Source organism: Bactrocera oleae, chromosome 4 (assembly GCF_042242935.1).
Source record: "Bactrocera oleae isolate idBacOlea1 chromosome 4, idBacOlea1, whole genome shotgun sequence".
Taxonomy (NCBI): Eukaryota; Metazoa; Arthropoda; class Insecta; order Diptera; family Tephritidae; genus Bactrocera; species Bactrocera oleae.
In genome coordinates, this window is record NC_091538.1 from 18,164,916 (window position 1) to 18,297,188 (window position 132,273).

Genomic DNA, 132,273 nt, shown 5'->3' on the forward strand with positions numbered 1-132,273 from the left:
CTAAATTGAAATAAAGAGATTCAGTCTTCCATCAGGAGCACTCAAACCAAATCGCTGATTTCTTCCGTGCTTGCGCGGATAATATATTTTTTAAAACTTCCACATACGAGGAAGTTAATTTGCACACATAACCCTATATCTATCTCGATTAGTTTTAGGTGATACAAAGACCCGTTTGGTGAACAAAACTATTATAGTCAGTAGTAACATGTTGCAAGAGTATAAAAATATATATGTATATGCTATGTGTTCAATTTTTATGACTTATATTCACATATTACACATACAACGTAGTCCCATCGAATTTCGAGGAATTATTTTAACTTAATTTCATCGCATTAGCGGAAAAATTCACATGTGCTGAAAAGTCTTAAGTGGAAAGCACTAACTATAAATTCCTTTACACTAAGGTGGTGTTTGAAAATAAAGGTTAATATTACATGTAGCGACGGAAGAATGTTTTTGTTATAGTTTTATTTCAAATAAAAAGTAGAAAACTGAATTAAATATTTAGCCGGCCGATAAAACGTAGAAAAATCAATGAAATTACTATGAAACCCTGTCGATCTAATTTTGCATAAGTTCTTACCGTCATCTATATCTCCAAGAACTTTGTTGTTGTAATTGTTATCGATGTTGTTTTCATGTACTTTTGTGGTATACAAATTTATTAGAAAACACACCACTTTGTTATTTTAGAAAAAAAAACTAATAAAAAACTGAAAATTTCAATTGCTGATGCCATTTATTTAGTAAGCCTTATTACAATTCGTCTATTTAATTTAAAAATTAACCATTTAATATTTTTATACATTTTTGTGAATGGAATGTGCAATAATATATTATTATATTTCAACGTTTTTTGCAATATTTTTGAATTGACTTCAAAGATATAAGGTATTTTCGAATTGTAAAACAATAAAGAGATATGTAACAATTCCTGAGCTGAACTGCAAATAAAATAAAAAATTTATTTAGTGTGGACTTAATATATAATACAACGATAACATGACTTAACATCTATGCATATGTATGGTATAGGTAGAAAACTTTGAGGATCACTGTGGTATTTGAAACTATTATTAACAACTATTATTCGTTATTATCTAATATTTAACTAAAATTTTTGCTGTTGGTATCGACCGTAAAAGACGGTACCTCATATCTATAAATCGTTTTAGTTTTTGAGTTGAATGTCCACTGAAGTATTGTCCATCTTTCGAGTAAAAGATTGATTCCACGTTCTTAAAATTTTTGAACCTTGCAACCTGAGGAAATGAAATTCCACCAAACAGACAATATAACCTTTTTTGGTGACAGTTGGCCTTCGAAGTGTTTTGGGTTGGTTCATCCTTTTTAGACCTTTTTTGACCTTTGATAAGCAACTCACAATCGCTAATGCGACGAAGCAAATTTCGTTCCGTAAGAACAGGATAAACCCATTTGTTAAGCATCGAAATTAATCCTAAACGTTTCTTGGTTTTGTGAACGGCCGCATTAAGCAAATTTAATTTTTCAGCAATCTCTTTAGTTGTTATTCGACGATTTACATCGACCAACGACTTTATTTTATACACATCGGTTCCATGAGTGGTGCATCCTCAAGATCGAAATAACCGGAACAAAATTTTGCAAACCAATTTTGGCATTAGCGTTCGATCAACACGTCTTCTCCGTGCATATCACATAATTTTCGCCTTGCCCAAACTGCATTTTTACCCTTTTAATAGTAAAACAAACTAGAAGGATTATAGCAATAGAAATCTTCTGCAAGGAAGCACCCTATGTTGCATGCAAAGATGTTGTCATCAAACGAAATTACTTAGTGAAGGACCCAATATTTCTACTGCCCAGACTTGGCGGTCGTCGTAACCGTTTGCTTACAAAACCAGTGTCAAGAATGGAATTAAAACCCGAGATTCAATTCTTTAATAACATCTGCCCTTATGTAGGCAATTAAGAAACCGAAATTTTAGTAGAACTCGTTCTATGTCGGAAAACAAAAATATTCACAAGGCAATAGAAGTAGGTAATAGTTAGATTAGATCCAAGTCATTCCTGAGCCATTGCAGTAGTTGTTTTATTTTTTGACTTGCAATATAATTTTGATCTTGGTAGACTTTACTAGTTCGTACATTAATAATCTTCAATTTTGTCTTTGAAATATTAACCCGATATTTTCGAACTGAAACACGTGAAATTCTTTCATGCTGGAGCATTGAATTAATTAAGTCGTTTACCAATATTCTTTCTTTTCGTAAAATTCTATTTGGGGGACTTTAGCCTACTTTGAAACCTACTTAGTAGGTAAGCTTGGAACAATAAGATATTTTATTTCTTCACACTTTCAATATGCTTCAGTGATATAAACTTTAACCTTTTTATTGTAGTTGGTACTCACCGTTGTCAATATCGTTCTGTTGATATCACAGATCCCCAATACCGAAAATCTTACTTCGTAAGTATGTAAATATTTCCAAAATTTTTGAAACTGTCCATAAAATCAAAGTAATAGTAAAGTTTGCTATTAAAAGTAATGCTTGGAAATTACTCACCTCAGCTGCTAACGATTGCTCTACAGTTTTGCGCTTGATTTCGCTAACGATCTGTATGGTTTTCTTTGACTTTGTATGAAGCAACCAAATAAATTTAAATTTATTTAATATTATCAAAGAAGTAGCTTTAAATTGTTTAATATAGTTTTTAAAAAGCTTCGACATGCTTCTACTCACCTCTACGGTCGCCTTGTGACAAGCTTCCACTACCAAAAGTAGTCTGAATATATGCATCATAATCCACATCATCTGACTGTAAGTCTGTGGAGTTATAGAAAACTCTCTGATAGCTATAATCATGAAATGTCCAGTGATGACTATATGTAGCATGCAGGAGATCAGGTTACAAAGGGCAGCAAAACCGAAGGCGCTGATTGCATCGGAAAATGATATTAGTATTTATAATAAAATAATTAGAGGAAATATCTGTTCTTTTTGAAAGTATTTTCATCAACTGATAAATGCAATTATCTTTCCTTTTTGAATTTCTTTGATTAACAAGACAATTTAGTTTTCCATAACTCACAAAAAGATCCATAATCATAACGGCGAAATAGAATATATTTATAGAGAGAATAGTGGAAGAAAGAGAGAGAGATAGATATAGATAGATAGATAGAGTGGCTGTCTGACGACACACCTAGGCCTAGCCCATTGTGATACCACCGATGCTAATGTTTCCTCACTCTATTGTCTCCTCTCTGAACTACCGAACAAATAGTTAAATTTGTGCAACCGCCGAAATGTCGTCCAGAAACCCTCCACCGATAGTTGCGATTTACTTCCTGTATAGAACTTGTATTCGCATAGAAGATTTTTTACAGTCTCCTCTTCTTCTACCTACTGACAGCTTCTAGAATAGTCATTGTAGGGTGCACCTTTTAATATTTACAAGTGGTGAAAGGCATAAAAATTCTCTCTTGGAAGTCTAGTAGTAGGGTGGTGCCTGTTCTGGCTAGTTCATCCGCTTCACATTTAACAGAGAGAGAGAGAGAGAGAGAGAAGAGAAATAGAAAAGAAATATAAAGTCCAAGGATTTTACTATTTTTATACCCTGAACAGGGTATATTAAGTTTGTCACGAAGTTTGTAACACCCAGAAGAAAACTATATATTGCGTTTTTAGAAAAGGTTTTATCAATTTATTTTACAATAAAAACTATACTCCTCAAATAAACTGATTACAGCTGATGGACTCTGCTGCTAACAAGTCTAGTCCGCTCGGAGTAAGTGAGAAAAAGGAAAGAATTGAATGATAAAGCAGAATAAGGTTGCTTATAACTTTAAATATAAAAATTTAATATAGTGTTGCCGGTCAGTAACATAGTACAACATAAGTAGTTGTAGACTGTCGGTAGGTATGATGTTGCCACAGTATCCTTCTCCAGACTAGGGGATCGTTTATGATCGTAAGTCCTATGTAACGAAGGTTAATTTACCACTTTTTGCCCAGTTGACATGGTTTCAGGGATCGGTGGCGGTAAATCCTCGTATGTTAGGTATGCTGGTTTTAATCGGTCTACGGAAATGTTTTCTGATTTGCCTTTTATTGTGATTGTGTAATATTTTTCCGCGCGAGAAGGTAGGTAGGTTTTAATAAAGATGAACTATCGTTTCTTACGAAGAGATTTGGCAAGTCGCATAGTCGGGATGAACAAATACTTTACTCTGTCCACCGTATGATATAATGACGGCTGGAACTCGGAATCTTACAATCCAATTAACGATTAAAGCTCTTGCGATGGTAGGCGCTGTCATGTCGGGTATGGGAATCGCCTCTATCTTAAGAAACGTTCAATGATTGTGAAATAGTAAAGTGTAAAGAAAAAGGACCAACGACGTCGGCGTTAATATGATCGAATCGCGTGTCTCCCGATTCGTAGCCTTAAAGAGGCGTAAATATGTTTCGCGTTACTTTAGCTTTTTGGCATTGCTCGCAAGCTCTTGCGAAAGCTATACTGTCACTTTGGATTCCAGGTGTACTTGGATGGCATAGCCCATGAGTTGTTCGTAACACCTCAGAACGAAACTTATTTGTAAAGAATGGTCTAATAATGCCAGTTGACTAGTCGCAGACTATTTTTTGTCGCACCCGGGTATAGTGAATATTTTAGCTGAATAGACGAATTAGTGTTGTTCTGGCGAAGGAATTTGAATTGATCAAAACAACTTGCTGGTCTTCGGCATGTTTGTTCTAATCTATTCTGGTTGCGCTAATTTGTGCTAAAAGCAGTTACATTGGCTTTCCCTTCTACGTGGTGAATACCTGTAGTTATTTGATAAATGTAATCAAGCTGGCGAGCTTGACGACTCGAGCGTTTATCAGGATTCTTTTGAAATGCATAGATAAATGATTTACGAACGCTATATATGTGACAGGTTCGTCCTTCTAGCATGTATTTAAAATGGCGGACGGCCATAATCATCGCTGTGAGCTCTCCGTCATGAGTGCTGTAACGTATTTAGATTTGTCGAGTTATTTTGAGAAGTATGCTAACGCTTTAAAGTTGCTTCCTGTTCCTAGTGCAAAACAGCTCCTACGGCTGTATCCAAGGCATCTACCCATAGTGACGTCGGCGTCTTTTGAGGGATGTGTCAAAAGAGAGGCATTCGCAAGCTGGGATTTACATTTTTCAAACGCTGCTGTCGTAATATCGGTCCATTGGAGCTGAGAGCGATCGTTATTTTTGTAGGCTATGGACGGTAGTTGGGTTTTCCAGATCTATTATAGCTTGTACGCGTTGCTTTCGTGGCCTTATTACCTCTGCTGAGACATTATGACTTAAAAGATGATTTCCGTTTTTCAGAAGACAGACTTGGTAGCGTTGATTTTTAAATTGTGCTTCTGTAGACGTTCAAAACGTCGGAGAAGGTGTAATAGATAGGTTGCGTTTATAAAAAAGATTTTATTAATTTATTTTATAATAAAACCTATAATTCACAAATAAACTGATTGCTGCTGGTGGATATTGCTGCTGTCGCGTTTAGTCCGCTTGAAGTCCGTGAGAGGAAGAATTGTAGGATGAAGGAGAATAGGGTTGCTTATAACTTTAAATATAAAAATGTAGTAAAGGGTTGCCGGTCGGTAACATAGCACAACATAGTCGCTCAGATTTTAAAATACCGATCTTTTGCACACGACCTTTTCGGTTGAAGAAGCTGCTCATTTCGAAACACTGTCGAAACCGCCGTTATCGAATCAATATATTTATATATAGAAATTTTGTACGGATTATTGACCAATGCTTCACGTAAAATCAAATGATCAATAGAACTTTTGCTACATCCCTGGCTAGAAATTTCTTATAGCAAAAACGTATGAACTTACTTGGAAAAGATTTCTACACACTTATACAATGATTCGTAATTATCGACCAGTAATCTTAACAGCTCAACCCTAGTTTTCGCTAGAAATAGAAATGAATGACTTTATTAGAATCCTGTGCATTTATAAGTAATTCATACATAAAATATGATGTACTTGTATTATAAATAAGGTGTATTGAATTATTTCCTTACTCCTACTTACAATGTTGATTTCTCAGGCGATCAAATTCATGGTGTGATGAATGTTCTTCATCAGATGATAAATTATTAACCCAAGTCTTCCTCAAGCGTTTTTCATCTGTGAGAACAGATAATGAACGGCAATAGAACAGTTTTATTAGGTAAATAAGTATTAACAGATCTAACAAGTTTGTGAATTGCTTTTGAAAATAACATTTTGGATAACTTTAAAACTTAAACTTTTATAAATTATTTGTCAAAAATTTCTAACAGAGATGAATCTCTTTGTTAACGAACGAACTTCAAGTACTGAACGTTTCTGAATTTCCTTCTTTCCTATTGTGTAAAGCTGAGTTTAGGTCCGTGTTTTACTATTGATCGACAACTTACACTTTAGAAGTAACAAAAACGACGCCACGTCAATCAAAGCTTTTTATTGCTATCTTTGATTAGTTAGAGGGTAGTGAATGGAACAAATACATATATATTTTGACGTTAGCACGGCAGTACGAACTTTTCAGTTCTATCCAGATGAGATCTAATTTTATATTGACAATTGGAAAATTTTATATATCATCTTGCAAGCATTTAATTTGCAATATAATATATAACTGATTTGTTTAGTTTTCATGGCATATCGTAGACAATGAAAACTTAATTTAAAATACAAAAAAAAAATTAACAAAAAAATTATGTATACAAATACTTTGTATAAAAATGATCTTACCCAACAAGAAATGGTATTTCAATATCTTATTTAAACGACGAAAACGTCTACCAAGCCCTAGAGCGTTATTGGCATATAAAATGTGACTTCCAATTATAACTAAATAAATGCCATAATATGGTAGATACCAATTAAAAGTCGCTGCTGCAAAAGAAAAAAATTAAAAAGTGAGGTTACCGCAAATTGTTTACTTGTGAAAAGTCTTACCAAGAAAATGTTGTGACCCAATCACCATCCACACAAAATAATCGAAACCTATAAATATCGATATAACTTTGAATTATCTGTAAATAAAAATTAAATAAACCAACATATAATTGTTCCGAACATTATTGGTGTGATTATGGCCAATATTCTAGATATAAAGCGATCATTTTCGAAATTCACATAGAAGTGCAGAGTTTCGTCTATCTGTAAGAAATGTAATTTTAAATTAATTTATGAGTTATTGACGTGTATTATAAATATTATTACTAATGACAATTTTTTATAATTTAACTCCAAATAAATTTATACAACAAATATTATTTATTTTGAAATTGCATTCCTAAAAAGATATTTTTTAACTGACACAAGGATCTAATTAGTTTATAGAAATTACCACCTAGTAAGTTTAAAAATATCACGAAATACCTTCCTTAAACGCATATTGAGCTGTTGTGTAGGCTTCACACTGCAAAGACCGCAACCGATGCCAGCAATAAATGTCAGCGTCACCATGCCCACATCCAAGGCAGTGACCACTTGTAGCGTTGAAGAATTCACGCTGAAATTTTTATAACATGTCATTAGTAACAGTAAATACGTTATTAAATTGAAATATACGAAATATGTGAAGACCGTTGTTAAGGTTCTAGTTCGTTTGTTTTCTCCCTTTGATCAACAGGCATTGTACAAAATTGTGCATTTGTCTCTATTGTGATTTTTATACTCTCGCAACATGTTGCTACAGGGTATAATAGTTTTGTTCACCTAACGGTTGTTTGTATCACCTAACACTAATCGAGATAGATAAGGGGTTATATTTATATATACAAGTAAATGATCAGGGTAACGAGACGAGTTAAAATCCGAGTGACTGCAAGCGATAACTTGGTTACAAATTGAGATATCTTGATGAAACTTAGTACACGTGTTCCCTGACCCCCAAGGGGGTTAGCCATGCGATTGGGCGTAATCGGATCACTGCCACGCCCATAAAATGCCATTAAAGGAAAACCTATTAAGTGTCATAACTAAGCCGAATATATCATAGAAAGTGGACAGAGTGTGACAATGATTGTTCTCTACATCACTCAGATCCAGAGAAGTAACGATATAATAAAATTCATACATAGAGCATTATTGGCATATACTCCCTCTATGCCGCAGAATTAGGAGAAGATTTTCACACTATGCCAATGATTTTAAGCGGTGATTTTAATGTCAATTTAACCTTGGAAGAAGTTCAACCACTTGTAAAATTTTTAGAAAGTAATTTTAATTTAAAATTAATAATAATCCCAAAGGCTCAACAACCAGATCAGGAACGACAATAGATGCAATTTTCTCAAGATATTTAAATAATTTACAATGACGAGTTGTCATTTCATATTTTTCATACCACAAAATTATGGTATCTTTTCTTGAACATGAATATTTTTGTGCAATTATGCCAAAAATCGGTAATATCGGGTCAATGCTTCCCTTGGTCCAAAAAGCTAATATAAATATTTTGAAACTTCCGGTTGATTTTATACCGCATCTATAGATCAATATGCAAGAACTCTTAGTGAAATTCCGAAAGAATCTCTTTCTAATAATAGTGTATCTCCTTGCCTGTGATTGTAAATATTGGATGCATCTCTTCCTATTTTTAATTAAAATATATTCGAAAATCCAGTATATCAGTTTACCTTGCGAGAGTATAAAATGTTCGGTTACACCCGAACTTCGACCTTCCTTGCTTGTTATATATAAAAATTGGCCGTGACAAACACATAAACTATAGAATCGATTTTAACCAAATTTCATACTTTGTGTGCAGGTTGATTCAACTTGAAAGATAGAACAGTTTATAATGTTTCAACTTATAATAAAAATAGTTTACACTTTCACAATAACACCTAAAATTATCCGTGCAAGCGATAACTTGAGTAAAAATTATATATATTGATGAAACTTGGCACACGCGTTTCATGGCGCAGTGGGGAGCCGTTGCCCCGTCCCCTAATAGGTTTAATGTACATATCTCCCAAACCTTTAAAGCAGTAACAACCAAATTTCGCATCCTGATATGCTTACCAATCTTGCAGTGTGAAATGGGCGAAATCAAAATATAACCCCTCCTTATTCTCACATATAGTTTTAAATTCCATTCGATTATTTCAATTTACAGTAAACAAATCAAATACCACTGAAGTTATCGGATTAAAACTTTGCACAAATAGTGTCCTTAGGGAATGAGACATATATCAAGTCTTAAAGTAGTCGGAATCGTATTATAATCTATCGCGCTCCCAGATACCAAATAATCCCAATAGACTTTCATTTATTTATTATTATTATTTACGTTATTTCAGCAGAAACTATACCGAAGATATCGGTTAATGTGTGAGTAGTCTTCTTAAGAATAGTGTGGAGACTTGTTCTCAAATTTTAATGTCAAAAGTTGATACAATTTCTCCAGACCTTCCCCTAGCCCCAATCAAACTTTAAACATTTTGTATTATTAAAAATGTGGGATATTTAAATGAAACTAAGTGAATAAGTTTTCCTAAATAGAAAGTGGTTAAACGCTGAATGAAAGCGATCTATACCTTAGTCTAAAAAATATAACCTTTAATACCTATAATGATTTCAGATCCTCTGGTTGATCTTTTCCTGATATACCCACTATACTAAATATAAACAATTTGGGATAAGTTTATATTACATATTTCTCATTTCAGAAAACTATGTGGATTTTATTATCAACATTTCGGGCACGAAGCAAAATAAAGTAATTAAATTAAGCGTGTATATGACCCATAATATACGTTAATAAGATATCAAAAGTGATGGCAGTACTTTCAATTAGCGAATAATGAATGTTTAATTCTTATGGATCCTAAAAAGCGTATATGAAGTTTGCAACACCAAGAAGGAAACGTCGTGGGCGCTATTTGGTATATATAACATTTAGCTGATCAGCATGATGAGTTGAGTCGATTTAGACGCCTCTGCCTGTATACTATTGTACTACTGTAAGATAGAGTTGCCATACATACTGATTAATCAAACTCAAGTCCTCCTTTTTTATTTGACAAGGTACCTTCTTTGCGCCGGCAAGCACTGCCCAACCCCCAAAAACCTTCGAGTAAATTATTCAAATCAGACAACTATTGCATAGTCATACCTACTGACCGATCATACTCAAGTCCTTGTACGTACTTTTTTTTATTTGCAAAAGTATCTTCACGAAATTTAGCATAATTTATTGTCCAAGGCAACGATACAGTCTCAGAAGAAATTATTCAGATCAGAAATTTTTTATACCCTTTTGTACTATAAAAAATGATCCAGGGAAAGAGTAATATAGCTTCGGTGTAGCCGAAGTTAACGTTTTTTTTTGTTATTATAAAGTCTTGTCAAGAGAGTATAAAACGTGCATTTACACACGAAATTCTTATATACATATGTATATGTATTTAAAATACCCATTGCTGTGTCCGTGTGTAATTATAAGTTCGATCTGAGTGCATCTTGGCTTATCTAATTGATTAACATTTATTTTAAAGCCCTACTTACCAAAATTTAACCTTGCAATAATCCTTGAATCCAGTCCCGACTAATGTAACTAAACCGAAAATATAAAGAACATTTATTCATTGTAATGGGTACTATTTTTCTTAAACTTTATTTTCTCTTTCTTACGCACCCAGTGTTAGACACAAAATGATTGAGTAGATGGTTAACACTTTGCTCCGTTTTATTGTCACTACGCCTTCTTTATTCGTCTTAACAGAAATGGGAGCCAATGCTAAGGCTCTGCTCAGATAAATAACACTTAGAGATGACTCACTGATTTCCATTTTGTAAAATTATTTTATTATTTAGTTATTAGTTAAAAATAATTTTAAATAGTGTTTTAAGTTCAAAGTAAACTTTACATATATATTTTATTTCAATTTCATGAAGCGGCACTGATTACTGTTTCAAAGGCATGGTGCTAAACAATTAAACTGTTCCTATAGCTTTTACTTCAGCGCAGCGTTAATTGTTCCCTTAACCTTTCCATATCAAATCTGACATAAAGCACAATGTAAGCATGTAATAAATTAAGCTTTATGACATTGTAATATATATACTTTGGCACATACCAGTGACGGATTTTGGCCACGTTTCCCATTAAAAGGTTAGTCTATGGTTTTCAAAAATTATAATAATTTGTATTTTATTGCTTAAAGTAGACCTTAGAATCTTAAAAACATTATTCAATTAATGTATTAGTCTAAAATATATTTGACCTGTTCAAACCGCTGTAATGTGGAGGCATTTAGGCCAGTCAGCTTTAGCGCGTTTTAAGAGGTCACATAGGTTTCCTCGAGCGAAAAAACGCCCTCTTTTCAATAATTATTTTCCATATAAGAAATGGTGAACTTTTTTCAAACTTTCTATTATTCTAAAGATAAAAATTTTATAAAGATTTTGTGAAATTTTCAAAGGAAAATATTTAAAACTCTGCCATTACGACGTCATTTCCGACAGTTCCTCCCCAAGAAAAAAGGTGTCACCGCGGTGACAACAGAACTTCTTTCAAAGTCATCAGAAGTAAAAAGAATAAAAGACGTGTTCTAATTAAGACCATAAACTAAGAAAAAACAAAAAAAAAAAGAGAAAGTTTTCTTTTTGGCAGATGTTTTTCACAAAAATTGCAAATTTTGGTGAACATTTCTTGACTTGTTTGTTTTAATAGTTATAATTGGACAAAACTAATCCTTCGTTATATCTCGAAGACCTCTGTAAAATTAAATTAAGATTGGTTGAGTAGTTCGCGAGATATCTTGACAGCCAACTTTGAAAACACAGTTTCTGACCTCGAGCGTGCATCAAGGCTGTATCTCGAAAACTATTACTCAGGCCAACTTGAGAATTTAGGAAAATAATTCGGAGATGTTATAGAATTAAATAAAATAATAAAAAAAGTAAAAAAGTAGTAAACTATGTAAGTTTTTTGTTATTACTCCAACTTTATTACAAACATTTTACTGGTAATCTTTTCAAACAAAAATTTATTTAAAACTAAAAGTTAGATACTTACTATAGTATATTATGTAAAGATAAGATACCGTTTTTTTATTTTCTTCTAAATCACCCGAGTTCTTTGATACACCGTTACCCATATATTGAAAAAAGACCCAAGAGTAAACATTTGGTTTCAAAATGGCAATTAAAAAATTTGTATATGAACTGAAAGTAATGTTTAAAAAAGTCTGAAAAGAAATAAATTTTATTCCTTTTGCCTAACTTGTCAGAGTTAGGCCTTTCTTCATGGCTCTAAAGTGGCCTAACATCTCAAAAGTATGCAGTAATAGCTCTAAAGCAATTAACATCAATAAACGTCTCTATGTACCCTTGTCAGTTCCATATTTTACAAACGATTTTATAACGAAAATGAAATCGTAATATTCTATCTATAAATATTAAAGCGAAATAATTCGACAATATTTACATTTAATATGTAATTAAAACACGGAAAATTCAGGGAACCAGCTGCGACTTAAGTACATTCCATATTCCTTAGCGCATCCTCTTATTAATCGATATTAACACCTGTTTACAATATTATAAATTACAAACTTCCAATAAATGGGTGACAGGAAGATATTTTAAACAAGTAAGATTAGGCTGAGTTCGGCTACATTCAGATATCACTAATATTTACTACTGGATGACATAATGCCAAAAGCCAAAGGCAAACTTAATATATTTGAAGTTTATTGTCAATATACTTGAACAATTTTTTTCATCAAATATGGATAGTTCTTACAATGGTAGATACTTGTATATTCGTCATTGTTAACTATTTACCAAAATAAAACAATTCATTGATCGATTTTACCCATTTTCGACCCTAAACTTTAGACTATCTTTGAAAATATGTTATCTTAATTTTGCTAAGGCATCGAGCGATATTTTCGGTAAAAAGTCAACTATAAGCACTTGGGCTTGAACAGTTTTTTTTCGATTTGGACCATTTTTGGTGATGAGGTAGTAAACTTCAAAAGAACTATTTGTGCAAAGTTACATACTGGAATGTGGAAGGATCAGATGAATTTAAAATAACGTTATTTGAGAAGTAGGCGTGGTTGTAGTCCGAATTCCGAATTCCCATTTTTAACCTGTAACATAGGCATATTAGAAGAATTTTGTATACCGAATTTGGTTAAAATTGGTTGAGCAAGTCCCGAGATATGTGGTTTCACATGAAAATGGGCGTTGCCACACCCATTATCCAATTTTAGATAAAATTGAATGTGTCTGAAGCATTGAATTAGTAGTTTTTCACAAAACCGTTATATTGGGAGTGGGCGATGTTATCATCCGATTTCACCCATTTGCCCACTATCATAAGAAGGGTTGAAAAAATGTGTCATCTGTAAATTTGGGTTATTTAGCTTCATTGCTTAGGAAGATAAATACATTACATTTATCAGAGGGCGGAGCCACACCCACTTTTTAAAGGTTTTAAGCCACAGATGTCCCTCCTTAAGATATCTTAATTTTTACTCAAGTCACAGCTTGCACGGACAGACGGATGGGCGGACAGACAGTCACTCGCATTTCAACTCGTCTGGTCATCCGGATCATATATGTATGTGTATATATAATCCTATATTTATCTCGATTAGTTTTAGGTGATACAAAGACCCGTTTGTTGAACAAATTTATTATACTCTGTAGTAACATGTTGCAAGAGTATAAAAATATACATGTATATGCTGTGTGTTCAAACATATTTATGACTTATATTCACATATTAAACATACAACGTTGTCCCATCGAATTTCGAGGAATTATTTTAACTTCATTTCATCGCATTAGCGGAGAAATTCACTTGTGCTGGAAAGTCTTAATTGGAAAGCTCTAACTATTATTGACTTTATATTAATGTGGTGTTTAAACATGAAGATTTATTTTACAAGTAGCGGCAGAAAGATTTTTTTTATAGTTTTATTTTAAATAATAAGTAGAAAAAAGAATTAAATATCTAGCCTGTCGATAAAACGTAGAAAAAATAACGAAATTACTACCCTATCGATCTAATTATGCATACATTTTTACCGCATAGCTGCACTGATGTCATTCAGGTGATATGTCATCTATATCTCTTGGTAATTTTACACCTCTAATCTTGTTCTCTGGTGTATTTTTTGTCATTCCAAGAACTTTGTTGTTGTAATTGTTATTGATGTTGTTTTTATGTAGTTCTGTGTGATAATAAAAACTCAATATTACAATTGCTTTACATCTATTTAGTAAGCCTGATTACAATTCTTTTATTTAGTTTGAAATTTAACCATTTAATATTTTTATACATTTTTGTGAAAGGAATGCGCAGCAAAATATGATTATATTTCAACGCTTTTTGCAAACTTTTAGCCTTTATTATTTTCGAATTGTAATACAATAAAGAGATATGTAGCAATTCCTGAGCTGAACTGCAAATAAAATAAAAAAATTATTTAGTGTGGATTTAATATATAATACAACGATAATAGGACTTAACATCTATGCATATGTATGGTATAGTTAGAAAACTTTGAGGATCACTGTGGTATTTGAAACTATTATTAACAACTATTATTCGTTATTATCTAATATTTTACTAAAATTTTTGCTGTTGGTATCGACCTCATATCTATAAATCGTTTTAGTTTTTGAGTTGAATGTCCACTGAAGTATTGCCCATCTGTCAGGTAAGAGATTGATTCCACGTTCATAAAATTTTTGAACCTTGCAGCTAAAAAACTGGTTCAAGTGTTTTTCGACGTCCTGATTTGAGGTGAAGGTTCTCCCAAAATTTTGCAAAGAACCGGAACAAGTAATAGTCCGAAGGTGCTAAAGCTTGAGAATATGGTGGGTGTGGTAGCACATCCGATTCAAGCTGCAAAAGCTTTTGGCGAGTCATCAAACTTGTATGATAAAATGAAATTCCACCAAACAGACAATATAACCTTTTTTGGTGACAATTAACCTTCGAAGTGGTTTGAGTTGGTTCATCCTTTTTAGACCATAATCCCTTGCGCTTTATATTCTTGTGGATCACTTCTTTGAACTTTAATAAGCAAATCGCTATCGCTAATGCGACGAAGCAAATTTCGTTCCGTAAGAACATGAAGAATCCTAGACGTTTCATGAGCTTGTGAACGGCCGCGTTAGACAAATTTAATTTTTCAGCAATCTCTCGACTTGTTATTCGACGATTTGCATCGACCAACCACTTTATTTTATACACATCGGCTTCAAGAGTCCTTCCAGGATGAGGTGCATCCTCCAGATCGAAATTATCGGAAAAAAATTTTGCATTTTTATCTTTTTGATAGTAAAACAGTAAAATAGGCCGTAACTAATGTTTTCGGTCATCCATCTTCGATAGTTCACCAAACAGAAACGATTAAAAAAAATTTAGGATGTTTATTTTTTACAAACAATCCTTACTACTAGGTATGTTCAAAGAAAAAAGTGAATTTTGAATTTTTTCAAAAGTATTTGGGGGACTTAAGCCTACTTTTGGACTTTTACTTTTACTTAGTAGGTAAGCTTGGAACAATAACATATTTTATTTCGTCACACTTCCAATATACTTCGTTGATAGAAAATTAAACCATTTTATTGTAGTTGGTACTCACCGTTGTCAATATCGTTCTGTTGATATCACATATCCCCAATACCGAAAATCTTACATCGTAAATATGTAAATATTTCCAAAATTTTTGAAACTGTCAATAAAATTATAGTAATAGTGAAGTTTGCTATTAAAAGTAATACTTCGAAATTACTTACCTCAGCTGATAGCGATTGCTCTACAGTATTGCGCTTGATTTCGCTAACGATCTGTATGGTTTTCTTAGACTTTGTACGAAGAGAAACAAAATAAATTTTAATTTTAATTTAATATTATCAAAGAAGTAGCTTTAAATTGTTTAATATAATTTTTATATAGCTTCGACATGCTTCTACTCACCTCTACGGTCGCCTTGTGACAAGCTTCCACTACCAAAAGTAGTCTGAATATATGCATCATAATCCACATCATCTGACTGTAAGTCTGCAGAGTTATAGAAAACTCTCTGATAGCTATAATCATGAAATGTCCAGTGATGACTATATGTAGCATGCAGGAGATCAGGTTGCAAAGGACAGCAAAACTGAAGGCGCTGATTGAATCGGAAAATGGATATTAGTATTTATTATAAAGTAATTAGAGGAAATATCTGTTTTTTTTGAAAGTATTTTCATCAACTGATAAATGCAATTATCTTTCCTCCTTGGATTTTTTTGATTAACGAGACACTTTATTATTCCATAACTCTCAAAAAGATCCATAATTATAACGGCGAAATATAATATATTTATAGAGAAAAAAGTGTGAGAAATAGAGTGGCTGTCTGACGACGCACCTAGGCCTATAGGAGGCCCATTGTGATACCACCGGGACTAATGTTCACTTAATCTATTGTCTCCTCTCTGAGCAACCCCGTGCTTCTGATGAAGTTCATCAGTACAAATAGTTTTATTTGTGCAACCTCTGAAACGTTGTCCAGAAACCCTCGACCGATAGTGGCGTTTTTTTTTCCCGTATAGAGCCTTGCATTCGCATAAAAGATGTTTTACAGTCTATGCTTCTTCTATTTACTGACAGCTTCTACAATAGTTATTGTATGGTGCACCTAGGCTGTGACGGACACGGACCTGTTAGTACAATTTATAGAGTTCTTACGTCATTCCTTTGAATTTTAATAGTCGGCATTTGTGGCCCATCTTCCATTCATGCCACGTTTGCCTAGTTGTTGAGCCAGTCAGGCATTGACTAAATTTATATCATGTTCGTCGATTAAATATATACTAGTGGCCAGAGGCACAAAAATTCCCTCTTTTCGGAGTCTAGCTGGTGGGTGGTGCCTGTGGTGGTGGCTAGTTCATCTGCTTCACAGTTAATAGAAAAAGAGAAGAGAAATAGAAAAGAAATATACAGCCCAGTAATTTTACTATTTTTATACCCTGAACAGTTTGTCGAGAAGTTTGTAACACCCAGAAGAAAACTATATATATTATATAACTGATCAGCGAGACGAGCTGAGTGAATTTAGCCTTGTCCGTCTGTCTGTATATACACCTAGTCGCTCAGTTTTTGAGATACCGATCTGAAATTTTGCACACGTCTTTTTCTCTACACGAAGCTGCTCATTTCATTTCATTCAAACATTGTCGGAACCGCCGATATATAATCACTATATTTATATATAGAAATTTGATATGGATTATTGGCTAAGGCATCAGTGTAATATCCGAAGAAATTGTTGTGATCGGACCACTATAGCATACAGCTGTCATACAAATTGAACGATGGGAATCGAGTGTTTGTAAGGCATCTTTTATATTTGAGAAGGCTATTATAGCTTCGGTGCAACCGAAGTTAACCTTTCTTCTGGCTTCTTTTTATTTTAATGCCTTTTTTAGACTGTGAGTTACTTTTTTCTGCAATACAAACTTTCATTGTTTTCTTCGCGTAAAATCAAATGATCAATAGAACTTTTGCTACATCCCTGGCTAGAAATTACTTATAGAAAAAACTTATGAACGTACTTGGAAAATATTTCTACACACTTATACAATGATTCGTAATTATCGACCAGTAATCTTAGCAGCTCAACCCTAGGTTTGGCTAGAAATAGAAATGAATGAGTTTATTAGAATTCTGTGTATTTATAAGTAATCCATACATAAAATATGATGTACTTGTATTATAAATAAGGTGTATTGAATTGTTTCCTTACTCCTACTTACAATGTTGATTTCTCAGGCGATCAAATTCATGGTGTGATAAATGTTCTTCATCAGATGATAAATTATTAACCCAAGTCTTCCTCAAGCGTTTTTCGTCTGTGAGAACAGATAATGAACGGCAATAGAATACTTTTGTTAGGTAAATAAGTATTATCAGATCTAACAAGTTTGTGAATTGCTTTTGAAAATAACTTTTTGGATAACTTTAAAACTTAAACTTTTATAAATTATTTGTCAAAAAATTTCTAACAGAGATGAATCTCTTTGTTAACGAACGAACTTCAAGTACTGAACGTTTCTGAATTTCCTTCTTTCCTATTGTGTAAAGCTGAGTTTAGGTCCGTGTTTTACTATTGATCGAAAGCTTACACTTTAGAAGTAACACAAACGACGCCACGTCAATCAAAGCTTTTTATACTCTCGCAACCTGTTGCTACAGAGTATAATAGTTTTGTTCACCTAACGGTTGTTTGTATCACCTAAAACTAATCGAGTTAGATATAGGGTTATATATATATAAAAGATCAGGATGAAGAGACGAGTTGAAATCCGGGTGACTGTCTGTCCGTCCGTCCGTGCAAGCTCTAACTTGAGTAAAAATCGAGATATCTTTATGAAACTTGGTAGACATGTTTCTTGGTACCGTGAGACGGTTGGTATTGCAGATGGGCGTAATCGCACCACTGCCACGCCTACAAAACGCCATTAATCAAAAACAAATAACTTGCCATAACTAAGCTCCGCAATAAGATACAAGACTGTTATTTGGTACACAGGATCACATTAGGGAGGGGCATCTGCAGTTAAAACTTTTTTTTTTTAAAGTGGGCGTGGTCCCGCCTCTAATAGGTTTAATGTGCATATCTCCTAAACCGCTAATGCTATAATAACAAAATTCACTAGAAGCAAATGCTTTTAGCACTTCTATTGACGGTGTGAAAATAGTTGAAATCGGGTGGCAACTCCGCCCACTCCCCATATAACGGTAATGTTAAAAACTACTAAAAGCGCGATAAATCCAGCACTAAACACGCCAGAGACATTAAATTTAATCTCTGAGATGGTATAAGATGACTTTATAGGAACCGCGTTCAAAATTAGACAGTGGGCGTGGCACAGCCCACTTTTAGGTGAAAACCCATATCTTGAGATCTGCTTAACCGATTTCAACCAAATTCGTCGCATAACGTTCTTTTCATGTTTCTATGTCATAGTGCGAAAATGGGCGAAATCGGACCACAACCACGCTAACTTCCCATGTAACACCATTTTCAATTCCATCTGATTCTTTCACTTTCCACTATGCAAATCAGGTAACAATGATTATATCGGGGTAAAACTTTGCGTGAATAATGCAATTAAAGTATGCCACCTTGCGGCCAAAAATTGTCTAAATCGAACCAAAACTGTTCAAACCCCTAAGTACTAAATATATGGACTCCATTGCCTATAGTTGACCTTCTACCGAAAATATCAGTCAATCCACAAAGAAATCTCAAACGAGTATACCATTTGACTTTGCGAGAGTATAAAATGTTCGGTTACATCCGAACTTAGCCCTTCCTTACTTGTTATTTCTATCTTTGATTGGTTAGAGGGTAGTGAATCGTACAAATTGTTTAAACTAGTCTTAAGTTATTAAAATCAATAAATACATACATATACTTGTAGTATAATACTAAATAAGTAGCGCTCAAATGCGCCAATCGCAAATTATATTGACGTTAACATGACAATATGAACACTTCAGCTCTATGTATTGATATAATATAATATTAGATGATGTCTAATTTTATATTGACAATTTGAAAATTTAATATATCATTTTGTACGCTTTTAATTTGCACTATATAACTGATTTGTTTAGTTTTCATGGCATATCGTAGACAATGAGAACTTAATTTAAAACACAAAAAAATTTTAAACAAAAAAATTATGTATACAAATATTTTGTATAAAAATGATCTTACCCAACAAGAAATGGTATTTCAATATCTTATTCAAACGGCGAAAACGTCTACCAAGCCCTAGAGCGTTATTGGCATACAAAATGTGACTTCCAATTATCACTAAATAAGTGCCATAAAATGGTATATACCAATTAAAAGTGGCGGCTGCAAAAGAAAAAAATTAAAAAGTGAGGTTACCGCAAATTGTTCACTTGTGACAAGTCTTACCAAGAAAATGTTGTGACCCAATCACCATCCACACAAAATAATCGAAACCTATAGATATCGATATAACTTTGAATTATATGTAAATAAAAATTAAATAAACCTACTTATGATTGCTCCGAACATTATTGGTGTGACTATGGCCAAAATTCTAGATATAAAGCGATCATTTTCGAAATTCACAAAGAAGTGCAGAGTTTCGTCTAGCTGTAAGAAAAGTAATTTTAAATTAATTTATGAGTTTTTAACGTGTATTATAAATATTATTACTAATGACAATTTTTTTTTATAATTTAACTCCAAATTAATTTCTACAAAATATATTATGTTAAAAATGAGAAAATATTGTATTTTAATGACGCTTCTGAATTTGAGAATTAGAAACAAAATGTTGGATTCCTAAGAAAGTGTTTTTTAACTGACACAAGAGTCTAATTAGTTTATAGAAATTACCACCTAGTGAGTATAAAAATATCATGAAATACCTTCCTTAAACGCATATTGAGCTGTTGTGTAGGCTTAACACTGCAAAGACCGCAACCGATGCCAGCAATACATGTCAGCGCTACTATGCCCACATCCATGGCAGTGACCGCTTGTAGCGTCGAAGAATTCACGCTGAAATTTTTATGACATGTCATTAGTAACAGTAAATACGTTATTAAATTGAAATATAGGAAATATGTCAAGACTGTTGTTGTAGTTGTAGTTCATTTGTTTTTTCCCCTTGATCAACAGGCATTGTACAAAATTGTGCCTTTTTGTCTCTATTGCGATTTTTATACTCTCGCAACATGTTGCTACAGAGTATAATAGTTTTGTTCACCTAACGGTTGTTTGTACCACCTAACACTATGTGGTGGCGTAATGTGGTGCAAGTGATCGCGTTGTTAAAAAGCATTTGTGGGATAAACATTTTACAAAAGTGGCCCCGCCCTCTAAATGATTAAATGTACATATCTCTCAAACCACTGAAGCTATCTCAAACAAATCAAATTTATTTATATATTTTGAAAATATAACGGTTATGTTAAAAATTACTAAAAGTGCGATAACTCACTAAATAATAATGGGGCCACAGACAATAAATTTCACAGTCACTGTGGCAGGGAAGAGCTTTATGGGATCTGGTGTAAAAAAACAATTTTACCACTAAATTTCGTGTGTGTGGTTACCCGGTAATTTTTATTATACATTGTGAAAATGGGCGGTATAGGCTGATAACCACGCCTATCTAAAAGACTTTTAAATTGTATCTGATTCTTTCACGTTACAGTATACAAAGCAAACATCAAAGCAGGTTTTAGGGTAAAACTTTGTACAAATAGTCAAAGTATTTAATATAACGCCCAAAATTGCCGAAATCGGACTATAACTTTTCAACGGCCAAGCCACCAAATTTGTGGACGCCAGTGCATAACATATGGCTGATTTTTTATCGAACATATTGGTTAGTCTATGAGTTCTATTACTGAAATCCGGTTAGAATAGTTTCGTGTCAGGTCAATACTTCCCTTGGCCCAAATATCTAATATAAATATTTTGGAACTTCCCGTTGACTTTAAACCGCATCTATAGATCCATATGCAAGAATTCTTATAAAAATTCTGAAAGAATCTCTTTCTAATAATGGTGTATCTCCTTGCCTATGATTGTAAAAAATGGATGCAACACTTCCTCCTTTTAATTAAAATATATTCAATTTAACGTAAATCCAGTATATCACTTTACCTTGCGAGAATATAAAATGTTCGGTTACACCCGAACTTCGATCTTCCTTACTTGTTATATATAAAAATTGGCCGAGATGAACACATAAACTATAAAATCGATTTTAACCAAATTTGTACTTTGTGTGCCGGTTGATTCAACTTAAAAGATAGATTAGTTTATAATATTTCAACTTATAATAAAACTATTTTACACTCTCACAAAAGTTGTTTGTAACACCTAAGATTATCCGTTCAAGCAATAACTTGAGTAAAAATTTAGATATCTTGATGGAACTTGGCACATTATAAATTATTTGCATTAGTCAAAATGTGTGATATTTAAACGAAACTAAGAGGATAAATTTTCCTAAATAGGAAGAAATCTGAATTTGAATGAAAGCGATCTATACCTTGGTCTAAACCTTACAACCCTGGTATACCCACTATACTAAATATAAACAATTTGGGTTGAGGGTTTGGGTTATATCATATATTTCTTATTTCAGTAAAACAGGCTGATTTTATTATTATAATATACGTAAATAAGATACCAAAAATGATTCTAATATAACCAATTGGCGAAGAATGAATGATTAATTCTTATGGACCCTAAAAAGGGTATATTAAGATAAATACACCAAAGAGGAAACGTCGGGGGCCCTATAAAGTGTATATACCATATAACTGCCATATATACTGATGGTTTAAACTCAAGTCCCCTTTTCATATTTGGATTGGTACCTTCTTTGCATAGATTATTGCCCAAGGCAACCCTAAAACATTCGAGTAAATCTTTCTGATCGAACTATTTCATTGTCATACCTACTGACCGATCATACTGAAGACATGTATGTAACTTTTTATGCCATGAACAGGGTATATTAAGTTTGGCACGAAGTTTGTAACACCTAGAAGGAAACGTCGGAGGCCCTTTAAAATATATACATAAATTATCGACATGATGAGCTGAAGCTCACGAAGAAGCCGATCATTCGTCGGAACGGCCGATATCGGACTACTATAGCATATAGCTGTCATACAAACTTGACTTTTGGCTTTATTTATTGTTTAAGGCAACAATGTATTATCGGAAGAAATTTATAGTTATTTTAAGGACCCTTGTATTTGTCAATGGTATTATAGTTACAAGTTAACGTTTTTTTTGTTTTTATTTGCTAAAGTATCTTCTCGAAATTTAGCATAGATTATTGTCCAAGGCAACGATACAGTCTCCGACGTAAAACGTTTTTTTTCTTGTTATTATAAAGTCTGGTCAAGAAGTATTGTATAAAATGTGCGTTTACACACGAAATTCTTATATATGTATATATATTTTAAATACCCATTTCTGTGTCCGTGTGTACTAATAATTGAACTAATAATTGTTCGATTTGAGTGCAACTTGGCTTATCTAATTGATTAACATTTATTTTAAAGCCCTGCTTACCAAAATTGAGCCTTGCTATAATCCTTGAATCCAGTCCCGACTAATGTAACTAAACCGGAAATATAAAGAACATATATTCATTGCATTGGAAATTATTTTCATTAAATTTTATTTACTCTCTCTTACGCACCTAGTGTTAGACACAAAATGATTGAGTAGATGGTTAACACTTTGCTACGTTTTATTGTCATTACGCCTTCCTCGTTCGTCTTAACAGAAACGGGAGCCAATGCTAAGGCTCTGCTCAGATAAATAATACTTAGAGATGATTTACTGATTTCCATTTTGTAAAATTATTTTATTATTTAGTTATTAGTTAAAAATAATTTCAAATATTGTAGTTTTTGAAGTTCAAAGTAAACTAATCTTTACACATATAATTTATTTAAATTTTATTAAGCGACACTGATTACTGCTTCAAACGCATCGTACGAAACAATTAAACTGTTGCTATAGCTTTTACTTCAGCGCAGCGTTAACTGTGGACGAAATCCTTTCCAAATCAAATCTGTTTTTTTGCTTACCCCACGTACATTTAGCACAATGTAAACATGAATTAAGCTTATTTGACATTGTACGAGTATATACTTTGGCACATACCAGTGACGAATTTGGGCCGCGTTTCACATTAAAGGGTTAGTTCAGTTTATAGCTTTCGAAAATTATAATAATATTATAATTTTTTTCTTTGGCTTAAAGTACACGTTAAAACCTTAGAAACATTACTCAGTTACTGTATAAGTGAAAAATATGTTTGCTCTGTTCAATCCGCTGTAATGTGGAGGCATTTAGGTTAGTCAGTTTCAGCGCGTAAAGCTTTAAGAGGTTACATTGGTTTCCTCCAGCGAAAAACGGCCTATTTTCAATAATTCTTTTCCATATAAAAACTGGTGAAATTTTTTCAAACTTTTTATTATTCTAAAAAATACAAATTTTACAAAGATTTTGTGAAATTTTCAAAGGAAAATATTCAAAAATCTGCAATTACTTATTATTAAAAAGTGAAAGTTTTCTTTTTGGCAGACGTTATCACAACAAAATTCATATTTTGTTGAACATTTCTTGACTTTTTTTTAAATTGTTATAATTGAATAAAACAAATCTCGAAGATCCGTATAAAATTTCATTAAAATGGATTGAGTAGTTCGCGAGAAATCTTGACAACCAACTTTAAAAACACATTTTCTAAAAAACGCGTTTTTAAGTGACTATATAGCTGACCTCGATCGCGCGACTTTTCAAGGCTGCATCTCCAAAACTATTACTATAATATATTATGTAAAGACAAGATACCGTTTTTTTATTTTCTTCCAAATAGCCCGAGTTCTTAGATACACCGTTACCCATCTCTTGAAGAAAGGCCCAATAGTAGGTATTTGGTTTCAAAATGTCAATTAAAAATTTGTATATGAACTGAAAGTAATGTTTAAAAAAGTCTGAAAAAGAGAAATCCGATTCCTTTTGCCTAACTCTCAGGATAACTGGCTCTAAAGTGGTATGCAGTAATAGCTTCGTCTTTATGTACCCTTGTCAGTTCCATATTTTACAAACGATTTAATAACGAAAATGAAATCGTAATATTCTATCTAATAATATCAAAGCGAAATAATTCGACAATATTTACATTTAATACAAGTATGTGATTAGAACACGGAAAGTTCAGAGAACCAGCTGCGATTTAAGCAAATTCCATATTCCTTAGCGCACTCTATTATTAATCGATATTAACATGACACCTGTTTACATTATTACATACACATGTTCATATATTATAAATTACAAATTGCCAATAGAATGGGTGACAGAAAAATATTTCAAACAAGTAAGGTTGGGCTAAGTTTGGCTACATTCAGTTATTACTAATATTTACTACTGGATGACTTGATGCCAAAAGCCAAAGGCAAACTTTATCTTAAAATTTGAAGTTTATTGTCAATATGCTCGAAAAACTTTTTTCACCAAATATTGATCATCCTTACAATTGTAGCAACAAAATTGGATGAAACAATAATGAAAGAGCTAGGTTCAGGTGTAACCGAACATTTTGTATTCTTACAACTTGCAAGAATCAAAGCCTGGGAAATCCCTTTAGGTGTTGGCAATGCTTTATATTAAAAACTGTTGCGGAAAAATTCAACATTCATTGTTCGATGAAATCGTCAATATATTACAATCAAATTTGGTATCTTCTTGACTTATATTGAAGGCCATAAACTTAGACTTAGTTTTATTGCTATATTTTACTTTGCGTCATCTGAAATTATATTAAACACCTTCAAATGAGATATACCTATATACATATGTATGTGATATCAACTCGAATGAAGAATCTAAATTTAATATATATTGAGTTAATGTGAAAAACGTTATCCAGAGGATCGGAATTCATTCTATTAGACCAAAGTATAAACCAATTCCATTGTAATTCTGCTCTAAACCATATAATTTTTAAGAAAATTTGTCCACTTAATTTCATTAAAATGTCACACATTTTGACCAACGTAAACGGTTAAATGACAGGTGGAAAGACGGAAATCACTTAACGGGGTATATTGGGAATAGATAAAGGGGCTGATTGCATTAATTTGGACATTGCTTAGGTATACTTGAGAACATATTTTCAAGCCATTTTTTATCTCTTTTAACCAATACCACATACTATGTTATTAACTTGCCACGTACAAATAAAATGTTCCTTGCGTTTCATTGAGGTATCCTCATATACCATCACCAATCTATATGGAATAAAGTCAGCCGGATGTTCGAAAAACCTAATGATACCCAAAGATACACTGTTATTAGTAAAACATGCTCTCTCATTTTCATTGAGATAACTCAAATATTGGCCGATGTATCAGGCAGAAGTTCGAAAATCTTTATATTAGGTAATTGGGACTAAGGGAAGTATTGACCCGATTCAACAAATTTATTAATACGTGCTTTGTTATACATTAAAAAATGAAAATTTTATTATAATCCGAAATGTTTGAATTAAAAAATTCGCAACTCTCTTTATTTATATATTTAAAGTGAAAGAATCTGATGGAATTATAATTATGTTAGAAAGAAAAAAAGGATGAATTTCGCCCATTTTTACGAAGTTACCGAAGGATGTCAAAATAATGTTTTATACTAAATACATAGATTGAAAGAGATTTTTCAGTATGTATGAAATCAGCTATCTAAACTTGTTATAAAATTGTTTTACAAAATAATATCATATATATGTATATACAAAATATAATATTTAATTCATATTTTTATTTACATTTTTATTTCTTCTTGAATTTACAATATTTTCAACGTGTATTGTTTAACTTCCTTGCGTCATTACTTCTTTTAAGTTGCCTAAATACTCGAAATTCATATGGAAAAGGGATTACGCATCAACCACTGGCTCTTTGGAACTGTATGAGTATTACCAGATATGTAGCGATAGCCGAACTGAGCTGTAAGTAATCAAAGTGCAGATTATAATTGTTTATTTAATTTAAAATCTATTCACCATTTATTAACAACTACTTAAGTGCGTGAGTATCACGGTAATCAAAACAACACTCATAAAAATGTTTATCGTTTTTGTTAATATAGAACGGATATGGATAAATAAAATTAAATGTTTCTATATTCATATTGTTTCGTGTAAAATTTCAATATTCTACCTAAAATACTTCCTGAGATATGCGATTACTTATTTTGTGACTAGGTTTTCGTTATGATTGAACCAGAATATTCCATTTTTATCGCAGATTTTGTTTACACTTCTTCATACTTCTTTATAGAAATAAAGAGTGACTATTAGGGTATTTATTGTTTTTATTTGGGAAGATATGCGTACTTGTAGGCGGGAAGCTTTGAATATGATGATTTAATAATGAGTGAAAATATTCCAAATATTAATGTTTTGATATTTCTAGCTCTTCAACCTAAAATACAACTATTATAATTCTGTTAAAACTTACATACAAACGCGTGTATATAAGGCTGCGCTATTACAACATTGAGGTTAGGTTGGAATAATTTAGATATTTACCAATGATATAATTAGTTTATAATTGTTTAAGTTTTGAATAAATGAATTTTATGAATTTAATTGTTTTCCTTTTGTCAACCTTTATATATCATTCAGTCATACAAACAACTGGTATAAATCTTTTAGACAGGCATAGTCAAATAAAAGTGGAATACAATTCCCAAGACAGCCGTTTCTACGTTACCGGAATTGACAGGAATTTAGCCAGCCATGGGCTGTTTTTGCAGCTAATCCCGTTTGGATCGGTGAGTTTTAAGTTTGAGAAGTGGAATAACTATCAGTTATCCAAAAGTTAAGGAAGTAAAAGTTATTTGAAATTAAACATGCACCTTATGTATACAATTTTGTATATCGAACTCTGAGACTAGTAAGCGCCATATTAGGTAGACTATACACCACAGTTTGAGATGTTGTGTTATAGTAATATGTACTTTCAGTTTTTGCGATTTCAGTTTTTCCACTTCATTGTATAATTAAAATTGAACTCTGTGAAAATCTCTTATTTAAATTTTGTATACATATAATACAGTACTTCCTATTACTTAAAGTATTGTCAATTAAATAAATTAAGATAATTTATAAAAACGAAGAAAATATTCACATTTTCTCATTTGAGCTAACAAATTATTTTAATAAAACTAATTAAAAAATAATTTAATATTTTCCAGCCACCTACCGACGTTAGTATATTTCTGTTGATGCGACAAAGCCCGAGCGCTGAAAATTCTACATCGATAACGAGCAATTGTTGCCAAAACTTTTTAATCTATCATAAAGTTGCAATTTAGCTATTGGATATAGGTAATAAATATATCAAACAGGTTACCTCTTCAACCAGCACAGGCTCATGAATTTTTCGGTCCATCTCAGAAACAATTTGTATGGTTTTCTTTGACTGCAAAAATATATTAACAAAAAATGTTAAATAAATCTGATATCCACTTTTTTATTTAACACTGACTTCTAAGGTCGCCATGTGGCACGGTTCTACCACCAGTAACAATCTTAATATGTGTAAAAGAATCCACAACACCTGACCCCATGCATAACCGGTGACATTTGGATTTAGCAATGCTAAAAAAAGAAAATACGCAGTGGCAACCATGTGTAGCAGGCAGGAAACAAGTATGCACAGCACAGCAATACCATAAGAGCTAAAACGGGGTTATGTGACATTTCGACCTTGTATTTGATTTAAATAATTACGATTTTTATGGTTACATAATTACCTTGAAAATATCTGTACGCATTTGCCCAGCGATTCGTGGTTGTCGGCAAGTGATCTCAAGAGCATAACACGAGTTTTGCCTAAAAAGGTATAGAACAGAATCAAAATTAATTTTTCAAATATTGTCCTCGATTTTACTGACCCAAACTGTCTTTGGGCAAAGACTCTGTGTTCAGACGATCTATGCTTTCATGTAATGACATCGCTTTATCAGGCGTGATTTTAATGTTGTTTATCTGCGTTCTCACTAAGCTAAATGGTTTGCTGTCTGCGTAAACGATATTTTTATTTTATACTACTTTAAAAAGAATTATAATACTATCTTTACCGGACAAGTAATGGCATTTCAACATTGCATTTATACGGCGAAAGCGCCTGCCGAGTCCAATTGCCGTGTTGGCGAATAAAATGTGGAAACCAATCATAACGAAATATAGTAAATAAAACGGTATATACCACTTGACATTGGCGGCTGAAAAATGTGTTTAGAAATAAAGCAAAAAAATTCTTTGGTTTTTTGTAATTTCAAAATAACTCACTTGTGCTCATGTTCGGCGAAATTTCAACTTGTAATACCCATGTCCATATATCGAAAGCTTTAAAGCGTGAAATTTTTGTTAAGTTGGAAGTTTACAAAATTAAAATATATACAAAATAACCTATTAATGCTCCGCTTATAACCATCGGTATAGTGGCTATTATTCTGGTTGTGATGCGATCACGTTTAAAATTCGAAAATGAATGTAAGGCGGCATCAAACTGAAAGATAATATTTAATATGAATATATATACTACAAAAAATAATTATTCGAAGCGTAAAACATATTTTCGCACAAATTGCTTTTATTCAAAACTGTTAAAAATGTTTAAATTAATTGTTTTACATATAAATTAATTAATAATATAACTATAAGTGTGGCACCGTTTTTAGGCCAAATTTAGACCTTGGCATCCTCTTTGCAAAGCTTAAAAAGTGAGAAACATGAGGACAACCGAGCCTATCTCCTATCTGATAATATTTTGAATACCGTAAGTTTATTCGATTTTACAATAGATAATGGAAGCATTCAGAAAGACATCGGTACGTTTTACAATAGCTCCCGCTTGCTAGATATGATGATTTTCATACTTCCGTGTACTTTATACCATAAAACTCATTTAATATAAGAAATATTAGAACAATATGGATACATTTTTTGCACTTAAATTATTAAAACTTCATTACAAAAATTAAAGAACCGGTTAATATCACTACTAAACCGACTAATAATGACTGTACAGAGTTCCGTACACCCGTTTGAATTTATAATGGATATGTAGGAACATAAACGACTCAACTTAATGGAAGTGAGTACTTATGTTGCTCCTGATATAAGGTAAATTGATACCAAAAATTGTATAATCGATCCAGATTCGGTTCTAAAATGGAATACTGGCTTCCGCCGCCAAGTTGTGGCCATTAATTTTTTATACAAGAAAATCTGAATCATATAATCAATATTAATTGGCGATGAATATGAGCTTTAAGAGAACGTCATATACTAAGAAACTTTTGAATCTAAAAAAAATTTCTGTTCATAAAATTCACTTAATAATATTGCGTAGAAATTTTTAAAAATAAGAGAATTACTCTTTAACAACCGATAATGATATTTTTGAATTAATTTTTAATGCCGTTATTTCAATAATTTACGCAAAAATATATGTAATATAATTCTGTATAATTTTACCATTAAAATAAAAACATTCTCTGCTTTACCTTTCTTAAACGCAAATTTAACTCTCGTGAAGGCGTAACACTAAATATGCCACATCCAATACCAGCAACACTGGTCAGCACCACAACAGTAACGTCCATCGCAGTAACAACTCTCGAGGTAGAAGAATTCATTCTAAAAAATCAACTTGTGTATTAAGATAAGTTGCATTAAATAATTGTGAAACAGAACTATAAAAGACAAAAAAAAGAAATAGGTAGGAAAAGAAAAGAAAGAGAAATCGATTAAGCAGATCCCAAGATATGGGTTTTCACCTAAAAGTGGGCGGTGCCACGCCCACTGACTAATTTGGAACGCGGTTCCTATAAGGTCATGTCATACCATTCCAGAGATAAAATTTAATGTCTCTGGCGTGTTTAGTGCTTGATTTATCCCGCTTTGAGTAGTTTTTAACAGTACCGTTATGTGGGGAGTGGTTGGTTATTATAGCTTTAGCGGTTTAGGAGATATGCACACTAAACTTATTAGGGGCAGGACCAAGCCCACTTTTAAAAAAAAATTTAACTGCAGATGCCCCTCTTTAATGTGATCTTGTGTACCAAAAAAGAGTCTTGTATCTTATTGCGGAGCTTAGTTATATGACAGACAGTCACCCGGATTTCAACTCGCCTCTTCATCCTGATCATTTATATATATTATATATAACTCTATATCTAACTCGATTAGTTTTAGGTTATACAAACAACCGTTAGGTGAACAAAACTATTATACTCTGTAGCAACAGGTTGCGAGAGTGTAAAAAAACTCTGGTTTAAAGTAAAATATTACTAAGGCAGTTCTACATTATATTTGTAAATATAGAGGCATCGTAAGCATAATGGATTTTTTCGACATCGAAATGCATTTTAGAAGTTAGACCTTCGGTGTATTTCCATTCGATTCGATTTGGAAAATAAAGGCAATTAATTCCTCCTACTACTAACCTCCAAATAAGTATTTCTGAATCTAAAATAAATTTTATATATATTCAGTTAGTTTATTTAAACGAATTTCTTTAGAGAATCGAATAAAAATCTAGAAATACTAACATATGAGGTGTGTTCAAAAAGTAACGGGAATTTTAAAATGACAAAAAAGTGCGAGTGCAGAATCCAACTGTCAAAATTTTTTTATTATGTTGATATATTGCTTGAGAGGCGCTTCGTAGTCGATTTCTTGGCAATATATTTTAGTATTTTATAACTAAACAAAATTGTTTTACTTAATTTTTCAAACCACAGTTATGACTAAAACAAGGTTTTTGAATATTTGAAAATTTGACACAATGACAGCAGTATAAAATTTTTTGACCTAATTTTCAACCTAAAAGAGACTGTAAAAAGTGAAATAAAAACAATGTTCGTGTCTTGAAATAGCGAGATTTTTTGTCAAGCTGTAAGAATTCACAGATTCCGTAAATCTTTTGATATTTTATAAATTTGTCACGACTACTTTGGGGAAACGCGTTTAAAGCCAGTTGAGTGGCATGAATAGTCACCGCGAGGGCGGCTCGATATTTTGCAAACCAACATGCTTTCGATCAAATCCTTTGTAAGCATGTTTCTAGTTAGGTCTACATTAGAAATATGAAAAAAACAATCGATGTTTTTCAAACCACGAAGGTGGATGACCTCTTAAAATCTTAATATCTTAGACTTAACAGTTTTTGAAAAACAAAAAAAATTCACTTTTAGCTATTGTAAAGTCTTTGCTATTTCCAAGCACTAATTTAGTTACTAGACAAATTTTATTTTATTGATTTTTTATCTTTCAATGAATCTCCAACTCATATGGAGAAAAGCATAAAAACCCAGAACCAAATTTTAAACAATAACCTTTTGTGGGTTGATTTTATTTTAGCGGCTAGAATCATTTTTTTTCCTTGGGTTTTTGTTTCCGTATTTTGTCCCTAAAAGTATATTTATATTCTAAATGTGTACGATTTTTTCTGTAACTGTCTATAGTTTTGTGACTTTCTTAGTAAACACTATCGATTTTTGAAACAAATTTCATCATTTCCCCACGTACTCACCGCAAAGGAACTTTAGAATTCGCATCGTATAATAAACCCTCGTAGCAAAGTATCACTACAAAACACATGACAGTTGATATAACAGTATTAGTAAAATTATATTTGCTATTTCACCAAATTGTGCATTTTTTTGGAATAAACTGTTTTCATTTTTTGTATACATTTTTAATTGTTGTTTTAATTTATTTTTCGTTGCTAATACAGACCCATTGTTAGACCCAAAGCGATAGCGTATATAGATAATGTCATACTACGTTTTATCTCGATTACACCTTTTGCATTTTGCTGTATAGAAATAGGTGCCAGAGCCAACAATTTGCTGAGGTAAAAAACGCTCAAAGATGACTCATTGATTTCCATATTAAGTGACTTCCTTCAATTTTTGACTTTAAAACTTTAATCTCCAGCCGTATTAGACATTTACAAGGGCAACCTAATATAATACACTTTTAGCATGTATTCTTTTCTAATTTAAATGCCTATTTTGGACCACCGCCTGCGGCGACCTAACCTCGTTAACTGGCAGGGGCTTTTCAAACAATTTAGTTCTGCGTGAAATTTTAAATTTGGCCAAGTTCAAATTTTGTTGTACATAATTTTGATAAATGACAAAAATTGTAACGGTATGCAAACAATAGCTGGTAAACACCATTTTCGACTTCGACACCGCTAATGTGGCACATATTTAGGCGCAAACAAGCGATTTATTATTGAGGTAAACAAAAATGCCCACACCGTAAGGCTTGGCGATGGTTAAAGGCGTTCCATGATATGAACACACACATGTATACATACATACATATATACAGATTTTTACATGCGAGTATTTGTTGTGCGCTGTGTACCTGATAGCACCCATGGGTCAGCGTGAATAATAGGGGTCGTGGCAGGTTAAACGGTTAAAACATACATAGCACATGCGAGTATAACAAGAAAAATGGAAAATTTGTCGCAAATAAATTGTAGATTATTATCTTAAACGCTCTCTTAAGCTCACACTCAGCCAAACTGCAACAGCAGCATGAATGGGGGCCCACTTGCACTGTACAAACATACAAACGTGAGTAAATAGTGTTTTATAGTTTTTTGTAGGAGAGCTGGCTTTCATTCAGTAATTTTTATGAATACAATGACGCTCAATATTAGTCGTAACACACAGACAATGTGCAATAAGGGGGCTTGGTTGCTGCTGACGGCTTAATCATTTGTCATTACGTTTTCAACAACGTATATTAACCACTCTGTTGGAACCTTACAAATTTGTTAATACCATGTTGTTAGCCTATAATTGTTGGCAAATTTTCCACTCACTTTCGACTACGCAATTGTGTTATAATTAATAAATAATAACTTTTACTCATTTGAAAATGTAGTTTTATAAATTGTGTCCTTCTGCATTGATGTGCTAATGTATGTAGTGATTTTAATTAATATTATATATTTTGTACATATTTTAATATTTTTAAATATTTCATACATTTTTCAAGACAAAATTAAGTTTTTCGCATTTTTTTTCAAAATTTTTTTATTGAAAATCTTTACAATAATTGCAGTGCAGATATCGCTACAATCTCCGAATAAATTGCACGTAATTCAAATCAATCAGTCAACGACTATAGCAAATTCTTGTACGGAAAACTTTTTCATTTGACGAGGTATGTTCATGAAATTTGGTATAGATTATCAGCCAAATTCAATCGCTACAATCGGGGATCGGATTACTTTAGAATATAGGTGCCTCACAACTGACTTATAAACCTTAAGCCTTTGGATGGAAAACTCTTTCATTTGTCTAGGTATCTTCATGAAATTTGGCATAGCTACAATTTCCGAATTTATACTTTAGCTCAAATCGCTATAGCTTATAGCTGGCATCCAAACTGACCGATCAAAATCAGAATAAAGACCTTTTTATACAATTTTAGGCCATGATAATGCACCTGTTAAGGGTATTATAGCTTCGGTTGACCCGAAGTTAATGTTTTTCTTGTTTTATTCTAGATTTTTGTCGAAAAATTTAAACTTCAAAACATTGCAACAATTAATGAGAAAAGTGGAATTTGCTACTTAAATACCTTCGCTTTGCATTGATTTGGTCGGCACTGAAAACTGAGTGTTGTCAAACTGCTTTTTTATAAGAATAAAATACAACTTATTTAAATAAAATTATTAAAATTTTTACTGGATTTAAAATCATTCAAATAAATGGCAATTTAAAAAAATATTTGTAAACTTTAAAAAAACTGTAAACTTTTTCTTCACATTTTCTTCTAAATTTGAGAACAAAATATTTTCTGGAAACTATTTTAAAAAAAACATTAAAATTAACCAGTTTTAATGACATTTGAAAATAAATGTATTTATTTACATATATACATACAAATATAGATATATTACTTTCAATATTATAATTGTATTAATTCAAATAAATAAATGTTATTATGCAATTTATTTGTAAATATTATTAAACAGTGTTTGCATTAAAAATCTCAATCCAATAACCATCGGGATCCTTGATAAAGGCCAAACCCTTCATACGGCCGTCATCAGGTTTCTTTACAAATTCAACGCCTTGTTCTTCAAAACTGAAATTATAGAATAGAGAAATAATTATTTTAAATTCCTTCCAAATTTCTATATAAACAGAGCTAAAGCCTTAGAAAATATTAATATACGTATTATATACATATTTATTTCTTTGATCAATTTTTAATTTAAGTTATAGCTTTTGTAAAAACACTATTAAGCTACACACGAGTATATCATCATAAATAATTAATTTGATTTTTTCACACTCACCGCTTGCAGGCAGCATAGACATCAGGCACCAATATACCAATATGTCCAAAGCCACGAGGATCAGAGTTGCCATTGTGATATACCGGTTTATCTTCATTCTCGGTGCCCCAATTGCTGGAAAAAACAGTAAAATTTTATATACATTGATTCCTTATATTAACACACTTGTACACATATGCATCCATATATATAAATATAAGCAAAAAACAGTTCAACTAACTGTGTCAACTCCACAGTTGCCTTGCGGCTCATTGCCCAACGTCTACGCTCCCTCGGATCTTTTGGCACGTCGTCAGGATTTTCATAGCTGCAAATATATACATATATATGTATGTACATCAGTATAAAAAATAACGAAATTATTTAAAAAAAAATATATATCGTCGTATATTGAAATATATTCGTATTTATCTTACCAGAAGCACTCCAAATCGAGTGCAGATAAAATAATTAAATATCGTAACCTTTTTGTATACGTACCCCATAAAGTAGAGGGAAAATTTAGCATCGGGGAAATCCAATTTCACTAGCAATGACATGCCAAGCACACCTGTGTAAAAGGGCAGCGATTTGCGTGGATCTTTGATGCGGTACATTGTTTGTTGAAAGAGGAAGTCCTAAAAAATTTGCACAAGAGAATTAAAAACTATCCCTGTGTAGAGTAATCTGAACATTAAATACTTGATATTATTCACACATACAATATTTATAAATAGAATATATATTTATTAAATTATGCACCTATATAATTCTACACATATACTTATCTACCGCGCACAATATGATGTACCTAACATACATATATATATATATTTCCATTATTCACTATACCTTGGTCGCTGCATCTGCTGGCTTGCATAATGCCGCTGCCTCCTCATTGGACAAACCTGTTGAATCGGCCATTTTCACTGCCTGAGTTGCTGCAAAAGTCCTAATACTTTGCGTGCTTTTTAATAAATTTATCGCCGGACGAACTAGGCGACCAATTTCACAACCGTATGGAATTTGACCGGCACCTTTTATGCGTGCACAATTCCACAACCGTATGGAATTTGACAGCAATATTTTGGCACTCATATTGAAGACGATTGAAGAAGTGACGACAGCGCTGCCACCTAACGTTGCTTATGTTAGTAATGCTTGTGTTAGTAAGGTAAAATTTAGTAGAGCGCTAGCAAAGGGTGTTGGAAAATTCTGATTAAAACTATTTCGAAGAACTTCTTGAATTTCGAATACATTTTTTATATTTTGTTACCTTTTTTTATATTGCAATATTTTAAATATAGATTATAAAAAAATCAAATATATATTAAAAAATTTCGTAAAAAAAATAAACAAATTATTAAAATTGTCGGATTTATAACATGATTGTAGCGAATGATTTGCGTAGAATAATACTATATTTCACATAAAAATTTAAAAAATTAAATAATTAAAATTTAAAAATTAAAGTAAATATTCAACATAAAAATGGTAAAAAAAAACCAGAAACTGTAGCAAAGTAGCAAAAGATTTTAAAAATTTTAAATTGAAATTTGAATAAGTGTTACAAAAAAAAAATTACGTTCATAAAAAAAATGTTTAGTTATAATAAATAATCTGAAGTACTTAAATAATACTTATAAATTAAGACTAATTATATTTTTGCTGTTAAATATAAAAGTAATAAATTTAAAAAATTAATACTTAAATTAGTAATATTTTCCGAATTGATAAAATTTTCCTTAAACAAACACTTACCATAACTGTTACATAAACAGTTAACCCAAATTGTTTCGCTTATATTTTTCAATATGAATATAATTCCTAAATAAATAAAACTCATTTCTGTTTTATTAATTAGTTTTTGCTTTAGGTCTGTTTTCCTATGTATGTACATACATACATATTTATTTAAGTTACTTTTATTTTAAATATATTTTATTGGACTTAGATTTAGGTGAATTTCATTTTAATACATGTTAAAGGCATTTAATTTGAGGGGGTGTTTGTAACTTAAGAATATTTGTTTTTGTTGTTTCTTTTCTTTTTTATTTATTCATTTTAACCTCTATTACTAGTGCTATTAGAATTTGTTTTTTATTTTCTGGTATTATTTTGATGATCGATTACATTTTCGTTATGCAGCATATTAAGTTTACATCTATATTTGTAACTACATAACGGTAAATTTCAACAAAATATTTTGGAAAAACATTTGAGAATTTTAATATTTAATAGGTAGAAGAAACTAAAAACGCGTTTAAAATAATTTGTTTTAATATTAATTTTTTTCTTAATTACAATATTAAACAAAGTTTTGATTGAAAAGTAATTTTGAAACTCGTTGCAGTGTCTTTTCTAAAGAAAAAATGTGTTTCTTAGTTCAGTACTTAGTCACCTAAAAACATTTGCGCGATATTTCAATTTAACTGAAAGAATTCTCTTCTCTTTCTTATAATTATATTTTACTTTTTCTTTTGCTCTTAGTCGTTGAACGAATATTCGCTTTAGACGTTTTCGGGGAATGTTGCCAAAAAATGGACGACAACTAATGGACAGTATAAATTGCAATTAATACGCATTCTTAAATAGATATGGATGGCATTGTAAAATCGATTGTTAGTGTAATAAAGTAAATCAATTGACACAAAATGCTATTATTGACAAATCTAGTAAATTTTAGACGGTCGTTTTTTATATATTGACGGTTGTTGATAAGTTGTAGCTTTTGTTGTTGTAGTATTTAAATAAGTTACAAAATGTGGAAATTTTTTTTGAAAATCCATTAAATAAAGAAAAAATTAATTTAAAATTTTATTAACAAACAATATTTTTAATAAAAAACATAAAATTCGTATTCATTACTTAACATTAAATGCCATATACTAATTGAAAACAAAGTTAGCCAAATAGTGGAATTTGCGTAACAAATTTTTTACGTTGAAAAAAGGAACCAAACTTTCTTAACTCTTTGCATACTTTTTTACTATCAACTTTAGAAAATAAAATACTAAGTTACAGTGTTTTAAACGCATTTCTTCATAGCTAAAAGATTTTCGAACTTTGAAATTCTTGTTTTAAAATAGGCTATATTTGACGTTTTTGAAATTGTTGACTTAGTTTTATAGTGGAGCTTAATGGAATTTTGTTTAACCTTACACTTGACTGGTGTCATTTCTTTCATAAAGTTAGCTCATGATTCAATTATATAAGGTTGTGTCGATACGGCGCGTGCTTCCTCCTACGAAAAAGTATTTTAATCCATAATGTCAAATAAACTGTTTTTTGTGTTTCTCATGATTTTTCTGTCAACATTTTAATGATTTTCTGTGATTAACAATCTATTTATAATCAGTTATCACTCAAACAAGGCATTTTTATTGGTTGAAATCTTTGAAAAATTTAATTTTGAATCATAAATTCAAAACAATACAAAGCAAAACGACTGATTTTGACATTATGGATCCCATTGCTTTTCACAATTTGTTATTTTAGGGCTATCGACACACTCTTTTACTATAATTGAATCATGAGGTAGCTAGAAAAATTTGCTAAAATAAATAAATGTCAATAATAAAAACATATTTTATTTTTCTACAAAATTACGAAATGAAATCAATAGATAATATTTGCAGCTGAAATTTAAACCTAATATTCAACTAAAATAGAACAAATATAAATAATTTATAAAACAAATGTAAAAAAAATTAAAAACCAATTCTTTTAATAATTTGCTTTAGGATTATCAAATATAATAAAATAAGTATATACGCTAACACAATATTTTATTGGACTAAAACAAAAATGAATTTCAAATCAAACTTTTATATATTTTATAAGATTTTTATTTGGAATAACTAAGTTTATTTTAAATTTCTATTTATTAATAATAATATAAAAATAAAAAATATAGCTTTTCTCTAATATTGTTTTATATTATTAAAAAATAAAACCGTAATTGTAAATATGTATGTATTTAAAGAAATATTTGTATGTGTTTCAATCCAAGAAATTTTGGTAAAAAAATTTTAAAAAAATATTTATGCCTAAACATATAAACAAAAAAATTAAATTCATATAAAATATAAAAAAAATATTGATAATCAAAAAATGAAATGAAACTCTTTTTATGCTCATATATATTGCAGTAAATATATATAAATGTAAAAATTAACATTTATATACACTTCGCATATTTATTAATTTTTTGTAATAGTTTTTTTCATATTTAAATTAATAATCAATTCAATAATAATAATAATTAAACTAAGGACTGTAGCGTGGCAGACATAAAAATATTATCAGCAATAATAACAATTGATCAATTGCAATAAATTTTATAATCATTCATTTTTATATAAATTCATTAATAATATATTTTTGCGCTATATAAAAAATTATGTAACAAAACAAATAATGTCTTTATGCGTTTATCGTAACAAATTACAAAATAATAATGGTTAAAAGCAATTATAAGCAATGCACATAAATTTATATACTTATCTCTAATATTAAGTTAGTAAATTTTTTTATGAAATTTAACATAGTAATGTTATAACAAGTCGAGCTGTGGATTTTATTAGGTAAGGGGGGAAAGTACATTACTTAAAGTTGACCGGCAATTGGAGTCATAAGCAGGATTTGAGAATGGAACATTAAACTGAAATTTTAGAGGTTAGATTAGCTGGGAAATCAAAGCAGTGGGAACATAAACGACAGTCTTTTTGAATAGAAGAGTGCATGCATGTAGGTATCTATTCAATTTGTTTGTTTTGCAAGTTTTTTCCACGTGATTGCTTCAAGCAGCAACAAATTATATAAATATTTTTACAATTTACTCTTTGTAGCATTTTTGTTGTGTTTAAATGTAACAGCGCTGTTCTTTAAAATATTGTTTATTTTTATTTTATTTTACAACCTCTCTTCAGTTGAAATGGCAACTTTTAGACATTTATTTATATACATAAATTTCTTTGTTTGCATGTATGTTGATGTGGATTGCTATTTGCTGTGGCAGGTGAGTGAGCAAAGAATAACAAAGCAATAACTGTGAATTAAAAAGTATATACCACACATATACATTTGTAGAACAGACCACGATAGAACTTATAATGAAAGAGTATTTCTTCGTTTTTTTTTTGTTTGGTAATTACAAAAAAGTATAAGGTTTTTACATATATTTGTTTTTTTGATTCTTGAACTTAGTTCTGAAAATTATATATACATTATAGCTCACGATATTCAAATTTAGTTTTTAAAAAATTACCGAAAATTTATTCAGAAATGCGCTACTGAGTGGCCACAATGCCATTGAAGTCTCTCAATCGAGCAATACATGGTCGAAAATTATTTTTTATAAACAATTTTAAGCTTTCTAACTAGCAGCGAAAAGAATATTTTAATAAGTACTTTTTCTGGGTCATTATTTTGAAAATTACTATTGCAGTGGTAATACAATTTCTTGTTTTTTTTATTACCATTTCTTTACACTCATTCTTAATTTGCATTATTTCCAAGCCAGCAGTTTATCTTGCTTTCAAGTTTTCGTAACTAAATTTAATAATTTAAAAAAAAATGTTTTACTTATGTTACAATCATAATTTTTTTATTTGCTTCATTTGCAAATTAGTTGTAAGTATAATTATAAAACGTAATTTAATTGAATAAATAGGTAAAACAAAGAATAATTTCGCAAATAATTAAAAAAATTATAATATATACAAAAAAGTTGCTGTACTTTTCGCGCTTGTTATGTAGATTTATACTATAATAAAATTTCCAAACTACAATATTTCAATTAGGAAAACGGTAATTGGAAAAAGTCTGAAAATTAAATAATTATAAGAAACTTCACAGTTCGTAAGCTATTTCTTTATGCTAAAAATGAAAAACGGTCATATTTATATTGCTTAAAAGTGTGAATAATTTTTAAAACAATTTTTTATGTTATTCTCAATGCTCAATAATAGTGGTTAAGAACTAAACTTGTATAAAGTTAATTATTGAAAATTTGAAAATACTTTATAATATGCCTAGCTGTTGCACTATGTTAAAGTTGCTTAAGTCGACTTAGGTTGGTAAGGGAAGTTTTAATTATACTCGCCAGAGTAGAGAATATTATATTTTAGAATCGGTAGCTTCAATTTACTATAAAATATATTTAAAAAAAATAGGCGCCGAGTTTTACTAGAAAGCAAAATAACTAACCGCACTGAAGTCGACTTTAACTTTTTTTTAAATTTTGCCACAGATGTATAGCAAACATATGCATGCAGCAGCTGATACACAATTGCAAAATGAAAATAATGTTGCAGCAATAATTTAGAGCGCCCATAAGCAATAACACTAATAAATTGCGTCGCTTTGCAAAATCTCTCTATCATTCGTTTTTTTCGTTATATTTCATCTGTTTTTAGATTTTTGCATTTATATGCCACTAAATTAAGTAAACTAGTTTTAGTTGTGTTTTTGTATTTATAATCCTCTTAATCCTGCACAGTTGCTGATTGCATATTTGTTGTAAAATTTCTGTTATTTTTTAACTATTTTGGACTTATGCGCATAAACTTTACTATTTGAATGATTCACATGGCTCACAAAAATTTTTTTGTGGAACTAAACTTATTTGGTATAAAATTAAATGACCGAAAATATCATTTAGTTTTATATACAAATTGGCATTGTTTATATTATTTTACTATGTTGTTGTTGTTATTTGCAACTACACTAGTTTATTTTCAATTCATTAATGCTATTCACTTTAAGCACTACTTTCTACAAAAATTCGCTTTTACCGTTTTGTGCCTCACTTGGAATTTGTTTGCTCTTTATAGACCTAGATTTCGTACATACATGCATTTAGTGTGCAGTGTTGCTTTGCTAAGTTTTGCTTTTAAATTTTACTAGTATTAAATTAACTTCCTCACTCCTTTCCACTCTAGCTTCGTTCACACTGCGTTTTTTTACTGTTGTTTATATTACAATTGCAAATAAATTCAGCATTTTAATTTCATATACAATATTAAAGAGTATGTATGCTCAGTTTTGCAAGCGATGTCTTTATAAATATACATAATATTATTATTAATTTAAAAAAGAAACTCCTAAACAAAATTAGTTACATAAAGTATATAGCGAAGGAATACGCATAATACGCATCCAAGAATTAACAAAAAAAAAAAAAAAATCAAAAATTGTATATATAGCAAACAAATATTCCTATGTGCATGTAATCGTATGTTTTAGTTGTTTTTATATTGTTTCATATAGTTTTTTTTTAATGTAGCGCGTGTGTAATTCTATATAAATATATTCTACTAATCATCTTCATCGGAAGAGTTCGATGATAATTGCAGATCGTTTTGCAGCAAATCACTCGTAAATGCACCATTATTGTTGGTGTGGCTATTATTAGACGCATAGCCAGACGAAGGCGTATTGCGATTGTATTGCGCAGCAGTTGACATTGGTGGCAGCGCTGACATCAAATTCGGCAACTGATGCATTTGATGTTGCGTTTGTTGTTGTTGTTGTTGATGTTGAGGATGATGACTGCCAGCGTCATCCTCTTCATCACTGCTGTCGTCGGAGTCGCTGCCACAATCACTGTCGCTCGAATCCGAGCTGGAACTCGAACTAGATGAGCTAAGACCGCGTATTTGCTGGAAAAAGAAAATGTTGCAGTTATTAATAATTTCATATAGATATCTGTAAATGATTGCGTATAATGGCGAAAAACAACAAGTTACCTGTTCGAGCTGCGCGGCCGCATTAGCCATAGCTGCGTCGCTGTCATGCGGCGATGACATGCCTGGCATATTGTGGTGTTGTTGTTGCGTCTGATGATGTTGCAACACTTGATTTCCCATGGACATATTGTTGCTATTGTGATAGCCACCAGCGACACCGTTAGACATTTGCATTGAGGACGATGAGTTCGTCGGATACATGCGATTGTTGTTGGATTGCTGCTGTTGTTGGTAGAGATTGTGCTGTTGCTGCCTTTGCTGCTGTTGTGCAAAGGTTTGTGGCGAGGAAGCTAAAGCAAAAATAAAATTTATATAATTATAAAAGATAGAAAAAAAAATTAGTTCAATATTTGGAAAAGTTAAGAGAAACAAAAACTTAATTATGAAAACATTAAAATTTTATAAAATGCACTAAACATACTTCGTTGCTCTATACGGTTGTGCTTCGTCTGTTTGCCATGACTCTGTGCTATTGCCGCCGCATTTGTGGACGACGTCGCCGTCGCTGCGTTCAAATTGTTTTGCCGTTTTTGATTGTTACGATGCGATTGCTTTGACTGTTTGGTCGGCGCCGGTTGCTGTTGCTGCTGCTGCTGCTGCAGCTGTTGCTGTTGCTGCTGCTGTAGCTGGTGCTGCTGCATTTGCATGTGATAATCGTGCGCTGAATTGTTATGACTCGATGCGGAGGACGATGAAGACATATTTGCCGCATCACTGCCACTGCCACCATGCGTTTGACTATTGCCTGCGGCGGCGGCGGCGGTCAGTCCAAACATGCCATCATCGTCGTCATCGAAGATCATTGGAATGCTGGGCAGCGTGGCTTGCGTATTATTCGCGTTCCAGCTGTGGAAATAAAGAAATATATAAATAACATATTAATCAAATAAATTACACAACAATTATATGTGCATATTGTGTAAGACTTACGCCGGCGCTGATTGTGGACTTTTGTGTATGGATGGCGGTGCAGACGGGGATGCAGATGCGGATGGCGAGTTTCTTGGCTTAAAATCAACTGCAAAAATGAGGTAGAGCACAAAGTTATAAATATATCTGGGTATTTTTATACGACTTTGATAAATAGGAATGATTTGGTTGAACTTACTTATATTATTTCGACGACTCCCTGTCGACACTTTCGTTTTCGATGTGATGCGCATCGTACTATTCTCTAGTTTTTGCTGCGGTGCTACATTTGCGCTAGCAGCTATCGCACTTGGTTTGTTTGTCATCTCACTCCTGGAAAAAAGTTAAAGGAAATTTTTTTTTACTAAAAATTAAAGACTGATGAGTGTATACAAATTTGTATATATGGTAAATAATAGGTATTAATATACTATAAATAAATATTTGTTACACTTTTAAAACTTATCTTAATAGCATACTCTTTTATTTAGAAGAAATCCGAATAAACCGATTGTTTCATTTTCCTTAGAATTAAATCAAATAAATTTAATAAATAACATCTGACATATTTAAATAAATACTAGAATCAAAGTAATACAACATTAACCGAATACCCAAATTAGCTCTATTTATTAGTGTCAACGCACAATCCGTATGGATCTAGATAGTCAAACAAGCGGATAATTTCAATAAATAAATTAAAAATATTTTTTTACTTATAGGTCAAATAAAATAGTAAGATTAATAGTTAAAATAATTATAATATATATATATATATATAGATTTAAACTTAAATGCATTAAAAAATAATTAAATTTACATTTGAATTTAAACTTTTTTGGATTTGTAATTTCGCAAATCTTAATTGAAAATTATTTTAAATTTTTAATCTCAAATACCAGATTAAAATAAAATTGTAATCTCAAAAACCTAATAAAAATGTATTTTTAATTATTTTTAATTTTTAATCCCAAATATGGATTGAAAAATAAAAAATAAATTATCCCAACCATGTAATACAAAAATAAAAACTTTACTTAACTTAATTTTAAAATTAACATTTGTTCGCATTGGCCACTTCGTGTTCAACCATTTTGAGGCAGAGCTCGCACAAAGCAAGCATCTTCAATACTAGCATTCCAGAGCATTGGTAGGTATATTTTCACAATCAAACAATTTTTATTTTAACAATTTTTAATTATAATTTTGGGATAAGACTTTAATTTTAAAATTTAATTTCAAATCCAAAATTTTTTATTTAAAAAATTCGCAACACTGCATACAAATAAATAATAGTCACCACTAGTTGAACCACTCAAAAAATTTTAGAATTTTTAATTTTTCCTCATTCATTTTCAGATGAATGAATCTCAGATTTATTCATATCCCATTCCAATTCTATTAGGCGCTAATCGAATGTCTTATTAATAGAATTCAAAAATTTAATTATATAATTTTTTATTAGAACATTTTTATTAAAATTAAATAGTTTTCATTTTTTAACATTTCCCAACAAAACTAAAAAAAAAATATAATTTTCAACAATTTTATTTAATGGATTTAATGTTGTTTTTTTTTTTTTTTGATTTAAAAATGTAATTGATTTTGTTGCTTTTCAAACTTACCTCGTCTTTTTTACTTGAATATTATGATTTAACTTCTCGAATGTAATACCACCGGTTTTTCGATCGTAAATCAACAAACATTCTTTTGTGTATTTTCTATGGTTTCCCTTATAAACTGTATGAGGCACACCGGAGCTTACTGGAAAAAAATATAATAAATATAATTTATTAAAAACAAGTTTGTAAAAGATTAGAAAAGTGATTTCATTTCTAAATTGTTTTTACGATTAATTTAAAGTGAAATTGCTACATTTCTTCTAAGTAATCGGAAACGTATACTGATTTTAAACCAGCTGAGGTCTAGTAATTCGCAGCATTACCAAAATTATTTGGAAATATCCAACCATGAAAATTAATCACTTATATAGAATCAAGTTAATTGTCTCATCGGGATTTCTTGTAAATTTATATTACCAATCAAAGCTTTTTTTAAGCGCACACAAATCTCTACATACATATACATATGTATGTATATATAATCATACATATGTATAACGCCAACTAAGAAACAACCGAAACTACTTATTGCTGCAATAAATGAATGGTAATTTAGTCGAAAAAAATCTGAGTGCATTTTCGGCGCGACGACAGGTTTCCTGGTGTGGAATAAATTATGCAACATCGAAAGGCAGCACCGTAAAAACACACCTCAAATATTACAAGCACACGGCTAACCGAATATAACCATAACATAGCAAGCAGTAATAAAAAATAGTGAATGGAAAAATCACAACAAAAAACCACCAACAAACAGTTAAATGTATAAAAAGACTTTTGTAATGGAAGTGTAATGCAATATTGCAATAACAATAAAACCACATCGAAATTTCGCAAAAAAGAACCAGTTTACAGAAATAAAATACATAAATGTAATAGTAGTAATATATGTACATATATACATACATATGTGCATACATATCCCTATACATAGTATATGTACATACTTAAATGTTGGTTTTGGAGCATATACAAGTATGTAGGAACATTTCTTTTTTGCTGGTGTCTTGATTGTAAAAATTTTCTTTTATGATTTATGCACTAATGTTAAAGAAATAAATGTTTATAAATAACAATTAAATAACCGCTATAAATATTTGTGAAATTGTTGAAGCAAATGACTGTTGCATAGATATTACTCATGTACGAATACATATGAATGTACATTAGGCTGTTCATTATTTAACCAAGTTCACTTTTTTGCTGAAAAAGTTTTTGCCCTAAAAAGAATTATCCAACATTAATAACAAGCTCTTTATTTTTAGTTTAAACCGTGTCTAAATAATGATGATTTTCTACATGTACATACATACATATATAACATGGGATTTTTTGCTCATTCACATTAATCAAATATGCCTACAACTCTGAAAAAGGATATGCTGATAGAAAATTTTGCGGTCTACAAAAGTGTCAACAAAAGAAAACCAACTTTGGAAAATAACTGCCACCCTAATGCACATGCTATGTACTTGATTTTGTATGCAAAAAGCCCAATAACAATGGTTTTTTTTTAATATAAATTCGCTTATGGTATAAAGTCAGTATGGATTTTATTGAAACTATGAAAATATAATGGGTTTTCCAATAAGAGTGGTATGATTTAAAATAAAACCCGAATTGTTAAGAAAATTCAAATGCTTGTTATTTAGTGTGAAGTACAATCGATACAATTAAGTTCTGAATATAATAACCTCTACAAATTTTTTTGCAGGAACGAATTCGAAATAGTCTAATGGTGTTAAATCACAACTTCTTGGAGGCCATTAAATGTCACAATTTCTTAAAATTATAGAATCTTCAAACTTTTCTCGCAATAATTTGGTTGTTACACGTGCTGTGTGGCATGTAGCCACGTCCTGTTGAAACCAAATGACTTTTTTTTATTTTCAATTGCGGCCACAAAAAGTTGGTTATCATTGATTTATACCGTTCTCCATTGACAGTAACGGTGTCACCAGCTTCATTTTGAAAGAAGTACGAACCGATGATTACACCAGATCAAAAATCCCACCAAACTCAATTTAGGTGAATGTAATGGTTGTTCATGAATAATTTGTCGATTTTCTGGGTCTTCGCACCAGAATCCAGTTTTGTTTATTTACCGCACCACGGAGAAGATGATTAAACCATTATTTTGATAATAAAATTAATTAATATATAAACGTTGTTCTTGCGTATATCTTTCCATGATGAAATTGTAAACATTACTGAATACAATGGAAAAAAATTACAGATCATAAAATATTGAAAATGGCCGAAGCGACACTTAGAAATCACATAATCTCTATTGGAAAAAGCCCGAAATACGCTACTGCAAATGTGTAAATTTATCAATCAACTGATAACATATTGCACATTCATTAGATAAGCAGATGTAATGCAAATAATAATAAAGTTAAAGAAACGTCAAAAAGCTATCATAAGAAGGTTGCACCGAAACTAGAATACAATTTACAAATAAAATAGTTTTCCATACAAAAACTTAAATTTTGTTCATCAGATCAGATCACCGAGGAGTTTCTAACTTATTGTTTTATATTCAATTATTTAGATATAAGTTACAGAACAAAATATTGAAATATTTACTTATAGAATTACACACATGTGACCGAAATTATATTCAAGGCTTTAAATGAATAACGTTCTAAGAAAATGAATATTAAAAAAAAAAAAATCACGAAAAATCTCACGATAATTCCTACGTACAGAAATTTTACAATTTTTTATTATTTAACAGTCTATATAGCGCATTTCAGTTGAACATAATTAACTGTTAATAAAAAATGTTTAATTTGTGTATTTATAAAAAGGAAAACTACTAGGAAAACCGCACACACACATAGCTTACGTCATACAGGCATCTTCACACCCTACATACACAGCAAAAGCCTGGTTTTCATACCATGGACAATCAAAGTACAAGCTTTTACACCAACTATTCATTAATCTTTACATCCAGTTGCCCCGTTGTCAGCAGCTGAAAATATACATATGTATAGCATAGTACATACATACATATGTATGTATACATTTAGATCCATGTTTATTACTTTAAATTTTCCATTTGTTCATTCGTCAGCGCTTTGGTTAGTTATTAAAAGCCAAGTCATCTCAAGGCCGAAAAATTATTGCACTTTTGTTTTGGTCGCTACACCCAAAGAGCAGCAATATTAATAAAGTAACAAAAAAAATCAAATTAAAAACAGCAATCTTACAGCATTAAATCAGCGAATGTGTTGGTTCGTTCAGGTTAACGTCAGAGTCAGCGTCCGCGCTGCCAACTTCCAACTCCAACGTCATCGTCATCGTTGCTTGCGCACATTCACATTTCAGTTTCACGGCTATGTGTGTGTGTATGTGCACTTTGCGTCGCGCTCGTAAACTGGCCCGGTTAGGGGCCATTAATGTAGGCACAATTATACATATATGCGTACATATAAACACAATGAATACGTAGTAAGTATGTGTGTGCGCAAATAAATTCAATGCATTGGAATGTAACGCCAGGCAGGCATACACTTGGAAATGTCTTTAAAATAACCAGATGCGTGAGTGCGTGCAAATCACACCAGGCTGTAGAGATAGCTCCGATTTTATTTTCGTTTTATTTTGGCACCTCACACCTCCGTACATACCCCTTTCAACAACAATTCATTAGCGAGTCGCCGGCGCTTTTAGATTGTTGGCGAATGATTTCTTTCGACTTTGTTTTCAACCAATCTTGCTTGCACGCCGCTCTACACTCTCCACCCGCCTCTTTTAGCAATGCGAACAATAGCAAGAGCAATCAGTATCCAAGCGATATTGTTGACAACAAAGACGTCGCCGCATCCACGTACACAACAACTTCAAGTAATTTTGTTGTTGATAGTGGAAAACATGTCCCATGTAAAAGGCACGCTTCAGCGCATTTTGAAGCGGCAGAAACATTGATGGTATGAAAAGTTGGTTGCTTACTATGTTGCTTGCTATTGGTGCATCTTTTAAAACTCACATACCTTTGCTCGAACGCAAAAATATTTCTTTTGTTTTTGGTAATCAACACAAATTGTTTCAAGAATTTTAATTTATTTAGCTATTTAAAACATGCGCTCATAAACATAGCCTGCACCAGAAACATCGGAAATTTTTAAGTATTTAGCTCATTGGGGACAAATTTATAGAATTGCCGATAGTAAATGCTTTGAGGAATATTCGGTGAGAAATAACATGTGATGACCGAAAATGTATTACAATATATTTTAAGATAGATGGCAGGACTATTAATTGAGCAATTAAATGTACAACCGATTTAAATGTATTTATTTTATTGTAAGTGCCGTTTCACATTGGGACGCAAAAGAGTCTCAAACCAGTTTATTGGGGCGAGGGGACGACGAGGAGAGACGAAGGGACCGTGCCACTCGTGTTCGGGTGGCACGCTTTGTGTTCTTGTTCGTAACAGCTCGCTGATACGCAACTCAGCATTCCTTTTCACTTTCAAATCCTTTGAATGGTTGCAAGAGCGCTCGGTTTCAAATGAATTCGATCGCAAATTTGAGTTCTGTTATCTATTTTTGTATGTAATATGCAAATACGTATGCATAGAATAATAGAAATATTATGACAAATTGTAAATAAGGAGAAAATTAAGATATAGATTATGGAGTAAAGAAATTATGAATTTTTAATACGCAGTAAAGAAATTATGAGTTTTTAATACTTAAAGATTAGGAAATTGCTATTATAAATTTGGCCTTGAAAATATTAGTTGCGGATATTCAATACATTCTTGTGGATTAGGGAATTCCCGTCTTTAGTATTTTTTTGAAACTATTTAGCGGGTAGGTACTTGTATTATGCATATTGTTCTACCATATTCATGGTAATTCATTGCAAGCAAAATGTCTCAACATACAAATGAAATACGCAGCACGCAGTGTTGCGCGGTGTTGCGCAGTCGAACCGCACAAATATTTACGAACATTTTGTGAAAAGGAATGCAGAAAAACTAGACTCGAGTTGCTGGACTCTTTTTGACCGTGTGAATGCCCAGAGCGACACCAAAAGAAAATTTGAAAAAGATCAGACTCTTTTGCATCCCTGTCTGAAACGGCACTAAACAGTATAACCGACGAAGAAATATTTATGTTCTTAAAATATAAATACAGGTTTAAAATAAACAGAAGTTATCGAACGCTATTATTATCGATTTCGCGCAGTTAGTACGAGTGGTTATTTAGGATGAGTTCACACATGCTTGTTTGTTTAAGTATGTATTTTTAATTATACCTTGAACACTAGAGGGTATATAAGGTTAGCCACGAAGTTTGTTACACACAGAAGGAAATGTTGGCGAGCACATAAATATATATGGTATGTTTGGTATGTACATATACATATATAAATGATCAGCGTGACGAGTTGAGTCGATTTAAGCATCCTCCGCCTGTATATAAGCTAACTAGTCTCTCTTTTTTTTGAGATATGTTTATGGTAGATCTAAAATTTTGTACGAGTCCTTTTCACCCCAAGAAGCTGAGCCACCGTTATCGGACGACTATAGCATAAAACTGCCAATGCTCTTTTGTCAATCCGTATTAATTCTAGAGTTCAAAAGTGATTATTAATAGGACAGAAAATTAATTTTAAAAAACGAATATTTTCTTATTGCAGCTCAATGATGGTTCCACATTTCCCAAATTCGTTATATTTCTACATACATATCATATGAAAAACCTGTCTGTGAACCAAATTTGCAATTTTAATCAAATTCATATTCATGTCGCTTTCAAGATAAAATCTACTTCTTTCTGGATATTCTATTTTTATTTTACCAATGATCGAATTATGATGTTTTTGTCACATTTATTATACCATAATTGGCAAACACGTGCTGTTATGGCTTTCTAGAACACTATTAGTCTACATTCAAGTCTAAGTAGAAAAAAAATGCAATAAAAGCAATAAAAAAGAAAGTTATTATAATGAAATCAGAGCAGGAGTCTTAAAAACCACTTCTGTACAACATTTTTAACAGTTTCGCCTGTTCCGGTTTAACACATTGTATACACTGCTACAGCCATAGACCTGTTTGCATCATATGTATGTATACACAACATACAAGCAAACGTGTATAGTACGAATAGTCAGTTATTAATTCGATCCGCACGCCGCACTTCCGCCGTCAGCTGTCCAACGATTGGTTGCAAGAAAACCAAGCCAGGCATCCAACCAACTAACCAGCCAGCAAGCCAAAGACAGTTGGCTTTCACAAGAAACGTACGACCTTGAGCGGGCGCGTGTCTGCTGCGATTGTAGTGAACGGGTTAGAGCAGCAGCTGTAACTCTACGACAAGCCACAAAGCGGTGCTAGCACTCGGTTGAAGAGTCGGAGCGACAATCAGCCTGTCTTGCCGGTAGCCAAAACATTCACTTCTGCTTTGCGGACGTACGAGCTGTTGCTAAGGTTTCTCGCCATTGCTTGTTTTTCCCTCTTCAATTGCTTCATCTACGGAACCAACCTTTCAACCTCTGTTTTATACTTCAATTTGTGCGGTGTGTATGTGTGTGTTCTATTTTTATTTTTTGCCTATTTACTTTGGGCATCTGGTTTTGTGATTTTCGTTGATTCTGTCTCTGACTCTGACTCAATGTTGGTGTAGCTTTTTGGAAAGTTCGTGCGCCAAGCAGCCGGCTTAACCAGCTGTTGCTACGTTTTCTACGTCAATAATTTTGTGGCTGTAGCTACTACTACTTGACCAGAAGTAACCTGTTCTTTATCATACTTGTGTAATGCAAATGCATAGCAAAGAAAACATTTGTTGCTACATCGATTTTTATTATTACATTTTCATTAATACATTTTTTTTGTACAGTACAGAAATTATAAAATTGTTCAAAGGTGGGTCTTGTCGAAAATGATTGATCACATGATCACACTCCCATAATCCCAAGATAAATCTTAAAAGCATTTCATGCCGCTATAACCACGCCATAACACGATTTATCTGTTGGTTGTTGAGTTTTTTAAAATTTTATATTTGTACAAACCACCAAGCATTGACAGTTTCATCAGCGCGCTTACAGCCCAACTTTAAGTAAACCGTTGCTTTTGGTTGGCATCCGTAATCCGATTTGCTATGCCATGGCCATTTAATTGCACACCAAATATCTACATTTTGGCTGTTCGCTCTTTCGGTTTTATTCATCGTGCACTCACTGTAATGGCATAACGTGCAATATGTAGTGGTCTGTGGCCATTGGCCGATAGGTTGTTTGGTTAATGGCCGTTTTTAGCGCCGTTAAACATCTGTAGTTTTGAACGGAAACCGTAATAAAAGTATAAAACAGGAATACAACAAAAAAAAAAATTGTAGTCATGCTTCGAAATTATTTCTTTAGATTACTTTCGGTACATTGTAAGCAACGTGAACACCATTTACTATTCACTTTTCTTATCCCATAAATATATCAGGCCGTTGACCACTCAATTTTTACATGAGGCTAGAAGCTACTGAATTTTTTACAATTACGCTGCAAGTTGCGTATGTTTTTTGTAGAATTGTTTGACTTTTGATACCCCGAACAGGGTATATTAAGTATATCACGAAATTTGTAACATCCAAAAGGAAACGTTGGTCCGTCTGTACATACGCGAATTAGTCCCTCGGTTTTTAAGATATCGATCCGAAATTGTGCATACGCCCTTTTATCCCCTGCTGATGCTGCTCATTTCTCGGAACTGCCGGTATCGGACCACCATAGCATATAGCTTCTATACAAACTGTACAATGAAAATGAAGTCCTTGAATGGAAACATTTTTTATTTGACCTGATATCTTCACGAAATTTGGCATAAATTATTGTCTAAGTCAACGGTCAATCTCCGTACAACTTGTTCATATTGGACCACTATAGCATATAGCTGCCGTACAAACAAACCGACTGAACTCAAACTCTTGTACTCTCTTTATTTGTACTTGTACTCTTTTTTATTTATGAAGGATATTCTAGCATCGGTGTACCAAAAGTTCACGTTTTTCTTTATTTTAATAATTTATATGTTATGTAAACTTTAATCAAACTTTAAAGCTAGATTACTTCACAATACATCACAGCCAAATTAATTGTATTGTACTTGGCATGCGATTTAATCCCTTTATTTATTTTTACTTATTTTAGTATAAATCCCTCAAAACTTTCTCTTTATGAACGACACAACTTATTTTCCAGTAAAAATTAATTAACTACGTTTCGTGATAGTTTCTTTGTTCAGAGTTTTTCCAGCGTTTCTTACTTTGTTAGTAAGCCTGTGGGCATTTCCAGCTAAGTAAATATCAAAGCGGCTTCGAAAAGCACCCTATTAAGTTTACTTTGTACTTTAATTTAATTCGCAGTTTTCTGCTAAATCGTATGACCACGCATTAGTTCGACGCTTTTGAGCTTATTTTAATTGCTTACTACTCTCACTGAAGTCCACAAGAAATGCGAGCACGTTTGGCGTCAATGTATCTGCACGCACAATAACCGTTATTTATTTTCTATATTCAGGATGAATCGTATCATTTAAAGGTGTAGATAACAATGTGCTTCAAAATTCAAAAAATCATACTAACGAATATACCAGTATTTAATAATATTGTGGTAAGAAGAGCAAATAATATCGAAAGTCGATAATTATTAAATATGAAAGTGTCATAGAAGCAAATTGCTTGGCGTAATTCGCTGAATTGCATAACTAATGGTTACAAATTGTGTTGCTAAAAAGAAAAACACGTTAATATATTCTAATTAATGCAGCAATTAAAAAATATAGATTACCATAAAAGATTACTTAACGTAACGCTTGATTAGTAGAGTAGAATAAATTTGCAATTTAAATGGAAAGTGGAAAAACGAAACACACACCAGCTTACAATTGCTGGGATTTTGATTTTTCTAAGCAAACAAAACCAACAAGTAGTATTCTATTGTTTATAATTGCAAATGTAAAACGTGCCCCATTACCAATTTAAAACGTGCTGCCCCATCGTTACTACATACACACACATACAAGTATATGCATGACATATATACAGCCTAGCAAGCAGAGAATTATTTCTAGCATTGCTTAGCACTATCATATTGATAGAAATACATCAATTAACATATTTACAAGTACTTTGTGGTACTCGCACAAGCTCATACACATACTTATATATATATATATGTGTGTACTCGCTTGCTTAGGTGCAAAAACAATGGAGGAGGGGAAGAAAGTAGCTCCAGCAAATACGGAATTGTGCTAATTTGTCTGTGCAGCTGATGCATTTTCCAACAAGAGCACGTGTTGCAGCGTTTTACGAACGCTTTCATTGAGAGGGAATTATTGCAAATGCATACTTATATGTATTTATGAACATAGTGTCTATAAGTATACGAGTATATATTTCAAATGAGATTATGTGTAGATAAAAAGTAAAATTACTCAAGTTATATTGGATATAAACCACAGTGATCTTTACCTCTTCCAAATACCATTCAACATTTATAGCGTATACGCTACTGTACTTTTCGTACAATTGAAATTTTGTTTAGGAATGTCGAAAATACTATATACTTCTATGAAACACCGAGAAGGCATGCCTGCCTGGAACAATGGAACCATTACTTGGAAAATCGTACGAATATGTTGTTATGTATATACCCAATATATCTAATAGCTATGAGTTGCAGATCTTATATTTATTCAATTACATCCTAAATATGTTATAAGTCTATTTCAGCAAAACTATATCTTTCTGTGCTTTCAGTGTATATATCCTATTCACTTACTAGTAATCTACGTCAGCTCTCTTCAGCGTGTCAGTGTCAGAGATTGGCGTACTAGTATTATATTCGCTTAAAATTTCTTATTGTAATCTGTAGAACTTTACAATACCTTGCCACTTTTTTCGATTCTACAATAGTTCTAATTCCCTTGTCTCGACTGTTTTTGAATAACACTAACTAAAAAGATCTTACAGTTAGTTTACGGTTATTATGGAGAGAAGAACTTTTTAATCTGATTCTTAGAGTTTTTTACATTAAAATATGTAGATTGAAAATAGTTTCGAAACATTCTGTATGTATGTATGTATGTGCCTATAGTTATTTCCCTACCAGATGCTCATAAAACACGGTAATTACCTTAAAAGTTGCAATAAATCGCGCATTTCGCACATTGCCATTGGCGTCTAATTGTTTTCATGTAACTTTGTTGACACTTCTAACATACGTACGTCAATGCAACACGTGTGCAGTAAGCAGCTTAGCAGAGGTAAGTACAGATGTGGTGGATGACTGTCGAGAATACGGTGACGACGTCAGCAGAAGCAGCAACATGTGTTCAATGTTTTATTGTAGTTTTTTAAACGTATATACATACGTACATACATATGTATTGTGTGAAAATAAGTTGCATGCAAACGTTTTGTCAATACTCTATTGCCCTCTAACAATTTATTTACGTATGTATTGTTTCTATAATTTACCATGCTAACCTTTACAAGACGCATTTACCCCCCAACACACCTCATCTGAATTTGTCTTTGATAACAGACCCTCGCCGCGCACACTCCCATACACACTATACGTGAAAACGTGAGTTCAATAAGACTCGGCACAAATTTCATTTCAAAGTTGCCAAGTACTTTGTTATTGAATGTAGATTTTTTATTATTTATTTATTTACTTTTCTATTTTGCTTGGTTTTATATGTTAATGTGTTTTGCGAAATTGCGTTGTTTTGCAAAGAGTTTTTAATAGTTTCTACTATGCTTGTGCAGGCACATGCGATTGCTGCGGAGCGTGTATTTGCCTATTTGCAAATATGTGTGTGTGATTTTATTTGTACCACTACCAGGAAATTGATTTGTAGATATATATGTGTTGCTTTTTGCTTTTACTTGCCGTTATTTAATAAAATATATGTAAACACATATGTGCATTTGTACATCAGTAGAAGTATTGTATTATTAAACAGCTGTGAAATGCGTCAGCAGAGCACACAAACCCTAAGAGCTACCCACTTACTCTCTACTCTATTACTCTCTTTCGCTTTCGCAGCGCTGTCGCTTTTTCGTTGATTTGGTGTAGGTGTGTGCTAAGTGTGTCGACAGTCTGGGCCACAACACGGACGCCAACAATCTGTGTTGACACAAATTCTGAATGTACATTCTAATTAAATTATCTGCAAACTATTTAGTTGTTGCTAATAGTTGTTGCGGTAGTTTTAATAATTATCTTAAGGCCCGTCAACGCTGGAATGAATGGTTGAATTAAGCGAGAATATTATTTATCAAATAAGATTGTTAGTTGGATATTTTAGGCGAATTATCAGCCATTATGCAAATGGTTTTTTGGGGGATATGATTTTTCGTTTATTTTTGTACTCAAAAAGATAATGTTTAACAGTTTGTATACATTTTTTGATCGCTAAAAATGATCCAAAAATTAAAAAAAAAGCAAATTAAAAATAGAAGTAATTGCACTAAACATATACATATGTATACATACATACATATAAATTATATATTGAAATGCGAGGTCTAATGTATTTTTTAGTAACAGTTTGATGCCAAAATTCAAATATGCTCATAACCAGAGTTGCGAACTTTTCAATAAAATTTGGAGTTAAAAATTAGATTTTAAATTTTTAATTCCAATTTCCATAATGTTTTTGATACAAAAATCACATTTTTTTTAATTTTAATAATAACTCTTACAATTTAATTTTTTATTTCCAAACATCTTGGATTAAAAATTAAGAAAACATTTTTTAATTTAAAAAATGGAGTTGCAAATAAAATAAAACCATTTATCAAAAAATAAAACCGCAGAATGAAAATGGATACAACGGAAATATTTACATGTTTCTAAATGAAACCAACCCAACAGATAACCACAATAGTAGAACACGAAGTACGAAAACGCGAGAAAAGTAAATTTTAAAACATTTTTTTTTTTTTAATTTTTATACTCTCGCAACCTGTTGCTACAGAGTATAATAGTTTTGTTCACCTAACGGTTGTTTGTATCTCCTAAAACTAATCGAGTTAGATATAGGGTTATAGGTATATATATAAATGATCAGGATGAAGAGACGAATTGAAATCCGGGTGACTGTCTGTCTGTCCGTCCGTCCGTCCGTGCAAGCTGTAACTTAAGTAAAAATTGAGATATCTCTATGAAACTTGGAGCACATGTTTCTTGGTACCGTAAGGTGGTTGGTATTGCAGATGGGCGTAATCGGACTACTGCCACGCCCACAAAACGCCGTTAATCAAAAATAAATAAATTGCCATAACTAAGCTCAACAAAAAGATACAAGACTGTTATTTGGTATACAGGATTACATTAGGGAGGGGCATCTGCAGTTTACATTTTTTTTAAGTGGGCGTGGTCCCGCCCCCTAATAAGTTTAATGTGCATATTTCCTATACCACTAAAGCTATAATAACAACAAATGTGTTCAGCATCTCCATCGACGGTGTAAAAATGGGTGAAATCGGGTGACAACCCCGCCCACTCCCCATATAACGGTACTGTTAAAAACTACTAAAAGCGCGATAAATCAATCACTAAACATGTCAGAGATATTAAATTTTATCTCTGGAATGGTATGAGATAACTTTATAGGAACCGACTTCAAAATTAGACAGTGGGCGTGGCACCGTCCTCTTTTAGGTAAAAACCCATATCTTGGGACCTGCTTAACCGATTTCAACTAAATTTGGTACACAAAATTCTCCAAATATTTCTATGTTATAGTGCGAAAAGGTGGGAAATCGGACTATAAACGCCTATTTCCCATATAACAGCATTTTAAGTTCCATCTGATTCTTTCACTTTCCCTATGCAAATCAAGCAACGATGATTGTATCGGGGTACAACTTTGCGAGAACATAATAATAGAATACCTTTGTGTCAAAAATGGGTTGAATCGGATCAATACTTCCTTTAATATAAAATTTTGCCAACACCTGAAGTAATTTCCCGGCTTTAATCCTTGCAAGTTGCGAGAGTATAAAATGTTCGGTTACACCCGAACTTAGAACTTCCTTACTTGTTAATTATAAGCCTGGAATTAATTTATTTATATTCTTCCCTGTCAAATCTGTCGCATTCTTATTGGTATTAGTTAGAAGTTATTTATTTTCTAAAAAATATAAGTTCATTGTGAGTAATAGTAAAAGGAAAAATCCAAATATGATAATAGAAGAATTTTTACTGCGGTCAGAACTTGAATCCACGTCACGATCGCGACTTATCGTGTACGGCGATTAACTAACCTAACTTTTTACATACTTACATTAAAAAATATAAAGTTATCAAAAAATATTCTCACTGTTTTATTTTTAAGTAATAAATTATGTACATATATCTATAAAAATATTAAGCGTACTTTCACATAAATTTGTTTTGACTAGCATAGTAGCTTATTTGAACACAGCTTTAAAAAATATTTCTCTGTACATAAACAGAGAATTGTATACACAATTTCATTTGCCATTATAATTAAATGCTTTCGTTGGCAAAATGTGCGCACTATAAAACAATCTAACTCATTTCATAAACAACCGGGCGACCTTTAACCCGCATACTGACATTCTGTTTGTATTATTGTATTTATTTCCTATTTTAAATAATTTCACACTTTTCGCCTGCAGTTTCCGTTTGCTGCCACGCTGCCAGCCGCGTGCACATACACACAAATATACAGCTATGGACATATAAATGGCACATTTTTATGGCTTCTTTGTTGTGTTGCAGTATCCGTAAATATTTTTAATATATAGCAAATTTGGGTTTTTTCTAAAAGTTTATTCCTCGTATTCTATGATAGTAAAAACTGAAGTTACAATTCGTTGATTCAAATATGAAATCGGTGGTATAATTCACACATAAATGGCACAACCATATAATAATAAATAGGGACAATTTTGTCAAATTACATTTTTATCAACTTTGGTTCGTACAAACATTTTCATTGTTAATAATTTCTGCTGTACCCTTTATTTTAGATGACTGCTTCATACCTGCGCCCCATTCGAGATTTTGACACTTAGTTTTAGATGTAACGTACCAAGTTCTTTTTATAATTAACCTTTGCAGTTTAGTATTGACTTCCATCCATAGGTTTTCAATTGGATTCAAGTCAGGGCTTTGGTCTGGCCAATCCAAAATATCGATCTTTTCCGCAGAAAATTAATTTGTTACTAGATTCGAGACATTAATTGGCATGGAATCGAAAGCATATCGTTTCATATGTTTTTTTGTAAGTGTGCAAGCACTGATACTTGTAAATTTGTTCATTGATTTACGAGCGTACCTACACCATACCAGGAAAATGCTCCCTAAATCATAATATTTTCGCCACCTTGCTTTAGCGTCTTTTGACTGAACTTAGGAGTATATTTTTGACTGCTGTTATCCTATTAACCTTTGTTTCGTCACTCCAACTTCAGCCGTTTGGGGTGGTCTTGGCTTTCGAATCCTGCCTTTGACCAACACATGCGGATTCGCCGCCACACATGATTTGATCGCGTTGTAGATTTTTTTACAAGATTTTTGCATTAGTTTAGAAAATTCGGCCACCTTTGACCCTTTTTCAAGTAAACAAAACACAAAATATAACGGAACGTTTGCAACTCTGATACATCAGCACCAAATTAACCCTTATGTTAGTAACCGGGTGTATTTGTGTGCATAGCTTAAAAAAAATTCAACAATCAAGTTGGTTACTAACATAAGGGTTAAATGCAACATTTTAATCAACTATCAATTAAAAAAGTTTGCCATATATACGAAATCGAATTTTGTGCCATTTATATGTCCATAGCTGTATATATGTTACGAGACGCTGAGTTCGTGCTGCATGCAGCTTTATGTCAGCAACATGTCAGCAGACAAATATCATTGCATTGCATAGCTTTTGACTTAAGTATGGCGATTGCTTACAAAACTGAAAAAAAGTAAATAAATAAATTATATTTTTTCACCATGTCACCTCGACTAGTGTGGGTGACGGCTGTTGTGAGGTGAGTACAAATAAGTACATCAAATAATCGAGTGCGCTTGTGTGAGTGAGTTGCTGCCAATCGTTGGTTGGCAATTGACACATCACTGCAATTGACATGCGACAGCAGCTGTTGATAGCTGCAAATGAGAGCAGAGGTAGGAAACAACAACAAGGAGACATGATACAACCAATAAAAAAGTAAAATAGCTATAGGTATATAACAGTAACAACAATTTAGCAGCAATATGCAATGCCATCCACTGACTGAACGACTGCCACTTGGCTGGTAAATGTGACATTACCGAAACAATGCCAGTCAGCGCAGCGCTGAGCAGCAGCGACCCGCACCACTTTACGCTCCACATTACACTGATTGTGGTTATTGTTGTTGTTATTTTATCTGACTGCTGTCCATTGTTTCCAATACGTGAGTTGCTTCTATAAATTCATGACATTTTATATCGCTTGCGGGTATTTATTTTTTTAGCTGTATTATCTTTTCTCTTTACTTTTTTTTCTAATAGTGTTGAGTGTTGACGCTTTCGAAAATCGTTTAAAATCAAAATAAAAAAAAAACATTACTGTGCAGCGATAAAGTGCGATTAAGAAGTCACCGAACAGAAACCACCTGTAATGAAATTCAAGTTACACCAATTGTTGTTACCCAACGATGGGTTGGATGAACTGATTGACTGCGAAACTGACTGCCTGCTTACTTACTGATAACTCATTGTTACTACGAGACATATTTTTTCCTTTTTTTTCAAACATATTTGTATTTATATACGTAAATATGTAGTCATGCTAAGCGAACGTAAAGAAAATTTTAGCAAAAACTAAAATTCGTTAACAACATGAAAAAATGTATATAAAAACGTACATACATATACAACATGCAGAGTTATCTATTGCAATTAATCTGATTTGCAGCATTTAAAAGATACATTCATCCTCTTTCAAACGCACCTAGATTAATGTAGTTCGGATGACAGATGTCAAAGTTACAGCCATTTCAATAAAATGTAAAGTGTGCAAATGTTCCCATTTTACAAAGAGCCAATATAAAATTTTGTGATACACTTGAAAAAAAATTTGCTGAGGCATACGATTTGATGAAAAAAGTTTATGGTGATGATTGTATGATCGTGGTTTACGTGATTTTAGACTGGTCGTGAGTATTTAAATGACGACAAAAGGCCAAGTGGTCCAGAAGCTAGTAATCGTGCTGAATTGGTGGAAAAAGTCTGTGAAATGAGTGGTATCGATGCAAATTTTATTACGAGATTTTTGGCTGAGGGATTAAATACGAGTAAAACTACTATTATTTCAAGAATTTCAACTAAACATTCAAATAAAAGAAAGGTCTTTGCGCGTTTTTTCTACATAAATTTAATGAAGACCAAAAAAGTGAACGAGTTTTTGTTGAAAAATCGTGTTTTTTCTCTTAAACTACCCTTGGATTCGCCTGACCTATCACCGTGGAACTATCTTCTATTTCCAAAACTGAAAAGCAATATAAAAGCGGCATTTTATGATGACATCTCAGTCAATCAAGCAGCCGTACTTCGAGTTTTAACAAAAGGCGATTGCGGTTTTCTTCATTATTTTCCAAAATTGATGAAATGTTTCATAAAACTATAACGAGCCAGACGAATGGAGACAAATTTATTTTGATTCCGATAAGACTCGCATTTCTTTAAAAAGTTATATTTTTTTATAGACGTAGGTACTGAAAAAAAATATTATTATTAGCTCTAAGTTAAATTTTTATTATTTTTGACTATTTTTAATGTTTCATCTATTTATGGTTCTTATTTATTACTTTGATTTTCTTTAAATCTCAATAATTTTCATATTTATATAATTTTTAAAAACGTTTAAGTCGTTGTTGTAGTTGTTAACATTTACATTATTCTCATTTAGTTGTACGGTTTTCTAGAGGACTCAGCAACAGTTCTTTATATACAAAAAGATATTATCGAAATATTTGTTTATCGACTTTTCAATTGCATTCGAAATACTTTCATAGCATTCACTTTCGCGGTGAGGTATGACATTTTTTTTTAATAATTTCAAACATATTAAATATTTATAACTAATATAATATTATTTTGTAAGTGTGTTACATTAAACTGATTGAGACAGGTCGTTTTAACAAAATTTCAATGAGAAAAAAGCAAGCTAGTTTTGTTTTTTAATTGTCGGGCTATAAAAACAACATTAAAACTGGAAGAAAATAAGAAATTATTTTAGAGTATCCTAGTTTTTAAAATATAGATTCACTATATTCTTTCACAAATTATAAAAAAAAAAAACTCTAGCAGCTTTAAATTCGTTGATTTTCAAAATTTTTCATTTATTTGTGTTGCTCCCCCAGTGAACTTTCTACTTCACATTATTACTTAAATAGCTATTATTGGATTTGCAAAATTTATCAACAATCCATAATGTTAGACATGCTTTTCTAAAAAAAAATTCAAACCAAATGTAAATTTATTAAATGAAACCGGTATACAATCACTTATGTGTAAACCGGCCTATTTCACTTTTCACTTTATTACCCTTCGCCACTTAATGAACTTTGATTTGAAAGCGAACTTCCAATGAACATTTTAGTGAGCAATTTATCACAAACACCAACTACGTAAAAAAAATGTACGGCCGACCATTTGTTTCGGCAAAACAATGTTTATTGTGTGGTATTTCTACATTTTCTTTGGATTTAGAGGCGTCGCCGGCATAAATAAATGCAAATACTGAAATCCGCTTGAGACAGTATAATATACATATGTACATTTTTTTTGCTTCGATGAAAAGAAAAAACCCAAATAAATTAAACACTAAATCGAAGCGCTGAATCAGCACGAAAATTAGTAAAAAAGCAGGGACAATTTTCAGCAAATCCCTGCACAAGCAATACTTGAATTGAAGCTCATCCCACAACGAAAGCGCTGTGACATTTAGCAAAACAAAGTCATTGACATCGATGTTGAACGCTGCAAACATTGACTTATGCGACGCAGACGTCACTGCCGCCAAAGACGCTGGCGCATATGCAAACGGGTATGACTGCTTATATATAGACATATGTATGTATGTACGAAGTCATGTTTAGTTGAAGTAAAAGTATGAACCCAGTAATGCATGTGAGGCGACGCTTCATTCATATTCCTCAAATAACATAACAACAACAACAAAAACATAAGAAAAGAAGTTAAAAGATGCTGTAGTTGATTATCAACAATCAGATAAGTACGGGGGTTTTGGCATTATGTGAGTATGAAAGTACGGTGATTACACACAACAAGAGTGAAGTAGCAAAGGAAACGAAACGCGTGTGAAATTATTAATACTATTTTGAATAATAAATATATAATAATAAACATTATTATAAATAAAAATATTTAGAAATTACAATAAATAAAATTAATTTAAAAAATATTATAAATTAAAAATAAATTATAAATAAAAATGAAAAATATTGTTAAAAAGGAACAATTCATGAAATTCAAGGGCAGATACATACATACAAGTATACAAGTATATTAACTGTTTCTGGTTAGTTTTTCTAGCGAAAGATATTTCCGCAAAAATGTTTGTCTATACAAACGCAGATGTGTGCATACATATGTACATACGTGTGCAAAAAAAAAAATTATGAACCCTACTTTATTGACAGCTAGACACACTTTCCTACACCTGCATACACATAAGCATACATACATACAGTATTCACGGAATTCGTTTTTTAACAAGTGCATTTAACGAAATGAATGTCTAAATAATATTTCAAAATTAAGGTCAGCAAAAGAGCAACAAAACCGCAGATAAAAATATACAGATAAAAGCAAAATACGAAAGACTCAATCAACACGTGCGTATAAATCACTACAAGTACAAAGAGGTATAAAAAACACGCTGCAGAGCAGTCAATTTGCGGAGAGAATTCGCGCAGATATGGAAAATAATCAAAACAAGTAAGGAAGAGCTACTTTCGGGGGCAACCGAACATTTTATATTCTTATAACAAAGATCAAAGCCGGGGAAATACTTTCAAGTGTTAATAAATCTTTAAATTAAAAAAAGTTGCAAACCAATTTAACTTTTATTGTTCGACGAAATCGTAAATGGATTGCAATTAAGTTTGGTATTTTATTAAGTTATATACATATATCATCTTCATGATACTCATGGGATATAAACTCATCTAAAGAACCTCAATTAAATGCAATGAGTTGATGTGAAAACGTCAACCAGGTATCGAGATTTACTATTTTAGGGATATAAGGTTTGGACCAAAATCTATACTAATTTCATTCATATTTTCACACAATTTTTATGAAAACTTGTTCACTAAAGAAGTATTTGGGAATTGGCGTAATTCGTAGACTAAATTCACATATTTTCGGCATCAATATAACTATAGTATAATTATTATACGTTAAACTATAGTATATCAAATATTATACGTTCAGTTAATTTTGCTAAGATATCTTACATATTGACTGATAACCGGAAGTTTGAAAATCTTCCATTAGGTATATGAGAGATAGGGGTACTCATCCGGTTTTACTTAATTTAGGCATAAAAATGCACCATTATAAGAAAAATACATCCACTTAATTTTATTAAGATGGCTCACATATTGGCCGATATATGCAGTATGAAGTAAACCGGAAGTTGGAAAATATTTATATTATTTTAAGGGGACTAAGGGAAGTATTGACCCGATTCAGCCATTCACCATACTATCTATAATCAGGAAAGGATTCTCTCCAAATTTCAATTATATATCTTACACTTTGACCGATATTTTTGGTACAACGTCAACCATAGGCCCTGAGGTAACCATATTCGGTACCTTAGAGGCTTGAACAGTTTTAGTTCAATTCTTGATTTGTATACTGGAAAGTGAAAGAATCATATGCTATTTGAATTGTGTTCCGATATCGTTTCTTTTCATTGTCGCACTGTAACATACTGTCATCAGGAGAATGTTATGTATCGAATTAATTTGAAATTGGTACAGTAATTCCGGAGATATGTGATTTCACCTAAATGTGAGCGGTGCCATGCCCATCGTCTAATTTTGACATCGGTTCCTATAAAACCTCCTTGTACCATTTCGAATGTAAAATTTAATAATTTCAACTACAGATGCCCTTCCCCAATGCAATTCCCTGTACCAAATTACAGGTTTATATCTTAATTTGGCGCTTAGTTACAGCATTTTATAGGTTTTCGATTAATGACGTTTCATAGGCGTGGCAGTGGTCCGATTACACCCATCTACAATACCAAGCTTCCTATGGTGTCAAAGAACATGTGTAACATGTTTCATCAAGATATCTTAATACTTGTATTGACTCAAGTTACAGCTTGCGCAGGCGGACGGACAGACAGTCACCCGGATTTCAACTGGTATAGTTATCGTGATCATTTATATTATATATACTTGTATTATATATATCTAACTTGATTATTTTTAGGTGTTTGTATCATTAGGTGAACAAAACTATTATACTCTGTAGCAATATGTTGCAAGAGTATAAATATTGAGAGAGCAAAGGGGAGTAAATGCCAAAAGCAACAGAATGCTTGATGAAACCGGCAGACAATGGACGCCAACGATGATTTGAATAAGTTTCGCATACCGACAGATAGAAGCTGCCGGAAAGTATAAATCATGTGTGCACTGAGGTGATTAGCAGAAATGAGTGCCTGCGAATGCAGTTAGAGTATTAGAGCCGCGAATGCAGTTAGAGAGTGGTATCTTTGGATGATGAATGGTTAGTATGCAAGTTTATGGTACGTACACCGGCGGCCAAGCACTTCTTAACATTCAAAATTTTCAAGTATTACGCAATTTTGGCAACACTTTATATATAAAATTGTAGTATACGTTATTTCAATTAAAAAGTAGTAAGTGTGTTTGCGGGTTAATTTGGCCATCCTGAGCAACACATTTACTGTTTTGAATTATTTTTGACGTTGCATAATATTTCGAATTATAGAAAAAGTTAGTAAATAAGTAAGTGAGTATTTTATGCGCTTTATGTCTAACAATACTAATATTTTTATAAAAAAAAATTAATTATATTAATAATAATAGCATAAATAAGAAAAAATGATAAAAAATTATATTTGTTGTTGTTGTAACATGCATTTTAGCACATTCTTTATATTTCAATAATAATATTTTCTGTTAATCTTGATTATTATTTTTTAAATTTAATTAATCTATAATATTTTTTAAGTTGAAATTTTAGTCTAAAATTTCTGATGAGCACCTTTATGAAGTCAGCGCACGAATAATGAGTTCTATTATGTAATTATCTCAAACGAGTATAATAACCATTAAAATATTTAGTATTTAAGTTAATTTTGAAAGTTGTTGGTGAAATTGCTGGCCACACAGTGCAAAACAAAAAACAAACGCAAAAACTTACCCTTATTTAAAACAAAAAAAAAACATAAAATCTGCTGTTAGTTGCGTATTCAAAAAGTAAGAATTGAATTAAATAATAAAAAAATATTTATAAGTTTTATAGGTTCTATGATTATTTCATAGTAATGATGGAGTTGATGTCTGAAAAAATTTGTTATAAAATATTTAAGAAATTATTTGGGACAACGAAGATATATTAAACAGTGTAGATAGACTAAAAGCACTTTAAGCGGACTGTAGAATTGTAAAATCCAGATTCACGAACGCTTAAGAGACAGAGAGTAGTATGGTTAAGAATTCCACCATAAATAATAAAAACAAATTTATGTGTATATATGTATGTAGTATGGTTAAGAATTCCAAAAAAAATGTGTATGTGTATATATTAAAAACAACGCCAAAAAGTGCTTCAAATAAAGTCACTTCTTACAACTACTCATATAAGTGATCATATAATTAGCAAATCTTAATAATAGAAGTTAAAAAAGAGAAAATGAAATTTCAAAAATTCCACTCTTCCAACTGGCATTTGGCATTTTATTTGAGCAGTACCAAATACGACTTGGCATAATTAAGTAAACGCCGAATATGTATGGTCCAATGTCAAATCGTCTATCATTAACCTCGGAATGCTGACAAGCGGTGCGTGAAAGTTTTTTTTTTGGCATTTGACAAAACTTAACACACATATTTCGGTATATTCCTCGCACATGACAATTCGAAATACATAATTAGTCAAAGTTGAAGGAACACAGGTTTTAATTTAACAACTAAAATAACAAACGGGTAAAAATATAAATGTTGTATGTGAAAACCTTGACGATAGCAAAGGCCTTAAAAAATGATAAATTAAATCAAATGAATTTTGATTACTAAAGAGAAGAAAGAGGGGTAATACAAAACAATAATGGCGTAAAAAGTGTGTTGGATGAAAATACCCAAAATTAATAAAGCGACTGCCGGATGAAAGTAAATTAAGTGTAGTGTACATGTTATACCAAAACAGAGATTACACTCGACAGCGATGATGGGTTGACTAAATCGGTTTTAGCTGGCATTATGCTGCAGTCTTGGAAATTATGGTGACTATGTAATGTTAAGGAGCAATAACATGTGTGTTATAAATATATTTTATATAATATAATTAAAATAAAACAAGAAAGGGTTAAGTTCGGGAGTAACCGAACATTTTATACTCTCGCAATGTAAAGTGATATACGGGATTTTCGTATATATTTTAATTAAAAGTAGGAAGTATTGCATCCATTACTTACAATTACTGGCAAGAATATACACTATTATCAAAACAAGATTTTTCGGATTTGCATTAAGATTTCTTACATATTGACCGATAGCTGCGGAATAAAGTTAACCGAAAGTTCGAAAATATTTATATTAGGTGTATGAGAGCTAACGGAAATATTGACCCGATTTTACCAATTTTTAGCACAAGAGCATACTGTTATCACAAAAATATTCTTCCCGAATTTTGATACTAAAACTCACAGATTGACCGATATGTTCGTTAAAAAATCTATCACATGTACTGGTGTCCACATATATGGTATCTGGGTCCTTCAAAAGTTATAGTCCGATTTCGACAATTCGATTTGTTTGATTTGTATACTGTAACGTGAAAGAAACAGATAGAATTTCAAAGTTTGTTATATGGGAAGTAGGCGTGGTTGTTAATCGCCCATTTTCAAAGTCCTTTCCTGTTTTCCTGGTTGTACAATTTAGTGCTTGTGGCTTATTTATTCAGTGAGTTATCGCAGTTTGAGTAACTTTCAACATAACTATTATATGGGGAGTGGGCGTGTTTATTATGTGATTTTAACCATCTTGACAGTGTGCTAAAACACAGAAATGCTAAAAATACTTCTTCTCAGCTTTTGGAAGATATGTACATTTAAGCAATTAGAGGGCGGGGCAACGTCCACTTTAAAAAAATGTTAGGCCACAAGTGCCTCTTACGACTGGGATCCCCTGTACCAAATTACAGTTCTGAATCTTAATTTACTGCTTAGTTATGGCACTTTATAGGTTTTCGTTTAATTAAATGATACTGCAATACCAAACTTCTTTGGGTGCCAAGGAATAGGTATATGTATGTACCAAGTTTCATCCAGATATCTCAATTTTTACTCACTGGATTTCAACTCGTTTCTTCACCCTGATTATTTATATATATGTATATATAATACTTGTATATAATTCCATATCTATTTCGATTAGTGTTAGGTGATATAAACAATCGTTAGATGTACAAAACTATTATACTCTGTAGCAACATGTTGCAAGAGTATACAAATAATAACCTTAATTGGTAACTAACTGCGATGCTAGGAGCCTTCATCATGACATAATTTTTTACAAACATTGTATGTGCATATATATACCTATAATATATAATGATTGTTTTTATTTTTGTAGTAATTAAATTTCAAAGGAAAAGTGAAATACCAAATAGAAGTGGCAACTAAGAAAATGCCGTATAATAATTGTCTGATATTTTATGTTGGTAATCAACGAAGCATTGCACAGAAGCGCATAATGAAAAGGAGTATCATTACTGGCGATGTTGTGTGTGTGCGTTATATATAATTGTAGCAAATATGCAGTGAAACAGTGGGAGTATGAAGAAAATTAAAAGTGCAAGCCGCTGGCAGACGTTGACAGTGAAATGATATTGAAGAGCTAGACATTTGGCGGAAGGTGAAAGCTTTATGTAAGATTTTCACTTTATGTGGTTTTACTTGTAGTTTTCTTTCATTTACTCAATTTATTTGCGCTAGTTAATTTAGTTTTTTATACTAAAAAATATACTTTTGCAAGCAAATTAAAAAGTACCATAAAGAATTTGGTTATAATTTTAGTTACTCAAAAATTTGTTAGAGTTAGAGAAAAAAAATTGTTTAAAAGTTTTTAATTGCAAAAAAAACAAAAACTAAAAATTTTGCTAATCAAGAACACAAGAGTATATTAATTTCATTATTTAAGTAAATATTTTTTCATTAAATTCATACTTAATATCATTTCTTAATTAAAGTTTATATATATATATTATTTTTATAATCTGCACGGGGAATATTAAGTTGGCCACGAAGTTTGTAACACCCAGAAGGAAACATCGGAGACCTTATAAAATATATATATACATATGGTATATAAATATTCAACACGACGATCTGAGTCGATTTAGCCATGTCCGTCTGAATATACGCGAACTATTCCCTAAGTTTTTGAAACATAGATCTTAAATATTGCACACGTTATTTTATATATAATACCTATAGCATATAGCTGCCATACAAACTGAATGATAAAAATCAAATTCTTGTATGGAGAACTTTTTTATTTGACAAGAGATCTTCATGATATTTTGCATGGATTATTTTCCAAGGTAACATTACAATCTCTGGAAAATTGTTTAAATCGGACCACTATAGCATATAACTGTCATACGACCTGACCTCGAAATCAAGTTTGTTAAAATTTCTTTGTATATTTTTTTAAACTTTTTTTTTAATTCTGTCGTTGGACAGAAAACTGCCCAATATACTAAAACAACTGTTTTTGAATAGAGTCAAAAATTATATATATCAAAATTTTATTAGTAAATTGTAGAAATTAAAAAAATTCCTTACAAATAATTCAAAAGCAAACTAAACACTTTACAGCAGTAAACTTTAATCATAAAAATGCGATGAAAGAATGAAATACTCGTAAAATAGTGAATGTGCGCATGGAGACACAACTGTGGCGGTAGTAATGCTCGTGACGTTAGACTGTCACCGACTGGCGGTGCAATTGTGACAATGTTTGTTTGTTTGCTTATTTGAAATTGGTTGTCGCTCGTGGTTACACAGAGATTTGTTTGCTACTCGGTTGCTTAGTCGCAATAATATTCCGTCGTCGCAGTTTGGCGAATATTTGCAGGAAATTAGTGAATGGCTGAATGAATGGGCGACGCTGGTGGAAGTGGTGAAAAAATACGGCTTTTGATAATGAAAGGAAACTTTTTCTATATTTCAACGCTTATTTTCCTACATTTCCTTGCGCATGCTTTAGCGCTTTCCTCTTTTATTACCGCCACTATACTACTCTGCCACTGCACTACTGTCACCAGATACTGCTGAAACAGTTGGCGTGCCAACAAATTACCGCCGTGCACCGTGTACGAGTTGCCGATGACGGCTGCAGTGACGCTGCTGACAGTTTGCAAGACATTTACATAATCTCTTTTCATAATAAAACTGAAATGGAATTTTACGCTAGGGATTTTTATTTTTCATCAACTAACTGACTTGTTTGCGACTTGCTGCAACTTTAGCTTTGCGCACAATCACCTTTCCCGTTTTCTTCCGATTTTGACTTTGCATGATGTATTTCATTCAATTGATGCCAGTGTTGGAAAATAGATGGTAATTATTTTAAAGAATAATAGAGTTTGTTAACACCATTTGATAGTGGTGCAATTACACGAGGCAATGTAAATTGCCTCATAAATATTTGACTAACAGAAAAAAATTTCCAATAAGAATTACGACAATCCGTAAGTTTAATTAGTTAATGGAAACTTATAAATATACATAATTCTATCATAAATCATTATTTATATTTTATAAATAATTTTAATTATTTATATTTTATAAATAGTTTTAATTAATTATATTTATTTTTCATCTTTAAGTTTTTTATTTCTTATAACTTAAATTTTTTTTTCAGTTTATTTTTTACTTTCGTTTAAAATTTTTTGTGTTGTTAATCATATTAAAAATTCATTAATAAAATTAGGTAACAGATTACATTTTGTACTTTCATAAAAATTTTAACAAATTCGTGGAAAAACCCAAGCATACAATAAGTCAATGCGAAAATGAAAGAGATTGCTCGTGGCGCTGAGCAGCACAAGTGAAAGGCGTTAAATCAATTAACGCCAACACATAACAAACTGCAGATGAGCAGCCACAGCAACGTCAATTGACGTCTGCGTGTGTGCGGTGGGGTGGCAACTTCACCAGATTCTCAAAGCGTTCGCGTCATTTTTAAGATTACTTGTATATACAGACATATATACGTACATAAAAATATATATATTTACCATACATATGTATAGAATGGAGCTTACATACTCGACGTTAATTAGTGTGGACCTGTTATTCTTTTCTATTGGTTATGTTTAAACGACTGAAAGTGAAAGGCATACGATGCTAATCTATCAAAAATCATGAAAGTGTTTTGCACAAGTCCATATATTTGTGAGTAAATATTTTTTAGCTATAATAAAACATAATATTTCAACTTTTTACAAATATTTCATAATTTTTCGTAAATTTTTTGAGCATTTTTAAATATTTCTACCAGTGATGAGTCAAATAGTATCAGCTGATAGCAATAACTAACATACATTTGTATATTTTAATTGTTGCGGTGAAATTTTTAACTATGGTATAAAAGTCAATTATCTTTGGTAAGCAAAAACGTTTACTTTAAAACAAAATAATTGATATTTCCTGCTAATAAGTTTAAAAATTCACCTCAACTCAGCAGTGTTCATAAATATTTGATTACTTGATTACACGTAATCACTAAAGGTAAATTACAAACTCACATACAAACAATTCACTAGAAATCGAGATTGTATCTATGTACATATGTATATGCATATATGTATGTGTAAATATGTATTGAATAAAAAAATTATTATTTTTTGTATGCTAATTAACTAATTTCAATTCGGTTTTAATAGATTCTATCACAAACACTTCACCGACCTTAATAAAGAAGCATGATAACTTTGTAGAATTTGTAAACATTATAGCAGATAATAGAATAGATGTGGCCTTCAAATACTTAGTATGTACTCATTTATGCGGCAAGTTCATAGGCAAGGCAATAAAATAATTAATAGTTTAATGTGTGGTAAAGGGAAATACTTCGTTTTTGTTTTTGATAAGAAATTGTAAAGGCTTATATCAGACAATCAAATTGAATAAATATTATCGGGAATATATGTATTTATTAATGTTACGATTTTGTTTTAATAACGTAATTAATTGAGCTATATGTCAACATATTTCTCAATGCATTGGTTTTAGAAATAAAATTTGAGATTTATTCTATAGAAATAAAGAATACATTCAAAGTTTGACTCAAACAATTAAAAAAAATTGTTACGCTCTGACGCACATTTCAAAACTATTCTAGGAACTTAGCTTAAACAGCTTAGCACATTGATTATCAATATAACGGAACTCACGTGCTCACTTTATTATCAGATAATCGAGGTATACAAAAAATCTGTTTCATGTCAATAAATAATTAAAAAAAAAGAACTTTGTTTACACTCAAAAATAATAAAAATTAGAATTTAGTTGTACTCTTCATATTAGAAGAAATTATATAAAAGTTGAGAATAAATTGTACTTATCGCAAATGATAAGGCAGAAAAAAAAATATATTATATTATAATAAAGTATTTAGTTAACAAGTGTTTGTTTATGATAACACACAATGGGCATTTCATTTTAAACACACTAGAAAAAAAAGCTCTCGAGTATAAATTTATGAGTAGAAGTAAGCAAATTGAGCTGACGAGTGAATTTAAATAAAAACTAAAAACAAAAAATATAAAAGATCTTTATCCTAAGTTAAACGATCAGTGTGTACGGCAGCCGATTTGAACAATTAGTTTGGAGATTGTAACGATGTCTTGGATAATAATCTATGCCGAATTCCGTGAATATAGCTTGACAAATAAAAAAGTGTATCATACAAGGACTTGAGTTTGATCGGTCAGTTTGTATGATAGCTGTATGCTATAGTTGGTCGATATCGACGGTTCTGACAAAGAAACAGTTTCTTAAGGAGAAAATGAAGTGAGCGAAATTTCATATCTATAGCTTAAAACTGAAGGACTAGTTCGCGTATATATAGACACACAGACACGCTGATCATTTATAAGGTTTAAAGGGTCTCCGGCATACCTGGGTGTTATAATATTAATAAAATATAAAAAATTGCTAAAACACATGTTACAACAGCAACAAATAATTTTTTTTTATGGAACAGGGAATATGTTCTGAGATGTATGTAAAACCTCCAAACATAAAAAAGTCAAAAAATGAGAACAATTGAAATTTTTCATATATGAAAAAACAGTTTATTTAATGTGTCAATATAAGAAATTTAGGAAATAATATTTTAGAATACAAAATTTAAAAAAATTAGATGAAATTTATATTTATACATTTTTCTTAAGGCACGAGAGGTTAAGAAAATTAAACAAACGCAAGTTAGTTAATTAAAGGATTTTATTAAATAGTTGCCAACTCACTCAAAACGTTAACATAAAAAGAAATTTTATAAAATACTTAATAAAATACAATTTATAGCAGTAGGTGGAGCCATGAAAATATACCACTGCGACTATTACATAAATATTTGCTTTTGACAATACATATTGTAGGCAAATATAAACGGCATAAAGTGGGTAACCTCAATTGAAGGCAACGATGAGTTTGGAGCATTAGAAAATAACTCGAAAAACAGAAGAGAGAAAAAAAGTTTAATGAGATAGTAAACTAACCATGCATATAGTAAGGCGTTCACAGTGAATTCCATTAATGAAGCTTAGCTATGTGCCAGCACAGATACATGGGTATGTACATATGTATGTATATGTATGTGGGTGAATATTGTAGAGTAGCGGCGAAAGAATAGGTGGATAAATGTGGTGCGACGCGGTGGGAGGTAAAGAAATAAAAAAAACCAGCAGTGAAGCAGAAAATGAATAAATTTTATGCAGGTTAAGTGAGCAAAATAGCAAATTAAATAAATAAACAAATAATTGAAATAAAACCAAACGAACTTGTAATATTTTTTATGTAAAAGTTAGAGTTTACGGTTAGTTGACTATACTAAAATTTAAGACAGCAACTGTTATAGACACAGCTGGCATGGTTAGTAATATATTTGCAGCGCTATTAGTATAAGCTAGCATCACAGCTTGCCTAAACACTGGTTACTAGAAGCAAATGTTCATATGTACATGCATATGTATGTATGTGGTAGCTTATTTCCGTTACTGTTCGCAAATAGTTGGCATACCAAACAAAATATGAAGTTGAAATGAGAAAGCTACTAAGCAACAAAAAGCCAAATTGGCTGGTGTGTGCGGAAGGCAGAACTGTAATGGGCAGCCAACAACTGTTAACTGCTAATCGTCCGGACGCCGGTAATTGTTGCCAATACAAGAGCAAAAAATTTAGCAGAAAATAGAAGCGATTGCTGCAGGCCAAGATAGAATACTAAAAATGTTAAATTTAAAGAAAAACGTTGAAAAGTGAAAATATTACAACAAAGAACAAGCAGACAAAATGATTATAGCTGCCAATACGTTCAATTTGAGCTTGGACCACACACATGAAAAAAATGTGATGCGATTTACAAAAAGTTTCACTTTAAAAAGCATATGTACATATGTATGCATTTGTGAGTGTGTGCGCACAGGTGGAGATGTTTGCAAGTACATTGCTACAATTTCACTTAAAATCACAGCAGTTGGCTGTTATGTGCACATGTTTGTAAGCTAACAAGTTAGACCAACCACTGATTCATTTCTGCCTTCCATAAACCAGCCAGCGAAATTAAACCAGTAAACTATGCACAAACGTACATATGTATGTATGCGTGCATATATGAACTGGTTGTAGAACAAGCTTAGTGTGGTGCACTTTCAAGCGCTCTACTTTCACATCCCCTCTTTGATTGCTTTCAGCTCGGCATTCATTACATTCTGCCAACCAGCAGAGTTAGTGATTATGTTTTGTTAATGAACTTGTTTCGAGTTCTGATGAGTTTATTTTTTTTTTCCGCATTAAATACAGCAACTTTTCACTTGATCATTCAATCTGGTTCTAATTATGAGGCAACTATGTACTTTATTTATTGTTCTATATCATAAGGCGAGGAGTGCCAATACAAAGTACATAATTTAGTTTCTATATCAGAATGCAATTAAAGCCGGAAATAAATTGAATAATATGCAAGTATGTATGTATGTATAAAACGGAAGTTTCACATTGACAATTTTTAAGGTTAGGTAAAAAAAATTATTGTACGAAACTTGGCTTAAATTGTAACCTTTTTTCAAATTCCAGTATTCTAACATTTCACATTTTTACCACAATCACATTAAAATAACACAATTACTTCACGAACTGGGAACTCCCACTCAATTTACGATTCTCTATGAAAACAATAATATTGAAATTGACAACAGAAAATTGTAAAATACAGAACATATTGAAAACAATCAATGTCAATCAGTCTGACATTACAGGGTAACAAGTCAGCTGATTATCGTCGGAGTGTCAGCCTCGACTGCTGGGGCAGAGGGACAAAGTAAAGCCAGTTGTTCGCCTTTATGCTAAGGCACGTATGAACTGATAGCTGTATGTTAAACAAAAGTGCTTGCAAACGCACTCACTTGAATTCAACTGAGCAGAGCGCGGTTAACAAACAATTATAGAAGACAAATGGATGTTATTTTTCGACAAATTCTTTTTAAAGTGGATTAATAATCTTGCATCCACTATGTTATATTCAAAATATGAAACAAATTTATTAATCTTAGCAACAAATGTTTTTTTAATACTTAAAGAAAACAGGAAATTATTGTAAAATGTGAGTGTGTGTGCAGCCGAACGCTAGATATGTATGCAAATGTAACAAAGTTGCCTGTCGTGCCTACAATATTAACAACATTATTGCACAATTCATTTTTTTTTTGTACGTATGTGTTCATTGTATATACAGGGCTCTCTAATAGGTCGATGTGTCATATTCATATAGAGAATAAATCATGTCAAACACTTCCAAATGGAGTTTAGATTACTAATCCTGTATTTTATGGTATTTATGCCAAATACTTTTTGAATATCTACCTGTATATAAAAATATAGGATTAGTGGTAAATGAGAGTGACACCTAGTCAGAAATAAGTTTTCTAAGTTCATCAGGCCGAGTTAGATTTGAGCAATACATTTTACCACTGAAAACTGCATAACATTTTAGCTTTTCCATTCTTTAGCTTTTTTTATCATGTAAAAGTACTTACTTTACTTAAGAAGATACTGCCTCCTCAGCAGTTCTAAAAAAAAAAACATTTCTTGACCTATCAGCAAAAATACTTGTAGATACAAACTTATTATATGCACGTATATTTTTATACTCTCGCAACCTGTTGCTACAGAGTATAATAGTTTCGTTCACCTAACGGTTGTTTGTATCAACTTAAACTAATCGAGTTAGATATAGGGTTATGTATATATAAATGATCAGGATGAAGAGACAAGTTGAAATCCGGGTGACTGTCTGTCCGTCCGTCCGTCTGTCCGTCCGTCCGTGCAAGCTCTAACTTGAGTAAAAATTGAGATATCTTTATGAAACTTGGTAGACATGTTTCTTGATACCGTGAGACGGTTGGTATTGCAGATGGGCGTAATTGGACCACTGCCACGCCCACAAAACGCCATTATTCAAAAACATATAAATTGCCATAACTAAGCTCCACAACAAGATACAAGACGCTTATTTGGTATACAGGATCACAATAGGGAGGGGCATCTGCAGTTAAAATTTTTTTTTAAAGTGGGCGTGGTCTCGCCCCTAATAGGTTTAATGTGCATATCTCCTAAACCGCTAATGAAATAATAACAAAATTCACTGGAAGCAAATGGTTTTAGAACCTCTACCTACAGTGTGAAAATGGGTGAAATCAGGTGGCAACTCCGCCCACTCCCCATATAACGGTACTGTTAAAAACTACTAAAAGCGCGATAAATCAAGCACTAAACACGCCAGAGACATTAAATTTTATCTCTGGGATGGTATGAGATGACTTTATAGGAACCGCGTTCAAAATGAGACAGTGGGCGTGGCACAGCCCACTTTTAGGTGAAAACCCATATTTTGAGATCTGCTTAACCGATTTCAACCAAATTCGGTGCATAACGTGTCATAGTGCGGATATGGGCGAAATCGGACTACAACCACGCCTACTTCCCATAAAACACCATTTTAAATTCCATCTGATTCTTTCACTTTCCACTATGCAAATCAGGCAAGAATGACTGTATCGGGATAAAACTTTGCGTGAATAATGCGATTAAAGTATGCCACCTTGTGGCCAAAAATTGTCTAAATCGAACCAAAACTGTTCAAGCCCCTAAGTACTAAATATGTGGACCCCAGTGCCTATAGTTGACCTTCTACCGAAAATATCAGTCAATCCACAAAGAAATCTCAAACGAGTATACTATTTGACTTTGCGAGAGTATAAAATGTTCGGTTACATCCGAACTAAGCGCTTCCTTACTTGTTTAAATTAAAATTAACGCTACAGTCGCAGTCAAAATAAGTTTCAATTTTCATTCTATATTTTTTTATGGTGCAAAAATTAAGTAAAGCTCTCCATATCGGAAAGCTTCAAGTTCATAATATTTAACAACTGTTTTTTTACTTAAAAAACTGACGGCACGTGTGGTCGGAATCGAATATTAAAAATTATTAAATAAGTAAAATCTATTTTTATAATTGGTTTATTTTTATATTTTGAAAACGGAGGAATAACTTTCAAATTGGTTAAAAAAAAATACCCAAACATAATAAACAGGATTTAATTTAAAGGACTAAAGGCATGTAAGAAAATCATCTCTAATCCATTTTAGGTTTAAAGGAATGGTATGCATTTAATTTAGACTGATGTCTATTTTATGTATATAATTATTATTTTTTTCTCGTTTAAGACTTGATCCCTTATATACTTATACATATTTTCCTCCCTTATTCTGTATGTAAAATTTTGAAGTATCCATATATGGTTTTTTTTTTCTCTACTCACCTAAATTTGGCACGGTAACGGTAACTTGATTATTGGAGCCGACGTCCACTGTAGCTACTTTACTTTTGTCCACACTTGCTGGCTTGAAGTCATCTGTTAAATACAGAGAATAAATGTTAATGTTATTTTATTTGTCAATTGGTGAGTATAGTTTTTATAAATAACCCGATGTATAAAATATACAAGCATGAGCATATACTTACATTTGATAGTGTGAAAGGCGGTCGTTGTATTTTTTGAATTGTATGTGCAGCCAAGCTTTAAATCGCGCACCTCGTCTCCAATGTTAAGGCGCTCTGCGAGCGAGCTTTTATGTTTGGTCATCATCATCGTCGTTGCCCCAACACCGGCGCTTGGAAGTTTGTTATGAGGCGTTGTAGTTGTGTGTGGAGATGACGATGATGTATTTGCGTAAGTTGAGTGATTTGAATAATTGGCACTGGCGTTATTATTGGTGTTATAGAGGGAATTGTTGTAATTGGACTGGTTTTGTTGTTGTTGATATGATTTTGTGGTGTTGTAGCTTGGTGATTGAAAACCTTGCAAATATGCCGATTCCCTTTCAACCAACAAAGAGCAATCGGGTGCCGTTGTAAAGGAACTGACTCCGGTGCTAGCACCCGCTCCAACCGTCGTCGCCGCCGCCCCTGCTGACCACTGACCAGCGCCGCCGCCACTTCGTTGCAATTGTGTTATACTGTTTGCAGTAAATTTACGACCGCCCGCTGCACGAGCACTTCCTCCAATCCCACTACTTCCTCTATTACTAGATGTTACCGTTGTCCCAGCCGCTGCGTTGCTTGTTCGACTGCGTTTTACGCTACCACCTGCAGCCTTGGCCTTGAGACGCTGTAACGTTGTGGTACCCGATGACTTCGGAATTTTTTTGCTTTTCGGTGCAATACGGAATTGCACACACACGTACACGTATAAAAAATAGATTATTTACACTTAAATTGAAATTTTAACTGTTAATTGCACTTCCAGGCGGAGAGGCGCCCAGCACCACTACATTCTCAATTAGAAATATGCACTACACTTAGCACACATTATATATTATTATTTTGATTTTATTCTGAAACAAGAAATTTCAAAATTAATCACTTAAAAACTCGGATTATATTATTCACATGTTAGATACATATATGTTTGATGTAATATAATATTTGCGATCTTCGTTAATATTCAAATGTATCACAAATATTCTGAATTTATTTTAGGCTTCACACACACATCATTACTAAAAAGCTGTTCAATTCACAATAAACCTCATATTTTACCTACTCAGCTTAGCCAACCGCCAGTAATTAGTAGCGTGCTAATTTTCTGAAGAACTTAATTCGTAAATTTTTTTTTAAATATCACACCCTTCACTTATCCCCTTATAGCAGTCATTCGTCTGATTTTAATATATAATCTTTCATTTCTACTTATACAATTTTTTTATCTTTACATTCTTGTTCACACACTAAAATAGAAAGAACATATGTTTCGAGTATTAGGCTTTCACATGTACATTCCTCCGGCTTTGCCAAATAAAAAATGCAGCAACACAATGGGTGCACTACGACAGGTTTGCCACGCCGTTACAATTTCAGCTAACGTCAACGTTTAACTCAGCACAGCAACAGCGCTGCAGACAACATTGCCACCCAGCTGTCGCCAAAACCACCCCCGCAAGTATGCGGCATACGAGTATGTTGACCACTTTTCAAAGAAGAATGTATAAGAAAAGTAAAGGTGAAGCAAAAAACGTAAAAAAAAAAACGAATTACGCGTACGTCACTTTGCCGTCTTCTGACAACAACTCTACGCAACGCTGCCGTCGACGTCATTAACGACGGCTATGCATGTGAAAAAAATGAAGAGGAAAATGAGGGTGGTAGGTGAAAAGGTGTGGGGCGCTGCGTGTTGGCGCTGTTGCTGCCTGTGGCGAAACTGTTGCAATTTTCGTACTACTTTACATTATATGTCATATATATATCTAAATATATGGACATTATCACACTAGTGTATGTGTACTCGAAGAAAAAGAACTATCAAACACGAGCAATCTCACCTAAGCAGATAAACCCAAAATTGATTTAATTTATACTTTTGTGTGGTTATTTTCCACACCAAATTATTCGATGCTTTGTGTCGACGTTTTTGATTTCGATTTCGACGACGGCGCAACTCGCGACTTTCAGCGCACCTGCCGCAATAACGACGGCAATAAAATTTTACACGTCTACAAAAATCAAAACAAATTTTTTGCACGTTCCAATATGATTGTTTTATAAATTTCCGCACTCACGTTTTTTTCCGATTTTTTAACCACTTTATGATTAGCGTTAGTCAAATAATAATTTTCTCTTTCGATTGATCTGAACGTCGTCGCGCTGTCGTCGTTGTCTCGTCTACGTCTCGTGCATTTTCATCACTTCAGCAATACTTCACCGTTTTTGGTATTTTCTCTGCGTGACTGCTTCTTACAATTCCTCGCTGTCTATGTCGTTCTATTGTCATTCGTAGCGCAGTGTTGCACAGTATTAAATACATTTTTCTAGAATGTAAGCAATATCATACGTTAAATGTATATTTTCAGAATTTAATTAACTTATGTTTTTAAATAAAAACCAATTACACATAATAAGATTGATATGTGAAAACGTTCACTCCGTTCAAAAATGTTAAATAATATAAAACTTATTGCCAGTGTTTAGAGCATATTTAAAAATTCAAAGGTTGGTAAGCTTGGCTATTTTTCCATTACCAGCTGTTGCGAAATGTCATCCACCGGACTGACGAGATCACACAAATTGTGATAATATCGACAATACTAATATTATTAATAATAATAATTAATGCAGTTGAAGTCAGCTTCCTGTACATTTTACTCCTTCGAAGCAGTTAACAGTTAAATTTAAACAATGTAATTAAATCATTGTAAAATATAGATAAACAAATTATATAAGACGAGATAAAAAGGTAAGGATTGCAGGTAATACATAAATGTCATTGGTGCGTTATTAAACCAAGAATACAGAGATAGTTTATGGGTTAAGAGTAGTCAGAACTTTCAAAAGAAAACGTTTTTTTGTTTTGCATTTTCTTAAAGAATAATATCTTAGAAATATTCTCCGAAAATTTGAAGCTTATTGTACAAATAGTTCCGGAGATATGAGCGTAAGTTGTAAGTTGTTCTTAACTCAGTGTAGTTGGCTTCCCAAACTTAAAATAAGTTTTTTTTTCAAAACTATGTGTTTTGTAGTGGTGACCACTGTTGCTTGAAAACCGCTCGGTAATTTTCAATGAAATTGATTTACAACTTTTTGAAAATATGAAAAACATGTGTCTGATCGAAAAAATTTCCTATGACCGACAGTTTGTAATTAAAAAGAAGAATCGGACAGGCACTAGGTTATCTATTAATAAAACTAATTTTTCTTCGTCCAATTGATTTAAATGAAAAATTATTTAAAATTTTAATGTTTCTGCCAACACCTAATCTATTAATTGCAATTGAATCTTTAAAATTTATTTGTTAATATTTAATTGTTCGTGGGCTTAACTCAACCCTGTATACTTTTATGGCGTCATTTCCGTGAAACGCAAATTAAAACAGTAACTGGCCGAAATTGTAAGCTCTCGTTCTTGGATCAAACAAGAAGTATGAGCGCAAAGAGTAAAAATTCACAGATAATAACGTAATAAATAAGTATAAAGAATTAATGAATTGATACTAAGGTTCGTAAATTTAAATAACTATAGGTATGACTATAAATTAAGAACAAAAAAAAAATAAATATGTTGGTGAACAGTTTGGAAGACACTGTGTACCTATTTGATGCAATTGTTTGGTTTGTGTCTGGACTAACGAGACATTCGGTAAGGAATGATAGCAGCACTGTTTTACCATCGGAATAAAACGGAACTACCAATATTCGTTACTCTGGCAACTGTAAATATTAGATTAAATAAAAAAATAGAAAATTGTAAAAATTAAGAGTAATTAAAATACTTTCAGAATGCTTTGAGAAATATTAAGGATCCAACAATATGCCTTGCTTTTATCGCCAGGCTTTTAAATGAAGGATCACATCTAGTGTGACAGCTTAAAAAACGTCGATTTTTGGGAATAAAAAACAAAAAACTTTTATATTTTGAGATCTGCTTAACCGATTTCAACCAAATTCGGTGCATAACGTGTCATAGTGCATTCTTTCACTTTCCACTATGCAAATCAGGCAAGAATGACTGTATCGGGATAAAACTTTGCGTGAATAATGCGATTAAAGTATGCCACCTTGTGGCCAAAAATTGTCTAAATCGAACCAAAACTGTTCAAGCCCCTAAGTACTAAATATGTGGACCCCAGTGCCTATAGTTGACCTTCTACCGAAAATATCAGTCAATCCACAAAGAAATCTCAAACGAGTATACTATTTGACTTTGCGAGAGTATAAAATGTTCGGTTACATCCGAACTAAGCCCTTCCTTACTTGTTTAAATTAAAATTAACGCTACAGTCGCAGTCAAAATAAGTTTCAATTTTCATTCTATATTTTTTTATGGTGCAAAAATTAAGTAAAGCTCTCCATATCGGAAAGCTTCAAGTTCATAATATTTAACAACTGTTTTTTTACTTAAAAAACTGACGGCACGTGTGGTCGGAATCGAATATTAAAAATTATTAAATAAGTAAAATCTATTTTTATAATTGGTTTATTTTTATATTTTGAAAACGGAGGAATAACTTACAAATTGGTTAAAAAAAAATACCCAAACAAAATAAAAATTAAGAGTAATTAAAATACTTTCAAAATGCTTTGAGAAATATTAAGGATCCAACAATAGGCCTTGCTTTTATCGCCAGGCTTTTAAATGAAGGATCACATCTAGTGTGACAGCTTAAAAAACGTCGATTTTTGGGAATAAAAAACAAAAAACTTTTATATACTTGTAGTGTTTTGAAATTTTCAGAGTATATTTATACACATTTAAGGAATACACAGCGAAGTTTAAAAAAATAAAATTTATTGATTTTTTGAGTTATACGAGATCTTCGACGGCGCAAAAGAAGCGTGCTTCACTGCTGCAGTGATTCCGGCCTTCTTCGTGGATGAAACCTAAAAATAAAAAATTCTCGAACACCAGAAGATATTCTCCGTACAAAAAAAATTGTTAAAAAATATTAAAATTTACAAAATGATAGCGTTTTAAAAAAAATTTCAATTTTACCTCAAATTTTTGTTGTTTTTAGCCTGCCAAGACTTAATTTTTCATCAGATCAAAAAACCAATTGGTCATTATAGGTAGAATTATATACAAAACAGGCAGATAATAATTTCATGTGGATCAGATCATTTGTCTTCGAGTTATCACTGCAGAAAATTCGAAAAATGCTGTTTCGAGAAAAACGCGTTTAAGAGGGTCATCCATGTGATAGGCATCATTTTAAAGACACAGCAGTTAGAAGAAGGAACTGTTCGGAGCGCTGAGTTGGCAGACCTGGAACTTTAAACGCGTTTTTTTTTTAAATTGTGTGTTTTTACACTTTTCTCCGTCGTATCTCAAAAAGGTTTGACCGAATGACTTGAAATTTGTAGGCATATGTAAACGCATGGAAGGGACTATTATCAATCCAAAATTATCATTATATATTATATTATTTCCAAGTTCAAGACGCCGCTAATTTTTTTTGTTTCAGATAAGCCAATCAGCCGGAGGCGGGGTGTACACAACGCTGTAACTCATGTTCTATATAATATTTTTAGCTTCAAATTTATATTTTTACTGTCAAAATATATGTTAATAAAATATAATAAATTTAAAGCTCTATCTATTTACTGGTCGTAGAAAAAAAATCCTAAAAACAGTCCGTCACATGGAATGACCGTCTTAAAGCTGATTGAACTCAGGTTTTACTCTTCAAATGGAAGTAACTCAAAAACTATTTGATTTGATATTATATTGATTTGAAATTAGAGTATGTTATTTTTAAAAGTATAAACTATCAGAACATGAACTTTTTTTTTCAAAATATCACATAGGTGTGCCCTATAAAGATATTTAATCAGAAGCAGCGTTACTCCACTAGAACACCAACAAGCGGTTATATATGGGTTAGGTTAAGTTATACATATATGTATAGAACAATCACGGGATTTTTGCAGAGAAATTAAAAAGGAAATGAACGCAATTAGGTAGCACTCAGCAACCATACAATTTTGCTACTTTTTGGGTTATTCAAGTAATACAACAACAGTTTATTATGCATTTCTCTCCTAGAATTATGTCGAATATATGGGAATGCCCACTGCTTCATAACCACAATTGCACACCTTGCATTTGCTGATAATAATCGAACTGTACACATGAGTGACTCTTTTCAAGCTGCAAGAAAAGTTTACTAGCCAAAACATAAAAAAGGAATTATTTTCAAAAAGGTATCGATTACATTGCTGTATTTATCAATAAAGGCGCATCAAAGTTTTGAAAAGAAAAAAGATAGTAAGATTTTTAAACAGCATTTTCCCGAAGTAAAAAGAAGTGCAATAAAAAATAAGAGTACGGAATATTATACATTAATTTTTCGATCTTTTAGGGAATTGCAAAAAGTATTAATTCAGATAAGCAGTGCGCTAAACAATTAACGACGATAAAGAACGCTTTCTTCATTCAATAAGCGTGCAGGTAGACGAGCCAAACATGTTAAGCAGTAAAAGAGTTTAGTAGACTAGTTGACTAGCGTTCTTGTGGTTGTGTGAGAGGTTCCGCACACACATACATATGTATATATATGGTTAGATATGGGTACATGTACAAAGCGTTTTGCCGTGCATTTTCCTCTCCTTGATCCGATTTTGCAGATCATATCGTAATCATACTGCAAGTACCGCGACGCTGGTGGCAAAGTTGGCGGCGCCTCTGTCTGTCTAACTGCATGTCTTACTCATCCGATCCTTATCGGCTGCTGCAGATTACTTAGTGTAACAGAAAAGAAAGTGTACATGGTCTATTTTCCAGGCGGATTTAATTAGTTGAGCCCTGTACATATGGACATACCTGTCATTTGCTTTGTTTGTATTTGTATTTTAATTTTTGAAATAGCTGATCAGCGCCAACTTGAAATTGTTGGCCATTGTTTGGTTAAATGCGGAAAATTTGTTTGTTTATTTTTAGGAGGATTTAGGAGGATTTAGGAGCAACGTGTCGTAGGTTTTATAGTAAAGTTTATTTTAATTAATAATTAGGACAGGTGTATTGTTGTCCAAATCTCTTTTTGTCCATTTTACAATAGAAAATATAAAATATAACATGATGCGAAACATAACCTTAAATTAGTGGCAAGTAAGTCGCTTTTTTATTTATTTTATTTAAGAGTCACTGGTAAATTCATAATATTCGTTTATTGCTTTAAGAGGTAAGGCCAGTTTAGGGTTTTCGAATAAAATTATTTAAAGTACGCTTAAAGTTAAACCCATTATTCAAATGATAGAATAATGAAAAATTTTCCCTATTCGAAGACTAATACACGAATTCACTTGTACTTGCAACTGTAGCTTCAAGGTAATATTTTGTAAAATAATGTAAATCTTTTTTTCAAATCGACTATTTTGCGAAAACTTGATGTAAATTTAAAACATACCTTCTTTACTAGCAAAATCAAGATAACGTTTTTTGTTTGTTTCAAATGGCACGAGTTTCCAGAATCACCGGTGTCGTAGAGATTCTCTTGAAAATGGTAATTCCGAAAATTGATTCAGTGACAGCCATTTTGTCACAGAATAAAAAATTTTATTCACTAAAATACATGTTCAATAAAACTTCACTTAAAATTTCCTTACAACCATTGTAAATTGTCAAGTCACCGTTTTCGAGAACTGACCTAACTCCTTAAACAATATATTTAACAATATATAATATATATATAACAATCATCTATAGTTCAAAGCACCGTATAACAAAAAAATTTAATTTGTGGTTTTTATTTACCCGCTGATAAGAAGTTGTTTTGGTACGTTAAATCTTTCAGATATTCATATATTTTCCACTTATACAGCAACATGTTGCTTCAGAGTATAATGGTTTTATTCACCTAACGGTTGTTTGTATCACCTAAAACTAATCGAGATAGATAAAGTTAAATAAGTTAAATTCTGAGTGACTGTCTATCCGTCTGTCCGACTGTGCAACCGATAACTTAAGTAAACATTGAGATATCTCCATGAAACTTGCTACATATATTTCTCGGAACCCAATCCGACTATCTACAATATATCTCAGGAATTACCTGACCAATTCCACATTTGGTATGCATGATTATCCGAACTGTGAAAATGTGCGAAATCGGTCACGTCTACTTCTCATATAACAAACTTTTCAATTCCATCTGGTTCCTTTGCTTTGCAGTGAACTTTCCCTAGTTTAATATAAAGTCTTGCCAACACCTAAAGATATTTCCCCGTCTATGATCCTTGCAAGTTGCAAGGGTATTAAATGTTCGGTTACTTCTATATACCACATTAAGAAAAAGGCATTAAAATAAATAAATAATTTCTTTTACTTTATTGTATTAATTAAATATAATTTTATTTAATAAAAAGCACGTTTTTGTTATACAATTTTAATGTTTTTATTTTACGATTTTTTTTATATTTACAAGACAAAATCTCTATTAGTCCTCATTTAATTTTGCTTTGATTTATTTTTATATTAAATATATACTATATATTTTTGATGTATTGCACATTATTTAAAAAATTTGTCCTAATTTGACTCTTTATAAATCCACGTCAAAATCAAAGTAAAATCAAATTGCCCAATAAACGTCAAAATAACGGATCTCAGTGATTTATCGGCGCCAAAAACTCCGCCATTGTCATATGAATACTCGTAGTTGACGTGTGTACAAAATGGCGCAACTCGTTCGCACTTGCGCTCGCTAAACTCACGCATAAATGGTGAAAATTACACAAAACAGCAAGTGACTCACTTTTTTTTACAACCAAAACGTTTTTTTGCTTCACGCTCGGTAATTTAGCCACGAGTTGGTAAATTATGAAAAACCAGCGCTTTAACCAACTATGCAAGTTTGCGAATGCCGGTACAGTGAAGTAGCCTAGTGGTGCATACATAAATGGCAATGAGGAGGCGGCAGACAAGTTCGCGCTTGAAAGCAACTGCCAGCAAAATACGCTTGACACAGCACCGTTGGGGCAACCATTTAGCAAGTGTACTCGTTTAATAAAATAACCACATGATACATATTTCGTTTATGTTTGTATGAGTACGTGTGCGAAAGGAGGTGCTGTTGTGAGTGACTATGACAGGTTGGAATTGATTTATAGCTGCATGATTGAGGATATTTGTCAGTGGAAATTAATTTTTATTAGCCGCGATAAATCATTGAGCTATTTAAATTGTTTATTAATGAAGTGTACGCGTGAGGCAAAAGTAAAACCAACAACGCGCAAGTAGTGGTTTTCATAGGTCCGCAAGACATGGCAGGTGGATGACATACTGTGTCGGACATGCATGGCCACAAAGCGCCTATGAAAGAATGAATGAAGTTGGCAATTTTGAAAATGAGTGGGGAAGCAGTTCATTGAAGGCGATGAATGTGGCAAATAGAAGCTATTTTAATCGTGATTTAATAATCGTTTGGCAGCTGAATAAATTGGTACATACATACATACTTGTACAGGGAGGTTATGGTTGGTTTGACTTTGAAGTGACTTATCTCATCAACTATTAAAACTTTTCAGTTGCGTCCAAAAGTGAGAAAAAGTTTATTAATTTATTAGTTTTCATAATATAATTAAAACTTATTTTTAAAAATTCAGTTTTCTCCAAAAAATAAAAAATCGAAAATAACTCTAATTTCGAAGGCCAAAAAAAATTGTACAGCTTGCATAAATTCACATTTTAACACTCTTTAAGGAAAATTAATACTTTGTATGTGCACCTTTACCCTTTAACATGATTTGCAGTATTTTATTCATAGAACGCACCAAATTTGATGTAAGTTCAGGTGGTTTACCTGCCCATATGTTCTGAGAAGCAGCCTTAACCTCTCCTTATAGGGCCAGAGCTGTTCAATGGAATGCTGGGGGTCCTGTCTTCATTCTCTCAGTTTTTGAGATATCGATCTTAAATTTAGCATATGACCGTTTCTCATCAACTTTTTCATTTGACGAGATATCTTCACGAAATTTGGAACGGATCAGTATCTAAGGCAATAATGGAATCACTATAGCATATTGCTGTCATACAAGCTGAACGATCGGAATCAAGTTCTTCTAAAGAACCTTTTGTATTTGTGAAGGGTATTATAGCTTCGGTGCAACTTGCAATCTGTCTGTATATATACAAACTAGTCCCTAGTTTTTAAGTTATCGATGTGAAATTTTGCACCTGTCCTTTTCTTACAAAGAAGCTGCTCATTTGTCGGAATGGCCGATATCGTACCACTATCGCATATAGTTGCCATACAAACTGAACAATCGGAATCAAGTGTGTGGGGGGAAAACTCTTTCATTTGACGAGGTATCTTTACGAAATTCGGCATTGATTATTACTTAAGGCAAATGTCGGATGACTATAGCATATGGCTGCCATACAAATTGAACGTTCGGAATCAAGTTTTTGTAAGGTATCGGTATCTACTTGACTTGACGTTTAAATGAGATATTTTAATTTTTTGCAATCGTTAAAATCAAAATTGATATATTGTTCAATTTTTTATAAAACTAGGAAAAATACATAAGATTTTCATATTGTGACTCTAGGTTGCAGCTTAAAAGCTGTAATAGTTTAGGAGATAAGTCCCTTCAAAGTCAAAATCAAAGTCCTCTCTGTACACTGGTTTGGTTCACTGTATGTACATACTTGCATATATTTGGGGTCTTCGAACAAGAACGATGTGATGTTAAAATGAAATCAAACACTCAATTTTTGCCAAAATGGATTCTTTTTTTTGTTATGCAGAAAACTTTATGCCACTTACGATATCAACAAAATTTCGCCCAAATGACCACCACGGCTCCGTTTGCATATCTCTACCCATTTAGGCAAGTTTTCGATGACCCGATGAATGTTGGCGTCGAGCTCCTCGAGTGTTGCTGGTTGATTAGCCTAAACTTTTGATTTAACATATCCCTAGAAAAAAAATCTAGAGTCGTTAAATCGAATGATCTTGGCAGCTATTTGACTATTATTTTTGAAAAACATTTTTAAAAACAAATAGTTCATATGAAATATGTGAATACATAAGATGAGGTTATTTTGAACATTGTCGGATGAAAGGATGCTTGCTGAAAGCATGCACGTTAAAAATGACTATTCTAAAAACTTAGACCGATGATTGCAAATCGGTTCACAACAGAAATAATATTTGAAAGTAACTTTGTTTGATACCAAACGAATTTTCAGATTTGACGAGTTCATTGAGTATATGACTCATATATGCTCAATTGCTAAGGAACAATCTTTTATAAGTATGTAATACGGCATCTATCAATTTATTATATATTGGATAAAGAAGGAAGACGAATTCTATGCTGCTATGTCCGAACTTGGCATCCCCGCAAAATTAATACGGCTGTGTAAACTGACGTTAAACAACACAAAAAGCTCCAACAGACAGGGTGACTCGCTTTCGTGTGACTTATTCAATTTATTGCTTGATAAAATTATACCAGAAAGGTTTTGCGAAAGATTTGTAGTCCCTTGCGCATTGGCAGCGGCATTAACAATACCGCTGTCGATGACACGTTGAGCTTTACAAGATATACGAATACATTGACAATATGCAGCGAATCAGGAAACAGCGGCTATGCTGGCTAGCCCATGTTGTCCGGATGGATGAGAAATCTTCAGCTTTGAAAGTATTAGATTCAGTACCCGCCGATGGAAGCAGTGGAAGAGGAAGACGACTGGACGTTGGAAACATCACTGGGAGAAGCCGACACGAATGGATTGTTGGAACGGCTATAATCGCGTAAGCGGTATCTACGTCATTAAAGAATTTCTTTCTTGACGACCTTTCGACGTCGATCTCAGTACCGATCAAAACTTCCGAGCGCATTTTTGCCATAAATTTGCGAATAACATCAAAGCATACAACATAATGTATGGTGTGATTCCTGTTGCCAGTAAAAGCTGAAGAGGGAAGTCTTAACTACATTAGAAGGATCTATAATAAACACCAATAAAGATGAAGATTGTATTTCTAGTGCAATGATATATCTACAAGTATATATCTCAAATGTATCTACTTTATTGAAATTTACTCTTATGATTGAAACTAACTTTAAAAAATAATAAATGAACTTTCTCTGTCCAATCTACTATCGGATAATATTTACGTAGTGCAACCAGCTTTGTTCCCCATTAATTTGATGATAATACTACTAACTAACTACTAAGTTTGAACCATGTTAAGGGTTAAATGAAAATTCATACAATGAATGGACGCGTTTATTCGTCAAAAATTCCGTAAAGTCAGATCACATACAGTGATATTGAGGCATCTTGGGTCAATGTTGACAATCGTGTATCAACAAAACTAGTTCAATAAGTGAATGATGAAATATCAATCCACCTTACCCTTCTTGGTACTGACAAAGAATTATTTCATCGTTCAAAACATTTAATTGCCCGAAGTGTTTCAGACGCTAAAATTCCTATACAATTAGCAAGTTTATTTTCTTTTATCATACCAGATATATAGAGATATATACCTACATACTATCAGAACATAAATTAAAGGTAGAATACGAATTTGACGTTCCCAAGCAAGTATTAGACTCAATATCACAGAATACATAATAGTTATAAGGTCAAGTAAAAAGAAATCATTTGGTTTGGCATTAAATTGAAGGTTTTATTTATCATAGCCAGAATTACACGATTTAGGTCAAATATACAAGTACACCGTTTTGTTCGATAAATTGTTGGCATTTTTAAGGTAATTTTATTATGCCACTCTCATAGAAAACGTGGTCTCTATCAGCAAAAAACTGGCATAGTCAATTTTATAAGCTTCTCTTGAGACGAATTTTTTACTAACAAAATCATTCGCTATATACAGGTACACTTAGTAATCACTTGATGTCAGGTCCGAACTATAAGGAGGATATATAAAGACATGCCAATTAAGTTCACGGAGCTTCTGACGAGTCACTATCGATATGTGTGGCTTGACATTGTTCTGATGGAACACAGTACCTCTCCAATCGGCCAAAGTTGGTCACTTCTGGTCAAATACTTTCGACGGTCCAATCGTCGTTGACAGTACAGAGTTATGTCGTATGCTCATAGTAAATAGGTCATTCACTGCCAATCCAACCTTGCTTGACGTTGGCGTAAATTACACACTTTTCATAACATTTCAGAAATGTATACATTTTGTTGTGAATTAACAGTGTTTCGCAAACGGAGTTCATGATGATTCAGTTCATGAGGTTTTATTACTCTAATTCGTGTGGCATTCATACTAAGAATTTCTCTTTATATCCAGCCGTATTTATGGTAAATGGTACCAATCGGTTTTCTTGTGCCAAAATTAGCTTCTGGGAAATCGAAACAGGGCTTATGTTACTGTCGGACTTTTCGACAATTGGTCTTCCAGAGCCTTCCTTCTATTGCATCTTTGACATCAAAATTACCGGTACGGAATCGACGAAATTGAGCATGATTGACTCCTACTATATCAGAACCCTAAACACATCGAATACAATGTAAAATATAGCGTATATCCTCCTTGCTGTTGTCCAGATTTGACACCTGCTCAAACAATACTGAGTCAAGCATTCACCAAACCGTCTGAAAGGTTTTGTAGTACAGAATATTAACTTTCTAATGGTATATATTATTGTGCAACCAAATCGCATTTATACAATGCGACATACATATTAATGAAGCCACCTATTGGAAAAATAATGGATTTCATTTTGCCAGTTCAAATTTTACATAATCTTCTTCCAACTAGTGGATCGTTTGGATGATATTCGAATATCCTTTCGGCAGATATCGCAAACAACAAGCATGCTCATGTCCAGCAGACACCACTGGCAGCAATTAGCCATAACCAAGTTACCACGTTCCTTCGCACGCTAAAAAATTTGATCGTTGTTAATCGTGTTTCTCGCTGGTAAAGATGCAATCAAAGAAATCTTCAAATACTTGTGGTTGGCAAATCGATTGGTTGTGATTTCATTGCATCGCCAGCGTATTAATTTGCCTGTGATTTCACTACACGCAGTCAATAATGCCAGCGAACATAAGAAGAAGGCATAAAACATAAACGTAAATAATAATAAAAAGACAAATAAGGGAAATAAAGGGAAAAACAAATAAAAAAAAAACTCAAGAGGTCCTGCGATGCGCGACGCTCGAGAAACGCACCTTTGAGTGTAGGAACGTTTTGACTTCATGTGCGCTGACCACATGGCGAGCTAAAGTGATAAATTTAACAAATTTTCAGATAAAATCTTTGATTCGCGTTGTCGCAGCAGTAACCAGCAAGCGCACATTTCTACATATGTATGTGTATATGTATGTATGAATGTAGTGGAAGTATAAGGTTCCCCGAGTCCATGTGAGCTGTCGATAGCGATTGAGAGTAAAGTGGAATGAGCACAGCATTTAGGTAAGATGCTGGTCCATAATGTGAATATGCTTTGCCGTTGTTGGTGACTTTTGGCGACTTTGGTGTGATAATGTCGTTGGCTTGCAGTCATCAGTTGCGGCGAGCTTATACCGCAATGACGCGAAACTTCTTGGTGGCTTAAAGGTTCGCAGGCATGTTGCCAATAATTGTGGCTAATGATAAACACGTTGGAAAGTCAGAGGTGAGATTCGTGTGAATGGTTATGCAGTGACAAATTTTCAATAATCATTGGCGAAATGAGAAATACATTGAGCGGTTAAAGGTGACAGCAATAGTTGCTTGAAGAAATGGTTAAATGAAGTTTGAAATTGATTGTCAAAATAAGACAGTTAGTTGCTGTGGGATAATGAGATTATGGAGAAGCGAAGTTAAAACAACATACTGTATTCTATGCAGAAAAGTTTATAAGACCATATCTAAATAAAGTAGTTGTCCTGGACAAATAAAACAATACTCAAAACATAACTTATTTTACAAGAATATTTTAATTTTACCGACGATGAGATTATGACAATCGCTACTTCACTCTGGACGACCTAGCTCTTCAAAATCTAATAATAAAGTTAAGGAAATGAAAACAAGAAAAAACGTTAAGTTTGGTTCTACCGAAGCTATAATGACCTTCGCAAATACAAAAGAGACCTTACAAGAAATTGACACCGATGCTTCAATTTTTATGGCAGCTATGTGCTATAGTGGTTCGATATCGGCGATTTCGACAAATGCTGCTGCTTTTAAGGGGTAAAAAGACGTGAGCAAAATTTCAGATCGATATCTCAAAAATTAAGGACTAGTTCGCGTATATACAGACGGACAGATAGACGACGTTTCTTTCCTTACAAACTTTATGACAAACTTAATGTTCAGGAAATAAATATAGTATTCAGAAGTCTTCCTGATCTCTGATGGTATGTATTGTGCATTTAATTCAGTTGTTTTGGGTATAAGACGTATTACCGAACTTAGTTTCCAAAGTACTGAATTCAACCTAACAGAACCGAAATATGATCATTACCGGGGTGCTGTTGAATTAGGTTGATGATATCTCGATTGGCTCAAAAGGGGCTTAGTGGACAATGAGTCATGTGTATATTATTTGACATCGTAACAATATCTCCATTGGAAGAGCACAGAAGAGCAGTGACCAAATTAAGCGGTATTGCTTGAAGAATTCAAGCTAAACCTACGTGAAACCTTTCAATGTAAATACCAATTTTTAAACTTACCTATACACAATACAAATGTATATACAAATTTAGACAGCAACAACTAGTGAAGAAAAATTTGTAGATAGTTAGAGAAAACGAGTGACCTAAAACTAATACCCTGCAGATATTACAAAGAGGCATTGCGAAACCTACCTTCTTTAGACCTTTCCATAGATATGATAAATAGGTTAAAGAATAATTTTGTGCTCCAATCGCATACATTTAATCGAAACCACGCCAGCAAATACCGTTTCAGCAGCGTGCATATACCATGCTTTAAATAATTAAAATTATCCATCCTATGCAGAGTTCTGTGCTGATATCCTAAAGATGATACCTTACTTACCAAGTTAAAAATGAAGAAATTATGGGCGTCTGATAGGCGGACCTAGTGCTGTCGCACTTTGACTTTGCTCTCAAAGTCAGGTGGGGCGGGGAGTTGAAAAATCCGACTTCACATAGTTTCTATATAAAACGTCATGAGGAGAATAATATTTATGTACAATATAGAATAATAAAATGCATAAAAGCATAGCAATATTCACATTTACATGTATATAATCTATAATTTAAGAAAGTATGATGTCTTTTTATATTATATTCATGTCTCTCTTCTGTGCTCTAAATTAAAAAAGGCTAAATATTATTTTAACATTGAAATCGTTTTATTACATTTTTTACAAATATTGAGGTCTACAATTGTTACAATTATGTTATACCTATGTCTTTGTTCATGTGTTTGTGGAACTTTGTATAGTCCACATCGAAACTCGATACTCTTTACACAACTGTACTGTAAAGAATTGTCTTTGTTGACTAATTGTTGCGCCTTTTATTTTATTCGAATTGATTTGGAATGAAATTCTCTCACAAGTAGCGATAGAATGTGGAAGTACTCGAATTTTGTCAACTAATTTCGGAACTAGTGGAAACTCTTGAAAAGCGCCAAATGTTTTAGCAGCAACGTTCTCCCAAAAATTCAGAGGGTTTGCGCCGTTCTAAAACAATCTGTTTACTGCTCTGAATTCGATTTTAGTTTCTTCTAGATCGTATCTGAAAAATCAACAATTTTTTGCAATATTTCGTGTAAGCGGCAAATTTTAGCCTTGAGTCAAGACCTTAAACCTGGACGCTCTCTGTTTCTGCTGAGGGGTTCCGTTTCTCGGGGGAACAAAACTTCAGCAATTATGGCCATGTGGTCATTATTTGTGTACATGTCTGACATCTCCCACTTAATATGCCTGCTAAGCGTGTCATTAGCAAACATTAGGTTTATTACGGAACCTTTATTGCCCTTTTGATAGGTATTTTGCGTGCCACTGTTTATTATTGTAAGGTTTGTTTGGCTCAAGAATTTTAGGATAGGACGTCCACGATGATTCGTGCTTCTGTTACTCCAAGCAGTAGACCATGCATTAAAATCTCCCGCTATTAGTATCGGAGATTTGCATGTATCGGGCTTTCCAATAGGCATGATATGATTTCTAAATGTCGTTCGTTATGGTTGTGGTGAGTGGTGCAGTAAATAAACAAAGCTGTCGATTCTGCTGCTAAGAAAATTCACAAATTATTTATGAACAGCCATTAAATTCACCTAAATTGACAGTTTGGTGTGGTTTTGGGTCTGGTGGAATCATTGGTCCGTACTTCTTTCAAAATGAAGCTGGTGACACTGTTACTGTTAATGGAGAGCGGTATAAATCGACCAACTTTTAATGGCCGCATTTGGAAGAAGTTGATCTTGACAACATCTGGTTCCAAAAGTTTGGAGATTCGATTAATTCAAGAAATTGTGGCATTTAATGGCTCCAAGAAGTTGTGATTTAACACCAATAGAATACTTCTTTTGGGGTTATTTGAAGTAATTGATCTTTAGCAATAAACCAGAATATCTTCAAGCTTTATACTCGTAAGCTATTCGTGACATACGACTTGATTTAGTGGAAAAAGTACTCTAAAATTGGGTTCATCGAATTTGTTCCTGCAAATAAAGTTGTGGAGCCAATTAAAATGATTTTATATGGTTTATTGTATCGAGTGTACTTCATATTAAATAAAAAACATTTGAATTTCCTTAACATTAGTGTGCGCTTTAAAAAACCATTCAGCAGTGGCTTAGAAGTAATATTCCTGGTTTCATAGCTGCAGATGATAGGCCGTTTGGAAGTCCCGATTTGAATCCATTGTACTATAGTTTATGGTCAGAGTTGGAGAACAAGGTCTGTCGAATAAACCACAGAAATTTGGAGAGCCTCAAAAAATCTTTGGTTCGAGCAGCGTCGTCAATACCAATAGCGCGTGCTACTACTGATCAATGTGTGTGTTGTGAAATGTCATACATTTTTGGACATCCCCAGGTTTTAGCAGTGAAAGTGATCTTTCATGCTGTTTCCTTCGTTTTCTAAGTATATTCTTTAACTAAGTGTCTTATTTTAATTAATGATTAAATGATTTTTAATGATTTTCTTATTTATTTAGGACTAATTATACAACCATTCACAAAAAATCACGTTAATCCATCATCCAAGTGCTTGGTACGTGCCTTCGACAGCTTTTCATTATCTCGCGCCATGACCACAGACGATTGACGAACACTTATCAATAAATGATGTTGTAGTTGTACTTTCTAATCTTCATTCAAAGGCGATCGACGTTCCACACACCAACTGATCTAACTTTACTGCACCTACAAATGAACATATGTCCATATTGGACCGTGTAAAATATTTACATACAATGTACATATGTTTATACACAGACATAATCAAAATTTCTTATACTTCTCCTTCATAGTTGACCCAATGACTATATGATTTTTCATCATTACATATTTATCATCCACACAGCAGTTAGTCGAACGGTCACCTAGATCAGGCCAAACTGTCAGTCAGTTAGTTCATTGGTGAACGAGCGCGCGAGTAAATGCTCAAACAAGGTAACCTTCTCAATGTTTATGTCTGTATGTACATAAACAAAATTTATTTAGTAAAACTTGCGTGTGATCTTGTAATCAGTGTGTATTTAAGCCCATTTTTTACACCATTTCTCGACGTGATATCAATTTAATGGTTTTACAAATGAGCGATTGATGAGCATATCATATGACTGGGGTTTCGTATGGGGTATGCACATGTAGAAATGTTTACACAACACATTGTATACTTATGGGATTCTCCGTGCTGTCTGTCCACGCGTCTGTCCACATATAGTTTTATAACGAGCTGAGCAAACCGATACAGGCCGATCTGATCTTCATTCGCAGGCTCGTCTGTCCTTTCGGAATTCCAGTGTTTTCCTAAACGTTTAGTTACCGGCGTTAAATGTGTAGTTCTCCTTATTTGTTTTGTTGCCAACTTCGTCGTTGGTAGTGCAAGTAACCACCGAACCCACGAACCAGCGCTACACATGTCATGTTCCGTATGGATGTAACGCGCCTGTTCATCGCCTGCCGTTCTTTGGCGACCTCTTGCTGTCTCACTGCGTGGCATATTTCGTACCTGTCTCTGTGGTATGGCACTTATTTTCGTTGTTTTATTTAATTTTCATGTTGTTTTTGTTTTGACTAGCCCCACAAAATGCGGTCTGCGAGTAACAGTATTTTTTATTGTCTTTAGTGTTTGGTCTATTTGTTCGTTTCGCTGTCTAACTTGATTTATCCTAATTTTTATACTCTCGCAACCTGTTGCTACAGAGTATAATACTTTTGTTCACCTAACGGTTGTTTGTATCACCTAAAACTAATCGAGTTAGATATAGGGTTATATATATATAAATGATCAGGATGAAGAGACGAGTTGAAATCCGGGTGACTGTCCGTCTGTCCGTCCGTGCAAGCTCTAACTTGAGTAACAATTGAGATATCTTTATGAAACTTGGTAGACATGTTTCTTGTTACCGTGAGACGGTTGGTATTGCAGATGGGCGTAATCGTAATCACTGCCACGCCCACAAAACGCCATTAATCAAAAACAAATAACTTGCCATAACTAAGCTCCGCAATAAGATACAAGACTGTTATTTGGTACACAGGATCACATTAGGAAGGGCATCTGCAGTTAAAACTCTTTTTTTTAAAGTGGGCGTGGTCCCGTCTCTAATAGGTTTAATGTGCATATCTCCTAAACCGCTAATGCTATAATAACAAAATTCACTAGAAGCAAATGTTTTTAGCACTTCTATTGACGGTGTGAAAATAGTTGAAATCGGGTGGCAACTCCGCCCACTCCCCATATAACGGTACTAACTACTAAAAGCGCGATAAATCAAGCACTAAACACGCCAGAGACATTAAATTTTATCTCTGAGATGGTATAAATTGGCTTTATAGGAACCGCGTTCAAAATTAGACAGTGGGCGTGGCACAGCCCACTTTTAGGTGAAAACCCATATCTTGAGATCTGCTTAACCAATTTCAACCAAATTCGGTGCGTAACGTTCTTTTCATGTTTCTATGTTATTGATTCTTTCACTTTCCACTATGCAAATCAAGCAACAATGATTATATCGGCGTAAAACTTTGCGTGAATAATGCAATTAAAGTATGCCACCTTGCGGCCAAAAATTGTCTAAATCGAACCAAAACTGTTCAAACCCCTAAGTACTAAATATGTGGACCCCAGTGCCTATAGTTGACCTTCTACCGAAAATATCAGTCAATCCACAAAGAAATCTCAAACGAGTATACCATTTGACTTTGCGAGAGTATAAAATGTTCGGATACATCCGAACTTAGCCCTTCCTTACTTGTTTTTTTTTTAATTTTTTATCCGGTGAAAATTTTGTAATAATAAAAATGAATGAAAAAGCATTTTGTGAGTATAGAGAGTCTTCCTAAAAATAAGAAGCTTATTAAATCTAAGAGGTTTAAGAAAGACGATTTAAATTTCACTACATTTATAGTTCTTGCATGAAATAGCCCGTATTTTCTTAAGCAAATTTGTATATCCTGAACTGGGTATAATAAGTTTGCAACGAAGCTTGTAACACCCAGAAGAAAGCGTCGGAGGCTGTATACAATTTATATGTACATGATGAGCGTGACGAGCTCAGCCGATTAAGCCATGTGCGTCTGTCTGTCTGTATATACGCGAACAGTTTTAGAGATATCGATCTGAAAATTTTCACACGTCCTTTTCTCCCCAAGAAGCTGAGCATTTGTTGGAATTGATGTCGGATATCGGACCACTATAGGATACAGTTGCCATACAAACTGATCGGTCAAAAAAAATTACTTAATGGAAAAAAATTACTTGTACGAGAAATTTTTTTATTTGACGAAAAGTTTAGCATAGATTTTTCTCCAAGGCAGCGCTATAGTCTCCAAAGAAATTTTTCAGATCGAATCACTATAGCATATAGCTGCCATACAAACAGATCGATCGAAATTAAGTTGCTATATGGAAACTTTCATATTTGTGAAGGGTTTCAGGTGCAACCGAAGCTTATTCTTGTTTTGTATGACCTCAATCAATTTAAACTGTGTCCCCAGATCGGATATTTGAGTTGCAGGAATAGGCAGAAATCATATAGAGGTTATCTTGTCTATTAAAGTGGCGGAGTGCTGTCTTTTATTCGTGTTTCTTTGTCAAGCCTTACTTTTACGACATCTGGTTAACGTTTATTTTACGAAAATTTTAGATACTTTAGTAAAAGTCTAGTTAAAATCTAACAAATTGTGTTGAGACGACACATAGACACGTTTTGAGTATCTGCTGATTATCTAAAACTAACACAAGGGTCGTGATTTATCTTTTTATTGTTATTATTATTTTATGTTGAGAAATGCAATTATTGTTATGAAATGATCGTAATTCATAATGGCAAAAAGCGTAGTAAATTGTTGGATGAAAAAATGTGCAAAAAAATTTTGTAGAGCACGGGGCCGCCCTGAGAACTTCAGGCCTGAGAAGAATTGTCGTCGTTCTGCTCCCCTTTCTCCTTTACTGCACAAGGGTTAGGTACTTGTAGATAGGTAGAGTGGCTGTCTAACGACGCACCTAGGCCTTTAGGATGCACATCTTGATACCATCAGAACTATAGTCCCCTCTCTTTATAGGCTCAATCGCATAGAAGATGTTTATTAGTCTCCTCCTCTTCTACATCCTGACAGCTTCTACAATAGACGTTATATGGCGTTCCTAGTCTACTGGCATGTCTGTCTATTAGACACTAACCTGTTAGTACTCCTAATATATATTATATATAGTATATCATTCATTATTTTGATAGTCGGCATGTGCGGCCCATATTCCATTCATGTGCTATTTGCCTGCTTATTGAGTCAGGGATTGATTCCACCGATACTCATCTATGCTTATAACATATTTGTCGATTAAATATCTGCAAATAGCCAGAGACATACAAATTCCCTCTTTTCCGGAGTCTAATTGTAGATTGGTGCCTGTTCTGGCTAGTTCATATGCTTTACAGGTCCCCGGATATCACTATGTCCTAGTACCCATTGCAGGTTTACCGTGAAATAAGAGATCAAGGCATTCTTTCACTAACTTAGACGAAACCCTAAGATACTTTAGTGGTATCAAAGCCGCCAGGCTATCTTTACATATATAAAAATATATATATGAGCATACTCCTTGTCAGAACAAGGAGTATTTCTTTAATTGCTGTGATCTCCGCTTGAAAGACACTACAGTGGTCTGGTAAACGGAAGGCGATTTTCGCAACTAGTTTTGCAGAGAAGACACCACAAGGGTTAAGAATCGCCTCTTAGAGATACAAGAGAGCATCATCTTTTAGTACTGTTTCGCATGAATAATGACCTTTGGTGCTTAACTTGCTGTACTTTGGTCTGCTCTAGTCATAGGTGACCGATTCCTTATCAGTACTTATTCATACAGAGTCTTTTAATATACTATAAATTAATCAATAAGTTTTACTACCACACATATCAATTTCGATCAGTTCATTCATACTATTTAAATAGTAATTAAGGATTTCCTTTCATAACACATGCAACATACTATGTACATATATCTGTCCATATAAGTATATTAGCATAATCATAAATTTTACGCATGCTGTCATGGCAATTGTTGTGTGACAGTGACAGTCACTTGTGATCATAATAAAAATAGGCGCCAACATTAGAAAAGTGAATTTCAATATTTCTTAACTACGCAGACATATAAGTGTTAAAAAATTACAATGCCGTAAAATTTACATAATAGTGGATCGGGTTACCGAGAAGAAAACATACAATGAACACAACTTGAATCAAAACAAAAAACGAAAATAATGTCAGTACAAAGAGAACAAGAAAAACATAACTGCTTAACAGACAATTCTACAGACCATAAAATTTGAAAGGTAAGAAAATAGAAATTTCCGTCTAAATAACGTTTAACATATTGTATATAAATGCATGTATGTACATACATATGTATGTTTATGCGATCACCAAAAAAGGTATTAAAGTTTAAATAAAAAAGAGTAGAAATCAATGAAAAATTTCAGATAAAACCCTACAATCAACACTGTAGAAATAAAAATAAGGAGAAGAGTGTAAAATAACAGTGTGGATCAACACAGTATTAGAAGCGACGCAGGCAGGTATGATAAAATAAGTAAAAAGAAATAATAGGTGTCTATACACAGTGGCGAGCATAAAATATGCAGGTTTTGTACTAAAAATTTTGAAACCAAATAAATTTAAAAATTTTCTATTAATCAGATTGAAATGTAATTTTTTTAATGAAAAAATAGTTTCAATTTGTAAAATTTTAAATTATTTAAGTTTTTAAGTTTCTCAAAAATTTTAATATTTGATTTATGTGCTTTATGTGATTTTTGCGAAATGTTTGTTTTTAATTTTAAAAATTAATTGAACAATTTTCAAAATATTACGTTACTCAAAATTTGTCAAAATAATAAGTAGTTTAAAATGTAAAAATACATTATTTTTATTATTTATATTAATTTTCATTTAACTTGTTTAAGTTTAAGTTTTATTAAAAATGCAAAAGTTTTATTTTAATTTTAATTTTACATTTTTAAGTTTTTAAATTTGTTTTATGTGGTATTTCTTGAAGTTTTAACATAAAATGATTAAATCGAAAATATTTGAGAAAATTATTTTAATAAAAGTTCATGGACATAAATATATACAAATGTGCCTTATATTTTCTTTAAAGTATAATACTAAAAATGTAAAAAATTACTTATTTTTAATTAGTCAAAAGTATTAATATTAAATCGAAAAAAATTTTAAAAATCAAAAACAAATAATCAGTAGGTATGAGTATATATTTCTACCCGCCACTGTACATGAAACCACCCAGTTGTAGCTGAGCTGGTAATAAAAGTGCGGTCAGGTGAAATTGTCACAGTTGCCACAAATGGAAACAGTTGGTGGAGGATCGTTTTGAGCGGCGATTACGATCAACACCGTCGATCAACTGATTATAAAACGCTGATAGCGTACACGAATGCGACTGTGAGTATTTACAATAAATATATAATTCTATAAATATGTTTACAAACATATATACATAAGTACATTATGGACGCTGGCAACGTGCGACAAACGGCTTAACAGGCGACGCTAAACACTTTAGACGAGGTGCGCTATGGAGGTGAAGAGGCATGGAATACTATTAAAGAAGAAGAAAAATTAAAAATAGTTATAACTACATACATACATATGTAAATATGTATACATAAATAAATATACATATCCGTATATACATGTATTTAACCATGCGCTCTGGGAAAATCACCTGCTGAGAGCGATGCGCGATCAGCGGTTCTACATACATACCATACGTATGTATACATATATATATACAAATGTAAATATGTATATGCTATGGCATAACCGACTGCTGCTACATAAGTTCTACCAGCTAATAAAGCCAGTATGGAACAGCTGGCGTAAAATTATGTGCACCGCGGCTTACCAAGTAATGAACGCTGCTTGCTAGCGCCTACTTATGTTAGATTTGGCTGGAGTATGAGCATCACCACCCGCTGCACATGGAAGAGAACGGTGTAATGGATAATATAATTTTGTATAGTTTTTAACACCAGCGCCACGAGACACAAAACCACTTTAATATACATATGTAAATTTAGATATGTTTTTTTTGTTATGAATTATATTGTGCTTTCATACAACAATCATAATAAATCGTAGAGGATATGAAATCTTTTTGTGTTCTGTATATAGAAATAGAGACATGGCAAGTTCCGTCAAAATACTCATATTAATCATTTCTTATTTTTTAGCTAATATTTTATTATTTTTGTATTTTTTTGAAATTAGTTTTTCTATATTTTTTAGAACAACTTCACATTAACAAAGAATTTATGATCTGACATGAGTTACTCAAATTTAATAAATCATAATTTGATGAGCAGAAAATCTTATAAAATAGTAATTAATTAAATGTCTATGTTGTCATTTCATAAATTCTATTTCGATTGCCTAATACACTATTTCGAGAATATTTAAAGTTTCTGCAATAAGCGTTTTGAGCCATACTTGCATTTTAATAAGCTTCTTAATTTAGACAATCAGCGGTTCTTTAAGTATTAGTGTGAACAATTTCCTAAATGACGTAATCTATAACATCCAATCAGCCAAAAGAATTAGTACATATGTATAGGTTGTTATTTAATACATCAAATAAACGGTTTTCATAGGTTAGCCTGATTTTTCGTGAAGCCACGAATAATTCCACTTGGACAGCTGGGGACGCCAGTCCGTTGTGATGGCCAAAACTCCTAGGTAGGTATCAAAAGGACCGTCGCATTTCGATAAAACGCCTAGCCACTAATACTCGTAATTCGCCGGGTTTCTTAGTTACTTATCATTAAACCTGCAATATCACGAAGCTATATGTATATAAGGCAACGCGCATAGTAGTCAAAGTTCAGATTTCCTCATGGAGGGTTCATTATTTAAAATTATTTATTTTTAAAAAATACCTAAAAATTATATAACTATAGCCGAAGATAGTCAATAGGGTCTTTGTTTTAAAACCTGCTCGACACAGCTTAACCATGCGATTAATAAAAAATATATATACATATTCAATATTAAGTTGTGGTAGCGTCATAACACATTCCTAAAATATTTTTTTGAAGTTATCGAATCCACAGCCCTTGGCCGAGAGAAAATCCGGTTCCTTTCGGTTACGTAGAAATAACCTTGGTAAATTTGTTCGATTATTGAAAAATTGGTTTACGCAACAACTTTTCGTAACGCTCGCAATAAACAAAGCGCAAACATATTCAGTTAATGACGAACCGATTCGAATAATACTTTGGATTGTTTAATATAAATCGTTTGCCGTTTCGTTTCGTTTGCCTGAAAGTTAGAAGACTTGCTACCTTTTCGACTATTATTACTCAAACGCATTGATAAATTGAGGAACCACTACAAAGTTTATCACCCAGATTACAATACGGGTATCAAATGTAAATCTATTTAGAAAAGAATTATGCAAAGGTCAGGATTGCAAATTTCTTGATAAAAAATTTTTGGATTAAAAATTAGATTTTCAATTTTTAATTCCGATTTTTTTTTTCATTGCAGAAATACACATTCAGTGTTCCCTCAGTCAGCCTAGAGAGAAAGCATGTAGTACACCTTTTTTGATTTTAAACAGATCGTGGATCGAATCCTCCTTGAACCATTACTTAACGATAACAGTACAGTATACGTCATATCTATATATGTATGTACAATGTACATATGTATATCAATCTAGAGCACTGCTGTTAATTTCTAACAACAATTAGACTGGGGTATAGTGTTTTTTTGTTTGGCCTAGTTATCAATGATTTTGTAACACTTGCTCTCGTTTATTTTTAAATTCTTATGTTCATTTTATATAACAAAAATCATAAAACATGAAACAACATAACATATTATATATGTACATAGAATATTTATAGTGTCAGTTCTGTTTTAAAAATAAGTATACACCAAAGTGAACAGTAGTAATTTGCCATCAGATGGCGATCTCATCTACTTTGATGCCATCACTTTTTGATCCTGGCTAAACCACTGTCACTGTTCCTCACTATAATTTCGTAGATTATCCGTAAATTGTATCACACGATAGCGGAGATTGTATAATTGATACTCATTTGCTTCACGAGTCTGAAAATTCGTTAGCATATTTTTTACAATTTATTCATAATTTGTTGCTTTATGGCTACCCAGCCAATTTTCGACTATCAACACAAAACTTTTCCAAGCTGCAATATTCTTTATTCATTGTCGTATTTGAGTACCAATGTAATTAAAACAATATTAAATTCGAAATTTGGACGATTTGAAACATCAAAACTTGCAAAAATATTCAGGGCAGCAAAAAAAAAACATTTTTTTAGAGCTGTTTTAGTATATAAAGTTTATATCAACTAAATTTCTTTAACTGTTGAATTAAAAGCTTTCTTGTCCAGTAAATAAAATCATCTATTTCAGTATTTGCATCAACACCACAAATTTGTAATCTATTTTACTTGATTTGATCTTCTTCAATGCAATTATATTATATATAATTTCTATTTCAATCATACGACACCTTGCCACCTACAATATTCTCAGCGTCCAGCCTTTTTTGCTGCACGCCAACGCAGTCTTGAAATACGAGCTGCTGCAGTGGCAATCGCAAAACAACGTTTTTGTATACTTACTATATATGTATATATATATACATTTGCATATATTTGAAGAGAGGAATTTCAGTTATGGTTGGTGCAAAATCTTTTCTATTGTATAAAGCTTGAAGCATAATTAATTATTTTGTGCGGTACCTAATGTGGGCGGCACTTAGTAAATTTGCTGAGTTGATACTATAATATTATATTTATGAAGCGATTAGTAAAAAAAGCACAAGTAAGGAACAGCTACGTGTCGGTGCAGACATTTTATACTCCCGCAATGTGCAAGGATGAAAGTTGGCAAAATACTTTCAGGTGTTGGTAAACCTTTATAAAAAAAAATCGGAAATCACTATACAGGGTATATTGGGGCTAGAGAAAGGACTGGAATGATTGCATAAACTTTAACTATTAACTATTCTCGAGAATATGTTTCCACCCAATTTTATGAAGATAAATCACACAATGACAGACATATTCGGCATAAAGTTTGCTAGAATAACGAAAACGTAGGGTAGGGTGGAGTTTTTGCTTAGCCTGAGGGTAAAATTTGTAGATTACTCAGTTTTAAAGTAAATTTTCAAGTTATAATTTTTATTTCGTAAAAAAAGTTTTTTGTGGTCATTATTGGAGTTTTAAAAAGGTGTCTTAAACGACAACATGCTTTCCTTAAGCGTTAAAATAAGTTTTTAATCAAAAATCGTCACATTGGGTAATTTTTATAATCGATAGTATTTTCATGATCATATTTTAGTTGCAAATGTTTGGTCCGATACTGTAAATGCAAAGAGTTAAAACCAAAAATAATTTTTTCTTGTCCAAAAACAATTTTAACTCGAAATTCACAGATTTTACCAAAAAAAAATGTTTTCGCTCCACCATAGTATATAGTCCTCGGGTATTTCGTGGACTGATTTCTCATGTTATACGTTCATTCAATATTGCTAAGGAATCTAACACAATGAACAATACTTATGGTATCAAGCCCATAGGAAGTTTGACATTCTTATATTAGGTATATGGATACTAGGGTATTATTGACCAAATTTTATCTACTTTTGGCATCATAAGTTGTGATAAATAGAAAAAGATGTTGTATTAGTCGATTATAACTATTGTATTCTCGTTACAAGAACACATAATATTATAGAAAGACTCTCTCTGAGTTCTAATAATGTATCTTACAAATTAACCGATACCTTCGGGCTGGGGCTTAAAAAATCAAGGTCTAATTCCGACAACTTTTAGACATGTAATGTCATACCTTAAATAAATTGTTTGTGTAAGATTTTATTTCGAAAACGTCATTGGCTCTCGATTAATATACCGTAAAGTAAAAGAATCAGATGGAATTTAAAATTGTGATATATGTGAAATAGGCGTGGGTATAGTCAGATTTCGCCTATATTTACAATATAAAACAAAATTGTCGGAATAGTTTTATGCATAAGAGTAGGATGATCGCTACAATCGTTCCTCGAACTTGTCATCCTGATTGAGAGGCATTGGTTAAACTGAAAAACCTTCATATGACTTTTTATCATATTTCCTGGAATATTTTCGATTTTGCCTGCCTTATTTCATCGGCTCTCTTCTTCCAAATAATTTTTTATTCACAAATGGCTCTTTAACTCCTTTTCAAATGCTCGATTTGTGATTTGAAAATTACCATCAATTGTTACAGAGCAGGTTTTCTTCTATCTATAAGTCAAGAAGTACAAAAATGAGTTGCTTTGTCTGAAACCTCGTTTGATACCGTATTTCAGTGATAGCCCTTTCACGATACAGACGGCTGATGAAGGATGGAAATTTTGTTGCGGAAAATCATAAATTGGCGAGCAGCGTATTAGAGTATTGAATCCCGACCTTTATTATACTTTGTTTAGGGAGGTATTTAAGAGCATTACGAGGGATGGATTATAATAACTCCATATCATTGTCTTTATAACACTTGGTCGTTCCAGCGCAAAATAGTTATCTATGTTCCTCTTGAAGGTCTATTTTTATACCCTGCAGAGGGTTTGTTTGCAACACCCAGAAAGAAACGTCAAAGACCCTATAAAAAAAATTATAAATGATCGGCATAACGATCTGAGCCGTTTTAGCTATGTCCGTCTCTCAGTCTGTCTGTCTGTATATACGCGAACTAGTCCCTCAGTTTGAGTTATCGATTAGTTGAGACATCAATCTGAAATTTTACGCACATCCTACTTGTATGGACAACTTTTCATTTGAAGAGATATCTTCAAGAAATTTTACAATTTTCGAAGACAAGGTTCAGATGGAAACACATATAGCTGCCATACATACTGACCGATCGAAATCAAATTCTTTAAGGAATCTTTTGGATTTGAATAGGATATTATAGCGTCGGTGCAACCTAAACTAACCTTTTTTGCTTTATCTAAATTATTGTGTTTATATAATAAACTAGTAATATTGCGACTAACGCCGGAGGATCTTGAAAAGGACGCACATATGTGGTAGAAACATATCACCGATATTTACTTGACTCTATATAGCTTCCATTACATAAATTACATGTGAATAATATATAATTTTTTATCCGCACCGTAACACTTTTTATAACTATGTCGACCTTTTCAACTCTTGTCACTTATTCATTTGCAGCAACAGCTCCATGCGTTGCCATGCATTTGTATTTTTTCCCCAAGTGGACAGTGAAAAGAACGCGCTAACGACAACAGTCACATTCAAAGACGAACTCGGAAATCGTAGAAACAATAATATACCTGCGCGCTGGCTTGTTGGCGTCTAATTTATTGTGCTGCGCTTTGACTGGCCACAAGCTCCTGCGGCTAAAGCGCAACTACGCGACCCTCGCGCGAACACCGCGCACTTAGTAACCACTTTAGGAGCAAATTTAATTGAATATTAACACCTTTGCGAAACGTGCGGTCATCTCGAGCTTTACGAGGTGCGCATGTGTGTGTGTGGTCGCAGGCGCTGTGGGCAGCCCAAACACGATTGGATTAGCTTATTGCAATTCGACTGTGACGCGGCAATGCGCCGCTGGCGTTAATGCCAATTCAATTCGCCAAGTTTGCACATTTCGTTGCGGCAGCGGCTTGTTGCCTGCGTTTATTTACGATAATGATTTATGTCAACGCTTTATTGAATTTTTCACACCGAAACACAAATGCATGCATGTTGTATTTGTTGCAGCGCCGGAATGTAGTGAAAGGCAGGCAGGCAGGCAGCAGGCAAGTGGCCGTCGCTGTACAGGAGCACAGGCAGACGATTACAAAAGCAACACGAAAAGTGGAGAAAAAAATGCCAAATGGTTTGCTACAAAAAATGGCAGTAAATTAAATTTGTGAAATTTATGTATTTGCATTTGAATGGCAACAGACCCGCTGGTGCCTGCGCTAACTGTCCGTGCGCGTGTTCTCAACTTTTTTGTTTAATTTCTCGCTTCCATGCAACTTTATGTATTGATACAACAATGACGCTCCTATTACCGACTTAATTTTTATTCCTCTTTTATATTCTTTATTACATTTCAGCACAAAAGTCGCTTTGTTTTGTTTGTTGTCGTTGTTGTTGTTTGACTTTGTATTGGTGTCATGCAATAAAGTCTCAAAACCACAATTGTACGATTTGGCTACTGTGCAGCACAACTATGCGCGACTTCCTTCCGTTTTCTAATGAACATTTTCATTGTTTTTGTTTTTTGTTTTGTGAACAGCGTTGCATTCCATTGTTGTGCCAATTGGCAATTGCCATTAGCCATTTGCTGTTTAGTCATAATTTGAAAACTTTGTCCTTTCTTATCAATTGATGAGATCTAAAATTGCATTTGAAGCGAATTTCCGCAAAATATGCCGTCATATTCAAGTATATTATGGCCAATGTTTGTGCCTAGTATCGACAAGTGTGTGGCAATATTGTGAAAGCTCCATGGCAGAGTAGCAAAATATAGCGAAAATAGTGCTGAAAAGTTTAGCCAGAGCTTAGCAGAGTTCTACAGCTTTAAAAACTGCTCAAGAACCTAGTCTTTCAAGCCTTTCTTCAGTTCATATTAAAAGGTTTACAAAACGAAACATGAATTTACGTTTACGAGATATTGTTGTATGATGGTGATGCGATGGAAGTTTGTTTACAAATATTACAATTCCAAATTTCGGGTTTCAAAAATATTAATTAGGTCTCATGTAGTAGCTAAAAGAGTTGGGATGACTAGAATCTTAAAGAAAATTGTTGCTTCAAGTGTAAGTTAGAAATTACAGCACAACAAGACAGGCTACAAACCTTATGTCCGAAGCGTAGTTCTCGGCCTAATTATACAGAGGAGAGGAAATTACAAGCCTTGTAAGCCCTGATAACACAGTGCAGAAGCCTTTGGTAAAAAGTAAAAAAAAAAAATCTTTGTAGGTTTAAACACATTGAAAAAAGAAGATCATCATATCCATTTGACGCTACAGCCTTGTGAACTTTAGGCTGCTGCACATGTGCCCTCCAGACATCTCGGTCATTTGCGGTTTCTTTCTAATTTTGTGATTCTTCTTCATCTCTTCCTCGAGTTTGTCAATCCATCTTGAACGTGGTCTTTCCCTTGCTTATGTATTGGTCAATTTTCACTCTTTGAGCTGGTTTGTTTTTTCTGGACATCATGATCTGTATATTTCGTTTTATCTTCATTGATTTTGAGACCAATTTGGCCAGCTGCCACTTTAATATCAGCGATAGTTTTGGACGGGGCGTGGATGTTTTTGCCGCCAAAAGCAAAATTTAGTCTGCGTATACGAATATTTGCATAGTTCTCTTTAATATTTGTTCAGTTCTCTTTGCGTCCCTTATTTCATCAATGGCATTATGTTGAATATTGTCGATGATAGCGCATCTTCCTGTCTTACTCCAGACTTCATTTTGAAGGATTCGGATTTACTGTCTTGTATCATTATTTTTGATACGGTTTTGCGGAAAGGCATCATTACAATTCATCCTATTGATAGCATATGTAAATACAAATACTATGCTCATAACATTTCTCCATGAACTGCTTGAGGGACTTTTTCTGTATGGTTCATGCGTCTTCTGTTCACAATTCTCGCAAATATTTTGTATACCGTGTTGAGAAGGAAAATTTCGCGGTAATTTTTGTAAATATAAAGAAAAAACCAAATTGAGTGGAAAAATCATTTATGGGCGATTAAGAACGATTTATCTCTATTTCCGATGTCTGTTTTTTTGCATGTGTTGTAAAAATTTTCCATAGTAATGCATACATGTATGCTCTTTCGCCCAAATAAAAAGTTGACTAGCAAAGAGTATCGACGTTTACTGTTAACCAAGAATTTGCTCTACTCTACTAGTATATAGATAATCTCCGTTAGCTGAATTGGAAAACATGTTGCTTATGAAATATTCGTTGTATTCATTCCCAAAGTTTCATTTTAAATTCATAAATAAAGTTTTGTCGAAAATAAATCGGGATCGGGATCGCATGCTTTTCTCTTACATCTCTAGTTCCGAAGGCAATAAACAATCAAATAATAAATTTTATTTGTTTTCTTGCAATCAATGCCTATATTAACATTACTTAAAAGTTTCTCACTTGCATTTACACTAACAAAGTAATATTGAGTTCGTACACTAAAGTTTGAAAACTCAATAACATAATTTGACTCTAAATCTAACACTGGTACTATAAACTTTTACTATGGTATAAAATCGACTGTCTAAAAAAATGTTGATGAAAAGGCTTTCTATATACTATAAATTAGAAAATTGAATAATTTGGGAGTAATTTCCAAAAAGATTTCAAAAACATAATAAATATTGCAGGCAGTTTGTAATGTTGCCAGTTTTAATTTTTTTTAAGAGAAATCCTTCCGGTATGCTTTCTTAAACACTTTACATTTTAATGGTTGTAATATTTTTCAGAATAAAATATCTACTGAGTTGCAAGTAGATTAATGCGGAATGGAACGAAGCCAGATTGCTCAGATTAGCACAAACAGAAACTCTTCAGGGGTTGTACTGTTACCACACCTGTAGTCCCTTGTCGCTAATGAGCTTCTGATAAACCTTAAAATAAGACCACCCAAACTGATAGCCATGCAGAGGACATAGCTACACAAGTGACAGGAAAGTCCCTATACACATTTAGGAACGTGATGGACAACACTCTATGGGTTCAAGTCATACACAGAAGGGCGGTATCGGCTAGCCTAAAGATAAATGACAGAAAAACGGATATGATACTCTTTACAAGAGGATACCAAGTACCTGGGAGTAATGCATGCATGCGTTTGCAGAGAGGCAGTAGATGTAGTTGCTGCAGGAAAGCGGCTGCATCTATGGTATACTGTTTTCCAGGCCACAAGGGCATTCCGGGAAACAAAATTGCTGATGTGTTTGATAAAAGTGTCATCCGTTTGACTACCGAACCATTACAGGAAATACGTAAGTCACTAAAAACGATACATAATGAAATTTCCGAGAGGGTAGACAAATGGATCATAATGCCTTAAGGACATGCAGGATTGTCAAGATCTTGTGCAAGGGCCTCGAAGAAAAACACGCATACTTTTTATTCACACGGTCTCAAAAAGACCGCGTTGGATGGGCATTAGTAACGACGATAAATGCAGAAAGTGAAGGAAGTAGGCATCATAGAGACGATGACAGTTTGCAGTTCAAAGAACTGAAAGAAGTTATTAGAAATCAAATCCTTTTTAAAGTTCGCAAACAGCGTTGGACCAGTAGGTCTATGTATGGCGTGGCAGCCGGCCAATGTAATCTCATCTAAACTAATATTTTTAATGTTAATTATTTGTAAGTGGCAACTCTACTCTGAAATATATCTGCATTGTAGATTTTTGGACACTGTCCGGAAAACTTTCCTTGCATGAGTTATGCTTCGCACATGTTTTCTGTCTCAGTATTGCTTATTTCGCTAGCAGGTAATTCTATTTCATAATACTTGTATATATTTAAAAATTTCTAGACTACTCTCCGTTTGATACCCGTCTTTAACGAAAAATGTCAATTTTAGTTCGTCAGGCGCTACATTTGATTCTAAGTATGTATATACCTACAAACATAAATGTCAATATCTATAAATACATTTTTAATAAACATAAGTAAAGATATATGTACATAAGAAGTGATTGCATACTTTTACTAGAAAATATTATATTTTCTTAATAATATATTTTTTGAAGAATACAATGCGAATTGATTGGTAACTGCTTTAAAGAGATGCCATCCGCAATCAGTAGGTCCATTACAACAACCCACAAATCAAAAGGCAAGAAAAAAAATTCAGCAAATGTTCCCTATCAAGCTGTCTTATAAAATAAAACTAATTAGTAATTCTTCTCGAAACCTTAACATAGTTTTACTGCCAAATATATGTATATGTACATACCTATATACCATATGTATTTGCTGCCAAGTCCAAGCAAAATGTATAACAACAAAAATATACGATTTTCGCAGAGCAAAGAATAAGATGATGATGGCGATGACAAACGTCATTTGTTGACATTTAACGAGCTGATCAGATGTGACAGTTTTAATAAAGGTAAAAAAAGGTAAGTTCATACACACATAGGTTTGGGGTAACAAGGGCCAATGCTTGCCGCTCGACTGATAGCGGCAAACAACAAACACAGCACAGAAGAATATTCGCTCTGCAGCGAGCCACACTCTCATAAGTGGTCCCATGGTGTATCTAACGATGTGTTCATTAGTCCGATGATTGTTTCAAGGACGGTATGACAAGATAAAAGAATTAAAAGAAAACGAAACGAAGCGTGTGGAAAGGTAGAAGGGCAGTGTGTGTGAAGTGGAAGCAATAGAAATTAGAGCAAAAATCATTTGAGTGTACTGCCTGCGCGCCCGACTCGCTGACTGTCTCGCTGGCTGGCCGACTGTGTCGTAAAGGCTAAAGGACATAGCGGTCAAACGTGGCTTTTGGATTGAGAAACAGGAAGAAGATGGCAATTTTGATTAAGTTGCTGGAAGAAGAAACAAAAAAAATGAAACAAAATGCAGACACGCTAATTAGAGAGGTCATGAAGGCAGCAAGAGTACAGGCATGAGAACTAGACAAATAAATGAAGAACATTTTGAAAGTATTTGCACCTTTTGTAATGCGTACGCCTTAAAATTATTGAAATCTAACTAGAAAAAAATAATTTGAAATAAAATTCATAATTCGCTAATTTCGTGCCCACCACGATTAGGTACTACATGTCCATGTATCTTTGTAGGCTCTTCAATTGCGGTGTTTTCGCGCGTTTACGTGAATAAAATTGCCGCCATGTCATGATTCACCATAATTACATAACAATAAACTATTCGAAGGTGTCGGAAATTATTTTACAATTGCATGTAATTGAATATAATTATGTATACGAGCTGAGGCGCGAACAAAACGCGAGAACTTAAAACCCGAAAGAGTAAACGGCACGCTAAACGACCACCAGCCGATCGCAATTGGTTAGGAAGTAGCGGAACGCTATCATAATACATACATACACATATATTGACGCACATATACATACATGCATACACATGTAGAAATCAAACTCCCTTGGTGTTTCAATAAATAATCACCGACTCATAAATATTCGGCACATCTGACAACTGAAAATTATCTGCTTCGCTCACGAGCCATTTAAATCAATTTAACACGTTTGGCGTTCCATTACGCGCAGGAAAAGCTACACACATCCATACATAAAGAACCCATATGTATATATGCACATATGTACATATGTGTATATTCGCAACATGCGAGCATTTGTGTTATGCTTGCCACCTAACCACCTACCGCCAGGGAGCCATTTAGTGTAAACTCCTTCGTTACGTTCAATGGCATTCGTGTGGCATCACTTTTGAAGTTTGCACTCGTTCGCTGCTTTTTTTTTTAACTGAAAATTGAAATTTATTGAAAAAATGATGACAAACGAACGAAAATAAGCGCCTAAAACATAACTGTGTAACCAGAGGTGTGTAGAGCAAGCAAACTTAATGCCTTCGGGCGTAAAATATGACAACCTATAGATCAATGTAATTTAATGGCCGGGTTGCCAAACTAATGTTATCGGTGTTTGAAATTCGGTATACTACAACAGTGATACGCCAATGTTTGCTAACTAGACAGACGAGGCATACTCGCAACCTTTCTAATAATGAACGCACTATTGTTCTTAAAATTATGTTAGTTCCAAGATTGTGTACCCGACAATCGGGTAAAAACAGATACATATAGAAATAGAAGGACATGAAAATGCAGACGAACACTAGCAACACTTGGAACACAAGCAACACGGGACATACCACGAAGTTGCTTTGGGGTAGTGTTGGTGGACAGACCAAAAAGTTTCAACTTCTGAGCAAAAGGTAACTTAATAGTTTTCACCACAGGTCACCTACCATTAAGATCCCACCTTCAGAAAATTAGAAAAGAGGGTTCGGCGAATAATGAGATGCTGGAACAACAACTATGCGAATGCCCAGCATTCAGCTGGATCAGACGAGATATATTCCACGGCTCCCAATGCTCCAACTTAAGAAAGTGTAGCTGAGGAGGCCTAAGTGCGGCCACTGCGGTCTGGCGCTCATGCGGCTCCACCAATGAAGTACTTGTAAGTGTAAGACTGTAGAGTCTCTGGTCTGCCTATACATGGTAATTATGTATGTGAACTTCTGCAGTTGTTGAGACGTTGGTATTTAAAGCCGGAAGAGAAAATTATACACCAATATCCTTGTAATGTTGTTACGCAGTGCTCCTTAAGATATGAAAGAACCCATCAGCTGTTCGATATAAAATTTTCTACTTTTTAGAAGCATGTGACACTCAGACTAGGAACAACATTTTTCTAAATGAATCATATTTAACATAACCTCATCCAACTTAACCTCAGTTATAAGTACAGGCTAGCTTAGACTAAAATTGGCTTCTGTTGACAACGAATTTATAGTAGTTAGGTATGAGTTTTAGGAAATCAAAATTAAGGGAAAAAGAACGAATGTTTTAACAGAATTTTCAAAAAAGTTAGAGTAAGATTCAACACCGAGCCAGGTTACTGAAATAATGTGGAATGAAATACCTCTGCGATCTGGGGTCTGACCGGCGAGAGTAATGAAATGACCGAAGAATAAATAATCGTCCGTGGAACTCACCAAACAAGATAAACTTATACAGTACCCATCTTAATGTTATTTAAACAAGGTTCTTGTATGTTCACTTTTCGTTACCTCAGAGAGGAGTATCTGTGCTGCTACACTAACATAAGTATGGTACGAAATTTCCGCATAACTAAAGAAGAGTTCGACAGCTTTTTGAAATGAAGAACCTTCGAAAAACAGCCAAACCAATAACTAATCGTAAAAATACAAGTGCAGTTGGCAATACTGTAGGCAAATCGAATAATTATCGGCCAGGTGAAGTGGCTGAAGCGCGGAACTGCGCACGCGTGCATAATTTATAAAAGAGCTATAGAGCTCAAGCTGTTTCCACTGTGGAGCAAAGCCTCCAATTGAATACAAACATAGTATAGACGAATATGTGTGCATGTATGTATGTGTGTACGTATTTTTGACGTTGTGGCACTTTGCGTGAAACGTTTAAACCAACAATTACGCGTACATAAATCAAACAGTCGACTGGCTAACTGGCAGCCTAGTTGAACTGAGCTGTTGGTGGCGCAAACACCAACACCTACATACATACCTACATTTTATATGCATGTAGATATGTATAAGATTTGGTGAGATTGAGGAGCGGCAAGCGGTAGTGGGCAGTGGGGTGTGGAGTAGCGCAGTTCAAACGAGGCAGCAGCAACAACAACACCAGCATTGCCACACTCACAGCCCTGAGCGTCTGCTGCAGCTACATACATGCTTACAAACATGCTACACCAGCCGCCACAACAGTTGGAACTTTTGGTTGGTGGAATTGTTGGTTACTCGTTGGCGGTGCTGGCGATACAGTTGGTTGGTTTCAAGTATCAATAAATAATAGCGCCGGAATTCGCTGATCGTGATGGGAGTTTAGATTATATGTCTCAGATACAAATCTGTGAATGCCACCAGCGATGACCGAGCAACGCAACAACAACACTACAAACAACCACAAGAGCAATGAGAGAGTAATTTGAAAAGTCGCGCAAACGACAATCATCATCTCGAAATCGACGACGGGCGACAACAAACAAGAAACTTTGCCAAGTGGACAGCCGCCAAATAAACTGCGCGCTTTTCAAAAGCAACGTCGGCGGCGGTGTTCAATTGCAATTGCCATGCTGATAAGCGTACGATAGGTGAACCGACCTACTGACTGGTCATTTTGTTCAGCGAAGTGCTATAAATTTCGAAAATTGCTGGCGTTATTTTAATTAATTATGCTGCGGCTCATAATTGCAAAGCGGCGAAGGAGAGAATTATGCTGAGACAGTTAAAGGCAGCAAACGTGCAAATGCAGAGCGTGCTAATGAGTTACCATAGATGCTTCGGCAAGCGGAAAGGGTGATACAGATATGTAGCTCTGCTTTTTTTTAACCTGTAACTAGAACAAAATGTATACAAATAATTTTCTTCTTTTAGTTTAAAGTAAGTTTTACTTCCCTGTCGTTAGCATTTCAAGCCATTGACAATGACAATTTTGATAGACTATGGAAAGATTCTTCCATACAAAGAGTAATAAAAAAATTACAAACATACCGGCGTTTTCGTACATCGGCCTGTCCAGGGCGACTAAAATTACTAACACGGTCCGCAACATTTTGCAAAGTGTGAGGAAATTCTTCCTCTGCACTAAAACCATTAGCAAATTAAAAAAAAAAGTGATTTATGATCACGTCGCATACAAGAATTCATTCATATCGCTAGTCAATGGACAAGTGGATAATGTTTTCGCGAAAGAGCACTTAAACAAGCCCCGGGAATTTTGGCAAAAGAGAATTTTTTTCGATGAGTACAAGTTTTGCCTCTTTGGAATCAAGGGACGAAATATTTTATATCGAAAAATGGGCATGGCACTCGATAAAGAAAACTTGAGGCATACTGTGAAACATGGTGGTGATGGAGCCATTATATAGGGGTGCATAGCTAGTAATGGTGTTGGCCGACGGAATTTATAGAGTTCAAGTACAAAGACAAGTGACTGCTATTTTCAACAACGACCCGAAGCATACAGCAGACATAGTTAAGCTTTGGTTACTTTCCAACGTTCCCAAGCAGCTTCAAACAATCAATAAATTTGAATGCTAAATAGTATCTATGGAATTCACTGGAACGTAAAATGTACCAACGCATAATTGCCTCAAAGGATATGCTCAAGACTGTGCTGCACAAGGAATGGGCTCAAGTCGCTCGACAGAAACCTCTAAGCTAGTCTATTCCATGCCAAAACTCCGGAAATTTTAAAATGTTAAGGATATCCGATTTGCTAATAAATTTGAAGAAGAATTCGGAGGGAGAACATTTTGGTCCACTTAACTATGTACCTTGTACGCCAACTTTTTTTAAACACATTTTTCAGTCGTCTATATACTTTGTTTTCTTTATATACTTGTATAATTGTCGGAAACTTAATCACTTTTATTTTCATGAAACTACATATTTAATATCATTTAATGATTATAAAATAAATTTGATTTTATACAAATTATATAATAGAATTTTTTTCAACTAGTTATTTTTGTTGATACCTTGTTCGCACACTTTTTCTGTGTAAGTTTTACTTCCCTGTTTATAATGTATACGACCAAACTTCGGACGCGACTAACTTAAGGCAGACACTGAGCGCCATTCACGGTGGAGCTATTAACACCTAAAATGACTTACTCCCAATGAGTGGTTTGATTGGGGTCCAAACACTACTAACTGTCGAACAAGAGGTCGAGTTGCATCATGAAATCAGAGTGACACTCGGGCAACCACGTTCGGGATAGTGCAGTATGTTAAACTCTTACTTATCCAGATTGGGGTCCAAACACTACTAACTGTCGAACAAGAGGTCGAGTTGCATCATGAAATCAGAGTGACACTCGGGCAACCACGTTCGGGATAGTGCAGTATGTTAAACTCTTACTTATCCAGAATCAACCCCGACAAATTGACTCTATATCTTGCATTCATCAAATCAACTCATCGAACCCTGTCTTCTTATAACCCGACTTCGGTGACAGTTAATTAGCACTTTCCCCCAAGCAGTGTTTGAAGACTCCCCTAAAACAGCAACAACAATTGAGATGCAATGCTCGTACAAGTCTTTTTTCCAGCACTTTTCTCCGTAAGCACCTTCATAAGTTTCTGAGAGACAGCATCTGTTTGCACGCGACCAAATCATATGAAACATATACATATGTACATTGTTACATACATGTATATACCAGCATAATTAACACTTTGAGGCACGCAATGCGCACGCAACTACTCGAATTTCGAATTTAGCATTGTCTTCTTTTCTTGACTTGTGTCTCTTCTTTCTTTTTTTTGCATTCTTTGAGTAACTTGCGTGCTGACTGAAATATTTTTGACATGTTTCGCAGGCTACTGGTGGAAGGCACTCAGCATGAGGTGAGGTGTCATGCTTTAAAGGTATTTAGAGGAACTACATTGCTGCACATACATACATATGTAAATACATATATACAGTATAAATTATGTACATAATAATATTCGAAATTATTCTCGGTAAATATTAAAATAACGGTGGTATCTAAGTATGTTCCCTTAAAAAAAATAAGTGTAACCCAACTTAGATTTAACCAACCCACATTGATCCATACTTGCAAAACTCATTTAAGGTACGGGTTTCTTGCTTAAAAATTATATTTGACATGTGTCCGGAATTCTTGTGAATTCAGCATAAAGAGTTTACCGGCCGACAGCTGTATTTTTCATTAATACGAATCATTAAGATGGTGTCTCATTTAACAAAGAATAAATACCTTAATTTTTGTTGGAAATGACGTCCTCTGCAGAACGCAAGGGCACTATCGGTAGTAAGAAAATAAATGAATTTTAATAAAAATATGTAGAAAGTTGGACTCCGAAATTCTTGTCGAACATTGATCCACCAAACTAAAAATTAAAAATATATTGAATTTTTGGCTGGTTTTAAGTTATTAGATATATTTGATAGTTTTGATAATATCCAAATTGGTTGTTAACCGGAATATTCGAATTTTTTTTTAAATTGTCACTGACTATAAATATTTGAAGAAAAATGTTTTTCTAAAAAATATTTATTAAAATAAACCAAATAATAATAATACTCTATACTAAAAGACGTCGGTAAAGTTGGTTACTAACATAACGGATATACCAGAAAATAAATAGTATTAGTCCATATTTTCTTTTCCAAATGACAGTAAGTTTTCAAAACCAACCTCCCCTGTCCGAAATCCTGAAACTGCCTATCTTTATAGGTGTCTCATATTTATTTTGAGTAGTTTTGTGATTCTTACAACATGAGAAATAAATAAAAAATAATATTGCAAATAATTAAATTCATGCTACTTACTGTTCGTTGCTACTTACCGATCCAAACAGGGTTAAATCGCCAAAATGACAGGCCTTCTCCGGATAATGATTCTGAAAAGATAAAAATAAATAAAAGTAAAAAGTTAGAAGATAATCATAATTATTTACAAAATTTGATGTTTAGCTGAGACCGAATCTCGCGTCTGTGGTCAATCCAAAAGCAATACTTAATAAATATCTACGCCGTTTATGGAATATAAAATCGCATTGCTTATACCAATAATAACAAATTTCAATTTGAACAAGGTACTTTTCACCAAAATAATTACATTTACTATTTGAAACAAATAACTATTAAATAAAAGCAAAAAACGAATTGATGGAGAACAAAAAAGGATCAAATTTTGAAATTGCAGATTACAATACTTATAACCACACAAGTCGGCGAAACAACAAGGATAATCCGTTTTGTGGTAGGGAAAGTAATGACGGAAGGTACTTTGTTTTCTGTTCAAGTCAAAAATTGTAAAATAAAAATAGAAATAGAAATGGAAATAGGGAAAAATATGCAGCACAAGCAGACAGTGGACGCTTGTATAATGAAGTATTTATAGAGAATTTTCGCTGAAATTTAGATTTTGATAATAGAAGAGAATTGGTTCGATAATTTTTATACTGCCTGTCTGTATATACACGAACTAGTACTTCAGTTTTCGAAATTTTGCACACGTCTTTTTCTTCTCAAGAAGCTGTTCATTTGTCGAAATCGCCGATATTGGACCACTAGCTGCCATACAAACTGAACCATCACATTGAAGTACTTCTTTGAAAGACTTTTTTATTTGTGAAGGGTATTATAGCTTCGATGCAACCGAAGTTAAAGTTTTTTCTTGTTTGAATAATATATTGTATATAATATAATATATATGTGAACTTTTAGCCAAAATATTTCAACTGTAGATAAAAGTTTACATATTGCATATTACATACATATATGTAGGTATGTATGTGCACTGTGTTTCATTTTTTTATAATCTTCCTTATTAGCATAGCATTAGAAGCACATAAGAATACGTTTTTATATAATTTTACCATCGTAGCATCCTTTAAGCAGTAACATATACAAATATTTATGTATATGTATGATGTAAATATTACAAGGACACAAACAACACTTTTTCCTAAGCTTCATCTCCCTGCAACATCCAATAATTTTTCAGTTGCTTTCACATCTGTTCTTCTCATTCACTGGCAATTAGCATCAGCTTCGATTGTTGATGGCGTCCATTGCGCAGGTCCATTTGCACTCACACATTGTTACGAGCATAGCGAATCAGTAATTAGTTGACCAATCAGCGACTTGTGTTTGTTGTTGGTCGCTTGTGCACGAACGTATAAGGGGAATCAGTTAGCCACGCCTATGGGAAAACAGGTTGGCTCACTTGCAATTGCTTTTACGAAGTACTTTGTAATAGAGTTTGTTGTTAGGTATGTATGCCTATTATTGTTTGTTGTATAACCGGTATTTGCGAATACAGTTGCTTTCAAAATGTTGAGCGTTGTTAAGGTAGGACGTTTCACCATTTTGATCTCTTACTCTTCAATTATGCCTAGAATGTGAGAGCGAAAAATAAGAGAAGGTAGAGTATACACTAGTGCGCAAAAGATAGTAGTGAGGAATTTAAGTTCCTTAAAGAGCGTTTTTGAAAAAGATTTTCACTGGAACTGTCAAAATGGAACTTCAAGTAGAGCGGATAATATTAAGGGGTTATGTGGGTTTGAAAAGTTCAAAAAATGGTATTTTTACTACATTTTTATATTCATACATTCAACAATTCAATTCCACAATGAACGCTTAACTTTCAGTGTTTCTCTAATAAAAATGGCGACTGTTGTTTGGCAAAACGTAAAAGATGAGAGTTTTTCGACATTTTGGTGAAAACTTTTTATGTGCAGCGTACATCGAATTTCTGCCTAAACAATGTCAGACGCAAAGCGAAGCAAAAGTTCTATGTAAATTAGCCATTAGAATCGATTAAAGTTTTTGGGAGAATATTTTAAACATATTTTACTATTTAATAAGACAATGAAAAAATAACTACGATAAAGCTGGGAGATACATTACATGAGGCCACGTTCGTATGCTTCATATTCTTAATGAGTTAGGTGCAGTCAGAGACATGAAAAGATTACTCTAAATTATTTTAAAGTAATGGCTTTTTGTGTTGAGTTAGTTCCAACCGAAGCTCCTTGCTTCAACAATTAATTGTTTATAGAAAATAGAAATTAAAAAATCTTTCGAACAGGGCATAAGTTTTGCAAGTTTTCAAAAAGCTGCATAAATTTTATTGAAATCCATCGATCGGTTTTTAAGCATTCATAGTTTTGAGAACAAAGCATTTAAAGTTTTACATAAACGTTCTAGAGCGCCCCAGAAGCCTTTACTAACTATCGAATAATTTGAAAAAAGTTTGTCGGATTTATTTCAAATTTTCAAAGAATATTTCTAAGGCATTATACTTTAAGGAAAACTCGATTCTGACTACCCCTAACCCCAAATAATGATTATTCCATGCGATTATATCTTATTGAATTTTAAGGCAAGTATACTTCTATTTAATTTGATTATATATTTCAATACCATTCGAGACAGTTTTAAACCTTTTCTAATATCTTATTTTTAAGTAATTTTAATGCAATTTTACTAAGGTGCTCTAATTTGAAAGTCCATCTATTTATAATAATTACTGTATTTTTTATTACTCTTCAAACATATTTATTTATATTTGCAAGAGAGCCACAATTTCTCTCGTTGCCAAAAGTATACTTTGAAAGCCACTGGCTTATACAACAGCAATATATAAATAATTAAGCAAAAAGTGGGTGTGCTGCTCTGTCTGCTCTCCTTTTCAGACACATTTGCTTTAACACTTTGTGCAACGGCAGATCAGCAGTTGGAACTCGTTGAAAAGAGACAGCAATACACACAAAATGTTTTCAAGATATGGCCTAGTCGCATTAGTGGTGGTTGTGTGTGTTCGTTGCGATCGTATCGAATTCCGATTCAGTTACAAAGCAGACAAACGCAACAACCAGCTAATATGTGCGCAACCAAAATCATGAAAAAAAAACAAAAATGAAAATTAAATTGAAAATTGCAGTGAGCAACTAAAACAATATCCCTACCGCCACCACGGCCATCATCTGCAACAGCCACTGTCGCCATGTGAGCGGTTGAGTGGTGGCGCAAACATCAACGGCAACCAGTGCTAGCAGTGCACAAACAACAAACGCACGGGGAGCGCCGAGCGCACTCATTAGTTGCGGAGCAGCACAGTGTAGCTAGCGGATGTGTGATACTCGCACCAGTTGTGGGATACAGACAACCAGCAGATACATTTGACGAATTCAGTTTTTCGTACTCCGTGTTGGCGTGTGGTTCGTTCGTCGTGTGTTATAACGTTTCAGCGTGACGGACGTTTCGTTTGCATACAATTGTTCAGAGGATATGATATATGCGCGTGAGATATCCATACACCGTCGGTGGCATATAAAAAACGGAAGTAAACAAATTGCGAATTGTCGTTTAGTGTTCAGATATTAAAAGAAAAAAAATTATAAAAAAAGGATTGAAAACAAGAAAAAAAATTACAAAAAAGGATATGCCAAACGGTAGACGCGTCAAAACGGCGCAACGAAGACACTGAAACTTTTTTATTTCAAGCGATCTACGAATATTTACTATAGTTAGCTGTTGTTGTTTGGTCACTATTTTGTAGTTTTTTGCCTCTTACTGTTGCGCGTCTCGCAGCTTTTTCGCGCGATCTGAGTCCAATTCACTCTTCTTCTTGCTGCTGCACTGCTGTTTACGCTTTTCATCAGCAGCAATCTGTGACGTCTAGCACTGTTATTGTCGAAATTGCTAAACGTTTTCTGCGCTGCAATTAATTAAATGTATCTTAAAATATGCTACAAGTGTGTGGCGCGAATCGAATAAATTTGCGGGAATAAAGGAATGTTGGCTGCTTTTGTTTTATATTCGGCAGCTACAGCGACAATTGTTCTATTTCTTTTTGTTTTGTAATTTACTACTTGTTGGCATTGGAAAACACGTGCTGTGACTAATGCTGAAAATATCTAAATTGACCGAATCACGTTGCTAGTGCAAAAATAAGTGTAAAGTAAATCTGGCAAAATAAAAGTGACAAAAGCAAATACTATATACATGGACTGTTCGTTAAAAAATTATAAAAAGAAAACTGGAAAAAGTGCAATTTTGTTTCGGCACTAGGCGCGTTTGTAAAATCTGAAAATTATAAGTAGTAAAAAAGGAACTTAAACGGATTAAATTCATATTAGAAAAGGAAAAGGTTTGTAAATAATATTAAAATAACTTATTATTGACTTATATATGCATTTTATATGTATTTGTATTAAAAAATAAACCAATAATAAATAAACACACATATAAATTTAGCAGAATACTTATTAGCAACTAAGGTTATCTTCATGAAAATTGTATAAAATATAAAAAAAATTTATAATTTCTGTGAAGAGCAAGGGGAAAAAAAATGCAACTGGATCTAAGCAAAGCTTTTCACACAGACTTACTTTGCAACTATTACAATTGTTTCTACAAATAATGCTTGTAATAAATATTGAAATTTGCTCAAGATTAGCTTTCATTCTAAGATAATAACTTTCCAACTTAATTTTCAAATAATTTTGCCGCCGGTTGAACATATGCAAGTATCTTGGATTTCTTCAAATTTAACATATAAATTTATAAAGAATCGATTTAGTATATATGTATGTACATACATATATTGGATATACTATTATGAAGTACTAAAACTTCTAAAACAATCTTTTTCCAAATAACTAAATTTTATAGGCATGTATTTAAAATACAATACTGTCGTAGTTATAAAGCGTATAACCATTGGACTAGCCTAAGTTTAACATAGATGTTTTCTTTATATTCATAATATTAATTATAATTGAAATTATTATCTGATATGATCTTATATGAGAACTGTTTTACGTGAAAAAGATACTTAAAGAAACGATAGCTACAAGGTAAACTCAATTCATCTCAATAGTTCTCCAGTCCTGTAACAGTCCTAAGCGTTAATAGTTCAAATAAATAAAGAAGCAGTTCCTCGATGTAAGCCCAGTTTTTGCCAATTTTGTGTATGTAAAAAATTTAAGATTTAAAAAAATAGTTGCAAAAAAATAAACAAATTATATAATGGAATTTAGGGTATACCACACACATTTTATAAAATGTTGCACTAGTTTATGAAAAAAAGTTTTTCTTGCTTACTACTAGACTGAAATTTATAAAAAAAAAAACGAGCAAGACAAAACGTTAACTTGGGCTGCACCGACGATATAATACAGTTCACAGTTGCATTTTTAATAGCATAAAGGGTATAAAAAGATCTTTATTTTGATCGGTCAGTTTGTACGGCCGCCATATGGTATAGTGGTCCGATCTAAAGAATTTATTCGAAGAATATAACATTACCTTGACTTATATTCTATGATTCAAATAATTTCCATACAAGAACTAAATTTTCATAGTTCAATTTGTATGACAGCTATATACTATAGTAGTCCGATATCCGCGGTTTCGACAAATGAGCAACTACTTGGAGAGAAAAAGACGTGTGCAAAATTTCAAAGCGATATTTCAAAATGACTAACTTAGCTCATCACGCTGATCATTTACATATGGATATATTTTATTTCCGACGTATCCTTCTGGGTGTTACAAACTTCGTGGCAAACTTAATTTACCCTGTTCAGGTATAAAAATTAATGATTCCTTAATAGTTCAGCAGACCTCGGTTGGAAAGAATAAATAAAAAGTAGTTTCTAATATTTTAGTTTCTAAAAGCTGAAAAATCTTGTCATCCTTTCCCGAAAATTATCGAGATTACCACATCTAGTACTTTTAAGATTCATTTGAGCTTATAAAACGTTAATTAGGTTTGTCGAGGAAATCAGAACCTAATTTTTTATTCTCTGCTTCTCTCATAAAAACAAATTAAAACATTATACTTATATTACGCCTTAGAGTCTAAGGTTTAGACCCTTTTAAATTAACATAAATTCGATGACGGATCAGCTTATTTTTAATTCAATATGAAATTATTAACTTTCTGACAACACATTATATATATATAAAAAATTAAAATTTTGTAAAATGTAAAATTTCAAATTTTAAAATGTGTTAATTCCTTTTTTTGTTTGTGAATTTTAAATATATTCCTCTAACATCAAAAATACACTAATATTATTTATAAATAATAAATATAACAATTTACATTTAGCCGGAAATTTTCTAAAAATTCATTAAAAAAAAACAGTAATTGAAATAAAACAGAAAACGAACAACAAATTGCACTTAAGTGCCATAATTCTATGCCGAGAAAAAAATTAAATATTGTCTAGTACCTACATTCGCGCAATATATTGGATACAAATCTTCACTGTAATAGTGAAATTTCGAAATAAAAATTTTAACCATTTGCTAGACACTTGAAAAATTACTATATGCTTGCTATTTTAAGAAAAACTCATAAGTATAATATTTCAAAGTCGAAAGAAGAAAAACACACACCTGGTGCAAATACATACAAACAAAAATATAATAACACAAGCAGCGCATAGAAACATAGCAATAGTTGCCAGTAGTTTGTGGCGTACACTTTTCCGCTGTTAACAAAGGAGGAATAATAAAAAGATGTGTTAAGTGACGATTTCTGCTCCATATTTTCTTGCAACCAAAAGCCCCCTACGCGTCAGTGCTTTTTTTGTGTTTTTTTTATATTCACTATGTAGACACATCTCCAACTCATCACATTTTGTCTATAAATTTTGTAGTCGAAAATTTTGGAATATCTTGCATCTAAATTTAAAGAACGCAACAACAAATAGATTTTCGAGATTTCGAATTCTTCACACTTTTGCTGTGGCTAATCAATAAAACATTTACTACAATGTTAAAGAAACAGCGCTACCTTATTAAATCATGCTCGAGCGAGCACATATTAACGTTTGTATGAACATGTGTACATACGTACTTTGAAATGTAAATATGTATGCAAAGCGTGTAGTAGGAAATCAAAGAAATCATAAGCTCAACAGCCATAAATTTGATATTTTTATCGGATATGTTGTTGCAGAAGTGCTAAAATGGTGCAGTTTTGTTGCTCTTTTTGTTGTTTTTTATTATTCTTTCTTTCCGGTTCTGTATGTGCTAATTTGCGGCTTTATTTGCTGCGCATTGTTGATTTACTTGTTTGTTTACCTTAATCTCCATAGTTGTTCGAAAATTTATTAATTGATTTTTATCACTTGATTTGCAGGAATTTAATTTAAAAAAAAAAATTATATATATATACATACCTATATAATAAGACTGATATTGTAATATTTTTAGAATATCTGTATGTGTTCGTAAATATTCAATCGCAGATTTGGTATTTAGTATATTTTATGATCTGCTATTGTATCACTTTGTAACACTTATTCATTTTGTCTGGCGTTTGATTGCCGTAAAGACTGCTTAAAGTATTCTATATAAATAAAGTCAGTGATGGACGCTGAAACACCGCACTGACTCATTTCATTTGAGGTTTTGTGGGTCACATTGATTTTTGAAAAGCTCGTTTTTCTTTCTTCCACGAATCATTTCATAGAAATCGGTTCAGTTCCAATTTGACACGTTCAATTTAGGGACACACAGAATCTTTTAACTTTATTCTTAAGGTGGCATAATCTTCAACTGTGAAATTGTGGATAACTTCGCGACAAGCGAGACATCAAAATACCTATGTACGTTAACTGCGATAATTTTGAAAATCTCATCTTGGCATTAAAGGCATGGCAAAAGCTTCCAGCCACTTTTATACTTCACACAACACACTTTCAGTTGGATTTTTAGGCGCGTACCACTATAATGATTGAATTACTTACAAAAATATATATAATTAGACATCTTAAAAGACGTGATTGAGAAACCTTGTTCGACGTGTTTACCCATCTGTGGCTTTTCCTGTTTTTCGAACACAAATACTCCCTCCGGAGAATGCAAAATAAGACAAAGAAAGTCATAAAAAGAAGTCCGCTAAAAGAATAATAGGTCATCTCGTTCAAGGTCCATAACAATTCGAATTCGAATTAATAATTCATGTATTCGATTTGCCACATATACCGAACATTTTATAAGGTCTTTTAAAGTATTGTAGTAATTTATAACGCCAAACTCCAATATGATAGTATGTGCCTTTTTTTAAGCTACTCTAATATCGATACATTTTTTTGACTGAGTCACTTGAAGGAAGGCTTGTTCTCCCTTACATCCCTTTTGTGTTTATTATTTTAATTGACTCATACGTTTCTAGCGCTTCATTATTCTTTGAAAGTCGTATAAATATTGTATTTTCTAACTTACTTACCGCAAGAGTTTCCAGTTTAGAAATTCAAGTATTACATGTTTCGAAAAGTGTTTTCTAGTGGGACCATAAGCCCTAAAATGTCGTTTAAACTCTTCGAGGGAGAGTAGGTAAATCTGCAACTTTCAAAGTCTGAGTAGCAGTTATCTCACATCAATGTATAGGATTTTTACTTTACACTAATTTAGCAATTTTCAAGTTTGTGGATTTAACTGCAATAACACGACGACCCAAAGTTTTAGAAGGCGTCAAACAATTATTAATAAACTCGCACACTTATTAAGTTTGACCACGCAATAACCCATATTTATTTTAAAGATTGTTGTTAAGAGCTAGTAAAATTATTATCTAAAGTTTGTAAATTTGTTTCAGAAAAAAAGTTTTAGCTGATATTGTCAGTATTTAATTAGGCAAAGAGTCGGGACCTATTAAACCCTTTAAAATATATAAATGATCAGGCGACCTCAGCTGATTTAGCCATGTCCGTTTGTCTGTATATACGTATATACACACTACTCCCACAGTTTTTGAGATGTCGATTTAAAATTTTGTACACTTGCTTTTCTTCTCAACAAACTGCTCATTTATCGGAACTGGCGATATCGGACCACTATAGTATATAGCTGTCATACAAACTGACCGATATGCTTTGTATGAAATTTTCTTTTATTTGACAAGCTTTCTTAACAAAATTTGACAAGGATTGTTGCCAAGACAACGTTACAATATCCGAACAAGTTGTTCAGATCAAATATGTATCTATGTAGCTACCACAAAAATTGGCCGATCAAAATCAACTGGAAAAAAGTTTATTTGTGAAGGCTATTCGGAAGAGATTTAATACTTTTATAACCCGCTCATTTTATACTTATTTATTTTAGCTACATAAAACCTATATCTCATAAGTCACTAACGAACAGTGGCTATAAAATGTATTTCGAAAAATATTCAGTGCAAACCTATTATTATCAGCATTTCTCTCCTGTCATCCCGGCTATTTTCAGCCATTGCGGTTATTTTCGCTTTCCGCTGTCAAAACCACACACACTTTTCTCAGTACATTAAACGTTACAAGCGCGCGGCTGTGACGTGAAAAATTATAATTTAATACAATTAAAATAAACATATTTCTAATATTATAAAATGGCAAAAACAACTATTCGAATTAGATAAAAATATATAGTGGGACGGGTAATTTATCTATTTCGGCAGCAAAGCAAATATTTTTGCTAGTGGGACGTACATGCCTGTGCAAGCGATAATATATGCGTGTGCGGGTGGCTTGTCTGCTAAAGAAAACAAAATTAAAAGCCATGAAAACAGCAAAAACAACGACAACAAAAGCAGCAGCAATAACAACAACCACAATAGGAAATCCTCCTTTTACATATAAGCAACGACAGCAGTTGGCAACGGTGGCTCCCAGTGGCTCTGCGCCAGTCGATACTAGTCCAACTTTGCTGTCATAAATTTCAATTAATTGCCATGAAAGTGGCTAGTTTTAATGCAAAACCAAATTTAATATCCTCGACGTCTTTGACTAAAGTGGCAACACGACGCGCATGCAGCTACGCGTGTGCTGACGTGCGATCTTTCGGCCACTTAAGCAGCTGCTTTGACATTTCTTTCGTATTATGTACTTTTTCCGAACTCAACTGGACCGCTCGACTGCGCTGTTGTACTCGTAAAACTACTTGCCAACCCATTGCCTCTCTTTTTCACAGCATTAATGCTATCGCTTACAAATGCAGCAGAACAAACACACTCGGCGCACTGGCCACAATGGGCCGTAGATCATAAGCGATCATGTTTATCGACCGCAGTAGTTGCATGTCTGTTGTTGCAGTTGTAGTAGCAATAACAGCAGCAACAGCAACAATAATTTGCCGCCCACTAGCTGCCGTTGCGGCGCAGTCATAGCCGTAAATGTTGTTGCTTTAATTTATGTGCTATTTCTACTTCTTCCTCGCTTTCCTCTTTGCCTTCTTCTGCGCTGTTAGTGCTGTTATGGATGTTTTCATAATTTCTGCATTTCATTAATAAATTCACAGTTATGTCATTCATTATTCTCACGCATGTAAGAGTATTTATGATCAGATACATATACATAAATGCATATATGAATGCACATATGTAAATATGTAAGTGCGTATACAAAAGAAGCAGCAAAGCACAAATTATGCAAACACCATTTGATGTCAAATGTATAAGAGGAAGTGTGTGAAAAAAATTTATAAGAATTCTCGCATCATTGAATGCGAAAATAATGTTTATGCACTTTTACATATGTTTGTATGTATATACATATGTGATTCGATGCTTCATAGTGCGCATTAAAGCATTCACTAACTGTCTACATTTATATGAAAGTGTGTATGAAAGAGGCGGTTATTGGGTGGTATATGTACATATACATACATATTAAATGTACTAAAAATCAATTTGCCAAAGGCATCCTTTAAACTCAGTGAAAGATTGATGATGAAATAAAATACAATAAATTTCGAAGCCGTTGTGTATAAGAAAATTGTTTTTTTTTTTTTACTAATACGGTATGATTTTTGCGAGTTAAGCTAAGAAAGATTTTTTTTAAGTTTCTTATATTTAAAAAGAGGCTCTAATCTTAACACATTCATACAAGCCTGTAAACTTTTACTATCTCTCCTAAAAGTAAGTTTCCAGTTTAACTTCACCAATTCTGAATTTGAGATTATCACACGTTCTATAACCGTATCTTTGAGTTTAAGTAAATGTAAAACAAAGCTATCGAAGATCGTTATTAACTAATTATTTTTTCCTCTTAACACAAAGTTTTTAGGATTCTTGTGCATAAAGCTACCTTTTTCAAATGACAACCATTAAGCTAGAAACATCTCATTTCATTAGTCATCTAGTACAAACACCAATTAATTCATGCACAAAAATGTTGTATAATCCAAAGTTTGACTAAATTCATTCATAAACAAAGAAATATTTGCCATAAAAAATTTATTCAAAGTAGCAACATACAAATTACAGGCAAAAAACTTAATGAACAAAACGCATGTCTTTATGGTTGTGCAAATTTTTCTACGCCACTTGAAGAAAATAAAAGACCCTATGCAAATAACAGGAACATTTACTCATAAAAGTACATACATATGTATATGTAAGTGAAAAGCACAATATTGGTTTGTGCCCTGCACTTTGCTTGGTGAG

At 32.9% G+C, this 132,273-nt stretch overlaps 5 protein-coding genes and 1 long non-coding RNA gene across 9 annotated transcripts; 1 reads left to right on the forward strand and 5 right to left on the reverse strand.

Annotated features, from left to right (window-relative positions):
- Window positions 1-726: 726 nt before the first annotated feature.
- On the reverse strand, window positions 727-10,840 carry LOC138856921 (gustatory receptor for sugar taste 43a-like). The gene is made up of 12 exons (XM_070107898.1): window positions 10,687-10,840; window positions 10,557-10,605; window positions 7,422-7,554; window positions 7,100-7,199; window positions 6,996-7,043; window positions 6,789-6,932; window positions 6,084-6,179; window positions 5,883-5,961; window positions 2,733-2,925; window positions 2,556-2,624; window positions 2,402-2,491; window positions 727-950 (listed from the first exon to the last, which is right to left on the reverse strand). Exons 1-12 carry the CDS (start codon window positions 10,838-10,840, stop codon window positions 885-887), a joined length of 1,221 nt encoding a protein of 406 aa, XP_069963999.1. The 3' UTR covers window positions 727-884.
- Window positions 10,841-14,263: 3,423 nt separating this feature from the next.
- Window positions 14,264-23,436, reverse strand: LOC118683272 (gustatory receptor for sugar taste 43a). The gene is made up of 11 exons (XM_070108617.1): window positions 23,279-23,436; window positions 20,479-20,611; window positions 20,101-20,200; window positions 19,997-20,044; window positions 19,790-19,933; window positions 17,820-17,915; window positions 17,619-17,697; window positions 15,997-16,189; window positions 15,816-15,884; window positions 15,662-15,751; window positions 14,264-14,470 (listed from the first exon to the last, which is right to left on the reverse strand). The coding sequence occupies exons 1-11, from the start codon at window positions 23,434-23,436 to the stop codon at window positions 14,408-14,410; spliced, it is 1,173 nt and encodes a 390-aa protein (XP_069964718.1). The 3' UTR covers window positions 14,264-14,407.
- Window positions 23,437-26,472: 3,036 nt separating this feature from the next.
- LOC106616461 (gustatory receptor for sugar taste 43a-like) lies at window positions 26,473-32,684 on the reverse strand. The gene is made up of 12 exons (XM_014233125.3): window positions 32,409-32,684; window positions 32,203-32,257; window positions 30,173-30,305; window positions 29,073-29,172; window positions 28,953-29,009; window positions 28,742-28,885; window positions 28,556-28,681; window positions 28,415-28,493; window positions 28,147-28,339; window positions 28,012-28,080; window positions 27,862-27,951; window positions 26,473-26,601 (listed from the first exon to the last, which is right to left on the reverse strand). The coding sequence occupies exons 1-12, from the start codon at window positions 32,560-32,562 to the stop codon at window positions 26,539-26,541; spliced, it is 1,263 nt and encodes a 420-aa protein (XP_014088600.1). The 5' UTR covers window positions 32,563-32,684; the 3' UTR covers window positions 26,473-26,538.
- Window positions 32,685-34,526: 1,842 nt separating this feature from the next.
- Window positions 34,527-36,093, reverse strand: Glo1 (Glyoxalase 1). The gene is made up of 5 exons (XM_014233133.3): window positions 35,833-36,093; window positions 35,482-35,618; window positions 35,222-35,308; window positions 35,002-35,115; window positions 34,527-34,787 (listed from the first exon to the last, which is right to left on the reverse strand). The coding sequence occupies exons 1-5, from the start codon at window positions 36,076-36,078 to the stop codon at window positions 34,667-34,669; spliced, it is 705 nt and encodes a 234-aa protein (XP_014088608.1). The 5' UTR covers window positions 36,079-36,093; the 3' UTR covers window positions 34,527-34,666.
- A 3,769-nt stretch (window positions 36,094-39,862) lies between these two features.
- Window positions 39,863-81,082, reverse strand: Eaf (ELL-associated factor). 4 transcript variants are annotated; one of them, XM_070107618.1, is made up of 9 exons: window positions 80,703-81,082; window positions 78,847-79,718; window positions 78,644-78,736; window positions 45,266-45,404; window positions 43,840-43,973; window positions 43,662-43,749; window positions 43,153-43,577; window positions 42,732-43,021; window positions 39,863-42,644 (listed from the first exon to the last, which is right to left on the reverse strand). In XM_070107618.1, the coding sequence occupies exons 2-9, from the start codon at window positions 78,971-78,973 to the stop codon at window positions 42,300-42,302; spliced, it is 1,641 nt and encodes a 546-aa protein (XP_069963719.1). In that variant the 5' UTR covers window positions 78,974-79,718; window positions 80,703-81,082; the 3' UTR covers window positions 39,863-42,299. The 4 variants fall into 4 exon arrangements, with proteins under 4 accessions (XP_069963719.1, XP_036231672.1, XP_069963720.1 ...); XM_036375779.2 differs by having other exon boundaries at window positions 80,940-81,081; XM_070107619.1 differs by lacking the exon at window positions 80,703-81,082 and adding an exon at window positions 79,928-80,111.
- A 527-nt stretch (window positions 81,083-81,609) lies between these two features.
- LOC118683251 (uncharacterized) lies at window positions 81,610-84,460 on the forward strand. Its single transcript, XR_011395800.1, has 3 exons — window positions 81,610-82,332; window positions 82,397-82,586; window positions 82,653-84,460. It is a non-coding gene; the product is annotated as an uncharacterized lncRNA (long non-coding RNA).
- Window positions 84,461-132,273: the final 47,813 nt, after the last annotated feature.

Bases quoted from the DNA above. Each gene is read 5' to 3' on its own strand.
- LOC106616461 (XM_014233125.3), bottom strand. From the start codon at position 32,562: ATGGAAATCAATGAGTCATCTTTGAGCGTTTTTTACCTCAGCAAATTG. The intron at 29,173-30,172 runs GTAAAGCAGAGA...ATTATCTTTCAG, and splicing joins TAAATTTGCGTTTAAGAAAG to TTTGATGCCGCCTTACATTC. The intron at 28,494-28,555 runs GTCAGTAAAATC...ATACCTTTTTAG, and splicing joins TTTGCCCAAAGACAGTTTGG to GCAAAACTCGTGTTATGCTC.
- LOC118683272 (XM_070108617.1), bottom strand. From the start codon at position 23,436: ATGGAAATCAGTAAATCATCTCTAAGTATTATTTATCTGAGCAGAGCC. The intron at 20,201-20,478 runs GTATTTCATGAT...CTTTTCTTACAG, and splicing joins TCAATATGCGTTTAAGGAAG to CTAGACGAAACTCTGCACTT. The intron at 17,916-19,789 runs GTAAGATCATTT...CTGTTCTCACAG, and splicing joins GAAATACCATTTCTTGTTGG to ACGAAAAACGCTTGAGGAAG.
- LOC138856921 (XM_070107898.1), bottom strand. From the start codon at position 10,840: ATGGAAATCAGTGAGTCATCTCTAAGTGTTATTTATCTGAGCAGAGCC. The intron at 7,044-7,099 runs GTTGGTTTATTT...CGATATTTATAG, and splicing joins AATGTTCGGAACAATTATAT to GTTTCGATTATTTTGTGTGG. The intron at 2,492-2,555 runs GTGAGTAATTTC...TTTTATGGACAG, and splicing joins AGCAATCGTTAGCAGCTGAG to TTTCAAAAATTTTGGAAATA.
- Glo1 (XM_014233133.3), bottom strand. From the start codon at position 36,078: ATGAGTGCCAAAATATTGCTGTCAAATTCCATACGGTTGTGGAATTGT. The intron at 35,116-35,221 runs GTTAGTTGAACT...TGTTTTTTCCAG, and splicing joins GCAACTGTGGAGTTGACACA to CAATTGGGGCACCGAGAATG. The intron at 34,788-35,001 runs GTGAGTGTGAAA...CTATAATTTCAG, and splicing joins GTCTATGCTGCCTGCAAGCG to TTTTGAAGAACAAGGCGTTG.
- Eaf (XM_070107618.1), bottom strand. From the start codon at position 78,973: ATGATGATGACCAAACATAAAAGCTCGCTCGCAGAGCGCCTTAACATT. The intron at 45,405-78,643 runs GTGAGTAGAGAA...ATTTTTTTCCAG, and splicing joins CGTTACCGTGCCAAATTTAG to TAAGCTCCGGTGTGCCTCAT. The intron at 43,022-43,152 runs GTATGTTTAGTG...TTTTTGCTTTAG, and splicing joins CAACCGTATAGAGCAACGAA to CTTCCTCGCCACAAACCTTT.